We start from the raw sequence: 121,155 nt of genomic DNA on the forward strand, positions 1-121,155 counted from the left end.
AATTGGAGAAGCTGCGTTTGTTGTAGTGAAATCAGGTAGTCAGTGTTTAAGGGGACATAAACTAAATAAGGAAAAGTCTGGTCTATCTACAGTCCACAAATGTCAACTAAAATACTTTACCATTAAAAAGGTCTCTACAGGCAACAAGCCATCTTAACTCCGCTTCCTGCTCTGCACATCAGCGGTGAGATGCTGTCAGCGTGCCATGCTTGTGCCGTACTAGATAAGTGTTAAGGTTAGTTAATACAGCTGATTGATAGAGTGATAAAAAAGTGCAACACGTACAGTCTGGGACGCTTTTTACAACCATTCAAAACCAATGATTGTCTACAACACAGAAGGTAACTAAGATCACAAACTGATGTGTTGCTGCAGCTGGTTCTGTGACTTTTATTTTCTGATAAGAAAAGCGTCATATTTACTTTACTTTGCTTCTAATAAACCACCATCAAATAATAAACAGCTGAGGCATCATTTGTGTGATTACAGGACTGGGAATTATTAATCATTTTCCAAAAATATTGTCGTATCACTAAAGGTTATTCAGTTAAAAGCCTCCAAAAATGTAAATGATTACATGCTGCTGGAAGTGTGAAACATATAAATACAGCTGTGCTTTTCTGAGACATATGGGCATATTCATTTAGCTCTTTTCCTTTTAAAAGTTGCATTCACCCTTGTTGGGATCAAGTACAGTTGGAGCCAGGTGTTTACGGATCATTTACTGATATAGAACCAAATGAAAGCAACATGCATAAATCTCTCTGCACACGGTGATGCAGTCTGAAGCCAGCTCATGAAAATAATACTTATTAAGGTCTTCTGTTCAGGCACAAAGAGGGCATGAATGTAAGCACATCAAACATACTAATCATAGGTGTTTTTGTTCATGTGCATGAGGCTGATTTTTGTAATGGCAACATTATCTACAATGAGCCTCATGCGTTTTAGCCCTCCCTGCTTTGAGCCCTTCACTCCTCCATGTCTCGGAAAGGTGATTTTTGAACACAGATGCTGAAAAACAGGAAAGGAAAGGACAAAGACATAAAGACAAGCCGTGTGAATACAACTCCTTCAAAATTCAAACACTGGAAAATAAAAATAAAAAATAAAAAATCCAAACCCAATTTGCAACTAAAATGTTCTTTTGTGAGGGTGAAATTTTAGCTTTACATCACTGACAGTACATTTACCCCAGCCCTCGCGTGGTGAGTGAAGCGTTTGTGCCCTGAGACGGGTCCAGCTTAGCTGTGGAGGATATGTGTCCTGAAGTTAGATGCCATGTCTGCCATGTTTATTGACCAATCAGAAGAACTCCCCGCTTCCTTGTTTGTCAGCCTTGGAAGCTGTGTACTGAGATTTGAAGAAGGCAAAGAGGCCTGTGTCCATGTCGCAATAGTGCGTCAGATAGTCTCATTGAGGTTGCACAAAAAACATTCAGGTGTCACTTCCAAAAGGATTTTGCGTGAAAATGCCTGTGCCAGGACGAGTACTCTGGCCAACTCATCACCAGTATCTGCTTTAGTTGCAAGTCCAGCTGATTCGATGGGGAGCCGTCACAAATAGTCGTTACCGGTCTGCAATACGTGGAACCCAAAAGGCCGTTGGTACGCCTTGTATACTCGTGTATTGGAGCAGTTCGATGTTGGTCTTCTCAGTCAAAGCTGCTGCACTTGTTCTCATTGCTGTTCCCATTTTTGTTTGCTCGGCTATCACTTGCTAAAAGCAGTTTCTTTGCTGTACAAGCTAAAGCACAGCACACATTTCTGTTCTCATACGTCAAGAAACAAGCAAGTCGCACCACTGCTGAAAGGCACCTGAAGGTCCCGGTATGAGTGTCAGTGTTTCCTTCACGTCCTGCACGAAACAGTCCGTTAACTCAGTTGTTGACACAGGAACTTTTTGTCCGACTGTGATACAAACCATTTTCTTAGGAAGTAGGATGGACTTGCTACTTTTTCACGTTTAAAATCCATTCCTCAATAAAAAGTTCTTGCTCTTGAATATATATCTTTGTATTTCACTCATTATTTCAGGACGTATGTACCGTATTTACACAAAGGTTAAAATAATAACACAACATTTTCAAACCATGGCGGTGAGTACACATGCTTTTAACAATAAGGCAGTAAAAAGTCAGACAGCTGTGGATATACTTGTGTAGCTGCGGCAGTGTTTCTTGCACACTCAAATGTGCGTTCAGGCCAGTTTCTGTTGGGTCTCCATGTGACGAGAGTAGAAACGTTAGACTGGGTCCCTGTGTTAGAAGCTAAACTTCTCAAATGTGGGTCCCGAGCAGAAAGAGCGTGAGTGCCTCTCTGTCTATCTACAGGTCTGCGGTGATGACCGAGTCGTACATTAGTACGTCAGAATCCGCAGCGAGCAGCGCCTTTTGTGATGCGTGGTCCAGCTGTCCCACTCCCCTCTGGCAAACTTGTCCGTACACCTGAATCGGCCCTCCACTGCTCCCCGGCATGATGCAGTGGGAGAGCAGCGGTGTGTTGGCGTCATGGTTGGAGCCCGTGGTGGAGGGCCCTCCGCTGACGTGGCCCGTGCTGGTGGAGCCGCTGGCGCTGCTGGGTGAGCGGCTTTTGGGAGGGGGCAGGTGATGCTGGATGACTCTGGTCGGTGGGGCCGGGGGAGGGAAGTGGGCTGGAAAGGCTGCGTATCCTGGTGGGATAGGGTACCCGTTGACGGGGATAAAGCGCTGGTGGGTTTGCGTCACAGCCATGGGTGTCCAGGCTTGAATAGGGCCCATCTGGCCCGGAGAGGGGATAGCCTGTGCTGGGTAGAGGTACCCTGCAGCCGCGGCGGCAGCAGCAGCGTAGCGGGGGTTGCTGAGGTTGCTCACGGGGCTGGCGCTCAGCGAAGTGGTCTGGGTGGTGGCGTTGCCTCCACCACCAGAGGGCGTGCTGGAGCTGGCGTGGGACGACAGCCCCTCCCAGGCTCGCAGCCGGAGGTGGATGTCCTTGAAACGCGTTCGACGTGTTGGTCCCTCCTGCCAGCATTCAGTCATCAGACCATAAAACCTGAGAGACAACACAGTTAGTTAGTTATCAGGCAATTGTAAGAATTCCTCAACAAAAACTCTGTAAATGCTAACTGTTGCTAACTGTTCAAACGCCCGACACTCGCAGCGTTGGTTGTCTTAACTTCAGAACAAGGTGAAGATACAGTGAAGTTTGTGAGCTTTGTACCACCAGGTGCATCATGTTTGTACTATTACATCATCTTCTCGTTATGTACTTCCCAGCTTATGCTGAGCAGCAATATTAACTTGAACACACCTTGGTGGACAGTCCTCGGGGCAGGGCAGCAGCTGCCTCTTTCTCACCATCTCCATCACTTCCTGGTTGGAGAAGCCGTAAAAGGGCTGCAGACCGTAGCTGAAGATCTCCCACAGCACAACTCCGAACGACCAGATGTCCGAGTCTGTGGCGAACTTGCCGTAAACGATGGCCTCTGGGGGCATCCAGCGGATGGGCAGCAGAGTTTTGGGCTGGAGGCAGTAGTAGTCTGAGGAGTAGATCGCTCTGGAGAGACCAAGGTCTGAGATCTTGATGTGGAGCTGTTCACCTACTAGAATGTTCCGAGCTGCGAGGTCTTTATGGGTGTAAAAGTGGCTGGCCAAGTACTCCATCCCAGCCGCCACCTAGGTTTGATTAGTCAGAAAGAAAACAATCATTTAAGGAGGAAGTACCTGTGAAGTACGTCTGGTACAAAGCAAGGTGGGACGAGAAACAGCATAGAGAGAGATACCAAATTTGAGCTCAATCAATTAATCAGCAATCCATGAATCTCTGCTTTCATATCCCACCTGTATGGACATGTGCAGGAAGTCTCCATGATCCAGGCTGGATTTCACAGTGCCGTCCTCATCGCTGCTGCAGCCGACGTCAGAGTGTGGTGAACGCATGATCAGGAACTCGTGGAGGTCGCCTAGGGGCAAAAACTCAAACAGCATACAGACGGGCTGCTCCTGGATCACCACACCCAGCAGGCACACCACATTTGGGTGCTGCAGCTCGGACAGCACGGCAGCCTCCTGTGATTGAAACACGAAAGACGTCGGTGAACTTCAAGCACAACGAAAGGAAAGACTTTTTATATGCTCATCAGAGCCTGATACCTTAACGTGACACTCCAGCTTAACTAAGTCTACGTATCGAGGCCTTGAAAGGTGGCCGTGAGAAGTTTGTTGAGCGTTTCAAACTCAAAAGACAGATGTTTTGGTGTATCGCTTTGAAGGCTGGCAGCTCAGGTCTCAATCTCTCTACATTGAAAGGGAGGATTATGTTTTTACAAGTCCTCTGTTTCAGTCCTTCTTAAAATCTAAATTTATCTGGACAGTCCCACAGTTTATATTTGGAACTATTTCAAGTGAAAAAAAGGGAGATTTTTAGCTGTATACAGTCTGCCATCGCCCACCACGTTTACCTTCTGTGGAAATAAAACAAGTCATGCCTCAAGTCTTGTGGGAAGAGAGATGTTTCCAATGGGAAAGTAGTCCCTTGTATTATAAAACAGTAGAGTATTTTAGTTCCACCTCCACACACAGTTAGAAGCATGTCGTTAAAATGACTTACTATTTAGCCTTAGAGCTTCTATAGATTTTATACTTTGTTGATTTAATAATATATATATATTTATAAACGTTTGAGCTTTTTTGAAGCTTTGGAGGGAGGAATCGACTCTGTACCTGCTGGAATTCACCCCACTGTTGGGCATTGGAGATATCCTTTAGGGTCTTTATGGCCACGAGCTGTGCCTGGTCCATGCCCGGCAGATACAGGTGACCCTTGTAGATCTTCCCTAAATTGCACTCTCCAAGCTCCTCCATGAAACGCACCGCCGACAGGGGAAGCTCTTTGGCCTTACTCTGCAGAGAGAAGAAGAGGAGGCCGGAAAGAAAAAAAGGAAGACGTGAGATCGGTGGGAAGAGAGATGTGACAGAAGAATTAGATCATTGTTTTCTTTGTACTCTTTCCTCACCATTATCCTTGAAAGGAAAAGTGAAATGTTGACATGAAGTTTGCAGTTTACTGCTAAACCGATGCAGGCGAACTGCCTAAGATAACATCAAATATGTGTTTGAGTAGTAAAATAAATAAATAAAAGTATAGCCCAGAGAGTAGATAATTGTTCTAATCATACTGAATCCATTACATCAGCTCCTAATGACTCCCTTTAAGCCTTTGGAGAGCAATGTGGGAACATTGTGAAATTTGGCAACTCGTCCTCAGTTTAAAAATGCCATTTAGCTGACAGGTTAGCAGCTTTTACAAAGACTGGGCAATTCATTAGTCTGCCAGTAAAACTGTAGAATCAGCTGCAGAAAGGACAGACAAAGCTTAGCTGTCTTTGCTAGCCGGGACATTTTAGTCTTGTATTCTTACCAAGGAGGACAGACTGTAGACTGTAGGTAAACAAAGAACATTTTCTAATTCTGTATTATTATGTTTTCATTCGTGTATAATCACCCGAAACTAAGAATCGTTGTGTTGTCATTTAGAATGAGCCCTTCATATCTACATAGCAAGCGGGTCCTCTTCAAGGATGTAAAACCACAGGAAATATTCAACATAATGAACGTTCATTTTTAAAATAAGCACAAATAGAAGATACACTGTCAAGACATTAGCGGCAATTAGCGGCAAGATAAAAGGTGACGCAAGGTTGGCAGAGATTGTCAGATTCCAGGAACTATGAGATGAATAATTAAATTCCTCAGTGAGCAGGAGCGCAACACAACTCTGAGGGGGGTAGTATGTGTGTGTGTGTGTGTGTGTGTGTGTGTGTGTGTGTGTGAGTGCGGGGACTTGCTGATGTTATGAGAAGCACAGATGTTTTTAGTTACGGGTTTGTTTCACCCGTTCTTTCCTCCCCACACCCAAACCCTCAGATCCTCCTCACACCACCGCAGGTTTCTGTGTGTGTGTGTGTGTGTGTGTGTGTGTATGTTTATGTGTGTCTAAAGGGATTGTCACGGGCAATGGCCCCTTGGTGACCCGGCAGCAAAGCTTAACCCAAGACAAAGGTGTAGATAAGAAGGGTAAGGAAGAGAGACACTCTTGGCAATAATACTGTATAATTTGAGGGTTTAACGCTCATCAAAAAGGTTTTAAAAAGATAGAAATCAGATGCAAATCCTCATTTAACCAAATTGTCTTGTAGGTGGAGTATCAAGCTTCCAGATTAGACGCATGGGCTGGAAAAGAAGGTGAGAACTGCACCTCTGTAAAAGCTCTTACAATGGATGGTTATGCAATCCGATATGTGTGGACCATATTTCAGGCCCTTGTTTTCTATGAGGACCATTTCAAATTCACTGTATAATTCCATAACTGTATGGTTGTCACTCTGGAAAACTTTCTTTGATCTCCCGTGACCATGACTGTTTGCAGATACATGGCCGTCATCTAAACACAGCATGAAAATAAAACAATCCTCATATTAATGGCTTCTGACGTGTCTGTGACATGTTGCGGGTCTTTCTGCAGCTGTAGATGGTAATATTATACACATTACCTTGAGCATCGACTCTGCTTTACACAAACAGACACACTGTCTAGATAATCCCCCCCCACCACCAACTTCACCACCACAAAGAAAATGATGTGGAAAAAGATAAACAGACATGATATGACTGAGTGTGCAACCTTGAAAGAAATATGATACAGATCCTAATGTGGGCTATGTGTGTTGGCTGGCAGAGCAGGGGCTCGGTGATCTGCATTACAAAGAGGTTCTGGGACAGAGGGAGGGAATGAAGGAGAGAGTGAAGGGTGAAAAAGAGGTAAAGGGATGGAGGGAGAGACAGAAGAGGAGCAACAACGAGAGATGGATTAAGTGAGAGGGAGAGATGTGGAAAAAGAAGAGAGACAGTGGGAGAGAAATAAACAGAGGAAAAGAGCTGCAGCTGAACATTCCTGGACCTGCAGAGGGTCATTTTCACACACACACACACACACACACACTCACACACACACACACACACACACACACACACACAGGCGCGCTCACACAAGCCAGTAACCCCAGCATGCTGAGACATATCCCAGTTGACACACAGTCGAGCTGTGCCAGTGTTTTGACTCCTTCATCAGTCTGCTCTCATGACTTAAAAAGACAAACACAGCAAAAGGGCGCTGATCTATATTCACACAGGAGAGTAAGTGTGTCTTAGCAGTACTGGTGCTGGGGATGCTTATAGAGAAGTGAGATGATGAAGATGAGAAGACTCAAGTTTAAACTACTGATATGTTCAGCGGACATTGAACATATCCCTAACCTAGTGGCATTATGTGCAGTGCAAAATATTATGCTGTGACATCTCCATGAGTCTAGTGTTTACACACATAACAGGTCAAACTGTTGGTGCATTTAATTTGGTTTGTTTATGCTGGTGTGAAAGCTGTCAATCAAACTTTTTGTGGTGTGAAAGCAAACTGAAATGTTCGGTAATGTATAAAAAAGCGGTTTGCAACCCAGCATTCTTGTTTGGTGGCTGATGAAGGCTCATGTTGAGACGTTGGGCTTTTGATCAGCACTATGTCGTTGAAGTAAAGAGCGATCGATGAAAAGACAAAAGTCTGTGTGCGGTCCTGATCCTTCAACGTGAAAGCAAAGCAAACCAACCGCATTAATTCAAAATATAAAGGTTTGCTGAATTCACCTGCTGATTGTCGACTAAAATAATTTTTTTTTTTTCTGATATATCAAAGTGAAAATGAGTTCAAAGAGCTGCTCTATTTATTTTAGCAATCCTCATTCACTCATGGGAACTAAATAATACATTTGAGATGTTATGTGATTGATTGGAATTTGTTTATGACATTTTTTCTGTATGACATCCTCATGCTATTTAAAAAAATGTTCATGATATGGAAGTCTTTATGTTTCGTGAAGTCACATTTTGTCCTTGTGGTGTGTAAACATGGAGGTGAGGAATTGCACATCAAGGAATTGGGGGCGGAGAGTACGGCACCACCCACAGTGTCCCGTGCTGTGACTGCTCTACCTTAGGCTTGTATGCAGTCGTGAGCATGGACATCTCGACGTTTTGTCCTCGGACCGGTTTGGGCTGGCGAGGGGCGGCAGGCGTCGGGGACTTCTGGTTGTTGCGGCACACGCAAATAAAGAAGAAGAGCAAGGCGATGGCTAACGGGATCGCCACACTGGGAACCAGGATGTACAAGATCTCCATGTTGCTGCCGCCAGACATGTCTTTATGGTCTACAGGGACGGACAGAGAGAGAGGAATAATATCAGATATAAAGATTATTGTACGACTGGATGATACAACGTGATAAAGACGCATAATAGAGCTGAACAATTTTGATTGAATAATAGTTGAAATCATTTTCCTGATGTATTAAAAAGAGATCTTTGGGTTTTGGGCAAGACATCTAGGTTGTCTAGGCATTCAGGAAATTAAATTTTTCACTATATTTGAACAATTAATTGCAAAAATAATTATTACTTGAAGCTCATGACATACTAATAATAATTTTAACAATGTAAAAAGAATAAAGAAGAAATTGTGGTGATTTTGCATAATCGGACATTTTCAAGGATACATTTTTTACATTGTTTTTATGATGAAAAACAGGAAGACCAAAGCAAATATCTGCAAATGTGTTACAAAGACAGCAATACACCCAATGTATGTCAGTATAGACTTAAACATATTCTCGTCTCTTACCACAGACGGGTATGTCACAGAGCTCCATGCGGACCCCCTCGTCCAGCGTGAAGCACCAGGGGGCCTCGAGTTTGTTCCCAGGGTTGCGGCAGTAGGAGTGTCCTCCGTTCAGCTCCGCGTAGCGGATGGCCAGGTAGGTGTGGCTGTGAGGATACTGAGAGTTCCACGGCTGACACTGACGGCCCGACTTGGTCTTGCTGACTGTCCCTCTGTAGTCTGTCCCGCTGTTGTTGTAACACTTGTGATCTAAAAGGAGAGGAAGGCGTGGTTGTGCATTAGAGGTTTGTGTTAGGGCTCTCGTCAGCACTTTTGTTTTTGAGGGGCAGGTAGTGGACCAGGTTTATCAAGGAGCTCACAGGAGTATTAAGTATTCAACCGATGAGCTGCTGGTGGACCGACAGAAAGCCCACACGTTTGCTTGTATACTTGAGAACTTTTAAGCCAACTACTTTGAGATTTGTGTCAAACAAACAACTTTAATAAGAATGTGTTCGACGAACTAGAGCTGCAACCATTATTTGATTAGTTTGAGAGTTTTCTAAACAGTTCCTGTGAGCAGATACAAAACACGAGGATGCTTCTCCTCATATAAAAATAATGAGCTCTATTAGCAGAAGTATAATAAAGGAAGCCATGCAACCAGCAGGTGAAGGTGTCTCACTCTTGTTTATGGGCTCGGCCATGGGGATGCCGATCCTCAGACAGTTGGCTGACTCCGGGCTGTCAAAGGCAGCCAGGTCCTCGCAGTTCGGCAGCTTCAGTCTCTTCAGGATGAGGGGGTTTGAGCGGGCGATGATGTACTCTGTCTTACACAAGTCGTTCTCCAGGATCTCACACTCGTCCTTACACAGGTCCCGGGGTTTGTCGGTTCCAGAGCTCCGGTCGCATGTCGGGAAGGCAAAGTGGCAGAGAGAAGGGATGGCAAACTGGGAGCAACGATCAGACAAATGGTTGGATGTCCCGATCATGGTGAAGGCCGCTGTACAGAAGGGAGACAACAAAAGTAGTTGCAGAATAGAGATTTATTTTAAACAACACAGTCTGGTGTCATAATTCACCTTTAAACTAAGAATCTATATTACGATTTTTCTTGTTTTTTAAGAGATAAGACCCAATAAAATTTAATTATTTCTATATTCCTGGGTTGATTCTTTCTTATAATCACTTAAAAGACACAAAAAAGACGAGAAGTTTAAAAAGCATTCATGTGCTCACATTGCTACTAACTCCTGAGCATCTAAACATTGGAAGGATCAAAGGGGGAGACTGACAATGAAAGCTGCAGCTGATTCATAGTTGTACTGTACGGTTATTGCAAACACATGCTTTCTTTCTGTGGTTGTGATTATCAGTAAAGCAGCCTTGTGGGGGGTGGAGGAGAAGACAAACGATTCAAAAGTGGATAACTGAAGTTGGCAGTTATCCAAACGCTCCTAGAGCACACGTTGCTTAGCAAAAATGAAGGTCAGTGAAAGTGATATTCAATTCAAGATGGTGAATAGCTACCGAATGTTGATGTTCTGGGTATGAAAGGTATGATTTACCGTCCTACTGTGGGCTCATAACGACCCTGTGGCATAATAAATCTTAATTATCACTCGTCCTTGATGTTTCAAATTAGAGTCCGAGTTCAGGACCCGTTTGTCCCTGAACTGTTCTGGGGAGACGCTGACAGCTTCACGGATGTAATCCATAACATACAGATTAAACTGACCTCTGAGGACATGTGCACGCAAACACACTAAACAAAAACACAGCAGGAAACAGTATGTGGGCCATTTGTGCTCCATGCAGAGTGGTGACCCTGCTGAACTTCCTTTTGAACTCCACAAGTGGCGTCCTGTTTTCCTCCTACAGCATACAGTATTAATTAATGGTCACCCTCTAAACAGACCTCATTCGCAGAAGGTTTCATGTGACTCAGTGTATGCAAAGGCGGCAGCTGTACAATGGTGCTCTATCAGCCCTATAGTTGCTGAAGACATATTTGAGCAGCGTTTGGCTACTATTCAAGACAGAATTGCTAAATGAACTAGGGGAACTCACTGGATGAAAGCAGGCACCTTTTGCTGTCAAGACACAAAACTAGTTTGTCCTTAAAAAACATTGTAAGATGTTGCTGATCGAGCAGCATTCAATGTAGATGCATATTTCTAACTGGATTTATTGATCTACAGTGAAGTCTTAGTCATCACAAAACTAGTTTGAAACTGTACAAAAACCTGAAAGAAAAACAAGTCATGCAGAAGAAAATATAGTTATGAATGAATGCCATCTACTGTAAAAGTAGAAATATATTTTGACCTTTCTTAAAATTCTCAACAATATATACATTTTCTTTGCAGTTCATGGGGTTGAACCCACTCAGCCCGTTTCTCACCTGTGATCTGGGTCTCGATCTCGCCCTGCATCTGAAACGAGTCGACGAAGATGCTGCGGTTGCCTATGAAGCGGGCGCAGGCTATACCTCTGTACGGCTGGCAGAATCCTTCTTCATCAAAATCCTCCCTAAGACATTCAGAAAGACAAAGTAGAGAGTGTGGATCAATTAAAAGATTGCTTACTGTTAAAATACATACAGTATGCCTGGAAGAGCAAGAGGACTTCTGCAGATAGTTACACGTGCCCAAATATGCTGTAATACATACGGATTCCACTAGAGGGTAGTCTACGTTTGAATCTTACACAAAACCAACTTAAGTGGATGGAGAACGCTGTTTGGACCTAAACCAAGAAAGAGGTCTCCCTTTGGTTGGCTAAAGATAAATAAATCATATTCAAGTTAAAGGCAGAGATCTGAGACGCACGCGCACACGCACACGCACACACACACACAAACACACACACACACACCCCCCCAATTCACAGCACAGATGTAAACCGCATTAGGAATAAATGTTTGACTGTTTGACTTTATTTCTGTTTCTGCAGAGAGATGTCATCATGAGCCCTGATCTGAAACACATGCGGAGGGGGGGGGGGGGGGGACGCGGCGGGAGAGAGAGAATGAGAGAGAGAGAATGAGAGAGAGGGACGGGGTTGATGATCATGTATTCACAACTTTAACTTCCTTTGGTGACTCTTGATTTGTCTCTTCATCTTTACTCTACTGTCTTGCGTCATTAAAACACTAATGTCCTGATCCCACTTTATAAAAACACGGGTCCATTTCACTTTGTGGTTAACCGTAAAATAGAGCGCCTTGAGGCTTAACGCTTCATTATCATCCAACCGTGTCTGCTGCCCTTGTTGATGAGAGTCAGGTAGTTTACAAGGGACGTAACAGCGTGTGAACTGTTCTAATTACGCCACACACTGTGAAACTACTCTGAAAAGCTTTAAAGACGCAGCTTAAAACAAGGTGACAATGCTGCATGCACACGCACACACACACACACACACACACACACAGCCTTCGTAATGCCATAGGTGTGTAAGTTTGGTGTGAGTACAGGGTCATTAGGTTCCCTCTCTCTGAGGAGTGTTAAGTGACTGAAGGGTCAAGGTCAGCTCTCTCCCTCTACCCCCATCTGCACAGATCTAAATGGGCTTTCCAGACATGGACACACACACACACACACACACACACACACACACACACACACACACACAGACCTATAGAGCAGTGGTCTGCTGCCGATTCCATGGAGATATGGTAACATTACATTTACAGCTTAATACAAGTTTATACTCGGAGTCTGTAATTTCCTACTAAAAATGTGGAAATCAGTAATAATGAGTTCATGTTGCGGTGCGCCTGCAGACGGCTTAGCACCCCTTCATCAAGCCACAAGCTCACAAACTGCTGCATCTTCAGATATTTTCCTTTGGCGAAGAGCTTCATCTCTTTAGGTGAAAATCATGTCTGTAAGAGGAGACTCTTGTAAGAAAAATGCTGCCACTGGGAAAGCTAGTTGAATGATTTGAGGGGTTAATGACTGATTGGGCTGCAACCGTTTTGAATGTAATGAAGCAGAATATGAAAAGGCAGCTTAGAGCATGAGAGAGAACACACACACACGGGATACAAAGAGAGGGCTGGAGTGTGTCTAGGCAGCCGAGAGGTTAGGTTGGTTGTGCGTCACAGAGGATGGTGGACACACACATCCACACTAACATCAAGCCACACACAGACAAGTAAATGACAAGGGAGAGCAGACGATCCGCCACAATGCAGCCGGATCCCCGCAGGCAAATTACAACTCTGGCCAGTCAGAACAGCCTCAACCGAACCAGCTCAGCCCAAATCCGAAAGCGGCCCTCACTGCCTTCTATATTTTTATTTCTTTCACTCAAGTCGACTTGAATTGAAAGCCATGTCTGAAAGGCATATTAAAAGTGTCTGTATCCTGTCCAGTGCAGCAGCAATGACTTATGTCTAAAGAGAGAAAAGGGGAGGAAAGCCACATCTACAATAACCTAATCGCCGTGAGACATCTGAGGTTTTTCAGAAAGTCTTTCCAGAGTTTTGTTTTTGTGTATCCATTTGTTTCTCTGTGTGTGTGTGTGCGTAAGCTATCCCAGGCAGGGAGAGCCAAGTGCGGTTGCTATTTGTGTAAACAGTGGATGGCTGTTCAGGCCTTTTATTTTACACACCAACGCCACGGGCCCTCTGTGTAATGTTTTATAATAGTTAATTACAAGGAGAGGCTTTTCCCCTCCGAGACCCGATATATAATCCAGATCCAAACAGAAAGGCGAACCTCACCACAGAACCCAAACAAGGTATCGAGGACATTGATTCATTGTCCAATTACATTTTTGCCCACCTCATTATTTATTCAGGGCAGCGCTTGCTAAACAGCCATGCTATTTTTTCCAGCACCGCCCTGATTCATGGTTGCATACATTCACACCTGGGTGGTGCCGGTACAGTTTGGAGCTCCAGTGCTGGAGACCTTTGCAATGCCAGCTGTTTATTAAGAGATGAAAGAGACGTGAGCAAGTAAGTCAGCAGAAAAAAAGTGAAATATCAATGGTTTGATGTGAAACTTTAAACTCCGGTTTTCCTGATTGGATTACTTCAAAGAAAGTAAGCAAGACAAGGCAGGCGGCATTTACAAGCTGCCAACTTGTAGAAGATCTATAAAAGACGTTCCTTTGACTCATGTGGGTGTTGACTCAAAATTGTAAGGAAGGTCTGCATTAGTCCAAGGATCATAAAAACTAGATGATATAAAAACAAGGAACCAGCTAAACAAAAGTTAAATTGGCAATATAAGCCCGATAGTGCAGACTATTACAGTCAATTTACACAAGTGAGTATTTATTTAGCTGTAGCCCTCAAAGCTCATAATGAAAAAAAAAGTATACACATTAAAAAATACAAACACCAGCTTGTATATTGTCTTGATAAACCTCATCATACTACTACTATATGCTTAATCATCCTCAAAAAGAAGTTAAATTTGGCATTGAAAGACAAAAAAACTGGATTCCTTTGAAACATACTATCGATCAAAACAACAAGTCTCTCTTTACAAAAAAAAAGATGAGCTGCTTGCAGCATGAAGCCACAGCTGTTGGAGCCTGATTAGGGATGTCCCTCAGCTTGTGCTATATAGGTTTTTTAAACATACTCAGATATGAACTGTGGGGACTCTGTGAATGAGCTGGGGGAGAATTTGGGGATTTAAGGGCACCATTAAAATATTATAAAACGAATATATAGGCTACAAATTACACAGGAAAGCACTTTAAGCATTAACACTATGTGTGAAGACAAACATCGCCGTAACCTTATAATGTTCCATTAAGGATATTATTGGAGCAGTATATGCCTACTATAGAAGATGCATTGCCCAAGGATAATAAATATGACAATAACATCACAACTAATTATGACTGACACAGTAGCTATAACATGCTTAAAGAAAGAATAAATAGGAATAAGTAGAGAGATAGGCAGATACACTTTGGTTGGTTAGATTGTGTGTGCTTAACAAAAGAAATATCATAATTGCAGCTTTTGCGATCGCGTTCAGCCGGACTTGGTTAAACAGACCTGCTCAGAGGCCGATTCATTTCATTCTCTCAGCCTGACTGGGAGGTGCAATTATGAGTCCTCAGCATATAGAACAATATAAAGAGATGTTACAGTGATAAATAATTAACCCTATTTTGGAGAAAAGCCCATTTTGGTGTTACTAGACATTTCAGAAGGGGTGTAGCGGACCCCAGCCGGACAATGGTGAAGCGTACTGATGTTTCCAGAGGCCTTTATTTATGCTCAACTAACTGTCATCCTTATTTTGATAAACACAAATTTACTCTGTTCTCCTTCGCAACCGATCTCCAGAAAACACCGTAAGAGCTACGAAGCAGATCAAACATAAATGAGCTCTTACGAGTATAAACATTCATTACATTAACGTTAATGCATTTGAAAAGCCTTTTTCAGGTTAATTAAGATAAAATGTCACTAAACATGGTCATAAAACACAATAAACACACAAGACCGTGTTCCCGTTCCAGCTAGGGGCTTAACCGTTCATAAAGTAACCCTTGTATTGCAGAGGAATATATTACAAACACTTTTCTTTTCGTACACACCGTCAATTATCTTACTGTTTTATGCAAAGTCAAGTTACTACTCTCTGAAGAGATTTGTATCTGCTTCCGGTTACGCCAGGACTTAAAAATAACGGAACCGAAACGTAAAAAGGCACTTTCAAAATTAAAGCTGGCAGGAAGTGATTAATCTTAGGTACCTAACAAATAAAGGTTTGTAGGAAATATTCACCTTATTAACAGAACCTCTTAAGAGTCATTTACAAGGGGAACATCTAGTTGAAACACTTTAATTAACAAGTATTTCTTTGATATTTAGTACAATCATGTTCAGGTGTGTTCAATAAAGACAATAATTTGTGTCTTTGAAGGTTGTATGTGGATTTTTTAGTTTGTTTTAGTGGTTTTGTTCCAACTGAATCAGATAAGTTTGCAAAGTTGTACAACTTATATATTAAGAGCCACACAGCTGATGTCAGCAGGTTGTTCTGAAGGTTCCATGTTCTTGTGTTCCAATGTCATGGTTCTGGAAACATGCATCACCAGAGTCAGTAAGGGACCAGCTGAGTGGATTTCATTTCAGAGCGATTTCTACACACCTTGAGTGCACACCAGAGAGAAAGAGAGATATACATCGAGTTTTCAACAGTTGTTTTCCGCATTATTTTTTTGTACAACGTATTTATTGTTTGTTTAGAACAAGTTTCAACACCCTGCAGAGGTCAAGTGGCTGCATGGTAAGTTGATTAATGTCTTGGTTTCTTTGTTATCTAGCACAAAACGGATTCAAGTCTTTTAACAGAGGTAACATTAATTATAAACTGCTGCTAACAATGTAAATAAAAACTATTTTAATGTTTACTGAAGTTAATCTCACATCTAATGTAGAACCCACTGACCTTTTAGTCTAAGAAGGAAAACAGATAAACAAACACAAGTAAGTCGATACTTATATCGATATAGTTGTCTTCCATCTCTCGCCCCTTTTTCTCAGCTTCTACATGACTGTAAAAGGTATCTATGTAGCTATTCACAGTCTGCTGAAAAAAAATATAATGTACAATGGCAGAAATGTGATCAGGTATTTAACTAAATTAAGGAAGATGCCATTTCATTTGAAATCAGTGGCAGTAACATGTCTACAAATGATTGAACTAAGTTTATTCATTCTACACATAGGTGATTTGATTAAACTAAACACATTTAATTTTAGAGTTATTTGGCTGTATGTCTTGTGTTTGGCAGTTGTTTAAGGTTAAATAAAAGATGGTCTAAACATGTATCCACAAATTCACTCTTTCAGAATCATATTGGTGACGGGGATCCTCTGATGATGGATATCACAGAGGATCCTCCTCTGATGATGGATATCACAGAGGATCCTCTTCTGATGATGGAAATCACAGAGGCCATGTCCAGACTTAGTGTAAGTGGATCCGTCCAACAGCCACTGATGATTCCAACTGAGGCCCAAAACAAGATGGCTACCCCGAAGAGGAGCCCAAGTCAAGAAAAACACTCCACCTACACCAATGGAGACTCAACCAGAGTCAAGCCGTCTCTTACGGAAGACAAAAGACTCAGGAGGACCACAGTCGTAGTGGCTCAAGGACAGCCAGATCCTTACAAGAAGGTGGATCACAGTGTGGTAAGTTGATTAATGTCTTGGTTTCTTTGTTATCTAGCACAAAACCGATTCAAGTCTTTTAACAGAGGTAACATTAATTATAAACCTCTGCTAACAATGTAAATACAAAACTATTTTAATGTTTACTGAAGTTAATGTCACATCTAATGTAGAACCCACTGACCTTTTAGTCTAAGAAGGAAAACAGATAAACAAACAAGTAAGTCGATACTTATATCGATATAGTTGTCTTCCATCTCTCGCCCCTTTTTCTCAGCTTCTACATGACTGTAAAAGGTATCTATGTAGCTATACACAGTCTGCTGAAAAAAATATAATGTACAATGGCAGAAATGTGATCAGGTATTTAACTAAATTAAGGAAGATGCCATTTCATTTGAAATCAGTGGCAGTAACATGTCTACAAATGATTGAACTAAGTTTATTCATTCTACACATAGGTGATTTGATTAAACTAAACACATTTAATTTTAGAGTTATTTGGCTGTATGTCTTGTGTTTGGCAGTTGCTTAAGGTTAAATAAAAGATGGTCTAAACATGTATCCACAAATTCACTCTTTCAGAATCATATTGGTGACGGGGATCATCTGATGATGGATATCACAGAGGCCATGTCCAGACTTAGTGTAAGTGGATCCGTCCAGCAGCCACTGATGATTCCACCTGAGGCCCAAAACAAGATGGCTACCCCGAAGAGGAGCCCAAGTCAAGAAAAACACTCCACCTACACCAATGGAGACTCAACCAGAGTCAAGCCGTCTCTTATGGAAGACAAAAGACTCAGGAGGACCACAGTCGTAGTGGCTCAAGGACAGCCAGATCCTTACAAGAAGGTGGATCACAGTGTGGTAAGTTGATTAATGTCTTGGTTTCTTTGTTATCTAGCACAAAACGGATTCAAGTCTTTTAACAGAGGTAACATTAATTATAAACTGCTGCTAACAATGTAAATAAAAAATATTTTAATGTTTACTGAAGTTAATGTCACATCTAATGTAGAACCCACTGACCTTTTAGTCTAAGAAGGAAAATAGATAAACAAACACAAGTAAGTCGATCCTTATATCGATATAGTTGTCTTCCATCTCTCGCCCCTTTTTCTCAGCTTCTACATGACTGTAAAAGGTATCTATGTAGCTATTCACAGTCTGCTGAAAAAAAATATATAATGTACAATGGCAGAAATGTGATCAGGTATTTAACTAAATTAAGGAAGATGCCATTTCATTTGAAATCAGTGGCAGTAACATGTCTACAAATGATTGAACTAAGTTTATTCATTCTACACATAGGTGATTTGATTAAACTAAACACATTTAATTTTAGTGTTATTTGGCTGTATGTCTTGTGTTTGGCAGTTGTTTAAGGTTAAATAAAAGATGGTCTAAACATGTATCCACAAATTCACTCTTTCAGAATCATATTGGTGATGGGGATCATCTGATGATGGAAATCACAGAGGCCATGTCCAGACTTAGTGTAAGTGGATCCATCCAACAGCCACTGATGATTCCAACTGAGGCCCAAAACAAGATGGCTACCCCGAAGAGGAGCCCAAGTCAAGAAAAACACTCCACCTACACCAATGGAGACTCAACCAGAGTCAAGCCGTCTCTTACGGAAGACAAAACACTCAGGAGGACCACAGTCGTAGTGGCTCAAGGACAGCCAGATCCTTACAAGAAGGTGGATCACAGTGTGGTAAGTTGATTAATGTCTTGGTTTCTTTGTTATCTAGCACAAAACCGATTCAAGTCTTTTAACAGAGGTAACATTAATTATAAACCTCTGCTAACAATGTAAATACAAAACTATTTTAATGTTTACTGAAGTTAATCTCACATCTAATGTAGAACCCACTGACCTTTTAGTCTAAGAAGGAAAACAGATAAACAAACAAGTAAGTCGATACTTATATCGATATAGTTGTCTTCCATCTCTCGCCCCTTTTTCTCAGCTTCTACATGACTGTAAAAGGTATCTATGTAGCTATTCACAGTCTGCTGAAAAAAATATAATGTACAATGGCAGAAATGTGATCAGGTATTTAACTAAATTAAGGAAGATGCCATTTCATTTGAAATCAGTGGCAGTAACATGTCTACAAATGATTGAACTAAGTTTATTCATTCTACACATAGGTGATTTGATTAAACTAAACACATTTAATTTTAGAGTTATTTGGCTGTATGTCTTGTGTTTGGCAGTTGTTTAAGGTTAAATAAAAGATGGTCTAAACATGTATCCACAAATTCACTCTTTCAGAATCATATTGGTGACGGGGATCATCTGATGATGGATATCACAGAGGATCCTCTTCTGATGATGGAAATCACAGAGGCCATGTCCAGACTTAGTGTAAGTGGATCCATCCAACAGCCACTGATGATTCCAACTGAGGCCCAAAACAAGATGGCTACCCCGAAGAGGAGCCCAAGTCAAGAAAAACACTCCACCTACACCAATGGAGACTCAACCAGAGTCAAGCCGTCTCTTACGGAAGACAAAAGACTCAGGAGGACCACAGTCGTAGTGGCTCAAGGACAGCCAGATCCTTACAAGAAGGTGGATCACAGTGTGGTAAGTTGATTAATGTCTTGGTTTCTTTGTTATCTAGCACAAAACCGATTCAAGTCTTTTAACAGAGGTAACATTAATTATAAACCTCTGCTAACAATGTAAATACAAAACTATTTTAATGTTTACTGAAGTTAATCTCACATCTAATGTAGAACCCACTGACCTTTTAGTCTAAGAAGGAAAACAGATAAACAAACAAGTAAGTCGATACTTATATCGATATAGTTGTCTTCCATCTCTCGCCCCTTTTTCTCAGCTTCTACATGACTGTAAAAGGTATCTATGTTGCTATTCACAGTCTGCTGAAAAAAATATAATGTACAATGGCAGAAATGTGATCAGGTATTTAACTAAATTAAGGAAGATGCCATTTCATTTGAAATCAGTGGCAGTAACATGTCTACAAATGATTGAACTAAGTTTATTCATTCTACACATAGGTGATTTGATTAAACTAAACACATTTAATTTTAGAGTTATTTGGCTGTATGTCTTGTGTTTGGCAGTTGTTTAAGGTTAAATAAAAGATGGTCTAAACATGTATCCACAAATTCACTCTTTCAGAATCATATTGGTGACGGGGATCCTCTGATGATGGATATCACAGAGGATCCTCTTCTGATGATGGAAATCACAGAGGCCATGTCCAGACTTAGTGTAAGTGGATCCATCCAACAGCCACTGATGATTCCACCTGAGGCCCAAAACAAGATGGCTACCCCAAAGAGGAGCCCAAGTCAAGAAAAATGCTCCACCTACACCAATGGAGATTCAAACAACTTTTTGTGTAATGCAAAAGGTTGGACAGCCCCGGCCCTGACAAAAAGAGGACACAAGTGAAGGTAGATCACGGTGTGAGCTTCCACCAGACTTTCCTCTGGCTTCGCCCTGTCCAGGCATAGTTCACTTTCTTTCGGGTCCTATCGCACAATCTCACGCTCCACCTCTCCGACGGTGCGGGCGAGACGGGCCGGTGGTGTGCCCAACGCCGCAGGGCCGGAATCCCACCTCACCCGGCACGCTGGCCCTCACTTTCATTGCGCCACAGGGTTTGCTTCACCCTCTGACTCGCGCGTGCGTTAGACTCCTTGGTCCTTGTTTCAAGACTGGTCAGGTGGGTTGCTGACATCGCCACAGACCCCTGACGCCTTTTACTTGAGCCTATCCCCGCCCGGGCGATGCGGTTGGGGTGCACTGAGGACAGTCTGCCCCGGTCGACAGTCGCGCAGGGGGCCCCGTCCCTCCCCGCAGGGAGAGAGGGCACAGCGAGCACTTAGTCCACGGTCCCGGGACGCAGTGAGGTCCTGGCGGTGAGCGCTGAAAAGCACCTTCGCCCCGAGCCTTTCCAAGCCGACCTAGAGCCGGTCACGGCGCACTGCCACTGAGGATATGCACCCCGGCGAGGGCCAGCCAGTGCCGGGGAGAGGTCCCTGTTTACCTCTCAATGGTTTCACGCCCTCTTGAACTCTCTCTTCAAAGTTCTTTTCAACTTTCCCTTAAGGTACTTGTTGACTATCGGTCTTGTGCCGGTATTTAGCCTTAGATGGAGTGTAGGCTACCACCTACTTTGGGCTGCATTCTCTAACAACCCGACTCCGAGAAGACCGGACCCCGGCACGACAGGGGCCGTTACTGGCATCACACCGTCCACGGGCTGAGCCTCGAACAGAAGGACACCGGGCAAGCGGTCTTCCATACACCACATTTCCCCAATCCGCCCGGCGGACGGGGATTCAGCGCTGGGCTCTTCCCTCTTCGCTGTTTTTTGATGTATTCTGTTGTATTGTTGTAAATAAATATCAATTGTTGATATTCCCGAAACTAAAGTGCCGTGTTTGTGAAGTAGATCGGATGAACAGTTCCTTGCTTTATAGTGAGACGATGCTGCTGCTGCCATCCTTTGGCATAACGGCATCAAATTTGTCATGGTCACTCACACATCATATCTATATCCAACAACTGTGGTGCAATAGCACAAAGCGTTCCGGAGATGTTTTTTAGGGCCAGCTTTGGTGAAACTGTATTAAATAATCGTATTGATCAATAATAGGAAAAGAAATGTGTGTTCCCAAGATATGTGAAGAACACATTTACATGCAGACAGAAATTCCTTGCTTTATAGTGACCTTTATATGGTTTATATGGTCTCATATAAAACAAGTTTCAGCAAGCTTGTTTCTCTTTTAATTGTATTAGTTGAAGATACACACACACACACACACACACACACACACACACACACACACACACACACACACACACACACACACACACACACACACACTTGAATAGTGACCAAAGGTCAGAGGTCACCTGTCAAATTTGAAGGTGTAGCTAGAGGTGCTATGAATTGTGTGTGAGGGGAGGTGTGTGATTAGGGGGAAGTAGGAAAATATGGAAACAATATAAAAGAGATTGGATTTGAGGTGCATGGTGGGTTTTCGTTATTCAAAGCTGTGCTTAAAAAAAACTTGTTTTACTTGTTTTTTCCAAACCAGGCTTGGACACAATCACAGTCACAAGTAGTTAACACCAGTGCACTTCCAGTTTTTTATTAGTGCAGAATGCCAAAATGTGATGTAATATTGTGGAATTGGTGCATAGCTGTTGGTAACCAGACATTTAGAGCTAGCAACAAGCTCATCACTGTTAATTGTTAGTATGTTGCATTCAATCCGTTTCTCATCTGCTGTGTGTTGTCTTCCCATAACCAAATGGGTTTAGAATTTACAGACTGATGCATTGTGGGCGTTTGTTTCGTATTGTGTGAGAACAATTCAACATCAGTTTGGTCTGCAGGCGTGATGTTTATGCCAGCAACACTTCAGAAGTTTGTGGTTTGAATGTCTCTAAAGTTTCCTTTGAAGGTGTCCAACAACGAATAAAGGGCACTTGTGAATCTGGAAAGGAGCTGATGGACATGAGAGGATAAGAGAGAGAAAACAATGCTGTCCTCAAGAGATGACATTAACCCTTGAAGTGAGTCTGCCACAGATCTATTCACAATTACAAAAAGGTGCCGCCACAGAATTTGTACTTATGGGATGTTGCAAATGTTTTTTGTAGTTATATCGGTGCAATGCTGGGGAAATCTTGCCACAGCCAACAATAACTGTAGGGCAGTGATTGATACGTTGGACTCTTTATACTGGTGTCCGCTTATAGACACTGAAGCTCAATTATTATCGGAGAATTGTAGAATATGAAGGCAATCCACTGTCAAAATCCGAATGAGATCCACGCGCGCGTGCAAATCAAACAGCCGCGCACGTATATTACTTTGGCAATTTAAATCAATCTGTGCAACTTGACTCCAGTTTATTTACAAGAGAAACACATTTTTTATTATTGTATTTCAAAACGCTATTAACATAATTTGTATTTCGTCAGCCTCTACAGTCTGACAAGTTTACAAAATCTGTCAGACAAATGTAGAACATTTACCTCTGAGTTGTAGTGGAGTAGTGTTTAGTGGCGGATTGAAAACCACCTCTTTACAGTCTGTCAGAGTGATATCCGGCCAATCCAAAAAACGAGGATTGTAACCAATTAAATATAGTTATAAAATGGTAACTGGATCCGCCCACTTAGTGTCAAAAAAGAAAATCTACTCGCGAGCGAGTAGGTTAAAGTTGTGCGCGCTAGGGGACGCCCCTCGCGCTCAAAGCATGGTTTTTGTTCTCGCAGGCCGCAATTTTGCTCGCGCAAGCAAAGATATTCTGCGCAGAGCGATGTGAAAGCGCTCGCCAAAGTAAAATACCCGACACACGGATCTCATTTGCGCTTTTGACAGTGATTTTCCTTCATAGTAGAATGCATGTGTGGTTGCAGTGTGTAACGATCTCTCACTGACAGGGAGCCAAAATGGCCACCAGAGGCTGAGGTTGACTGGGGTCTGCGGCTGCCAGCGGCCCGTGACCGCACTGAGAATGAACAGCGAGGGAGGGCAACTAGGGACTGCATTAGGATACAATGGAGAAAGAACGAGAGCCCTCATGGGTCCTCGTGTTACTACTGCTCACTGACTGCAACAATAGAGGCTTCTGTCGGCGAGAAGGACGAAAGGATTCAGAGCGTATACCGAAAGAGGAAGAAGGAAAGGAGAGACATAAGAGATGATGTGGAGAGGACATCAAGGCTGAATTTGAGTTGGTATAGGTTTTTCTTCTCATTTTAAATCTATATTTTCTTCAGTATAGCATTGATTATATTGACATCCTGTGTATGACGCTTTTTGGCTTTGTCTGTTCAGTTTGAAACAAATTGGCAGGGGCTGCACTGGTGTGCGCATGTTGCTTAAGGTTCTGATGATGCAAAAGTATCGAGTTTAAGTTATATGTGTATGAGTATCAGAAAGAAGGAGGAGGCTGCGTATGACAGTGTTTTTGTTGGTCTTTAGTGGACGCTCAGAGTGAAAGCCTGTGTTTAAGAAAATGCATTGGTGGGGACGCAATGCTTTAGGTACCAGTGAGGCGATGAAAATATGATTCTCAGGTGCTAAAACACTCCACAACTCTTTATAACACTATGAGGCAGGATTTTTGCTGTTATCAAGGTTATCAAGGTGGCAGCCATTTCATAAACAGCACAAATACGCCGTTCACGTTATAAAGCAATCTACAAAGAATGTACACCTGCACATACCTGAACGGCCAACGCAGAGCCTTGCCACATGCAGTCGCCACCATGACAGCAGTCGCCTACAGTCATGGTGGCCATCTCTGCTCATGCTTAATATGCAGCTCTTGTATTTATTTCAAATAAGATCGAGATCAGTTGATACTGCATCACTTCCCAGTGAGTCGGAGGAATATTACCATGTTCGAACATTAAATGCTAAAGCTTTTATAAAACTCCCATTGGATTAAATACTTTTGATTTGAGATAGAAAGTAACCATTTATTAACAGCATGTTTACATTTCACTGAATGAAAATTGACAGAATGCCTCCCAGCTATACAGTAGATGCTAGTGCTGCACTCTGCTGAAGTATTTGTTGTAAGGCCCAGTCTTTCACGACTGCAGATGATACTAAAGAGTTTTAATTACAGGGTTAACACCTACATGGTGATTCAACATGCAGGGAAGGACCCTGCATCAATCCCGTCACTCCCCACAACGCTCCTGGCCTGGTGACATCACTTCCTCGGAGAACTTGGCGGCGTTAGAAGTTCAAGTAGGGGGAGGGTTTGGGGATTGGGGTTGTCAATCAGCCTGTCAATTAGCAGGATAGGGGGGCAATATGTCTCCTAAAGCCTAACGTAAACCCAGTGGTGTTTAGACAGACACATACACACACAAACAAATTGAGCACAGAGGTTACGCAGAGAAATCCATTACTAGAGAGGTGAATTAGAGGAGGAAGGTGGGAACGTTTTGTTTAATAATTGACCCATGAGAGATTCAGGAGAACAAATAACATAGACAGTCAGCAAAGGTCTAGCAAAACATGAAGAAACAATAAAGGGAAAGTAAAAACATGCCATAGAGAGGAGGGAGAGATAAATAGAGTCTGAGAGAAACATTCTGAGAAAGAGAGATTGTGAGATAATTGAGGAAAAGAAGGAGACCGAGGACTGGAAATAGTTAGGAGCTCTATAGGCATTACGTTTGACTGCTGTAGAACAAAGTAGTATGTGTGTGTATGACCGAATTCACAATATCCCCACAACAGCATGAAGATAAAACTACTTGCATTGATCAAGTCAAACAAGCTTACATTAGGAAGGTCCAATACAATATGAAAAAGACTCTTCATTTTCTTTGTCTCATTGACAAGGGAGCCATACAAATATAACGTCTCATGATCTATTTCTATTAAAACAGAAAGTTGTCTTCCGCCTGGAGCAGTATTACAAACTTCGTGCTTGTTTTTCCTTTTTTTTTCGTGGCTGCAAAAATAGCTGTCTTTAGTTTTTCTTATTAGCATTCCTTGATTTGACTCCAGGCTGCATTGAAACCGTCTGTGTGGAAATAATAACAGGAAAAGCACAGAAAGCACTGAAGACAGAACAGCCGAGAGCAAAGCTACTACTGTGATATAGACAGTATGACCCCCCCCCAAACACACACACACCCTTTCCTGCATGATTTATGACTTATTGCATCCTAGATCACAGATCCCAATCTGAACACACAAAGGCAGACACTTGAAAAAGACAGGAGGACACATGTTTTGTCTGACTGGCTACTGACGGTGCTTAAGGAACAAGAATATACACGTTTGAACACTTTCTGAGAAAAGAGGAATAATCCTTGATGAGAGCGATTAAGAGTCACTAAGGTCATGTATTGTGGGAAAGGAAACCACTTTTGCACGATGGAGCTCATAAATAATCCTTCTTTACACACCGTCGTCAAAGGTGTTTGTAGGACACAATAAAACAAAAAAAGGGCTCAAGTCTGATTAAAGGATATTAGCACAAATCTGTCAAATCACTCTTTCTCCAATTGATACATCTTTGGTTGTGTAAAATGATCAGTGAAGAATATGAGGTCAGTTCCTCAATACCAAACTCTAAGTTGCTTTCTCTGCAATCATGAATTCATCCATTAACATTAGCGTCATTACACCAGAATACAATTCAGCTGCAAGACTTACTGATGACACTGATGACATATCCACTAGGCTACATAGTGTTTTCCTTGACTGGAGGACCTGTCCCTCTGCTATATGCATCTGACATTGAGGCATATTGGGGAAAATAAACAAGGATATTGCTTGATGAAGCTCAAGCAACCAAGCCAAGCTAAAGGAATGTGGGCACAACAGAAAGGTAAATCAAAACACTTCATCAGTGGCGGAACATAGTAAATATTCCTGCTTTTTCAAAACAGTAGAGAAGGTATGGCTCGGGATCTTCCAATAAAAGATAATTTACAGGCTCCTGCACTCCTAAAAACAAAGGGGACTAACCAGCACATTATTCAGTTGCTTTAAGGGCCTGACATACAAGCTCAGAGTTGTCGTCCATATTTACAACATGCTCCACGTATGTGTTTATGTGATATCCGCTCTTCTGTGTGTTTATATGAGCATCCTGGCAACGGTCGTCAGAGTTAAAAAAATAAAATAAAAAATGCTGCAAATTGCTTGAGAGGGAAACACAAAGAAACACAGGAGGGATGACAATGATAAAAAATTAAAAAAGACATCCTGTCATCATTTTATGATACTGGTGAAGTGTTTGTTTGAAGAAGAACCTTTGGCTGTGAAAAACTTTTTGAGGTTTCTTGTGATAGAAACTTGTAACTTGGCAATTGAAGCTAGAAGTACATTTGCCTGTATAATGGTGGGAAAGTAAAAAAAAAAAAAAAGATATTCATGTATATCGTTGACACCACCTCCCTTCTCTCGCCCTCTAGCTCCATCATTTGATCTGTCCTCTGGCTGGCCGACCAGGAGAGCCCACCCACACGCCGGCCTTAAGGGACCAATTCAGGTTACAACTGATATTTTTACAAAAACATATCTGGGAGCAGAAAATAGGATGGAATACAGGCGTCTAGAATACCTTAATGAAATCTGCTCCCTTTTACACGTTATTTTACTGTCAACGACTACTGGCAGCCTGAGATTGTTCTTACTGAACCTCTCCCGTCCACACAGTTCACTTTCAGGCCATCGTAAAACTACTTTGGCTTTATTCCAAAAATGATAATAGCTTTGTAAGACGCTTTTGATTGCCTCGATACAGTTAAACTAAACTGAATTAATGTATTAATTTGTATGTTGCTGTGTCTCTATGATAATATCAATGTTTATCCCATTGTTATTGTTTAATCCCTCTGTACAGCTTCATCTAGTTGTCTTCCTCGTAGAATCTTTCTCTGAAGAAGAGGTTGGAGCTAAATTTTATAGTGCTGCTTTATCACAACCCCAAAAGTTCTCTAGCGATACTGTATGCATGAAATTAGGCGGGCGCCAGGTTCAACAAATACAACACTAATTGATAAACTGACTTCAACTGAAAGGACTTCCTTTATCAACACAACATCAAACTGCATTGATCCTGTTAAGCTGTACAAATTGTTAAATATCCTCTGGCTCAGGCTCGCGGGATACAAGTCTAAACTGCAAACAAAAGCCTCTATTTATACCTAGAAATACTCAAGGTACACTGTGCCTCCCTCTGTTTCTCTCACACACTCCAACACCACCACTGAGGGCAAAGAAAGAACACTTTCTGTGCATACTTGTCTCCACACGTGTTTTTTTTTCTTTGCAGGAGTGTGTGCATATGTGTGTTCATGGGAGGTAAAAGGGCAAAGTTCAGGGAAACCCCACAAAACCCATCTAGGCCTTGTAACCCTCAGGGAGAAACCGTGATTCATACAGACGTGCACGCACGCACGCACGCACGCACACACACACACACACACACACACACACACACACACACACACACACACACACACACACACACACACACACACACACACACACACACACACACACACACACACACACACACACACACACACACACACACACACACACACACACACACACACACACACACACACACACACACACACACACACACACACACATTCTTACCAGACCTGACCTTGACCAGACCTGCCAACAGGATCACCAACAGACAGACACAGGGGATTCTGGGGAACAGGAAACAGGAAGTGGGGCCTGTCCAAGCTGAGTGTGAAAGCCTTGTTCATAATGAGTTGTGCATGAAACTCGTGGTGTGCGGTAAAGTGTGTAAAGACAGACCTACGCCCTTACTAGCGCCTAATAATGAAATTTGCTTTAATGGTTAAAGCCGGCTACACATCACGACAGTCCCCACGTGTGTGCGTTCACATGTGTCTGCCTGTATGCGTGTGTGGAGCCCCCTTGACCTGGGCAGCATTTAGCAGAGCGGCATCCAGGCTAGTGAGGGGGGGCTGCGGTGGGAGCTCTGGTTTCAAACAATGTCGGTGCCCTGGGACCGGGCCATGTCAAAGGGCCTGTCCCCGATGAGCCATATTAGGGCCCTGATCCCCAATCAATCAGCACCGTGCCAAAAAGAATCCACAACAAGACGGCAATTAAGACCCACCGAGGGCTTAACTAAACACGTGTGAGAGATAGGGTTTGTAAGAGTAACTGCGTGTGCAGTTCTTTGACTCTGTGTTTTATGTAGAACCGCAAGTGTGCATATGTGTGACTGCGTGTGGGCAAAAGCTTAGAGTCTACTCCGGACGTGCAAAGGAATAGAGGACAGAGGTGAAGGAAGTCTCAGCAGGCTGTCTTTGTTTATACTTGTGTTTTATTGAATGTAAAACACTGACAGAATGCACTTTCTACCTTTTGCCAAAAGTTAAATCCATTTTCCAGGTTTTGTAGTTAATAGGACTAATTAGCAATTTGGGAATACTGCAATAGCTCTTGGTTAAACTATGGGTTTAAGAAAGCTCCATTGGTACAGAGCCTGTTGTTGGCAGGTCTAAAAAGTGTCCAGAGTTCCAGAGTCAATCCTAAATTGAAATAGGTTTAGCGAACCCCCTGCGTTGGTCTGGAGTGCTGAAGTAGATCAGTACGTGGCAGACGAGTAGAGCATCCAGAAATTGAGTGGGCCTGTCATCCCCTCAGTCTGAATGGGTGCTATGCTTGTGGTGCGGAGCAAATCATCATCAATCCTGGCCAGCATCTGAGAACCACAGCACTGTTGACACTGGCACTGAGGTGAGGAGAAGTGAAACCGAAATCCAAAGTTTCTTAACACTGCGCACACAAGTTCTCAGTCTGAGTTAAGAGCCTATTGTGACCAAAAACAACACATACTGTGTGCTGACGGCAGCAGACGGGCAGAGTGAGAGGAGAGACTGGTTTTTAAGTGGTGGACACACCAACACCTCACTGCATCTTTCTACTTTTTGCATTTAAAACCATTCGCTTATTAGCTTTCCTGCTGAGAGTTTGATAAGAAGATTGAAACCACTCTCATAGCATGTGCTAAATATGCTGCTTTGACATGTTGTTACTTCATTAAGGAGGATTTTGGATGCTTTGCTGAGGTTTCCAAGATAAAACTCCTTGACGGCATCCTTTCATCCTCCTACGCTCACTGAACACACCCAGGGGGCATTCACTGGCACTGTTTGTGTAATTACCTGACGTCTTAATAAATCAGATGCTAATCACACAGACATGGTGAGTACAAGTATTTCACAACAGCTGCTGTAGAGCAGAAGAGAGAAGAGAAAAGAGGTTTTAGGGTATCAAGAAATCTAGTATGATTACACATATTTTTAGCGCCCAATACCTTTGAACAAGCCGGAGCAAGCTTCAAGATCAACATCGTGTGACATCTTCAAGTCATTACACATTACACAAACAACTTCCTAAAACTAATTTGTCAATCAACCCATGCAACGCTGTAGGTGAGACGCTACAGTCCTGTCGGTACAAAGTCAAATTACCCCTTGGTTTTTTAAACTCTTTGATGCTTCCACTGTATAATTGGATTGCCGGCGGGCTGATGGCAGTACGGGCCTCACGGTCCCCGTCACGTCAGCTCTGAGGTCAATTGAATCCAATATGTTGACAACTGGCTAATTACAGCGCTGACGCACAGCCACACACACACTCACAGATACACAGGCTATACACACAAGTCACAGGAAAATGTGTATTACAGTGTATGTGTGTTTACACTGTATTATAGTTAAACACACCTGATTAGAGTCATCACTCTGAATCATCAAATTACATCCAAACAAGATCTAAACTGACATATTAATTGCAAAGCTTACAAAAAGTAAATAAAGGTCTCACTGTATTGCAGATAGCCATAAGACATAATCATTAACAAACCAGCTCTTTCATACACGTGTGATTGCTGGATTTACTGTCAGCAGTGGTTTGAATCGACATACGGGAGTAAAATATCGTTCAAATAAGTTATTTTCATGTTCAAAAGAGAACAATGAAGAGAAGAACAGCGGAGCACATCTTCCACCAAATACTGTCAAATCGCCAATATAAGAAAGGTGGTGGGTAGGGGGGATACGATGAGGGTAAATGATGAGCAAACGGCAGAAAAGTCAGGGCACTGACAAAAAGAAGCCAGAAAATACTGCACAGAGAGAATCTGTTCCTTGTTAAACATGTCCTCTTTATTCTCCAGTACGGCGTGGACGGAGGAGAGAGCGGGGGGCTCGGTGGAGGGAAAAGTGCATAAAAAAATGAAAGCAGCTATTTTTGTAATTGCTTTTTTTTTTTTTTTTTGCCAGTGCTGAGAGAAAAGTGGTGGGGAAAGTTTTGAGGAATTTAAACAGCCTTGACAGCCAGGGTGTAGTGGTATTAATCTTTTCAAACAGGGAGAAAAACCCTCTATTATAAACACAGACTCAGACTGAGATCAGCAGCAGCGTTGCATAAAGTCCGTTTCTGTCTGATTAAAATGCGTATGTATCCAGTAAGTCAACATTTTTACAAATATAAAATCAGCTGTATTTTGGTAATAAAACATACAATAAGATATGTTTAAGCGGAAACAAGCTATAAACACAACAATTATATAAAATCACCTTTTAAGTTAATGTTGCTCATTTTCACTTGCAAGTCCAATATTCACTCTCCCTGTGTGTGTGTGTGTGTGTGTGTGTGTGTGTGTGTGTGTGTGTGTGCTTCTGGTCTCCACCAACTCCTGAAGGTAACTGTTAAATGCTCCTGTAAGTTCACCACAGGGTAGAACATGTACTATTTTTCATCTGAAATTTAAATTTAAAATTTGGAGGCATTTACACAATCACGCAATTTTGATTGTGTTTTATGGGGAACATTCCTTGAATTAGGGGCAACATTTTGCTCTTCTCTGTGTCATCACATTACATATTTTATCCACTGTATAAAAATATTGATAAAACCTGCTTCAATAATAGACATGATGCAAAATTCCAACTCTAAACGGCTTTTCCCAATACCTGAAAGAACTAATAAGTCATTTAAAACCAGTCCTGCCTGCCTAACATGTGCCTGATGAAGACCTGTTTAATCTTATTGATTCATTTAACTGAAAAAGGACTCTAAGAAAAAGTAAATAGTCAGAAAGAAAAGACAGATAACGAAGAGAGTGTGTAATTGTATCATAGCGGTTTTAACCTGATATGTCTGTGACTGTCCACAGTTTGCATGTAGGATTCAGTTAAGAGTTATTAACCGCCTCTGATCTGAACTAAACTTCCCGTCGGCTCACACAGCTAATCACACCTGAACGCCGTCGACCACGCAGAACCCGGGAATCAAAGAACAACATGCAACCCCCGAGTGTTAATGGTACCATCCTCCCCCTAGCCTGCGAACACTGTTTTTCTTTCACTCCCCATCTTTTTTTTCTTTTCTGCAAATGAAGGAAGTGTGGCAGCGTACAGAGAGAGAGAGAGAAACGGAGAAAGTTGGGGGTCTAATTTTGGCAGGCAAGACTTTTTCCCCTCACCCTATGTTTATGCTGGCTCTATTAAAACATCTCCAGGGAGGGGAGGGGAGGAGAGGAAGGGGAAATATGGAGGGAGAGCATGGGCACAGCGTAGAGGAGATGCACTGAACTCTCTGTTTGGAGATAACTGGCGGGATACTGATGGATTTTAGGATTAGAAATTGACTGTAATTTTTACACTTCGGTTTTTGTATGGATAAAACAGATGAGGTATGACTTGTTAAAATGTGAACTTTAAAAGATGCTGGGATGAAGATTGAGCTACCTATGGACGGAGCCAGGCTAGGCTTTTCTTTCTGCTTTTATTCTGAGCTAAGCTGCTCCAGCTACCGATTTACATATTTATCATAACAATCTTCTCATATAACTCTCTGCAAGCACATGAATAAGCATAGTTCGCAAAATGTCAAACTATTCCTTGAATTAAGTCTTGAAATTAGTGTTTTTGCTTTTAAGTTTTCAAGTTTTGATTGTACAAAATCCTAGAAAATAAAAAATAAAAAGACAGCAACAGACAGGCTATGTATAGCCACTAATTACATATTCAATTATCATGACTAAAAGATTAAAAAGGACACTATTAACAAATGCTTTGAAAAGAAAACTGTCATTTTAATAGTCAGCATCTAGAGACCTGAAAGACTTTCATCTTAACTTATAGCGAAAACTGGGACTTACCTTCATGGACTTGAGATTTTACTTATAAACTTTCCATGAATGACAGGAGACTTGAAATGGATGTGATTTAACAGCTCTGGTGGAAAACTTAAAAACTGCCCGTGCTGGAGGAAAGGTTTACGCTTTAAACTTTCCGCCATCTCTCCTGTCCTCATCCTCCCGTCTGTATATCCGATCTGCTCCGCTGTAGTTTTCTGCTCTTAAGCAGCCACATTGGACACAAGCTGCTGTAATCGTAGTTTAAACCTCGGGGCTGTCAGCTCTCTGTTTGCCTGCGGCTTCTCTCAAAAAACCCAACCCTGACGATATATACAAACACACACACACACACACACACACACACACACACCGCAAAGTACATACTTAAGTCCAGCATAGAATTAACGGAAATCAGAGCACAGGCCGAAGCAAAGACAACACTGAGGACATGAAGTTCATGTTATGTTCAAGTTCAACAAGGTGGGTGGCAAGAAATTTCCCCCTAAGAAAACGGAAGTCACTGAGCTCTCTGTGAGGCTCTCTGCTGAATACAGAGATGATGGGAGAAAGTGGGACGTACAAAAATACTGTAGAGTATATTTCACTTAAACTGACAAGCTTGTGGACCAGATGTCTCCGAAAACTTTGAGTCAAGCAGCAGAAGCTTTTGACGTTTGAACAGCTGCGGTATGAGGTAAGCGGTTGCAGGTCATCACATGTCATCATTAGGTGACCCTGTCTCCTTGACGGACTGCCACCCTACTTTACAGCTAATAAGTTGGCCGCCGCACTAATGATGAGCAGCAGTGACGATCAGCCCACCGCCACCACAGCAGCAGCAGCAGCTCCGCCGCATGTCAAAGGAGGCCCCTGTCCGTTTAGATGAAGTCTGTAATGACTGTAATGAGACTCTAGATCGCATGCTGGTCTTTCGGTTGACTGCAACACTTTCCTTCACAAAATGGCGAACTCATTCCAACTTGTTTGCTGTGTTAAAGCTGTACCTCGATGAGTTTGAATCTTTCAGATGCTTGGATTAAAGCAATCCTGAAAACGAGGAAAGAAGCTCCTCAAACAAACATTTGTGTGGATGTACTTTATGAAAGCACACAAACTTCAATTCACCTCCTTCCCTTTTATAATCAACGTTTATTTCTGCTTCTTAGTTTATTTCCAATGTGTTTTCGTTTAGGCCAGCTTGTTTGATTTTTCCACTTGATTGGTTACTCCCTTGACATAATTCCATTGTGATTCCTGCGTGAGTCAACTGTCTCATCTATGAAACAAACTGCAATTTAGTTGCACAGGGGAAAATAATAAAACGTGTAAACAAAAGAATGGTAGGAACAGATGTTTGAAACGGAGCACTCCAACATGCTCAAAGTGCGTGGATTGATTTAGTAAGTGTCTGATATCCACCATGTGCCAGCAGTTTTGATTCACAGAACGCCGCATGGGACATGGCAACGGGCCTTGCCATAATGTCACTGGGGTTCAGCTCGACTCCTTTGATCCTGCCAGAAACACACAAACTGAGAAAGTTCTTTCTGAGTTATATCCCACAACACCAGGGCGACGTCAAAACAAAACAAAGGAAGCAGTACTGCTTTTACCAAGAACATGAAAATGTTTTAGTGCGATGTATTCATGGGTACTTTCTGAAGACGCTTTGCAACATTCGGTTTTATTTGCTACTCTAAATACAAGACTTCAGTTAATGAACTTGCCAGTAGACAGGACATTCACTCTTATAATAACTTCATTATAGCTCTGTGAACGTCTCATTATATCCCCTCATTTTGCGTTACGCCCCGTTTTCCGATGAGAGTTGGCTAAAAGTACAATAACCCAAATTCTCTAACACTAAGAGGATCAGTGTGTTATAGATACTATATAGTTCCCGCCCCACAAGATCCACAGTCCCACTGCGGCCCTCGGCTGAGTGTACACTGTCCATGTTCAAATGTGAACCATGTGAGCTGTGAGGGTTGAGCTGAAACAACAACATAGAGCATCATACAGTTGGGATTTAAAGACTCATTAAATATTAATTTAACCACACTGTACCAATAAAATGGAAAATTAGAGATCAAGAAAAACGAGCATTTTCCAGTTGTATCAGCAGACAAAATGTCAACACACAGTGTGAATGTTGTTACGCGCTCGTTAATCCATTTACCTAACGTTTGCTCATCTATCAAGTCATGACCTTTGTATTCTCCATAATTATATGTGTTTCTATTATAGACACATCTGAAACAGGCCATAACAGACATATGATTATCAGTATAGATAACAAATCAAAATTAGTTTGTCATCTCTTTTTCTACCTTTGTGTGATCCAGGGTCACATGTATCAGGAGTCAAAACAAAAACACATACTTGCAACCCATGCATGAGCCCTCAAGAGCTCCATAGGCCTCACAAATCTACCCTGAAAGTGACAATGATTTGTGAAATGTGTCGCTGCCACCATTTGCGATCCACATGTGACACAAAACACATTTGTGAGACGGTCCTCTGCATTACATTCTGGGAAGCACAGCACGTATGGACTGACAGAGAGAAGAACGGAGGAAAATAAACTTACGTTGGCCTTCCTGCCAGAAGTGTAGGGAGTGGATCTGGAAAAGAAGACAAGGGGATTTTTTGTTTTACAACAGGATAAACAATATTGCTCCCAGATTTTCTCTGCACAAGCTGCCAGCAACAGGCAAGAATCAGTGGAGACGGGTGTTGCTAAAAGGAGCCAGATCTCTAGTAGGAAAAAAATGTCTGTTTGTCACAAACAGTGTCTAAAACACTCGTCATGAAGACACTTTATTGTAAAATCTACATGCCAGAAAGTTTTAAAATGCCTGGCAGATACGACCACTCTAATTCCTCTTACCGAACTTGACAAAGAGCACGCCTGTCGTGGACACAGTACCCTGGGTGTTGCTGGCCACGCACTGGAAGTAGCCCGTGTCCGTAGTGTCCAGGTTGCGGATACGGAGGCGTGATCCGTAAGCCATGGATCGGTATGAGATCCGTCGTGGCTCTTGCACCACCGGGGCATCGTTCTTCAGCCAGCGCACAGTAGGCGGCGGGTTGCCGGACACGCGGCAAAACAGCTCGGCGGTGTGGCCCAGAGAGGTGGTGATGTTGTTCATGGGAGCTTCGAGATGTATGAAGGATGGCCCTGGAAGACATAGAGGCATGGGAGAGATGAAAGGAATGAGTACAAGGGAGATGATTGAGAGAGAGAAAAAGACAAAAGGAGACGTAAAACATCGTATTACACAAGGCCAAGAGCTGAGACATAAATCAAACGGCACTTACTGTACTTTATCAGAGCAAGATCTAAAAACATGCTCCTGTTTAAAGTGGCAATAGCGGTAGAGCAACTCTGTGTTTTCAGAAACATATTCAAAGCCTAGTTATTTTGTGGTTGCCACCGTGTTAATCTCACTTTTCATGGTGGCTGTATGATGCCAGAGGGTTTTCCCCGGCTTGCGTATGAGTTTATGAAGCAACATCACCTGTGGGTAAAAACTCACAAAAAAAGAGTGCAGATCTCAATGTTTGAATGAATAAGTACGGTCTTGGAAAAGACAAAGCAAAACAATTTTGTGTGATCTCCCAGGACCACGTTTTTCCTCAAGGTGGTCAGAAAGAAAAACAATTTTGAGGGCCACCTAAGAGTTTAATCTGCAGAAGAAACATTTGCGTAAATGTCTGGAAAGTTCCTTCAACCCCAAAACCCCATCTTGGGTATGCAGAAATGCCCTTGGTTACGCGAACTGGCCAAAACAAACAAAGGAGGAAAAACACATACAGGGGAATCTTAAATACTCGAATCTTAAATATTGTGAATAGAGATGCTGAGGAGTAAAAAAAGAGACACACACTTACATATGCAAGGACGCCCACACATTTAAAACTTTACTATCCGATGCTTCCCAACAAGGGTTTACCCTACATGGGCTATCTATTCCAAAGTGTCTCCCTCCTAATATCTTTTTCTTTCCCACCATGAATTAAGGCTTATATTTTGCCACATTAAGGGCAAAGAAAGGTCCTGAGACATTCAGTGTATCTGCAAGACAGTTACCTCAGTTTGTTACGGTCAAAGTTTCATTTAGTTTGAGGTGATCCCTTAGCAGTACTGAATCTGGCGAGGCAAAAGTGTGTTGCACTCATTTGTAAAAGAGTATAAAGAATGAAAAAAATAGAGACTGCGTACTTTCTCGTTTCCACTCAGCTGGTCAGTCACAACGTGCAGTTTGTGTGAATGTCTGATCGTCAGTTTTTGGAAAGTTACAGAAATTGCCGGATGCAGCCCCCCTAATATTGCCGTAGGAAAGGTGTAGACGGCGGTTCAAACGTAGTTCAACCATCCTAAGTAGGTTGTATGTGCAGCTCATCTGACGCCTGTCGCTAACATCTTGTCATGAGGTCTGTAAAGTGAGTGCCTACGACGTGTTTGTGAAAAAGAGAAGTGGGCACATTTGTCTTGGCATACAGCCTCTGTGTGTGTGTGTGTGTGTGTACTCAAGCCTCAACACACACTCACGTTGCCCTCCTTAAAACCCCAGGCTTAGCACAGCAATGTGGTACTAACAAGTGTGTGACAATATGGAGGAGACTCCCACCATCGACCGTACCACCACCACTACTCTCCTCCCTTCTCACCCACTTTGTTTCTTTCCTCTTTTCTCTACATGCTGCACACAACAGCCTCCCTTATTTGTACAGCCCTGTCTGTCCACATTACAGCACTGCAGTCAGAACAAACCTACCAACAGGATGTTGAAGTTGCTAATAAAACTGAACACCAGGACAATATTCAGGACCATTCTCTCCCTTTACTCTTCCCCGTCTCTCGCCTATCCACTCACACAAGTTTCTCACTTTGAAACACACACTAAAAAACATGGAATGCACTGACACAGACCCCCGTGTCCTCCGTTTTCTTTAGCTAACCTTGTAAATGGATTATCATGGCAAAATCTGATAACTACATGTAATGGGTTGTACTGTAGCTAAATGAGAGCCAAGGCCAAACTCTGACATGGTTTAAAATAAGAAGCATGCTCTGACAGAAAGGGATGCAACAGCTAGAATAAAATGTACAATGTGTTTCAATCGATTCTGTCTAGTCTGATTGTGTTAAGATTTGTAATCACTTTAAATGTCATGAGGTAACCGTACAAGTACTGAGATGGAAGACATCGTTGTGTTCTCCCTGAATCAAGCATTTGGCCAGTTTATTTAAGAAACAATATTTTCTCATTCAACTTAATCCGTTGTGTTGTTTTTAGACCTCCGACTGGTTTCTGAAGGGGTTTCATAAATCTAATAGGTTTGCGAATTTTCTCAAACCATTTTGAGGAGTTTTGCAACCTGTATTAGGATGTGATTACCATACTCTTGGGTGGGTGGGTTCAGCTTTCTTTAATGCCACATGGTTCGAAATGTGAAGGGCTAAAATTTGATATCAATCTATGGCCATCATCTCTCTCTGTATTATTGAATAAGTGAGTCTTTGTATGAGTATGCTTGCTTGTTTTGCATCATACCGTGTGTGTGTGTGTGTGTTTGTTTGGGAGTGTAGCGGACCAAATCTCGCCTATATGCTGATGCAACACCTCACCAATATAATGTGCTTGTTGACTCCGACTATATAAAAAATAAATAATAATAATAATATATTAAATGACAACAGACCCACTCTTTTAACATGTTTTGCCAAAGGCGGGGAGGTCACATAAACTGAACGACTTTATCACTGTCTCATTAGTTGAGTTGACGAAAAAGAGCCGTGTGCCCGGACACTTCATTAGCTGTTGTAATAACTGACGATAAAGCAGTGGGGAGCAGAAGAAAGGAAAAGCAGAGACAAGAGGAGATGATGAGAAGAGTGGTGAAGAGGAGGAAGACGTCCTGCCAATGTCCGCGTAACAAAGCTGCTTTGTATGTAATTGTCTCGTGGTGAGTGTTGTGGTATTTGGCACCAGGAGCACTGTGAAACTCAAACCATCGCTGCGGACTCTCCCTTTAATGTGGCAGGCGACTAAATGGTGCCCTGTCATCAGCGTGCATTTGCTCGCAGTGGTTTTGTACAATCAAACACTCACACGCAGGCACACAAACGTAAACACACGCACACCCACACAACCGCAACACACACAAACTATACATGTTCCGAATTAGACAAGTTATACAATACCCTTTCATCTCAACAGCCACATTGTATTTCTGTATTTGAATATACAGTATATTCAATCACATACCCAATCGTAAAGCTGTGCGAGGCAGGCATGCTCTCAGCAAGACACAGTCACAGAAACCCGAGTGGCTGCACAGCTAACTAAACATAGCGAGTAGATACACTGTAGCATTGCCAGCAGTGGCTAAAGGTGAATTTCATTAAAGTTGGGTCACTCTCCAACAGAGAAGGAGGGAGAGGAAAGGAAGTAAAGGAAGCAAAACGGATAAAATGAAACAAAGAAAGAGAAGGGAAAAATGAAAGAACGCTCCAGGGAAAATGAGTTCAGCAAACTATCATCACCCCTGATTCCAGCTCAATAATGAGCCTCTTTCAGGACGATAACTTCCTGCTACTGATGCATACTGATAGAGCCGCGCTACCTGAACGCTGTCTGCTTGGTCAATCAAAACCATTCCCCGCCTGCAGACAAAACAGGTGGCGCAATCACCATCCATCCATCCATCAGATAAGAAACAGATGTTAGTCATGGGGCTGGGCTCAAATTGACACACACAGAGACACACTGCTATGAACACACGGGTGCGCACACACACACACACATGCAGCCTTTGTAGGTTTTTAACATGTTGTTGTGGACAAATGAAGCTGTTTCTATGATTTGTTTGGAACCCCTCCTCATTGTATTTATGACTTTTTAAACATCCTTGATTGGTCACCATAATCATTAGCTTGACTAAACTTCTAACTCATGTCCAGAAACTACTGTTTTCATCCTTGCCTGTGTGTTTAACAATGTCTGTTTTTGTGTACACAGAATCGGCTGTGGGACGGATGTTGTGGGAGACTCGGCTTAGCAGGAGATGAATTAAACAAACCAGACGAAATGAGAGAGAGAAAAATAAAAGGTCAAGTTCAATAAAGTCTCTTGTTGAGGATCTTCCAAGTCGGGGTATCTTTGTGGGAGAATAGGCGGATGTCGGTTTTCCAAGCCCGGGGAAAACTGAGGAGATGGGGGGGGGGGGGGGGGGCGAGATTTGACTGATAACTCCGGGCAGATCATTTTATGGATCTGACTCAGTTGTTCCCACAGTGCTGAGAGGAGAACAGCAGTTTTAAATGCTTCCTCTGTCAGGATCTGCTGATATAAACCTGGGCAGCTCCAGGAGGCGTGACCATCCCCACCACAAAATAAATAATCTTATCATACTGGCAGGAATCCTTATTGATCAAGGACTGGAAGGAATAAGCTGCCAAAGTCTATGTGGGAGAACCAAGCGGCCATTTTCATTGCATCCCACGGGCAGTTTTCTTGGGGTTTTGGTCCAGGTGGAGTGAATCTAATCTGCTAACAAATTAGTTTTCTACCAGCTTGTCAAACGTAAAAGCTATTGTTGGACTGTGAGACTCCTGGAGATCTTGAGCACATTGCAGCTCTCTCTTGCACGCACACAGATGAAGATCGTTATTATTACGATGTGTTTATGTGTGCATTATGGCTACACAACGCATCCTGTGTTCCTTGAAAGCGTCGGATGTGTGCATCCTCACATATTTACTTAATTAAGCGGTGGGGACGTTCTATCAGAATGTCAAGTAAGGTCAGCAGTAAACCCCAAACCACATGAATGGAAAGTTATGAAGATGCAATGATAAGAGATTGTTGCTGCTGCTGCTTTTTCCGCTGCAATCTTAACACTAACGATACAGTAACCCCCACCGAGTGTCGAGGTCTGGTTATCTTTTATGGCTGTTTTCCTCGGCTGGAGAAACAGTCGACCAATCAAAGCTTCGTAGGTAGGATTAAGAATGGGGATGTTATCTTCCTTCATAACTAACTAGCTACCAAACTACAAGTGGCTTGTGAAAATTCTGAGATCACAGCTCCATTATAATTCTTTCTGCAGCACATCTACAAACACCTCTGGGTTTCTACTTTACATGAACACACGTCATACTTCCTGTATATCCCAACAAATGGGGGATGGGGATGCCTGGCCGAGTCAAACTGAGCAAGTTGATGAAATAAGAGGGTCCCCATAGCAGATACTTGAATGAATATATGGAGCAAAGTGTAAGAGCACCAGCACATTTTGTGACAAGTTCCAATGGTAGATTTAGCTAAAGACAGAACTAAAAGTAGGTCAGTGGAAATTAGGGACAGGCAGTGCACCTGTGGCTGTATTCTCACATGTTGAGTAGATCAATGTGTACTTTGTTCCATCAGTTATCCTCTACAGTGGCCTACGCTGGGACAATGGGTGCTGTCTGGGTTGCTGAAAATGACCATTCACAGAGGATGTTTAATTTGACAACAATGTGACAACACATGTTGAGGTCACAGTTCAACGCACCATGTGTTAATTGCACTGGGAATATATCATGCATTGCTTGTAACAGATGTGCTCACAGCTATTACAGTTTTGCTGGAAATAAGTTTGTTAGGAATGTGCCCTGCCTTGTGTTTGTGTGTGTGTTTATGTGTGCCTTTACCAGAGCTGTTCCATGAAGTTGTAGCTATCACACTGGGGTCTTGGGGAAACTCAGACCCTGCAAACAGAGGAAATGGTGGGAGACTTTTAGCACGTTTCTGGCTGTTGGGCTCTACCACCACTCTCAATTGCTATTTCTCTAGATGGATCGATCACCCTTCACAAATGTACACTGAAACACTGGAAATGTGACAGGCAGCCATTCATTATGAGCTGAACCGTAAAAATCATGTTGCCACCATCTACCGCTGCTCAAATAATCAAAAGTCGCCGCAGTGGCGCTAAGTGGGGAAGTTGAGAATGGTTCAACATGCGAACGCAAATATCCTCTGACACCAGCACAACAGACACACTGCTCTCGCCAAGACCTTCTGTACCAATGGGATGCACCTAAATGTTAAACAACAAGAGCCGGCTATACTCTTTCATTTAAATTAAAGAAAGTCAAATAACGAGTAAACATCCGGCTGAAATGATATTATTTATGAAATAAAAACAATTGCAAAGATGAAGCCATATCTCAATGTAAAACACTGCCTACAGACAAAAACACACACCGCTTTAAGAGTTCACCATTAAATCAGGTGATTGCATTGTGCACTCGCTGGTGTAGATCAAAGGTTTGAATGTATAACAGGGAGCCTATCAGTGAGCCGTGTGGACCTAATGCTGCGTTATTACCAGCTGACGACAGAGAAGGCCTCTGCTTTTCATTACAGGAGAGACGGGACAGAAAATGGGCTTCAGTGTGCTCTGCCACGGGTCAACAAGGTGATTCCTGTCAAATGAAAAAGCCTGCAGGACTTCAAAATGCAGGACTGACTTGGATGGGACCTGAAACTGTTTTATCTTTGCTGATTCTTTGGACCCACAATAACAATGAGTTCTGCTTTCCAGGCTGACAGTGTGTGTGTGTGTGTGTGTGTGTGTGTGTGTGTGTGTATGCGTGTTTAGCTTGGTGCAGGCTGGGATAGTTTAACATGGCGAATGAGCAAACGGCTCAACACATATGCTTAAATGCAAGCATGTGCACTGACTCAACTGTACACACTAAAATGTAGCTGCAAACATACGCTTCCCTACACATACTGTACTTGCATATGTTTCAGCAACACATGTAAAAAGAACCCAATAAAACGGATGATTTGTGAATTTTCAACCTAAACACATAATTGTTACGTGTGTGGCATGCAGGGTGACAATCGGGGAGAAAGTCTGCAGTCAAAAAGGGGCCAGGCGCCCGACCCGGGGTCATGCTAATTGGGTGATAATGTGTTGTTTCACACGTGCTGTGTCTGGATGGTAATGACTGTGTGGTGGTGCTTGTGAAATGAGCTGTGTTAATGAGCAGCTCTTTGGGCCTCTGCACCTGTTAGCGAGGGAGTCTGAGAGCTTGGCAACAGGCTCACAACAGCAGGCGGGCAGCTTTATGAGGGTCAGGATTGTTACAGATATGTAGCAACGCTGGAGGGTTGATCTACACTGAAGATAGGTGTGTGTTCACCGTCTGTTTTTTAAAGTAATAACTAATAATCTCTGCCAGCTATGTTGTTTCATATACTCACGAGTTGCGTTACAAGACCAAAAAACGACTTATTTGTTCCTGGAGGCTCCTAAGATGACTATTACTTACTATTATGGCGGGTCTTGGCCCCGAGGTGGGTCAAAATTCTCGCTGTGTTCTGGGCTGATAGGCTTAAAGACACACAGCGCTCTGTGGTTTACAAAGGACAGAGGAGAAGGGACGTTGCAGCTCACTGGATTCATGAACACAAAGCTAGCCAAGTGCAGCCAGGTGAGAGTCCAATAGAGGGGCTGGACACGGTAATACAAGGGAAGGGGAAGGAGGAGGGAAGCGAGTACCATGAGGAAGTTTATAAAACAGTATGGAGTAAGCATTAAGGGAAGAATTAAAATAAAAAGTTACGTTTTTTATTATAATTTCAGGTAGGTCTACTCTAAGAAAATGTTTTTTTTTTTCAGTGTCACATGTGATTTTCATTTATATTACCTTTCCAGATAAGATAATTGTCTAACTAGACGAGAGGTCATTCCCTCAGTTTTCTTCAGTTTCTCTCTCCTCCACTTTATTGCTCCACTATTGAAGTCACATCTGTTAGTTCTCTTTCATTGAGACAATCATCTGGAATATCTGGGATGAACTACAGAGTCATTTTGAGATTAGCTTTCTAATGTTTCCCAGTAACAGAGGGAAGCAATTGTGTAAGGCCAATTTGTTAATGAGGGCCTAAAAATAGGCACCTTCGCAGAGCCTGTGTCAGGTTAGATCTTGCAGTTCTGGCCCCTGATTGGATCACGATCCCGATTCTGATGTTCTCCCGTATGTTAACTGGAGGGGTGTATTATATCTGCCAGTATGAATCAAAGGTGATCAAAGGTTCAGATAATAGTAGAAAAAAGGAAGAAACTTACTGTGAATTTCATAGGGTTTGAGATTAAATACTAACTGATACTTGTATAAAGTGTTTGACAAAGAGTCTGACTTTGACTTGACACTGAGTTAGCTTCTCTTTTTTTTTTTCAATCAGTCAACATTGGTCACGTTTTAACCATCATCACAACCTTTCCCTAACCTTACCCAAGCAGTTTAGTTGCCTAAACTTGACCAAAACTTAACTATTGAGTTGTCAGATCAGGAAATAGTAATATGAATTATTTCTGCAACAGTAATACGGGTTGATTTGAAATGGAACAGACAAAAAATTCATCCCATTTCTCAGAGAATTTATCAGCATTGGTCGAGGTCCGTTTCGTGCCGTCTCTTCAGCCAACAGCCAAGCTACCTTTTAGCTGCTCGTCTACCATTTCAAATCATTTCAGCTGCAAAAGGTCAGCTTCCCAGATCTATTAGTGCCCTGATACCATCTCTGCCCATTGGTTTTTATTAAAACGACGATTATCTCGACTGTTAAAACCCCACATTTACAGCAATTTCCAAAGAAAAGCAATATAACCTGGATCATAGTGCCGTGCACATATTTCCATAGCATGCCAGTAGTGATGTGTTGGATGGATATTCTGGATGTTTGACAACCTGTATTATAGTATCAATTTCTCCTCTTGGCTGGCATTGCATATTTCATACAACTGAAGGTTTTGGAACCTCTGCATTCATTTGCAACTGTCTGCCACTCAATTGTTATTCGAGTGGCAAAACATACAGTAAATGGTTAACATGAAGGTGCCTTTGAGAAGCCCAGACATCAAATCTCGACACAGAAAGTTCCACGAGAGCAGCCTCTGATCCTCATCCAGCTGTATTTGGCTTATGATGATAAAAATCACGCAGGGACATAAGCTTCACCTCTATAAAGCTCTGAGAATTTGGTGTGACCCTACTGTGACAGCAGCGTATGAATTAGTGTGGAACTTCAAACTCATGGGAATGGAAATGAGTGAGAGGCCTGAAGTAAAGTAAAGGAGAAAGTAAGAACGAGGGAGCCTCAGAGGGTGAAGCTGAACCAAATCAGAAATGTTCAATTTGAGTGGTTATGCATAGCAACTGATATGCTGTTACATGGTCTGGGGGGCTGTGTTTGGAGCCAGGGTGGTTGGTGTGGTGAGTGAGACTGATGTATGAGCTCTCCCGCTCAGTAATTAAGGCCTCTCCCAAGGTCCTCTTCCATCCCCATCAGCTGGAAAACTGACCCGACTCCGGGGTTTATCTGGAAGAACAGCAAACCCACCATTTTCACAGCATAGCCATGTGATATTTCTGTTTTAATGAGGTGAAAGATAGATATGCGTAGATGAGGAAAATTCAGGAACGATAATCATTTCCTTGTCCAATATGTCTTCATCCGATATCTATTTCCATCCAGCAAGTTTATTTTCCTCTTCGTGTGTGCTTACTCTCCGTCTCTTTATTTATTTTTTAATTTAGGTCATTCTACTAAAAAAATATTCCCCCTAATCCTCCTTATTTCGCTTAGATTTTCCCCTAACCCCTGTCTCATCTCACTTCCCTCCTGTGTGCTTCCCAAAAGGAAGTACTTCATGTACGTCTTCCAAGTGAACATCTACTCTTTTTGTATCCCCAACTACGCAGTTACAGACAATCAGAAGAGTGAGATAAGCAGCTAATGTCCCACTGTTGCATGCATCAAGAACCAGACTAAGCACCATGTAGGGCTCAAGCTGCCTTTATAAATTATTAGGCTCAAGATTTGAAAGCGAGCGGAACGTTACAGTCTTGGCGACGGGGATTTGAGAAAATAATTATTATTTCAAGCCAAGAGGAAAAGAGAAAAAGAGAGGAAGGGAGAGAAGAAAAGTGAGGCAAAGGAGAGAAGAGGACTTGAAGATAAATGGAGGAAAGAAGACTTGGAAAATGTGAGAGTGCAGAAAAAAGAAAACTCTTTTACATTCATAATAAACTCAGAGTGAAGCTATTCATAAAATCAGCTATTTGTGAAGTGGGCTTCTGTCCCACCAGGCCTGTGTTGGCTGGAGAGTTTATTCATTGTGTCAGAGGTAAAAAAAAAAACTGTTATACTGGTCATCACAGAGTCAAGGGACCGATGGCCAGCCACAGGAAAGGAGGAGAGTGTAATCCTAGTGGTCCCAGTTCGGTAAAACCTGCAAGACTTTCTTCATTAATAGGTTCTATTTTTCTAGTTTTGGTCATTTCTAAATTCAATAACATTGTACTTGCCAAAGTAACTGCTGAGAGCTGGCAACGGGCACTAAAACAAAGTCTGCTGGGGCAAGAAAGCAACTTAGACGATTTGATATGTTACAAGCTGCAAACGTTCAGCCAGCTTATCTAAAAAATAAACTGTCACAGGCACTCGTAACTAAATTTTGAGCCTACACAACTACACCAAGTAGATAAAAAAAACGGTGCTTCTGTAAACGTTGGTGGATGTACAACATACTGTTGATAGTTTGGGAATTAGCTTTACTGCCGCCTTTATTTTCTCTTCCAATTATTTCCAATGTGTCTGATTGTTTGATTTCTTGTGTTTCTTGCCAAGTTTGACTTCTTTTTAAGGATAGCCATGTGTTCCCAACTTGGTAAGTACAATGTCTTTATTACAAATACAAATAATACTAAAACTACCACCAAAATTGTAATTAACGAGAGTTGAAATAACCGAAAATTATCCTTTAAAGAATGACAGAGGGGACAAGACATTATAGCTAGAAGAAGCATAGTTATGGTTGTGTCAGAAACTCTATATTCCCTATAGTTAAGCACTAAATTGAGATTTCGACGATAATAGAGTGAACTATATGTATATAAAGAGAGTGCGTGTATGTGTGTGTGCTTGTATCGCTCCACTTGCATGTGTGTGTGTGTGTGTGTGTGTGCAGGTGTTTGTTCCCAGGCTCAACTGGAGCATAGACAGGAATAAAAGCAGGCCCAGTTCAGTGTTCACCTGAGGACATAATGGACCAAAGAACACAGGAACTACACACACACACACACACACACACACACACACACACACACACACACACACACACACACACACACACACACACACACACACACACACACACACACACACACACACACACACACACACACACACACACACACACACACACACACACACACACACACACACACACACACACACAGCCTCAGAATGTTCTGCTCTGTAACCTTATAAGACCACAGTAAGGGGTGAGGGAGAGAGAGAGCGAGAGAGCGGCGGGAGCTGGGCTGAGCGGGGGAGAGATGTGAGCAGGATAGATGACAGAGATGACAGGAGGCTACATGACAAGGCCCTTTTCGAGACAAGACTAAGAAAGCACTCAAGTTGCAAAAGACATTTGCTCCAGCATGAAAAAAGCATAGTTTAAAAAAGTATTGCGTCCCCTCCAAAAATCATATAGTTTTGGAAAGTTTCATAGCATTTGGAATTATAGTTTGGCTTGACCACAACATTCTCAATAAATGTTGGAGGGAACTCTGGCTCTTTGGGTAAAACGTGACTGTTTTTTAAATAGTTATTACACACTATGGAGCTAGATCAAGCTGAATGGTACATACTTTCGCCATTCAGAGACACTAGCATTTTTAGGGAACATGTAAAAATAGTTCTCCAGTCTTAGCTTTGTAAAAACACAGGTTTTGAATGAAATGTAGATAAATCGTAGCATAAACCTATCAAACATTAAATCTGAACTCCCGACCGCTTTAGGAGGTTTTAAACTGCTGCAGAGCTACTTCAGAGGAAACTTGAGTACACCAAGAATAAAGCTGACACAGACCAACAAGTGCTGAGCAGGTTCCTTTAAACAGCAGCTTGTCACTTCGCTGAAAATTCTCTCACAGCGTCAGGCTCACACGGACAACTGTCACTACCCAGAATTCCTCAGTCCATGGTGGTGGGCACGGCTGAGTGGACGGCACGGTGACGTCCTTAAGACGGACACTGAATCCTTACAACCTCTTAAGATGCTGGTCTGCAGCGGGCTGAACTCTGATGCAAAATGAATATCAACATAGAGGGGATGGGGATGTTATTGTTCTTATAGTTTTAATCTAAACCAGTAGTTTAACGTCATCTCCCACCACCACTCTGTCTAACCACACGCAACATAAACCGAGGGGGGGGGGGGGGGCTCCCACTATGTGCACTGAAACCCTAGAGTAGCTTCTCTCTCTCACACGGCCGAACTGGGTAGCGTAGGTCACGGTAAAATGTAACCTTTGTACCGTAGGATCTCAAAAAACTGACACCTGGCATAAGTCAGTACTATCGTTCATTGAATTTCTATGAAATTTCAGTACAAGCATATCATGATGAAGTGATTGTATTTTAAAAGTAAAAGTAAAAGCAAATTGTGATTAAAAACTAAATCAAAATGAATTGCTGGAGCTCTTATTTTATCTTATGTGTAGTTTTGTCATGATGGAGAGGATAATAGCGAGAAAAAGCTCAAATAATTGAACATTAGTTTGGTAATTTTATGTGGTGAATATGTGCATACACTTGCCCTATTCAGATTTACATCTTTCAGAAAAACAGGAAATATTCCTAGTAATAGTGTGATAGTAATTTCTAGACTAGGTTTAGCTGACCTCGATAACTGCTAGTGTGTTAATGGTCAGATCCACTCACATATTTTTACTCATGGGCAAATTTTAGTCCACCAGACTTGCATGTCTATGAAATATGGGAGGAAACCTGAGAGTGCCAAGGAAACCCATGCAAACACACAGCATGTAAACTTGGCACAGCGGGCTGGAGCTTGGGAAAGAACTTAAGTCTATTGGGTTTGTTTGGATTTATGTACAGTGAGGGCAATTTCACACATCTACATTGCAGGGGAAAGGCTTGCAACGTGTTATGAATCTCAGTTTATATTAAGCTACAGTCCATCTTACACATTTGCCGGTTTCATCATGACAGAAACTGCGCTCGTGGAGTAATTTCATGCTGTGCGTATGGCTCTGCAGAAGCACTGCCTTGCCCCGTTTGGCCCTACAGAACTACATGTGGCCTCTGAGGTCCAACAGGCGGATGCACAAGCCCCCGCTGTCCCTCTGAGACTCTGCAATGGAAACCACACTGATGTAAGGCCTGGTTAGCCCATTTTGGGTGAGGCTCCCCTTCGGCTCCTGTTACTAGCGATGTAAGCAGACAAGTGAGAAATGTGCACAAGCATGTTACCGTCTACTGTGCAGCTCATCAGTTTTCACCTGACAGGTCCAGTACAAGTGTGTGTGTGTGTGTGTGTGTGTGTGTGTGGAAGCGCTCAGCTTTCTGTAAAACCTGATCGCCTCCAAGCAGACAGACCGAGCCCCGAGACCTCGACGTTATCTGCAGAGGTAGCCGTCTGTCTGTTTATCTGTCTCTGTGGAATGTGAATAGAGTCGTCACACCTGCATGTAAGTGTGTCACTTCACTGCAGTGGATGTGCTACTTCAGTGTGTTGTGCGGAAAGGAATATAGCATTTAACGTTGACATAATGTGCGCGTTGAGGTCTCTTTGTGTCATCGGGTCTGGTGTGAAATGTAAGATTTAAGACCTAAAGCCAAAGTCAGTCAGGCTGTCTGTGTGTGGCGACATGAATACCGTCATCTCGCTTGGCTTTTTGTACGTGACTTTTCTGTAAACAGTGTATCATGTGTGCCAACAGTGTGAATGGTGTGAATAAGACACATACCATGTTGCATGTCTGCCTGTGCTTGTGAGTTGCACAAAAACATGTGTGTGTGTGTGTGTGTGTGTGTGTCCAGGTGCAGTCAGGGACACGCACACACACTCCATAAGCTCCCTGCCGACATTCCTAGATTCCTTGAGGATGACAAACTCAAAAGGAAAGGCCCCAGCAGATGGAATCTGGGGATACCAGGATAATGCTGCTGGCTTTCAAACGTGACTTGGATTTCGACATCATGTGACTACAGTTGAGCTGGGCTTCGTTCCAAAACCGTTTTTTTTTTTGTGTTGGCATTTCCTCACTCGGAAGGCTGACTCTCGCCTTGTCTGCAGGACATTCAATGGCTGAGGCCAGATTAAATCTATGAGAATATTTAGACCAGACACTATTAATGCAACACAGAGCGTGAACATCTGATGCTAAATACATTTGATTTAAATATTGCACGGTTATGATGTCATTTGGAAAACATAATAAGCCAGAATGTCTTCCATCAGGCCATAGTCGTGATTTACTTTAAAGCATGAATGAATTCACACACAAAAATGCAAACACTGCAATACATATGTGTAGGAGATGTTTCCATTCATATAACCATGGTGGTTTGCTTTACTACCGCTGTGCTTACTGAACTGATTGACCTGATGTGTAACACAGGATTAGGCCTACTGGCTTCAGACTGCACAGATTAACTGTGCTGAGTAATTTTGGGATGCTTCTGGGAAACTGGGTGTGAGACATCGTGTCTCCATCAACTCATGACTCTTAGTCAGCTCTCAGTGACTGACGCTGGAGGACAGACTCAGCCACAAGAAATCTGACTCCAGGCCAGAGAGAAAGTTAGACTGGGAAAGACGGAGAAATTTAAAATAGAGACTAAGACAAGAGGAGATGAAAGCGAGAAAGAAACGCCATGCGGACAAGGAAAATCAATTCCAGTAAAAACGTCCTGAGTTATTATTCTTTGGTTTTCCAGCTCTATATTGGATATCTGGGCTGCCAACAGCGAGACTGTGAGGCAAACAGAGAACCTCTGAGCCTTTTCAGCACGCTTCCCTGTCAATCTCACCGATGCTCTGAGGGGAACTTCCCCTTGTCCCAGGTTAAGAAAATAAGCACCAGCATTCCTCTACTTGTTCAGAGGAAAAGGGAGCCGGCAAATGAGGAAGACAGGAGGATTGAAGAAGACAAGGAGGAAGAGAGAGAGAAGGACACAGGGCGGGAGAGAGCTGAGTGGTAGGAAGAGAGAAGTGAGAGCTTTGTGTCCCCAAAGAGAGAGCTGAAAACAAGCCAGAGACAACCCCACAATGTGTGCGTCCAAAACCCTTTCCGCTACAGAAGAAAAACGTTTCTACAGCCAGGGAATAGGACGGAACCATTTCCACACACCAGACCACAAAAAACAGATTTCACATACATTTCAAAATGTGCTGAGAGACACGGCATGATTCAAAACACACACGAAAACACTGGTCGATGAATGTATTCAGCAAGTCAACGGTATTCATTGAAGCTATGACATGACCTAATATGACAATTTTTTTGAAAATCTTTAAAAAACTCTGTCTATGTAATGTTGTGCAGTGATGGATCTGCACTATGAGGGCCGACAAGAAAAAGCAGGTCTCACCTACTGTCCTACTGTATAATCTCAGGTAATTCACAGAAAACACATTTTGTGAAAAACTGAGATAAATATAAAATCCACCCCAGAATAACCTGCTAGCCTACAGTAGCTTGTATTGTTCAGTAAAAAGTTTTCATCTGCAGTGTTGGTTTCATTCTGTAGCGAGGACAGGCTGTAGTTCAGGCTCATTCAACACAAGTTGTAGATCTTCACTCTTTTATACAGGTTAGTTTTGGCATAATACCAACACTCAAAACTGAGCTTTTAATATACATTTTAAGAAACGACTACTACTAACAGAATAGTATTACCAACAGAGGAAAACCAAAGACAATATATTTCCACTTCCCCACTGAAAATATAATTAGTACAAAATGTGCTTGGTTAAAGTGGAAACACTGTAATTTTGACTGCCAAGAGTGGGAGTCTTCCTCTGTCAATCAAATCTGCACTGACAGTATATTCCCACACAAGGTAACTATGAAGTCTGGTTTGAGCTTGCAGAAAAAGAATGTACTCCAGTGGATATTGCAGTGCACACATATTTAATATTGTGATGACACTAAAATAGTAAATTAAACATAAATAAGCAGGACTAAATGGAAAAAGAACATAGCTTGTTAGACATGAGAGAAGATTTAGGTGATTCGAGGGCCCAAAAGGCTTCTTTACTGGGAAAGATTAGTCAAAAAAAATTCTCTCTTATAATGAAATGTACCCTTCTGCCCAAATAAGTGAAGAACCAGATGGACCAAATAATGTGTGTGTGATATGTCAGGAGTGCTTTGTTTAACTTGTCTGACCTTCTGTAAGGCAGAAAAGTGGATAAATTGTGTTTAAAATGTTAAAAAAAACTATTAGTAAATTATGTATAGACGTCCATTTTGCAGTTTTCTACTAAAACCCACGATGTTAATAATATTGTGTTGGTAGGTTAAGGTTTGTCCTCCTATATTTAAAGTCTCATCATTTGTAATTTGCACCAAGAACAATTTATTATGATGCATGAGGCCTCAATAACCATGCCAGGTTGAACATCATGCCTGATCTCACTCTTGCTTGACGTAGTTTTCCATCGGCTGCAACTGTGTGCTGATTATGAAAACGCTTCCACCCAAAGTCCTCTTTGTGGACTTGACATGGAGAACTTCAAAAAAAGTAAAGGGGGGGGGGGGGGTGGAGATGACTGAGGGATTTAGAAAGCCTGGATCTTATTAAAGTGGGCAAAATATAGAAAAGAGCAAGAGAGAGACACAAAATCTGCCACAGGAGACAAAGACGATCACAGTTCCTCTCACATTTCCAAAGCTTGTGGTAATTTCCATCTCATTTCACCAGACGACTGGTGCGGGGGCTGACTAAGCACGCCTTGTAAAGCATCCCAGCTTGCTTCTGCAAACAGAGTCTCACCTCACCTCCCATAAACCCTGTTCTCTCAAACACACACTTCATAACTGATCCACCTCCACCCCAGACGATGGAAAGGAGGATAGGCAGATGGTGGCGCAGAGAAGAAAGAGGTGTTAGAGGACTACTACAGGCACAAAGATCTCTATTGTATTACCTCATTTCCTGTTCAGAATCTCCCAGGTTGCAGAGATGAAATCTGTTAGATCCCTCTGAGTGCAGGATCCCACAGCCTGCTATGCACCTCTATATGTTATTTCTGCTCCTTACTGTGCCAGACCTTTGAACCCGAGACTGTCTTTGCTTGTTACTCCTCTTTTTTTTACAGACTTAGAGCGACGTTCTTAGGCTTGCCCTACGTTGCTATTCACAACAAAATTTATAACAAAAAAAAGATAATTCAATGGATTTAGTCAGTCCTTATTTATGTTTAGGATGAATACATTTTGACTTGAAGCACTACAAATGCAAACAGGAAGTGCAACGTTGCTATGGAGTCAGTGAGTCAGATGTGGGCTCCACCTGGGCCCGGTTTTCTTTCAGCGTGAAGGTGTTTACACTTGCACCAGGGTACGTTACGCTGCATTGGGTGCCATCCATTCCTGTTTGTATTGTTGCCATGGATCTACAGGCAACAGTCAACTGAGATTGATAATCGTGAGGAAATATGTCAAGTTTTAAGCGTCAGCGACGAGTGGATGAAGACGTCTTCCAGTCCATTATTTACCATCCATTTTTAGGAGACTGCTGTGTAGGGAGGTTAAAGAAAAAAGGGTGGGGCGACTGCATTTATGCAATATAGGCTTTCAAATGTGGTGAGCTGTGTGAAGGCTCTTGTCATGGGCAAGACTGTGTGCGTGTCCCAGTGTATGCGTGAGCTGGAGCCATGCATGTGCAGTGTGTCTATGTATGTGTTAGAATTGGCAGCAGCTTAGGGTGCTATGGCCTTGATTAGGCGTCTCTTTCCCCATCTACCAGTCGCTCAGTGAAGCAGCGAATTACGCTGCAATTTCAACGGCGTAATTGGGGACACATGCAGCCTTAAACCGCTCCTCCCTCCCCTCCATCTTTAGGTCAAAGCAGCAGGAAGATCAAATGCTCTCCTCAGCGGAGCATTCCTCAATAAAACAACAAGGAGAGAAGGGGGGTGAGAGTGAGAAAGAAAGGAAATCAAAAGAGATGGGGCGAGACAGGCAGAGAGGAGAAAAGAAGGAGACAGAGGTGGAGACAGTGAGAGCATATGGAACATGTTTACAGTAATATCGCTGGGCCCCGATGTTATCATGGCGGTTCATTTGGTGGATCAGAACTTCTCATCAAATTGCAGTATGGTCCATCCTTTTCTCTTCCCTGCCTTGTCACTTTTCTTCTCTTCTCTGTGCAAGAGAAACCCACCCATGCATGTTTTTACTTCATTACCCTTGCAGGAATTCCCTTCTTCTCCAAGTCTGTCCTACCAGGTTATACTGTATACCGGGTCTCTCTTCTGTACACATTGCGCAGTGTCCCGGGTCTGTTTCAAAGCAATAAAGCCATGATGGGCTCAGGTCTGGTTCATGCTAACATAAACAATTCTCCCTCTTCTTCAAACGGCAGAGAGAAATGGGCTGCTAGGCTACTGAAAGTCCACTCACTTAAGATCCGCAGAGACTAATGCGGACACAAAAATAGTTCGGATCAAAGCAACTGCTGCAAAACTATTTATCATGAGCGTAGGACAAAGGTGAAGGAATTTTCCCAGTTCTGTCCAAGTCTTTGATGATACCGTTGGAGTCTAATGACGCACACAGTCCTGCCACGTCAGACTCATTTTCAAAGGTTTCTTTTCTGTTTTACGAAAGGCGTGAAACTGATGTCTAAAAAGGAGGAAACCACTGACGGGATAAACTGAACCCAGGCATTTGGATATTAGGTTTGATAGATTGAGAAATAGAGGCAGAGAACCATGAGCAACTAAGCTCTTTCTGATGAAGTAGAGAGACTATTAATTCTGCAGTTTCATATCTGTGTGTAGATGTATGTTGCCTGCTTGTCTGTGTGTGTGTGTGTGTGTGTGTTTTGTATAGCTGCAGGCTGCAGACAGACACTGGAGTGTGTCGGACTCAACATCTGGTGGATAGGATCTGTTAGCGCCGTGTGTCTGCCTATTATAATACAGAATGAAGACTTTGAACTGAGCAGCCACTGCTGATGACCACCAGACACACCGGGGTATTCGCTTATTTTAAAAAGGGTGATGCGTGCAAATCCTTTCTAACTAAGTGTCTTCGTGTTGACATGCAGTCAAAGTGTGTTGATTTTCCTGCAACGTCACAAAATATGACAGCCGGTGGGATGGAGAGGGAAGGAGATAAAAGCTGCAGGAGCATTTGCTCATTTCATAAAAAGTATCTCAGTTTCATACTGTACTGTGGAGGACAATCCAGTTCCCTGACGTTACAAATGGAGATGGTGAAGACAAAAAAACGCAGGGAGTTAATTATTCTTCCTTCCAACCTATATTGCACTAAAGCTGTGACTAAAGAGTGAAGGGAAATTTAGAGGAAAGACGAGAGTCAATGTGTTGCATCACAAAAACCTGCAGACCAGCTGGATCTAACAACTATTACTTGATGTGCACCTGCCATCACTTTGTATGGAATGACCTGGATAGAATGATGAAGTGCCTGAACACATTTTGATATACACAAGGCATTCATAAGTCTCTCACAATGGAAACTAATGGTTGTGTTACCGGGTGGTTTTCTTGAAAAATATGGAGGAATTTAGCTCTTCCTGCTGCTTCTATGAATCAGTCCCCTTTGACAGTTTAGACCATTTATTTGGAATTTAACAGTTCAAAGACTTGTTTCTGGCGGTTAAAGAATTTGAGAGGTTAAGTTTAACATGTGTCATTGCAAACCCCACTAAGAGAACTACCACATTTGAGAATTTAAAATGGTATTTATATAAATTAAGTTTATTACTATTATTGAGTTTGTTGCCCTTTATGTAGTGCAACGATGTGGCTCATTTATGAGCATTTAAACATTTTTAGACAAAATTTAAGGTCTGCGCTTCCCGCTCTGTATGTACCCCTCAGTGTCTCCAGCCAGACATTTGTCAGTGGGTCATCAGCAAAAGGGATGACGTCCTCCTGATGAGCTGAGCACACAAAGCCAAGTAGAGAAATTGCTTTGGAATCTGACCGGTGCTAATGACATTTACAGCCCCACTAAAAAAAAACAAGTCTTCAAAGTTTACTGTTCATACCCATCCAATATATATTGTGTGCGTGCTCTTACGCGCATTGCTCAGCATGTTGACTTGTGGGTTGTGTGAAATAGCAACGGTATGATACGTATGATAATATCCTGAAGCCATGTAGGAGAGTGAGTTGTTACGTTACTCAGTCATCTATTAAAGTTGACACTAAACACGCACGGAGCCAAAACAGCAGAAAGCAGATTACCTTCACAAAGCTGTTTTATGTTACATAACTAGTGAAAAACAAAATCTATTTTAATATATTTTAAAAAACAGTAGTTACTGAGTACCTCCTTGATAACGAGATAGTAAGTCTCAAATGGGTTATTCCTAATAAGAACAATTCCAAGAAGAAGAAAGCATTAAGATGGCTGCTAAAATGACAGCTTTGCTATAATGCAGGGCTATGGTAGCTTGTTTGTATATTATTATTAAGTTGTATAAAGGTAATTCTTGTTATTTGACTTATACTTTGACATAGTGTGTCGGAGTTAAGATGAAGATTAAATTGATGAGTGATTGGTGGCATTAGATGAGAGATCTACATTGGGAGCCAACGTTCTTTACATTGGCAGCAACATGGTCAGGACTGTGTGAGGTTAGTGAATCTCAACCAAGCTGCAATCAGTGCCAAATCAAACTATCCTTTCTCCAACTTAATATGATGATTTTCAAAAAATCTGAAACACATGTTCTTCCAACAAAGGACTACAAAATGTTACATTTACAGAGGCCATGGTAGAATCTCGGCCCCTGGTTTAGCTCCGTAGCACCTACACTTTGCTGTTGGAGCCAGCTCAAAGTCAAATAAACAGTTGACGTGATCTTAAGCTCCTTTACCAACCTGACTAAAGCCCTGTGTAGCACTCAAAGGTAAAACCTCACATACGTGCACACAAACCTGCTCTCACATAAGACACACAAGATTCACCATAACCGACATATATGTAAATAAAATAATACAATAGTGCCTCTCAAAACTTTTAAGTTTACTCTAATTTCAAATTAACATAACTGGAGGCCTACCAGTTTGTATTCGTTTGCCTGTCTGTGTACTCACACACAACAAACCCCACCAGGTCTAAGAAACCATATAATGCAGTCAAATGAGTGAGGACCAAGCAAAGACAGAAATACACACAAACTCGGTCACACGCATATCTCTGCATAACAGATTCTTTATTCCCCCTACTTGCACTGCAAACATCTGCATTCACACACTATAAGAGCCAACACATGCATGCACACAAACATACAAAAACCCACACGCCACACTGTATTGTCGGCCCTCAGATTTAAATCACTTGCAGGCTCAGTTTTTGCCTTATTACTCCTCCTTTGTTTGACTGGAGTGCGATTTGAGCTTGGGCCCTTTTTACATTCTTTCATTACTCTCCAGTCAACACACAGCCATATACCAGAGGGACTATATCATCCACACATGACTTACTTTGATTGTTTTTGGTAGAAATTGCTATTCTGGCTGGCCCTCTATTGGTGTAGGACGCCTGGGGTCTGGTAAGTGGGATGGTCTGTGCACGTGGTGGTCTGTATGATGAAAACCTCCTTAGCTTTTTGTGATGATTGTATTAAACATATTGTAGGATTTCATGCTTCTCTGAAAGTAATAAATTCCACAACCCCATGGCCTATAAACATAAAAAAATGTTTTGTTTTCTTTAAAAGGCTGCTTCTGAAGAACTGACATTTAGAATATTTGACTCTTTTAGCCGCGCTAAGCAGCGCGACTCTAGTGCTGTCCGTCGGTTGGCCCACCACTTTGGTCCAGACGGAAATATTGCAACACATGGAATATGGCACACACATTCGTGGTCCTCAGAGGATGAATCCTACAGACTTAAGTCCTGACTTTCCCTCTCGCACCACCAGCAGGTCAATGTCACTCATCCAAAGAAATCTCTCTACATCTACAGAAATTATTTGCATAAAATGCTGTACAGACATTCCTGGCTCCCACATAATGTATAATGACTTTGGTGATTCCCTGACTTTTCATCCAGCGTCACCATGAGGTTGACATTTGAGGTTTTCAGTAAAATTGGAAAGTCACAACGCTTGGTACACACACTAAATTGCACCGATTGTGATGATCCTTTACCTTTCTATCTAGCGACATCATCAGGGCAAATTTTGTTTTTGAGCAAAATACCTGCAAAACTAATGACATCCCCCGTCAGCCATACTTTGTTTTCAATGTTAATTAACAAATGTTAGCATGCAAACACGCTAAACCAAACTGGTTTTACATTTTACCTTCTTAGTAAATTAGAATGCTGAGGTTAGCGTTTAGTATAGCCACACAGAGCCGCTAGAGTGGCTGAAGTCTTGTTAAATTTCTGCACTTCATTCTCTATTCAAATATTTGCTGGTGTTGCTGCATACAAACATAAATTATGTCATGCTTGTAATCACATCAATTTGCTAAGTGCCTGCAAACGGTTTTCAATCTAATTTGGCTTAAAATGGAGAGAATGGAAGATGATTTCTTACCGGTGTCACTGCAGTTATATTCTGTGTCAATTAAGAGCATTTAACTCTTCATTTAGTTGGCGGGCCCCATGAAGCCCCAACAACAACAACCTTAGAGTTGTCCAGCTGGACTGAGAATCCAATATTTGTCAGGGTTACTGCAAGGACAAACCATTACATATAAGACCTTTGGTGCTCTGTTTTTGATTTCAGAGTAGATGACAAAACAGCAGACATAACCGGCACAATGGCAGCAACTGTACCATCCATGACCATCTGACCTTTCATTAGAACCAGAGTGACAGTGAGGCAAGACAGCTGGCAAGAGAGGAGAAAATGAGCAGTCACTCATACTATGAGAGTACAACAGACCTTTGTATCATCTCCTCTGTCGAGAGGAGAGGAGACGAATTAGGTAGATGATGATCTCAACTAGAGAGGAGGAGAGAAAAAGTGAAAGGAGAGAAGAAAAAATTAAATTGTAGAAAAGAAGAACAAAGGAAAAGTAGTGACCTGGATGGTGTTAGCAGAGAGCAGGAAGGTTCTCCGGAGTCCCATTTAACCAGTTAGGATCTGAGGGATGCTTACTGTCGTAAATCCACGGGAATTCTGAGGGTGCCCTCTTCCTAGAAAACAGAGCTTGTGTTTTCCCTCGGCCTTGCCATCTAATCACTCACACATGAGGGGAGGAACAACAAAGCTGCAACAGTGTAGACTGAAAGACGCAGAAGAAGGGGAGCACAGGGATGAGAGGAGGAGGCCACTAGGGGCCATAGCCTTTGATGTCTTTGAAGCTTTCCAACAGTTGGGGGGGGGGGGGGGGGGGGGGGGGGGGAGCAAGAATATAACAGACCAAACAAGGCAAAGATTGTGAATAGAGACAACATGGAAAAAGACAATGAATTGAGAGAAACAGGAGGTGAGATGAGCTATATTGAATGATACAACAGTGGTCTCGGGCCAAGAGCATTTTTGATGAGGAACTTTTAAGATACTGTATCCCCTTGGGCAGCTGGTGAGATCACACGTCCACCACCTTGACCATGCAACCTCCCCACATGTTGTATCTTGCACCGACTCACCCTATTCTAACACTGTCCTTATACGACAGCCTCTTTCAATATAATCAACAGGTGAAACTGTTGCACGACCCTGAAATCCAACTCTCCAAAAAATAAACTTGTGCGCATTAAACCTGATAACAGACCCTCTCTGCGGGGATTAGACACAGCGGACTATAAATCCAGTTCACCCCAGGAGATCTCATCCCTCTCTGTTCTTCTACGACACGTAACTCCTGATTTATATTCTCGCTCGGCTTGCTCCACTCATATTTATTCCAAGAATAACTGCAAAAATAATAAGCGTAGCTTACCAGTTCCATTTTTCAAAGTTTAAGTTAATTTCGTCACTTATAAATACCAGTTTTTTTTGTTCTAATTGTGGAACTTTTTGTTTCAGTGCAACATCTTTAAACATATCTACTTACCTGGTTTCCTCTGTTTTAAATATCTTCCTTCACCATGACAGAATGATAAAGTAAGTAGTCTTTTCTGAAGTGAATTATTTTAAATATCTCGAGGAAGGGTTATGAACTGTCACTAAACCCGAACAGTTTAGTTGATTGAGTCAACTCCCAAAGGCAAACTAAACTAAAGCACAGATGTGATGTATATTAAAAAAAAGAAAGAAGTGAGTGAGTAAAACCACGTACTGTGAAATGAGTTTGAAATACTGCAGTTGAAGTCCAAAATCCCTGCTGTTCGACTGAATTATAACAATATTGGCTTACAGGATTCCCCAAACACCTATCATGTCTTACTTCATATTTTACTTGTATGTCTGCTGTGCTTCCTCCCCTCTCTGTGCAGTAATCCACTTAGGAGAAGTCTCCTCCCTTTTTCTATTATTATTCCTTTAATATATTGGACATTTTACTCAGCACCTGTGCCAATCGTCACCTTACTTGAAATTTCATCTCTTCCACGCACGCAGACACATAAAACATCTAAAACATTCAGCCTGAGCTTTCCATTGCACACACACACACACACACACACACACACACACACACACACACACACACACACACACACACACACACACACACACACACACACACACACACACACACACACACACACACACACACACACACACACACACACACACACACACACACACACACACACACACACACACACACACACACACACAATTACTTTCCATTATCCTTGATGGCTATCTGCGCTGCCAAATCCAGCTCTGTGTTGTTCTTTTGGCTGTGCAGCACAACACTAATCCAGTGTCTTGAAAGAAACTCCTTCTGCAATTCAGTTTGTACTTCAGCTTTGATTTCATTTTAAAATAAATGTTTATGCTGAGCAATACAAATTCAAAATTGGACCTTTGCTAAGTACCGCCCCCTTGAATGCAGACTGGTCAAGCATCGTCCAGCTCCGACCAGGGTCCAACAACTCTCCGGCTCTGCTCCATAGACTCTCATGCAATCATTTCAGATTTTCTTCATTGTCAGGCTGGTTTTGTGGATTTTGATCTAGTCATGGTTAAACTTTGTGCCTGGGCGACGTATAATAGTGATACTTGTTACCCGGATAGGTAGGAGATATAGGTTTCTAAAACGTTGAGTGTGACGGTTTGGAAAGTTAATGTTACATCTTCTGTCTTGTACAATTCCCTAGCATCCGGCTCCACAACTTCTTCCCTCAGAGCAGCTGTCAATCATGAGGTCTCAGTCTTTATAACCTGTACTGCAGCCAGCCACCAGGGGACGATCAAGATGATTCACTTTTGGGGAGCTATGATGTCGTCCGTCTTAATATACACTCTATGCAAAAAAACATTTTGCTTTTTATTAATTGTAACAGTGAATAATGGCCTACACGGCTTTACAGGTTTTACAGGTGTTGTTCATTATTTTCATTGTCTTCTGTCTAGTTTGCCAGATGATGTGATGGTTCACTTTTACACTGCGATCTGTAACTTTAGGCTCTAGCCCAGCTGTCATCTTCAATTAAACCTGTTTTTGCAGCTGAATCAGTTTGACATCCCGGATAAATCCTACAAATTCATATTGCCGCCTGTCTGCTTTTTTCAAAAATAGATCATATTTATTCAAGAAGTGAAGTTAGTGACAGTGTGGGCTCCATGGAAGGATTGACAGCTTGACGGAGTAGCAGGCAGGACTTAGCGAAAGGTCAATTATTCTTTCAAACTGCCACTTACTTTTTCACTCTTAATTTAACACTACCAGGGTTAGTAATAGCCTTGCCAATAATTCTTCTGCTGTTTAAAGATATATTTCCATTAGCTTGCATTAAGTTAAGGATTAACAAGTATCATTAGATCATATGACCGCCATTGCACATTATCTTCCCAGCATCTCTGAATAGATGAAATGACTATCTACTCCATTAACTACCAGTAGAAAGAAGAGCAGTTTCCCTGCCAATAAAAAAGTTCAAGACGGACAAACCTAACTGCTCTTCACTGGCCCAAAATAGGAAAATATGGCATGCCCATCTGTTGCAATAAGGGATTTTCAGGAGGGCTTATGAATGGGCACTGCATTCCTTGTTTGCCCTGATCTTCTTAAGCCTTCTGTTTGTTTGAGTCTTCAGTCTTGAAAAACGCACTGTGCTTGCAATGTTACCCACCTCAGAATCTCTGAAACCTCAGAGGCATCCCACCGTACCCACCCAGGGGCCAAACTAGGCCGCTTGAGAACACCAGCCGTAACACTAACAATGTTGGACTCGAACCATTAACCCTATTAATACTCTGAATGTCGTAAATACGATTTTTTACTATCTCTGCTGCTGAATTTAGCACAGACTTGTTGTTCACAAGGTTAATTAAAAGAGCATTAAAAGAGCATTAAAAGAGAAAACATAAGGTTGTGTCCCCTGGAAGTGTTGATAGTGAGTTTACCGGATCCTTCAGGATTTTAACGTGCCGTACCTGCTTTACTCTAAAAAAATTAAATAAAATAGTACCGTCGTGGTTTCAGAATTTTGGCATAGACTAGGTACCGAAGTATCAGTTCTTATGAAATCCCTACTCGACACTGCACTTCCCTGGGTTCTACATGAGCAATACTCATGTAACCTTTAATTTCCTTAAGGGCTTCTTGACAACATATATAATATTGGACCAAGAGAAAAAAAATATGCGATGAAAATATATAAAAAGGTGGGAAACAGAGAAGTCAATATTTAGTTGCGGGGACCAAGACAAAACAGACAAAACAGCAGGACCAAGTCCATGAAGTCAGAGAAAAGAACCAGTGTTCAAGCAATACAGCACTGTACAGTATTGCGAGCAGTAGAAACTGCACATAATGAGAGTGCTGCGGTAATCTACACCCGATCCTTCACCTGCCCATAACTCTTCATCCAGTAACATTAGAAGACCTGGACAATTTAAAAGCTTAGCCCTGATCTCACTATTTATGTATCTTCGCCACAGCCAGATGCTACAAGGTCCTAAAAAATGCTTCGGCTTCCTATATAATGTTAGGTAATATGGAATTGTGGTGGGCAAACACAGTTAGTTAGGCTGTAAAAATAGTCCAAACACCAGAGTCTGGGCCTAAAGAGCATATTGTGGCCTGTTAATGTCGCTCAAAGGAACTTTCTACCCTTTTGCCCCCTCAGATGGTGCCCTGGATATTTTCTGGTGTTGCTGGCAGACGTATTACAATTCATGCACATTTGTCTGGGTGTGTATATACTTTATTTTATCTAAAAATAAACTGTATTCATTGCTATATGCGAGTATAAACATCATACATTTGTTTTGTAACAAATGTTTGAAACAAATGTTCTTATTTTCCATTTTGCCTCATGTAGAGAGGTGTGACTGCTGCGTTCAACAACGACCAGTCTCAGTCCAGTCCCATAAAGAGAGGTCTCCTTAACTTTTACAGGCTGACAACAGCCTAGCTTCCACTACAAGCCCAAACAGTCACAGTCAGGTCTATATTATTTCTATATTCAGTTTTGGCAGCAAGATAGGTATCCATAGGACCAATTGAAACTTGCAAGACCAACTGATCAAGCAGCAGCACTATTATCGACACAACTAAAGCGCTAATTGAAACCAGGCTTGCGCAGCTCCTACTGTAATGCACGTAAAAAAACCACCATGCACATTAGCTTAGATGCCGCTGCGCTAGAGGCTACTTTGCACTTGAGCCCCTGCTGAGAGGTTGTAAGGATTGAGAATGTGTCCCTCCAGTAGAACTGCTATAAAAAGCAGAGGCGTAATCGCCAGTCTGAGTCGCCTAGCTTGTGGAAAAGAACCGTCTTTCAGGCCACTGTCTAACAGATTTGGCATCGCTCTCCATCCGTCTACTCAGACGCACAGCCTGGCAACGCCGGGCAGCCTGAAGCCAGATCCGATTGCAGGGGTTTACGCATGTTACCAACATTGTCATTATCCCCGGAGGCCTTCAGAAATGCCGTGCCCTGGAATAACTGCAAATAATAAGGAATAACTGAGAACGGCTGGTCATTCCTATGATGATTTATGAATGGTGGTTGACAGCGTGTGGCATCTGAGAGCGATTGTATATCCGTATTCATGACTGTATTTTCCTGGCTGATCATTACGTTGGCCGTCTGTATCTCTCTCGATCTCTGGGGTAAAATCAAGCTTTGTGTAGCCCTTTGATTAGAGCTCTTCACATCATTTATAGCCGCTTGTCCAAAGGTCAGTTTTCCTCCAGGTTCTACTGTAGAGTGAATCATCTTGGTTTAATTAATGGCCCGTTGGAAACGGGATCAGAGAATTGAGACAGAGAGGTCTCTAAAACTGTAAACTATATCTGGGGAGGCCAGAGGAGGGGTGAGAGAAAGTAAAAGAGGGAAACATGGACAGAGCAAAGAGAGGATTGAAATGACTAATCAAACCAAACGATGTGTCACAAAGAACTTTCCTGTGCACAGTGGGAGACGGAGAAAGCAAAGGAAAGACAGAAGCCGGGAAGGGAGGAAGGAGACCCAAAGGAGAGGTGATAAAAAGCAGCATGCATCTCTTTAATTTTCACACTTGCCGTGACATTTACAAGCTGCTGTGGCAGAGCTGGGAAGCGGGTGAGTAAACGGGGCAAGAGCGAGGCCCCCAGGCGCCCACATTGCGGTGCAGCACACGGCCCTGCTCAGGCTATAATGTGATCACAGGTTGTGCACATCTATTCCTGAGCAGAAATGATCCAAAAATGCAGCACTGCGTAAAAGCATGTGTCGTTTTTAACACTTCTGCGAAAGGGTGTTTGGTGGCGACGACGTCACCATCCAAGCTTATCTTCAGAACAACAACTGAATACGTGGAAAGGGGGCATACCTGACGATTTAACTCATCTCTTAATGCTTCACATGATCTGCTCTTATCTACAGACGGGACACGCTTTTACAATAAGCAGGAGTGTGCTGATGCTTGTAGCTGCATGCGTATGTGTATTTTGGGAGGCGTGACAAGGTAAGTATATTTTGTGAGTGGCGGGTGGCAAGTTGTGTGGTATTTAAGGGAGGGTGTGTGTGAGTTCATTTGGGGTTTGGCAGCAGGATTTGATGTGTTTACAGGTGTGTGTCTGTGTGTGTGTGTGTGTGTGTGTGTGTGTGTGTGTGAGAGAGAGAGAAAAAGAGAAGGCCATTTGTATCCAGACGCGTGTAGAAAACTGTTCTCTGGTGTGTTGATGATATTCAGTTTTAAAAGATGCTGACTCAGAGGACTAACCTGTAATTTCATGCTCCTAAGGAGGAACATTTAGGATCAATGTGGAGTGTGTGTGTAGAGCAGATAAAAAGGTCCATTGAGTGTGTGCACAGGACTGCATGCAGTTGTGTATGACTACCTTTGTGTGTGTGTATGAGATAAGAACACTTTAGTAAAAAAGCCTTGAGGCAATTTGGGGCCAATAAAATGTGTGTGTGTGTGTGTGTACGTGTGTCTCTGTTGGTGGTGTGTGAATCTGAGGGCTCTTTGGTGGGTGGAGGACAAGACACAGATGTCAAACATGATACGGTAACAGCTGGAAAGTGCACTCTACCTCCGCCCTCTGCATGCTCTCTCTCTCACCCCACTCCCCTCGGGGCAGTTGTTCTGGTTGGCATGCGGCTAATTCGGCAAAGTTCTGCCGTCTGTCTGCTTTTCAGGGTGGGCGTGTTGCACGTGTGTGCACATTTCTGTGTATATTCTATACTTTATTCTCTCAGTTCCTCCGACGTCAATGTACATTTCCCCTGAATAATCAGAATTCAAAATGAGGTTTTATGGGGTTGGCAGCCTTGTACTTTCACCAGGCTCTGGTCCATGCAAATACATTTTGTGTGTTCAGGCGGGTCAGACATGATTAACAAGATAATTAACTATTCTACATGAGTTAACTTTGGACATCTCCATTACCTCCATGTGTTGTTTGTGCTCTGAACCCCCCCCCGTCAATCTTTCAATAAGTCTCTTTCAAAAAATCTCTCTAAATCTACAAAGTCTAGACATCTCCCGCCACCTTTTGGTGACCAAAGAGTCTGACGGACCGAAAACAATCAGACAGGTATTTACTGCCTTGTTGGGCTTCTCCTAACCACTCCAAGCTGCTGCTGTTGATAAGTAAAGCAGAAGTAGTATCACTGGATTCCTCTTTTATCTTCCCCATCTCTGTTCATCTCACTGTCTTCACAAACTACAGGGCAAGCTGCGTCTCTTCACTCTTTTATCTCGTCTCTAGTTAAAGACTTTAGATCAAGGACATGATGGTGGGCTGCCTAGTCATTCAAAAACTCAAACCTGTGACTGACAACGCGGTGATACGATGATCTCTATTGTGTAATTCACTCGTCAGCGGTTATGTCTAAGCTCTGCAAATGTTCTACCTATCCAGCCTTTGCTCATGTTTCCACTGCTCTTCAAGTTGTTCCCCTCTGTTTTCCTTTAGGGGAACCCTTGTTGCTGTCATCACACCTCCCACCCTGATGAAAACCTCACAGGACCCGGCAGCAACAGTCCTGCTTGTTTTACAACCGTCTTTCTACGAATGGCTCACTATCCAGCTGCCATCAAATAAAGCCTCTGTCATTTTCACCTTCTGCCGCTGTCTTGCATGGATAAAAGCACACACACACACACACACACACACACACACACACACACACACACACACACACACACACACACACACACACACACACACACACACACACACACACACACACACACACACACACACACACACACACACACACACACACACACTTTTATTATCTGTCTGTTTATCATTCTTCTATATTTTTCTTGGCGAAGCAACTTATTATTAATTGTTAATCAGGGTTTTCTGTTTCTTCTGGACAGGAAAAAAAAGTACAAAAACAAGATGTGTGTTTCACATCTGGGAGGTAGAAAGTAATTCATAGTGGAAGAAAACAACAGTCCTTCTTAGCCAGAACACACACAGACTGGTGACAGCAGGGCTGGAGACCGATGTTGAATGCAGCCCAAAGATTACAAACCCACTTTTTCTGTGATGTCAAGTCAGATGTAATTACTTTACGCTGATATCCAGCTAATGAATCATCAGATCCCAAACATTCCGGCTGATAGACTGACTCAGTGTCTCGGAACAATCTGTTCTTTAGTCTCAGCAATAATTTAACAAATGATTCCTGTTTGCATTAAACACTGATGGAGGAAGCATTCAGATACTTTACGTAACAGTAACAATACCAGCTCATTTACTGTCGATTCATCTGCAGGTTATTTTCTCAATTTATCTGTTAATCGAGAGAAACAGGGAAAAACTCAATATCCTAGAGCCCAAGTTGACTTCATCAAATGTTTTGTTTTATCTGACCAACAGCTGCAAACTCTCCAGATTATTCAATTTACTATAATGTCAGACCAAAAAAAGCGTCACATTTCTATATTTGAGAACCTGAAAATCCAATTTGGGGCCTTTTTCTTGAAAAATTACTTAAATAATTAATGGATCAATTAAAGTATATCTGCTGATTCATTTTGTGTCGAACGACTAATCAATTCATCGACTAATGGAAAATGTTACCTATTTTCTGACATTGTACAGGCAAAACAATTAATCAAGAAAAGAATGGGCAGACTAATAGATAATGTCAGTAGACGTTAGTTGCAGCCCCAGAACGTACAGCAAACCCCGAGTCTCTGCGGTGGAGGTCAAGGACTTAAAAGTTGCAGTTTAACAAACGTGTTGATTTCCTGTAAAAACTAATTCAGACCAAGCAAAGAAGAACATAATAGATTGAACAATGCCGACTTTCTATTTCACACACGCAACTTGAAAACATGATCGGTGTTACACGACTCCTCTGTTTTCACCTATACCCTATAAATCACATCTATATCATATATCATTAAGACAGCTAAAGAAGAGACTGTGTATCTCCAGGGTCACAAAATACTGCAGTATAGATGACAATGTTTCATTCTGTCACACACACACTAGACAAAGGGACTATTGAATGCAGTGAGGTAACAGCTCTTCATAATAAGGCAAGCTGGAGCGGACTGAAAGAGGGAGCACACAGCGAGGTCCAAAGTCTTCATGAAACTGGACATTCGATAGCTGCTTGCCGGGCTGTTTGTGTGAGATTGTGACACTGATACCTACTAATAAAACAGCCGACTGCATCCATGCATCCAGCCATTCGAAAGGTCACTCCCAATAGGTCAACCTCGGACAGATGGGCATGGACAGAGAGGGGGATGTCAGTGCGTGCGTGTGTGTGCGTGTTAGGGGGTTTTATTTCCAGAGAACCATTAGGCTCCGCAGGCACCACACTGCTCCCAATCTTACTGCATTAATACACACTGATATTAAAGTAGCGGAGAGAGAACGCAATAAATATATATACACACACACACACACAGACACACACTTCATTTAGGAGACCACAGTCACCTCTGATTACGATGGAAAAACCTGGTAACAATAATGATGATCGGAGGGCCAGCAGTCTACAGCAACACTCTCAGCCAGGAGCGTAGCATACAGACGCTAAAGGGTGTCTGACCAAGCGTTGGTAGTTGGCGAGTTGGGAGTGAGACGGGTTGTCTATAGGGTTAGTGCCTGTGTGCCACCGTATAACTTAAGAGTAGAACATGGCAGAGGTGTGTGTGTGCGTGTGAGACTATGTACATCATGTGTGTGGTAGGTGGGTAATTTTGAGCCATGTTGCGTTTACCGTCTTCTCTGGTCTGCTCCTGTTCCTAGAACTTTGTTAAATTTCTCCCAGATTTGGGATCAGTTAACACACACACACACACACACACAGACACACACACACACACACACACAGAAACACAGCCGTACAGTGCAGCACACTTGGAGAGTGTGTGTTATGCTCATCTCATTCTACTAGAAGAAGAAGAATTCACTTGTGGACTTGAAAGTAGCTATGAATCCCAACTTCAAAAAATAAAAACTAGAATATACACATGCAGCATTGTCAAACAGGACTAATGAAAGAATTACAGAACAGGTGGGATGGTGAGGTTATCATGCAACACGGGTCAAAGACAAAATCCAAACACACATGATGGATGTTATTTGCTTTGGCTCGCCACACCACACGGTGCTCTCCATCTCATTGTTTCCTCCCATTTCCCGTCTTCGTGGAGCATGGATGAATGATGCTCTGGTGGAGGCAGGGGGGAGTTCATTGCAAGACTTGGTGTATGTGAATCATTTGGCTGGAGTGATGATAGCTACAGAAAATGACACATCCAGAGAAACTAGGCATACGTGAGGTAAATAGAAAGGAGGGAGAGAAGAAAGGGTAAAAAAAAATAGGACAGAGAGGAAGAGAGTTGTTCACAGGGAACTGTTGCTCATTTTGACAGGGGAGCTACTTTTCTAAGATAAAGCCATGAGAGCACAGACATATTGAGAGACTCTTGAGACTCAGAGTTTTTCTCAATGAAAAAGACTGAGGCTACATTCAGACAAATTCAACCTCATGCTATGCAGTCGCTCTCCTACTTCTTATTGAATTTCTCTCCTGAATGCGAGTGTTGCAGAAGAAGAAATATAGGAATTTCTGCAGGTCGGCGTCGATGGTTACGTTCCTCTATCATGGTATTTCTTTGTCTTTTAATATGAAGATATTGCTATACTGTATTTTGACAAATACTATTCTATAAAAAAAAGAAAATATCTTTAAAATACGATAAAGCTGTCCTGCGTATGAATGTACAATAGCCCAATACAACCAAAGGGATAGCTAATTAAGTAATCTCAGTTTGACATCTTTTCTATAATCTCAAGTTATCGTATCAAACAACGTTGACTGTATGCGCAGATAGGATAGCTAAATTCCTATCCTAAGATAGGTCAGGAGTTGTACCTAAAAGCAGTTAGGAAACAGGTTGTAATACCAAAAATCCTAAATGTCCTCCTAAACAGAGATAGGATATGATTTAAGATTTAGGAGCTGTCATCTAAGTGTTTCTCTTTGTCAGCTCCCCCATTTCACAAGGACCTAACTACAGATGCATAATGTCAGCAGGCAACATATGGTGTCTTATCTGCAGGGTCATCCTGAGCAAAGACATGGATAAAGAAAAGCTTTAATCGCAGCTATTGCATCTTCAGCTTGAGCTGTCCGACAACACACTGCATGAATACCTGGGAGGTATTTAAGTCTGGAGGGATTTGAGGGAAACAGATAAGATGAGACTTGAACGTATGCTTTCATCTCGATAAACGAAGTCAGCGTGGTTCGAGTGTTAGTTCTCCATCTCCATGTATTTTGACACACGTTCTGACAGAGGTGCTTGCTGATTTCCTCATCTCTCTCCAACCCCAACGCATGAAAAAACATGAACAAACAAACAAAGGTTGGGTTATGTTGATACACTGGGACGACTACAAACAAATACTGTGCGATGTCCTCATATTGAACATTGCCAGACAACGACTGGCTTCATTATGTGGATTTCACTTGTCTGTAAGCCAAAGCTCACAAAGAACAAACACATGGTGAAAAATCAAATTAACGGCTGTCTATTGAGTAACTCCAACAGTACAAAGGATACAACCCCACTAACAACCCCTGATGGATGCCAAAATACCACGTCAACACAATTATAATACCAGTTTCCAGCACCTTCAACGAGCTAAAAGAGAACGGAGATCACGGACACATAATGCACGGATCTATTAAAGCCTTTCTCGGGTCCAAGCATGGGCCACTTACACTATCATTTGGCTCCACGAGGTTTTAACAAACAGATGGGCCAATGAGGCATTTCTTCTCTGCTGCAAGCATCTGGTTGCAAGCCGGCAGAAAAACAAGCCCTCAGAGCATTTGAAGGCAGCAATGAGGTTCAATTCATTAAAGGTTAATCGTTGCCGGATCTCTCGCTAGCCAACCTGTGAGGGTCTAAGAGACGCAGCAGGATATGATTTGGCTACGGGGGGGGGGGGGGTTAAAGTGTTGAAAGGAGGAGGCAGCAGTTAAGGGAAGGATAAAGAGAGTAACTGGACAGTTTTAATATGCCTTTAACAGTACACTGTTCAGTTCTGAATGCAGTTGATTGGATGTGTCAGAGATCTAAACGATTCCCAAAAAAAAGGGCCGTAGCAGAGCTCTCCTCTCGTGTCAGCCTGCTTCAGTCTGGGTCACGGGTTTAAAGCAGAGGTCAATCGCTTCATTTAAAGACCTCGTGAAAAGACAAATCATGTTTGAGTTGTTAGACTATGTTTGTACCAAACAACAAGCTACTTCAAAGGTGGATGAGGTTACTCTTTAGTTTGTTGCATATGAAATATCATTGACAGAAATGTATACAAGGATGACATAAGTAAAAAAAAAAAACTTGCATGTGGACTCATTTATCTTACATTTATACTTAGCCTTGACTGTATGCCTGAGTACGGATACGGTCATATGATTGCGTGTGCATGAAAGCATACTCCCATCTAGACTACACCCTGATATACCTGAGAATACAACAGTTTTGTGTATTATTTTGGAATGGAAAATGTTATGTAATAATATATGTTCAAAAATGCCACAACTGTTATAACAAGCAGGGAAAAAAGGAGCAATTAAGTGCAACAAACAAAATGCTGACTATGATTGTTACTGGACAATAATAGAAAGATACTACACTTAAAAAAAACAAAAAACATTATTACTTTTATAAGAACACGCAGAAGAGATAATGACATTTCAAAGCTTTCATCTCAGAGTGCTGAGGGCTGTGATATCATGAGCAGAGTTATCTGCTCATGATATCACAGCCCAGAGCAGCAGGACAGCTTTAATCACATACACAGAGCTCTTCTTCTTTGGCCTGCATGGGCCTGGCATACCTGGGATTCCTGCGTGTGTGTGTGTGTGTGTGTGTGTGTGTGTGTGTGTGTGTGTGTGTGTGTGTGTGTGTGTGTGTGTGTGTGTGTCAGAGGAGATGACAGAGAGAGAAAAAGATAAAGAAAGAAAAGGAACCAGGAAGAGGGGAGATGAAGAAGAGGGTCCTTTTAAAGATCTGGAGGAGGAAACTTGGGCTGCAACAAATTCTTTTTAGTATTGACTGAATTATCTTTTTTATTTATTTAATGAATCAATTAGTCTACAACATAAGAACATAGTAATTTCCCATAGTGGCAACTCTGAATAGCTTATTGTCACATTTCAGAGGCTGGAGGTCGCACATGTTGGGGAATTATACTTGATAAATGACTTTTGGCCCCCATACCAGTGTTCTGTTTCTGGAGCCACAGTCATCCCTGGCCTCATATTGAGGTTTTGGATTTAATATTGGGAGAAAAAGAGTTGCATCAGAGCATCCCTATTCATTTTTTGCTGATGACTGATTACTTGATTGATCATTTCAACATTAGAGAAAACATACTATTTACCAAGAAGATTCTCATTTACTTTCTAGTAAGCACACACGTGTAGGAAGGTGATCAATCAGCATTTCTTTCACACTCTCAATAGCCAGCGCATTCTGCCACTGTTCTGTATCTGTCTGCACGCTCATCTAGAACTGAAATCCAGTGGAAGATGCAAAAGAACACCGGTTCTGTTTATTAGCCTTTTTAGACCGAAATTAGCACGTATATTCGCTTACATGGGAAAACCCGCTTAATATTGGCTGTTCCCGGGAATGGATGCCAATTGTAACCTTTCCCACTGAAGACAAAAGCCAGATGTTAGTGGATGTTAGTGGGTTTTTTTTATCCAGAGGGAAAGGGGCTTAATGTTTGCGTGGAGGCCAGGGGGAGATATATGCAGAGACTTGTCTGTTACACCTCTCAGACGGCACCCGAGGCTCGGATATGGTTTTTCACTAACACACACACACACACCTTTGATTTACTAGCCCTGAGACAGATTTGACAGATTACGCGGGCAATATACAAATCTTCCTGTCTAGGTTTTAGAGAGACAGAGTTCAATGTGCGGTAGGTGAAGACCATGTCACAGAACTCATAAGCAAACATAAGGAAACTGGAGGCTCTTCAGACGCCTTGGGCGAGGAACTCGGTTATCCTGCATGGTGGTTGAGATTTTAGATGTTGCAGATGTTGAAAGGAAAAGTTCCCTCTCGGCTTGAACAGAACACACTCAGCTCTGGCGTCTGTGGTAACACGTTAGAGTAGTCAGTACTCAGATTGCTTTTTGTAGTAAGAAAGTACTTTTAACTTTAGAAAACCATTTATTAGTGTTTTTTTCCATATTTTATTCCATATACTGCTCTGTTTCTACAAGACAATTAAATCTATAATTATATATAGTCCTCTAACCTGATATGTGCCTTTGTAACAAATTACAGTTTGAGCAAGGGATTAAGTAAAGTTACCATTTAGCTCTCACCCACAACTGTTATCAAAGACTCAAAGACTCACCACAGAACTTTCAGCACAAAATACGTGAATCCATTTGAATCAGCTACATTTCTTCACTTTAGTTTACACAAAACAAGATCCTTGTGACTTATTTTCCTGGGTTCTTTTCATCTCGATAATGAGCCCTATTGTGCTTCTTTTCAGTGTTCCTACCTCTATTATCACTAAACCACAGCCTGACATTGTCATAATTAGCACAGTGAAACGACATTAATCTAAACTTCAGAATTCCCACCCGCCCGTGTAACTGAATAGGTACACACAAAACAAAAGAATAGGGTTTTTTTTCCCCCCCATTGCAGTGCTCCATCTGCGGCTCTCCACAGAAAACCTGAGACGGGAAAAACTGTTGAGACACAAAAAGAAGGTGAAAAAGAAAAGAGTGAAGGAGCGACGAGGGAACGGAGAGATGGAGGGAGATGAATGGTTGGATTTTTCGCTTAGAGTAGAGCTTTTCCAGGCTACATTTTTTTTTGCAACAGCGGTGTAAGGTATCCCGCTGTATAATCCTCTGGTGGTGACAGACACAGAAAGATGGAGGGAGTGAGGGGCGGAGGTGCAGGCGATGTGTACGAGCGTGTCTGTATATGTGCGTGAGAGTCCACATGCTTGCAATATTGTTAATTTGTCACCGTGTGCCTATACCGTTCGGCGATACAGTGTGTGTGTGCATGCATGATTTGACAAGCCATCTATCCCCCTCTGAGAGCACCTTCACAGTCCTGCTCTCCCTCCATTACACTGTAAAAATCCCTTTACACTCACTCTCCACTGTAAAACCCTCTGGTTCAACTTCAAGTTGTGCAGCTGCAGAAATATTCAATTTAAATCACTTGCGACCTTAAGCTGACTAAGTGGTTTTTGGAGTCTAGTGCACCCAGGGATATCATGGCTGGACAGACACGACTATTACATTAAGATGCATTTCAGAAACTTTACCTTTTTCGTTCCGGCACACAAGCAGGTACAGTTTATGGCACGATAAGGAGAGTGACTCAAGTCAGTTTAAGCAAACTCTAGATATAAAGCGCTAACTATTATGAACTGCGTTCAATCTAACAGCGTGTCTGATTCTGTGATGTCCATATTCTTGGATCATTCTAGATTTTGTGTCAGATTTATTGATAAATCACATTGTCAAAGAGATGTCATAAAAAATAAAAATAAAAAAGACAAATGGCCATCATGGCTTCCCAAAGTTCAGAGTGATCTAAAACCTGCATAAATATGAAGATACTATGTGGACTGAGTCCTCGCACAACAGCAAAGACTCATTTGTCTGCGCCTCATCACCTTTTAGGTGACCCCTCTGCCCCCCCACATTTCCTCCAATTCTGCCTCAATCTATTCTGTCTTTATCTCTGTCTTCTCCCTCAGGACACGTCAATTCCCACACAACAGCCAGTCCATTAGCCTCAGGACTGGAGGCCTTTGTCAGTGCTTCTGTTCACAAATTCAGCAAGTCACAACATTAGCAAGCTCCCCTTCACTAGCAGTGACCTGGAGTCTGAGGGGGAGGGGGACATGGCCAAAGGGACAGACCGGAGCCCTCCGGCCCTGTGAAGTCTGCCACCGCAGGTTAGCTGGGGCCAGGGGGACAATTTGTCAAAGACTTGCAGCTCTCAGTGTCTGCTGTGGCGGACCCTAGGCATCTCGTCCATCTACTGAGAGCTGAGGATCTTTGCAGGGCCAAAAGGAAACGGTAATACAAAATGGGGGGCTTTTCCTCCCAACACTTTGACTCGAGCAGTGTGGGAAAGTAGCGCAGGCGACAGCCGGCAACATAAATCACCGATAGTTTAAATATTGCCCTATAAAATCAGGTGAAATATACTTTAATTCAAAAGGGGAGTAAACGGGGCTCAAAAACACTGATGGTGGAAATACAGCGCACTTATTTTTAACACGCCGGCCATTGTTGAAATGAACAGAATCAAACGTATTCATCCCAGCAGATCATTGCTGGTCTTTGGAGAGAGACTCTACGGTGAATCTGTATTTTACCGTCTCAGGTTTCGAGGTAACAGGATCATTGTAGACACACCGATACTCCATCTGCTTGTCGGTGTTAATGTGTGTGTGCATGTCTACACATTGGCTATGTGGTCTACTGTATGTGTCTCCATGTCTGAAATCTAGCCAACAGGTGTTCTGGTATTCTTTTAACTTCAACCATGGACCGAGAAGAAGAAGGAATGGGACCCGTAAAGTGTGTACTTGCACATGTGTGTACCGTTTTCTCAATAGACTTCTCACTATGAAAGAGGGAGTCAAACATGAAGACACTACATTCGGTTAGAACAGTTTTTAGTTACTTCACGTTAAGCGAGATTTGTGTATTTGTGTTTTTCTCCTCTCAATAGTTAAAAGTGAGCAAAGCCTAATTTGAAAAAAAAGTGATGCCACCAATTCCGTGCACCAATCAGAGGTGAGCGACACTTAAATCAAGATCTTATAAAAGGGATTGTCTGTTTACGTCTCCTCCATCAATCAAATCTGATCATACGGCACCCACACATTTTTAGATTCACAGTTTAACTTTTAGTTAATGGTACCAAACAAATGAATTAGCACCGCTGTTGGAGGGATTTAAAACAACTGCAGCATATCGGCTGTAAAATTAACGTCTCATAAATCTAAGCAGAGATGGAGCAAACTCAAACTACGAACCCCATCTCCATTAAGACTTTCTTTTCTGAATGGGATGGGGAGTTGTACAGAAGAGGGACATTAATCACTGACATGAGCACAGGGGTCAGCAGCAGTTCACTGCGTAGAGGAGAACGAGGCAGAAAGGAGTTAAGAGATAAGGAAAGATGTAGAGAGTGAGCATGAGATGGAGGGGATTAGAGGCTGACTGCTTCAGAGGGAGCAGCAAAGAGAACGATAAATAAAGAAAATATCAACATTAACTCGGCAGGGCAGGGAGTGTGAGCAGATTTTAGACTCCTAAGAAGTCCAATTACACAAATCGAATGAAATAAGCGAACCTAAATCAACCTCAACGTCACCATCCTTTTGAAGGCTTGTACAACTCCGCCTCTGCCGTTTACTCATTTATTTATTTTCCAACTACATTATTCCCATCACCCTAACTTTTTGTGCATTAACCTGTGACACCCCTGCACGTTTGATCTGCATTGATGAAAGTGAAACTTTATGACATTACACAATCACTCCGTCTTGCAGCAGAAGCTTAAATGCGTGCGCGCGTAAAAAATGAGCTGCACTTCAAAGCATGTATCGTACGTTGGAGAGAGCCATACTCCCACTACGACAGTATGTCCAATGTATCAGAATTGCTTTAAACCGCATGTAGCTTTCTCCTGCACGCACGCACGCACGCACACACACACACACACAGAGTGTGACTGAGAGGGTCCTTGTGCGTCTCCCTGTCTCACTGTGAGTTATCTCCCCACTGAGGTGTATTTATTTGTTGGTTTGCTCCCTGAGTTACTGTTGGCGGAGGTGAAATTCTGCATGCAGCTCACAGAGCAGGACCGAGGATCTACTCACACAGCCTGCTGTGATTTAAGGCAGGATAAGAGGATGGCGTCTCCTTGTTAGCGTAATTTACTACGTGCATTCTCCTCATTTTCCAGAGACTAATTTTAGAGAGAACAAAGTTTTTCCTCCACACTACTTTTCACCTTGTTAAACCTTAGAGCAGAGCGGCCTGGCTTTGCTCGTTTCTGCACAACGAAGGTCGCTGGGGATAAGTTATAGACTTGTGAGGGAAAATTATGTCAGCAGTGGAGGTTATTTAGTGCAGCTTTTCCCTTTTTACTGTACAGTGCACAAAGATTTCATAGAGAGAGCCCCCTATATCTGGAGTATGTTTTCAACTTTGTATGAGATGAAATGAGTAAGTTTGAGGCAACTGTGCTTTAGTAATCCTCCCCTGGGAGTGGGACTGTTCCTGGATCAGTGACCATAGCAGACTCCGTGAGGCCAAAATGAGTGGGCTGTAAGTTAGAGTAGAGCGGTGGGAATTCTCCGTACAGTCTGAAAAATGGCAGGGATAAATATGAGTGGAGCCTTTTCTAAGTCTGACACACACACACAGACACACACACACACACAGACACACACACACACACACACACACACACACACAGGCCTGTGCTGGATCAAATTAAGCTTTGAGCACCTAGATTTATCAATATATGCACCTAAAGACATTTGAAAGAAAACTCTGAGAGGCATGTACATACATCGACTGTTCGAGATCCAGGTCCGCTCAGTCTGAGTACGAGCTGGGGAGTTTTCATTATGGAAACAATCTCATAGATTATGGGGAACTATATTATACTCAACCTGGCTTATAGTAGAGGAGAGAGAATTGCTTCATATAAATACTGACGCACTGTCCCAAAATGCACTCAAAACGTGGAGTTTTTTTTTTATTGTAAATGTAGAAATGTGGTACGAATTAAACGAAATCACAGTACTGTTAGATTAAAGTAACTCTGCAGTGCACATGGACTGCAACAGTCCTGCATTTCAAATTTGAGGCGAGTAAAAGTAGATATTAAGTATCAAAAACAAAAGTATTTATTATGCACAACTTTCTAAGTATTACGCTATAATAAAATACATTATACAATGAGCTTCGTGTTACTGATGCATTGGAGCTAATTTTGACTTTATATTCTAATGTGAAATGTATGAGACGATCACATGTTTCATATCTGCAGAGTAACTACCGCTCTCAAATAATTGCAGTGAATTAAAAAGTACAATATTCCCCCAAGGAGTTCACATCTGTACTGAACTAGAGTACCTTGATACAACTTGAATAGATGAGCAGGTAAATCCAACTGCACAAAAGAGCTCAACTATAACATGTTTTTAAATACATAAAGGCCTCACTGAACAATTATTTTATACAAATGCATACAACATGAGAAACACCTGCTTGCCTTTCACTGTTGTTTACTGGCCGCAGCCTTGATGAATGGTTGTGTGAGAAAGTGTTTGTCAGACAGACGTTTGCTTAAAACAATGAAGGAAAAGGAGGGAGCTCATATTTCATCTGTTGCGAATTAGAGGGGAATCAGAAGGGGGGGGAGAGACCGCAGCTGACCCTGCTTGAGGCTTTGGAGCTGGGGTTGACGAGGGGAGCCGAGCCCTGGAGAAGAGGATCTGGACGGCTACAGTATGCGAAGGCCGTAAAAGAGCCATAAAACAGGGTCAAACCGAGGGGACACCGGGCGAGAGGTCTGGGAAAACACACCATGACAACACTCCCTAACTCCCTTCTCTGCTCGCCCATTCACTCATCCACACCACTACGCTATCTCTCAGCGCGTCTGTCTCTCTTTTCCCGAAACCACTGGATCTATCATCATCTTGTCCGTCTGCTCTCACTCTCTCGATCTCTCACCGCACTCATTCCTTTTGTTTTGTACTGCCAGAAGCCATATTAGTGCTTCCTTTATACTCATTTTGATCGAATGCTTCCAGGTGGATTGAAGATGTCTCCAGTAAAATGTAAAAAAGTAAATATAAAATATGTCGGTTCTTGCACTGCAAGTTAGAAAAAACAAGCCATTTGAAAAAGAAAAAAACACACTCTGCTTGGAGAAATTGTGATTGTGAAGAATTAATAATATTTTTTTTGTGTGTGTGTGTGTGTGTGTGTGTGTGTGTGTGTGTGTGTACATTTTACAGACCAGAAGATGATGCATATCTAAAATGTGAACTCGTTTTTTTTGGCTTGTTAAAGCTGGGAAAAACCTCACTGGGATGATTCCTGACCTCTGTGTTGCCTTACTCACTCACCCATCATATTAAGTGACCTCCCTCTCTCTCCCCTAAATCCATCTCTCCGTCCTCCCCCCCCCCCCCCTCTCTCTCTCTGCCCCTCCTTCCCATGTGTAGATCCAGAGACTGATAAATGCTGCTCCTCCATTATCCCCGACAGCCCTTTCTCCCTCTCTTTTTCCTTTCATCCCTCCCTCTTGCATTCCTTTCCCGCTCATCCTCATGTCTCTGTCTTGAGGGCCGCTCTGATTACCCATAATCCACCCCATTCCCCTCCGCCCCGCAGATGATGTGTGGGCTGCGTTCAGCCTAGCACTGTCTTAAGTTCTTGTTGATGAATGGTGATTTGACATCACATCGAGATAAGCAGGTAAAAAGATGCCAAGGGAGGTGTGGAGTGCCTGACTCAAACCTGCCTGCCCGTCATGGATAGTTCTTGGATAACAGCGTAGGCCTGGATGTACTATAATGTGCATGTGTGTGTGTGTGTATATGTGGATTTACGCTCTACTTCATTTCTCTCTCCTGTGATTCTATTCATTCCACAATCACAGTTTATTTTATTCCAGACAACTTTCTTTGAATATGGCTCAATAATCAACCTGGGCTTCTTTTCAATGGGACTTTCTCTGCTGGCTCAACTTACTACTGACGTCTTCAGTTTTACATTACATTACATCACACTTCACACAATCCCAAATCTTTAATAACCATTTACGATTCACCATGTCCACCGATAGGAGCTTAGGTTTCAAAGATATGGACTTTGGAAAAAGGGTTGCGCCTTCAATAAAGACATTTTTAACAGTCGCAATTCACTTTCCAGCAAAGCAATAAATCAAATCCTTAGATGATGGCAAGTTAAGTCTTTGTGAGCTCAGGGCAGGCCCGCTGTGAAAAGACACATTGTGAGCCTTTAATTCACACATTTGGTTTAAGTCTGCAAAGATTGGGTTGAAAAAAAAAAAAAAAAAAAGAGTTGGAAAATAACCAGTTGTGTATAAATCACAACTTCTTGGGATGATTCTGCTCCTTACAGTAGGACTGGAGAGACAAACTGTATCAAATTACTGACATTAGGTCTTATTGACCTAAATGTATGCGTATTATTATAACATGTAACTGACAAAAGGTCAGACAAAGATGACATGTAACCAGAGGTTCAGCTAACCGATCAGCCAACATGAAGAAAATCCATAAGACTTACAGGAAGCATTACAAGCATCACTTTAGTTATATGAGCCTCTCCGACAAACCAAAAGTTTGGTTTGGGATTATACTAAAGGTTACTGTGGAAATACTGGAGGCCCCTATACCGACAACGAGAAAGCTTTGCTCTGCAGCTTCACCCCGCAGCAACCTCACACAGGAGACACAGTTTGTGTCCATTTTAGCCTGGTATATCTCACAGAGTGGGGTCTAAAACAGCTACCTTTTGCTGACATCAACGCAAAGATTAGCACAGTGTAGCTAACGGCGGGTTGAGACACCGTGGCTGCCTAACACTAAGCCCCAACACACCCACCCAGTGACTCTCACCCACCCCAGCTGGCCTTGACCGAGACACGGCGCATCCGGCACACAGTCCTCCTCTTGCACCTGCCTGTGGAATGTTCCATGTGTGCAGCTGTGTATGTATGAGGCTCGCTAATTGGCCGGCATCAGCTCAAGTTGGCTTGTTGAGAACTTTAATTGACTGCTGTACCGACCCTGGGGTGGGTGACTGAAAGTTCATTAGTCCCCGAGCACAACTGGCCCATGACCTGGTAGGGCCAAGCAGGTTATGAGATATTGACAAAATGAATGCATTGTTTATTCTTCTTAAGTGTATTACCATATTTTATTCCACTTTGCACCACACTGTCCCTCTTCCCGTTTCATGTGAGGTCTTGTGGAACTGTGTGTGGTGATGTTGTGTAACTCTGTGTCCAAGAATCACATTTCTTGTGTTTTTAATGAATTTGGCAGAAGACAAGCATTCAGATTGAAAAACATTTGTTCTCAAAGACTTTAACAACAGCAGCGACTAGTATCGGGTTCTGATATCCGGATACATTTTGGATTTGATTCAAAGTCAAATACCCAAAATTATTAAGCTCGGAAATTTTACATTTATCTAGCACAAAAAAATATTTAGCTCTTTGTTTGTCAGGGGGTTTATCTTAGTAATTAAATATTAAGTTGTTTTTTTTGTCAAATCTAAACTACACAGATTTAAAATTAAGGAATTAAAAAAAAAACTGTTCAGATTTGATAGTCAGATTCAAATGTAAAATCAAATTCTACAAAAAGCTATTAATCCTATCCCAGCTGCTCAAAACAATACCTGACATTATTGACATTATTATTGACATTATTGATTAAACCTCCCTTTGCAAGCTCTCATTATTCTCCTTAGTTTTTTCTCTCATCATTCAGCACCCAGAGGCCCTCATTAACCTGCTGACGTCACGCTAAACAACTACTTATTCCCCATATTTCTTTTCGCCGAGGCTCACTTGCCTCATTACCACTGATAAAGTGCAGACATACCTCCCTACCTTTGCACCATTCAAGCACTGAAAAGAGTTGATGTAATGCATGACGACCACAGCTTCTGACTGCATAGTCTCACATTATGAGGCTTTATAATATCCCTGAGCGTGCTCGGTGTCCCACAAGTGGGGCTTTAGCAGACAAAACCTTGGAAGCAGATGCCAAATACATTATTAACCCACTGGCATCTTAATATACTCGCATAGTTCTTCAGATGCCAGTTTGAGCCGTATGCATCATAAAGTGCTGAAGCGTTGCATGTGTGCTAACCCTAACTCTGCTAAATGGCAATGTTTGTGAATGAGCCAACCAGTGAGGAATGTGGGTCACACATGATGCAAGTCAGCATGCAAGCCTGAGCGCACACAGACACACACACACACACACACACACTTCAGAAACAACCACTCGATGTGGGTGTGTGTGTTGTATTTGTATGAAGTGGGTTGAGTTTCATGTAGGGCCCTATTTCTAAGCCGTCCCGTTTTCAGCACTTTGAATTTGACATGCTAACTAGATACTTTTACGCTCCCTGCCAACATTGCTGAGGAGGCCGAGCCTGCTGCCAGATTTAGACTCATTAATGACAGCTGTCACATTCAGAGGGAAGGAAGGATGGAGACGGGAGTCAACAAAGGACACAAAATTAGTGGGAGAAAGAGGATAAATAAATGGATGCAGGGATGGAGGACTGGCAAAGCAGTTAAGACAAAAAAAAAAAAAAAAAAAAAGGACACGTACAACTGAATCCATCAACATCATACCAATCGATCCTGTGCATTGGTTGCTTCTCCGGCTGATTCAAAATAACCTATATTTTATAAAAACTCAATTTAACAACTTGCCTCCAGTGATTTAAGTCAGGAAATTGTCATCATCTCTTACCATGTTCAAAAGCTAATTGCCTTTGGGCCTGGCGGTTTTAGGAGTCACGGTTTAAAGGAAGGTAGTGGTGTAGAGAAGCAACAGTGCAGCGCAGAGACGGACAGCAAGCATGAAAGAACACTTTGTGGAGTGTACGGCCAGTAATGACATGCAAATACATGGTCCAGGCCACAAAATGAGAAAACAAATATCCTCCATCTGCCTTGCCCCTACTTTAGCTGTCTGTCAATGCAAGTCTGTCCTGTTCCTTAAATCTATCACAGGAGGTGAATGCAGGCAGGTAAAACGCCACTCTTGATCTGTAATGTAATGGTTGATGTCTTACGTTTTAAAAGTCTAGGATGTGCTTCATTAAAGGGCTCTAATATTGATATAGCTTTATCGTGACCTATCTCAAAAACAAGCCACAGCACACTCATGTTTTCCCTTTTCGGTGACAGGTAGCAGTTGTGTGCTCTTTATGGGGCTTCTGTTGCACAACGAACACGTTTGTGACCGCCAGCCAGGAGGCCTCCGAGGGGCGGGAGGACAGATGACACCCCCGTCAGCGCCGCCACCACAAACACCATGAAAACATACAGACGACCATCCCGCATTCCCACTGGCTTCCGTATACGTTCGACATCTGTGTTGTTCTGTACTGCGCAGAGCAGATCCCATAAAAACAGAGATGTGGAACCTATTAAGACCTTTGAGACTGTATTTTGGAGCTGTGTTGTTTTCCATTGCACGCGAAAATCAAAAAACTGATCACGAATCTACATTTTACGAATTTATACAATATAACGAGAGGAACTGGTTCCAGAAACCGTCGCCAAAGTTCTTTTTTTATGCCATTTATTGGGTAAGTGGAAAAGTGAGAGGAGGGGTGAACTGGTCCACTGGGCCACCAAGGGGCCTCTGTGGTTCTGTACATGAGACACAGGATGAGACAGAGTGTACAGGTACATAAGGTAACAGGAGAATTGGTATGTGTCCAGTAGCAGAATATCTATGGAACTGAAGCTGACATATACATACATACATACATACATACATACATGAGAGAGAGAGAATAAGCAGTTCCTTTGAAATGTGGTTCGCACTGTTGAGTCCCAGCCATGCTCTCACCATGTTTTTATCCTTTAATATGAGGCCAGTTAATTGTGTTTCGCCTGAGAGTAAGAGGACACACTTAGTCTCTTGCTTTCAGTCCACAACCATGAAAATATATTTCTGTACTTGTCATGTGAGGAAAGGGACCCGAAGCAGGTAGGCTTGTGGCCAAATGTGGTTCTCTGTAGTTTCAGAAACAACATTTTATTGTCACTCTGAGATTTTTTTTAATGAAAAGTGCGTTACAAATACAATGCATTATTATTATTATTTGATGCAATCCCCCGTCTATACGCTTTTAAAAAGAGAGCTTATAAAGACAGAGAGGGAGTCGGTTAAGGCGCTTACCAATTAATATTACCAAATGTGGCCACAATTATTTATAATTTATTCCTGTTTTTCTTTATGATAAAATGTATGTTTCGGCTCTTCTATCTCTTAGTGAATGTATGTGCAAGTTATGTATGTGCAAGTTAATGTAGTTATTTTATGCGAAGGCAGCTTCCTTTGCATAAAATGTCTCACAGCTTAAAATATTTCTGATTCTTTGCATTTGTGATCATTATTACTGTATATGTTTAGTAATGGATCACAATACACAAAAACAATCCTTGGATTCGGCCAAACAGAAAAAGCCGTCAACATTTTGTAAATTATGTCCATGGTAAAAGTATATTTATAGAGATAGATTATGCTGTGCTGTGCAAATTGTGTTGTACTGTAGTTCCCATAAGCAGGAGGGGCCTCTTGAAGCTCTGGTCTGATGTGAGCATGGCATTAGAGGTTCATTCCCCAGTGACAGTCCTGCTCTCCTCTCATTAACATCCCATCTATCAAGCGGCCTGCTGTCATGCTGCGCTGCCACCCTGTCATTTAGCTCACAGTAGAGCTGCAACACACTCACACTCATTGCTCCCTTCACCAAGGCCTGAAAAGTAAAAATGCATTTTTTTGGATGGGGGTTGTGTCTTTTTTTTTTTATTTTTTTTTTAAATCACAGTTTGGGAATATATTCATGTGGAATTTGCGTAGATGCGGTTTCCAAAGCATATATTCACTTCCATTATATGCCTTTGCAACTATAATCTCAGAAGTGAAAAAAATGCCAGATTGCTAAAAAACAACTGCTAGTAAAGAGCACAACGTCTAATTTCTGAAGTGGCTTGTAAATGTGGTCATGTGTGGTTTACGTGAGTGAGGTTGCTTTCTCCTGCAAAGGTCGAGGCTTTGTTTAAGTTGAGCTCCCCAATGTGTTCATGCTATGCTGATTTCAAATCTATTTTATGACCTGTATCACATTGCTCCCTCCCATTGGTTATTCTCTATCGTACTCAATCTGATGAAACACGGAAAAAAAAAAAACACCCTCCTGTTCAATGACTAATGTCCTGCAGGACCCTTTTCCCTGCACAGAGCGTATGCTTCTTCGTCTAGGTTAATGTGTGTGTGTGTGTGTGTGTGTGTGAGAGTGACATAAAACAGAATAGTGTGACGGTAAATTAATGCTGGTCTTTTCCTCAACAACTCTGGCCAATAATTGCATTAAAGAATGGCCGGTCTGTATGGGAGTATGCTCTCTGACCGAGACAGGACTGGGAACATGGGACATCGCACACACATACATACACAAGGTCAGTCCTATCTCTCCCGTTCTCCCACACAGACATACAGGGACACAATGCACCTGGTCTCTCTCTCTCTCTCTCTCTCTCTCTCTCTCTCTCTCTCTCCCTCCCACCACGGCCAGTGACACACTGCAGGTCTCAGACTCCTGAGTCCAACAAAAACAGCAGTGTGTGTGTGTGTGTGTGCAGCAGTAGACTGTGCTGTGTAAGACATGCACAGCAATGTCAATAAACTGAGACGATGCGAAACCAAACAGAGAGACCTTGATTGAATCTACAGTTCGGTGCGTCTACCACCCTTCAGGAAATGTCAGGACTGAGCGTCTTCACAGTGTCAAGACTTAGACAAAACACCCACTATTACATTTCTGTTCATCTAAGGCAAAGATGTAATGTAGCATCAATTGCACTGTGATGCCAGAACAGTAGGAGAAACAGTGGAATATGAATATGTATTTGAAAAGTATACTTTTCTCTCCATTCTCCATCACACCCAACATATAAAGAATATGTGAGGATATATGAGGCCGGTGCAACTGCAGCCGGATTTCTGCTAAAAACGGACTAATTCCAATGCTTTGAACAAGTTCCCGAAAGGGGCAAAGGCATTTAGAAAAGACAAGAATGTCAGCTAGGGATTGAAGTCACAACATGCAGTCAAAGGCAATGATTTGTTTTTGATCATATGAAACATTTAGCCATGTGTGAAATACCTGCAAATTAACGAAATAGTGAAAAAAAAAAATATTTTGCTGCCCTTTCTCTCTAGATAGTAATTCCTCTCCTTGCGGGTCTCAGCATTTGTTCTGCATAATGGAGAGACAAACCTGCTTCTAAAACACAACTATGACGCCTCTACAATTGAAAACAGTGACAGATTTGGAATACACTTGACCCGCTTGTGTTGAAAATTGTATTCTGCCTTTTAATGTTGAAGCCAAGCCCCTGATCTTTGTTTCGCCCCTCCCCTCCCCTCCCCTCCCCTCATGGTTCCAGTTAGCCAGAGATGCCTGCATTTGATTAGGCCAGAGATGTCAAAAATGCCTGTTTTGAAAAACACACTAAAAAAAGGCCCTGGAACAAAGATGAAGAAGAGGGCAAGTGGGTGAGAGGGAAACAGAAAGAGAGAGGTTTGAAGGCAAGAAGAAACATAATAAGGTATTATGACTTGACATTCACGTGCAGTGCACATGTTGCTGTATTGTGTTTTCTTTGCCCCTCAGCGTGATATGACAGGCACTGCTGGAAACACAAATCTCTATAACCTTTGTCGTGGAAGCGAGGAGACGGAGAAAATAAAGCAGAACAAAATGCCAGTGAGCAAGGAGGGATATCAATGATTAATAGGAGTGTACAGTATGTGATCTTAACCATTTCAGTTGGGCTTTTTTAAATGCTGTATGGACAGAAGAATACGTCGTCTTTCGCTACTTTTTTTCCCATTCTAATCTAGTTGTGGTTACTCTGGCACATTTCTTAATACTGACAGTGAGGGACCAAGTACATATTTTACTGTTTGAAAGAAAGATAAAAAATGCAAAACAATGAATGTTGAACAGATAAAAAAAAAAAAAAAACACTGCCAACCACATGTCTGTATGTAGGGTCATGCTGCAACGGTGTGCATTTGGCACTTAGTCTGCCAACAGTAGGTGAGCCAGGCAGCCACTAATTAGACCAAAAATGAAGAACTAAATGTTTACTTGGGATCGAATGTTTGAGTATAGGATGTTGTATTTGGGACTCGCATATAGTGTATGTGTGAACAGATATAATGCATATGTCGGTCTGTACACATGGGGCACTGCCTCCCTGATCAGAGCGTGTATAGGCTTCTCTAAATCAATGCCCGAGTAGAAGTGTGTGTGTGTACATTTGTGCCAAAGGAGAAAATCCTTTACATGGTCCCATATCAGTGGCTGAAACACACAGAGTGTGTGTTTATTAAAAGACTATGGGTGGTCCTATTAGTTTCATTCACTCTCAGAAAAACAACCTGAACCTCGTGTCGAGGAAAATCATGACATTAGAGCCATCATACATGCCACTGATGTTCATTCAATATGTTATCTGTGTATGTATAGAAAAATGATCATGTACCTCCGTGGGACACAACATTAATTCCTCAGGGTTGGGAAAAAAACATCCAGTAAATGCACTACAGGAAAGATTTAATCTCTTCTTTAAGTTCAGCACACATCATGACAGGCGTTCGCCCTGGAACTAAACATCTGCAAACATACAGCACTCTTAACCAAACCCGCAACCTCCAAATACACTCGTGGCTGGCTTTGATTTCTTCTTTCATTCCACAACTGAAAAAAAAGCTGTTTAAGGAGCCAAACAGCGGCCATGTCGACGTCTCAGCACCACGATTAATCAGAATCACTGTCAATGCAACCAAAAGGGCATCGGATTTAGCGCAAAAGCATATTGCATTGTGGGTACTCCAGAGGGTAATCCATCATGCTCGCAATAAGCATGCTTTTTTTTTTTTTTTTTAAAGAAGTGATAGAATGAACACATTTTAAAACACTACAGACAGCTTCACAAGACTTTGAACTGTCAATCAGAACGGCAGTGAGTCCCGTGCCAGATGGCCTCAGACGTCTGGGTAACTTAAAGGCTGCCTTTATGTTATTCAAAGCATTAATATTGAAGTAACCTGATATACATATACGGTACATTGTTAGCTCTGTCAGCACTGTTGCCGTTGTTTGCACTGTTCTTGCTGTTAGCACAGTTAGCTGTGAGCCGCCGGGCAATGGATATGCACTGAATTTTGTATTGAGCACCTTCAAAGATTTTCAGCAGCTTTTATGGTCCTTCAATGCTTTATAAACAAGCAGATATATTTATATCAACGGAAAGAAAAAAAACTGGAGGGACAAGAAAAACCTGTTGGTGAATGGAAGGTAAATCAAAGTTTATACAAAACATTAAGCAGGAGATTAAATGCATGGTGCATTTATGGTGCTCCGGTAGTCCGGGCAGATGCCTTCGGTGATGGCGAGTCCCTCCATCGTCTCTTTATGTGGGAGAGCCACTCTTCTTGGCTGCGGTTCTGGATAGCATCCCACTTCATCATCAGTCATCAGTCACCACGGTGACGAACAACCGGAGCGTGTTCTGTTCTTTTGCCTCCGTTGTAGACTCAGATGTTCGAGGATCTTCAGGTGTTTGACGTTGGTTCATGGTGGCCTTAGAGTTGTTTTCCTTCTCTAGGATTGTGTCTGGTGTATTTTTCTCGGATACGGTATCACACCAGTATCGAAGAATTCTAAAATGTGACATCATACACAAACACACACTCTTCCAAAACACACACACACACACTCAGAGGCGGGAGGGGCAGGGGTGTAACACCCCGTGTCTCCCCCAATAACATACCAAATCCATCAAGGTGCCCCAGCATCCAGTACTGAAGGCTGCCACCGCCTGAAGCAGAGGGTCTAACAAACAGCAACAGAGCAAATGAAGGCTTTATGGATTATAGCACATAGTGTTCCCAGTCAAATGGAGGGTTTGACCCCATAATTATCATAAAAAATCCCATAAATATCACAAAAACTAAAAGGGAAAAACATGACGTTTTATGAGCTAAGATCTTATGTTGGAAAAACCTTTTATGTTTATAAATGTTTCCAAAATGACAATGGAATGCTTTAGTCGGTGTGATAAATATACTATTTTTAAATGCACTCTTACAACATGCTGCATTCTGAGCAGAACATTAAAAAATAAAAGAGTTAAACAAGTGGACGGTGGGGCGATACGGAGACAAGTAGCTGCCGATAATCTGTCTGGTTACATAATCTTTGCCATTTTTAAATGTCCTTTAAATGTTACACATTATCCAAACACTGCAGCATTACAATAACTGTACCTAAATACAATAGACTCAAATTAGTAAAAAAAAACGATAAACATTTAATGCCAACACTTTTTTGGTCAGTACCAATGCGGAACTGAGGTTTCATACCTAGCCCCGCCTTTTAGTAAACATGCAAAGATGCATACATTTTATATAAAATCTTTAGGTCACTGGAGCTTGAAAATAAGGTTAATTTTGGGATTTACTGTACATTTATCACCAAATGCATCTACTTGATGAGCAAAACGCTGTGCAGTTAGGGGTCAGGTGTACTAAGACAGTACTAAAGATAATGTGAAAGGCCAGGCATCCCAATGAGTCCCATATTGGGTTTGCTGGTTCTGCAAAAAGGACTATTAGATAGTCATCTCTTGCTACTACAAATTCAAATTGACATTGACAGCCTACAGTTGCTCTTCTGTGTTCTCTGTAAATGGAAACAAGTTAGGCAACTGTGTACAAAGCTAAATCCTAAAATAAACATGTCAGAATTGCAGATGTGGCAATTTAACTTATTGTCGGCGTTTGGCGGATCAGTCAGCTTATTCAGGCTGCGAGTGGAATAAACAAAGGTCTGCTCTAACATTTCCTACTGACACACACACACACACACACACACACACACACACACACACACACACACACACACACACACACACACACACACACACACACACACACACACACACACACACACACACACACACACACACACACACACACACACACACACACACACACACACGAGCTGATCACCCTTCTATCCATCAACACTCTTCTATTCACATTGACCCAACTGCTGTGAACCAACACGTAAAAACATGCGAGAGAAGGATTCCTATAGCCAAACACACACGCACAGACACACGCATACACACACACCGAGGCCCGTCCGCCTGTCAGCACACCAAAAGGTTCCTTTGTCCTTTGATAACCCTTGTCCAGCCTCCTCTACAGGAGGCTGTCTCCATGACAAGTCTTGCCCATGGCAGGAGCTCTGAGCTGGAGGCAGAGAACAGAACAATACCCTCTCTACTGGAGGAGGACCGTTCACACTGGGACCTCTAATGAAAGCCGTGTCTCACCAGCCTTTCCCAACCTCTAACAACCCCCCCTCTTCCTCATCTTTTCCCCACCTTCTCTCCTGATATTTCCTCTGTACTTCTTCAAGAAATTCACAGTTTTCTGAAAACATAACATCGACTGCTGTAGCCTGGGCTCTCCACACTCAAAGAATAGGCTAAACCAAACAGCGTGGTATTGCCAATAGCTAACTGCACTCTCTTTTCCAATCCTGGAAATAATGATAAATTCACTCTCCTTTTCCTGCCTACGGGTAATCGAGAGCAAGACATTAAACAATCTGTTGGCCTAAAGTGGGGAGAGGGCTTTAAATCATCTGGCTTTCTGGATCTGAGTAAGACAAATTTCCTGAGCCAAAAAGCTGAGAAAGAAGTGGTAAGAAAAGCAGAGATTAAAAAAGACAGCCAGAAAAGAGAAGGAAGAAAAGCAGAGACAGCAGGGACAAGGAAACGCTGACCTCTGTTTTGAGTGAGATGGCTTGTGAGGAGTGAAAAGTAGCGGGAGCATAAAAATCCTGTCTTCAGTTTCCATCCGCTGTGGAAATCCGTCTGGACCGGTCACCACAACAAACATTCGACTGTCCATGAATCACATGTCTCTACTTTCCCCTCTCAGTTTATCCTTTTAAACTTCTCAACTTGCAGTCAAAAGTGAGCGATAAATCAGTGGACCGTTGAGTGGATAATTCATCCATAGGAATAGACTGTACGTAGTTCACTACAAAACATACAGTAAAGATGTGGCCAAAGAGCATGCTGACAGCTTATAATAACAAATACTGTGGTCATTATTGTTAAAACATGTTTAGATGATGACAAACACTGGCCAGAGATAAGATTTCCTGTCACAAAATTCCCATTTGTTGTATATTGTTTCCCTTTAAAAGCAGTTCAAACATGCATTTAATTATGTTAATGACAAACAGCTACATGTTCAATGTCACTTCTCCCTTAATTGTATTTATCCATCTTCTCCTCTTTAATAGAATCGTCTTTTCAGCTAATTTCAAACTCGCCTTCGTCCCAGAACCTCTCGTCAGTGACAGAGGCCTTCGTGTTTAATGTCTCTGTCAACACTTTAAAAGAGTTGGGGGTGTTCTGAAAAATGAGCCAGAGCGTATAGCGGAGGGAGGTGATTTCCCCCGAGCCGCTTGTAATTGCTTCAAGCTTGGACCAGACAGGACGAAACCAGGAGGCCTGGCGCAGGAAGTTGGACAGGAAATTGTTCAGATTCAGCCAGTGAGGCAACATGCTGGCTTCTCCTAGCAGTGGAGTGGGTAGATCTATCATGACATTGCTGTCTTTCATTGCATCTATAAGATGGTGCTGATCAACGAATACATAGTTTAGTGCAACCATGAACAGACAATACATCTACTATTAATAAACAGTAAACACACAGAGCAAGAGACGTGCTTCCTATTTACAAATCACCATTTTCCACATGGTTCCGTGACTTAAAAATGTGGTTTCTAGTCATTTTAAGTCTGGGTGAGTCCATGTTGCCTTCGCTCCAACTGGTCTGGTTCCTATCTGGGGGTCAATCTGATGCCGCGGCCCTCTGCAGCATTCACAAGGATGCTTTGAAGATCTGTTTTAAATCCAGAGGGTCAGACTCGCTCTGTCTCTTCTCATGCTTGGATTGAAAACATAACTGCTCATGCACGCTGACTGTCACAGCAGCATAACAGTCTACACACAGATTCCTAAAATCTATACGTGCCCATATGCAGAAAATATACAAGTTACAGATGCCTCTGAGACATGGACATCATTTGAGATTCTCAGCACAATCTACTGCATTTGTGCAGGGAATCCTTATTGATTGGATCTATTGAAACGGTCCGATCTAATCTAAAATCCTCCATCCAGTCATAAAACAAAACAGTCCGAGTTGGGCGTTTGTTTCCATATAAATGGCCTTTGAGGGTGAAAATGGCATTACTCACTCCCCTCAGGACTAAAAAGACAAGCGAGCGCTGGGCCATACAGACTGAGAAAAGCTGATCTAAAGGACTTCACCTCTCAAATAGTAGAGCTGTCTCATTAACTCCAAATGCCTCGATAACCGAACAGAGAACAGTTGGACCACCAGCGAAAAAAGAGAACACCCTCAAGCCATAGAGAGAAAGCAGGTGAAAGTTAGATAGAAACTAGTGAATGGGAAGAGGATTTTTTCTCAAGCAACCCTTTCCATTTCTGCCCAAACCCTGGGACCTTCTTTTGCCATCTTATCGTCTCCTCCCTCTCTCCCTCGCTTTCCACATTTTCTCCTTTCTTCCAGCTAGGATTAGCTCAGCAGGACACCAGCATTCCTTCTCTACTGGTAGTCTTTGTCTTGGCATTCCCACTCCTCCCAGTGACCTCCGCAGCGTCCTGCGTCCAACCAAGAAAACCAACTGTTCCATACACTGGCAACAAGTCCCCCCCCCCCTTGTTTTTAGTGTGAAAATCTATGGTTTAAATACAAGAATCTATGGATAGACTGATTTTATAAGGATTTATTTAAACGGATGGGTCGCTGGTCAAGTGGTTGGTAGATCTAAACCAACAGTTTCAAAGGGTCATGCCTACAGGGCTGCAGCCCGGCTCAATTCACACTGGAGGGTGGGGGTGCCCTTGCGGTGACTTTGATCTGGAGTCAGTTTTGCACCGCCGACTGCCTGTTGTGAGGATTTTACGAGGGTAAGATAACTGATACACGGTGAGAAATGGAGGGGAGCTGTACTCTACACTGGTGTGCCCCACCAGGGAAGGCCCGCATACTATTGCAGCCATGTGCTAATCCTATTACTCCAATTTCAGTGTTTGTGTTGAACTTGGAATTAAACTTTAAGCTACGCGTTCCTTCTATTGCATTTGAAAACCATCAGCTAAATGAAGCATTTCAAACTTGTGTTCCTCTCAAACGGTGTAATTAAATCAGTTCAGGGAAGGTTGAACATATTTTTAGAGACGTATGAATATATTTTATGGTTATGTTAATACAAAGACTCTTAGACTATTTTAATACTCAACAAATGAAATAAGTTCTGTGATCCACAAAGAATTCCCTCTCTGAGGAAATCACCATGCACTGACCACCTTTAAAAGGCATTCATTCCAATGAGTGCCAGAAGATATCAACGTGAAGTAAAAGACTTCATTGCTGCATATTTCCATCCAACAACTAGGCCTCTCTGCATTTTGGCTGCTAGTCTAATTGTCAAATGTTTTCTTTTTTTCCCTGGAAAAAGGTTTGACTGATTTATCCAAACTGTGAGACGTTTAAGGTCTCTGGAAGTCAGAGGCAGATTTGTGAACAAGAAAACGGTTTATCAGGGGCATCTGGTTTTTAACATGCATAACATGGTGATATTTTCCAGAGGATTTTTGCGTGATGGAGCTACTGCAACCATTAGTTACCCTTCCTTGACTTACATTGTAATTGCAGACTGTTGTACACTGTTCCACTACTTCCACTATTCTGCCGATTAATGAAAATCAAAGATCATTAGGTCAATTTGGCCTGTATATTTATACACTGTGCAGTAACTGTATCATGGTACAAGCAGATGCTAATGGCTGGAGAGCTTTAGACTTGCAAGGATTTACAGCAGGAAAGGGGATAAGGAGAGCACAGGTATAAGAGCTGCTCTCAAGGAAGAGGCTGCATTATAACAATATATGACAGCTGTCAGCAATGATATACCAACCATAGGATGGAGCTAGCTTCGGCATGCAAATACACACAAACTTGAGAGGCACATGTTGCACTGAGAGGGTGTGTTTGAGTTTCACGTTCTAATCGAGGCTGGAATCTGTGCATTCACGCTATTTGACCTCATCACATAAAACAGACATAAGGAGGACAACAGGGGAAAAGAGAGCGAGAGAAGACAGGGACTGGGAGATACGATAAAAGAGGCAGATATAGCGTAGCCAGGTGGGAGTGTTAATGAATAGTGAAGACAAAAGGGAACATGAGAGCAAGCAGAGATGACAAGGAGACAGATGATTGATGGGGCACCCCAAACAAATGAGTGTACTGGCTTTGGGCCTTGACCTTTCTCTGTTTAATCCTTTCGCCTGGCCTTAACAAATGTCCACACACACACACACACACACACACACACACACACACACACACACACACACACACACACACACACACACACACACACACACACACACACACACACACACACACACACACACACACACACACACACACACACACACACACCAGCCCTTTGTGTTTGATTCTAGAGTGGATAATAGTTTTATTAGTCCATGATTTGGCCTTGCCGTCGAATGAACACACATTGCTCTCAGTGTGTGTGTGTGTTAATTACACAGACAGAATTGTTCATACATCGTCCAGGTCCCAAAAGGTCCTGTGTATGTGCGCAGCGCTCTCAACCCGCCAGCTTAGTTTACACAAGAAGGTCATTTTAATCAGGTGAATACCAGGCCGCCTAATCTGCGGGTCTTTGCCTGAGCATAAACAGAGGATATCCCCGGGCTCAGCCGTGATCACATACCTGGAGTCATGGAAAAGTCATTTCTGGAGCTGACCGGAGCAATCCAATAACCTCCTGCCCTCCTGCTCCCTTTCTCTCCCTCCAACTCTGTATCACAGTCACCTCAGGTGCAAGCTCTCGCTCTCGGGTCTCCCTCTTATACTCTGTATCAACCTCCCCCTCTCTTTCTCATTCTCACTATTGCCCTGCTTCGGGTAACATTATTCTAATGGCTTACCGAGTGACCCACAAGACCACGGTGTCAAATTTACGAAAATGTACAGAGATGAAACGCATTCGCTTTTTTACATGTGCGCAATCTGTGACTTTTGTAATGCAGAAATTACATGCAAGGTCACACACACACACCGAACATGCCCTAATACATGTTAGTAGGCGAAGGGTCACTGCTGGCCTCTATTTCTCCATCTGCCACTCTTCCCCCCCCCCCCCCCCCCCCCTCCCTCTATATCTTTTTCTCCACGTACCTCCACAGGTCGGGGGGGGGGGGGGTCACTGGATGGGATTGCAAACTACTGACAAAATATCAACATTTTTTACTCAATTCTTCAATGTCGCTGTGTATCAATACAACTTGAAAGTATGTTTACTACATGTCTTTTCTTCTATAATTTAGTAAAACATTAGTATGGTGTGGATATGAAACGTCCACTGTTCACTCCACACAGCTTGCAGTTTACTTCAGAAAATGCTCTGTGATTTAGCTTGGAGTGTAAATACAGGGAAACAATAAGGGGTGCAATCATAACACTTCAGCAACCAAAATCCCACATGACATCTTGACTCACTTTATGAAACGGTATGATATATATACACACATATATATACTACTTTGATATATTGGCCAGCTTTGGTTATCTGTCAAAGACATTCTGGCATCTGGTCAAACATTGAGGTCTTGAACCTCAGGGAATTCGGGTGGATTTAGTTCCTTGTCTGGGCTTGGACATTAGTAGACAGCCCGGCGCTGAATTAGGTTTGACAGGTTTAATCAACAGCTAAAAAACAACCTGAAAATAGGAACACAACAAGTTACTCAGACAAATATAACACAAAACCTTTTTTTAACAAAGTTTTTTTAAAGAAATAGGAAAGTCATATGAGGGAAAATACCTCAAATGACTGCTGCAATAACCCTTAAGACACCAGAGGCAAAACAAAGTACAACCAAAAAGGACAATAACGGAATTATCGTTGACTATTTCGCATTGCATACTAACAAAGTCTCCCTACTGCTCCCACCCTTCTGTAACTACTGCTGTCTGGCATGCTGCCTCTCTTCCTGTGGGTGATAACATATCGATAAGGTCGGACTCTTTATCACACAGGCACACCCGATAAGGTAGCGGGGCCGCCATGAAGTGGCGACCTTGTTATCGCTGTCTGATGTGTGTGTGACAGAAAAAAAAACAAAAAGACTGCATCTCAAAAGCTTACCTCTTTGATAGAAAGCAAAGTGTTAAATAAGTTGAGTATTATACCACAGCAGATTCGTTGTTTAGAGTCATTACAGAGATAAAGATAATTGAGACTTCTTTCTGGTAAAGATAAGGAACAGGAACAGGAACCAATATCAGATCAGCTGTTACTAATGACATTCAACCACTTATTGGAATTGACTTTAAAACATAAACACAACAACATTAATACAAAAACAACAATACGTGCCAGCAGTAGATGGTGCTTGCTGACTAGAGGACAACTTTGCATTCTTTTTATGTCTTTAATCCGGACCAGTGCAGTAAATTGTTATGGTTGTTACTATTCTGGGCCTGCTTGTTATCCACGTGTGTCTATCGGTGCTGCTCTCTTCTGGAGGGGACCAGAGCCTCTGCTAACCCTAGTTGCTCATTGACTGTTCGAGTGATTTACTCAATGTAGTGTGTGTGTGTGTGTGTGTGTGTGTGTTTGGAAAAAACATGTGGAAAAAGAAACCATATAGTATTGAAATACATGTGCATTGTCTTATAAGAGACAGTGAGAGAAAGACAAGCGTACTGTAGAGATGAAACAGAACAGACAGAAGGACTCTCAAATTCATTCATCTCAACAAAAAGGAGTCGTCAGTGGAAGCGTACCAGAAGTGGGCCGTGGTGGGTATGGGTTGCTGTTGGTGCTTGATCTAAGTGTGAGAGTGTGTGTGATAAATGGTGATTCAGACCAAAGAAACAACCGCACGTCTTTCTTCCAGATGTTTTAAATGAGGCTGAGAGCCGTCTGAACTTTCTCAAGGACACAACAAGAACCAGTCACTGTGGGACTACAACCAACAGCTTTTCAAAGACTAAAACATCGTTGTCTCCGTCCACACAGACAGACACACACTTCATGTTCCGGCAGACCAGAAGATACACACTTGTCAGTCATAGCAACTTCCAAGCATTCCAGTTGTTCTAAACGTGCACACACATCCTTCACACAATAGAGGCTTTGTGAGTCATATTCAAAAGAAGGGGTCAAATGAGAGCTGTAATGTCTGCTATTAAGAATCCGTTTGACTCATCTGCACCTGCATCTGAGACACTTTACAATAACGATACTACAGTTCGTACAGTGAGCAAGCCATGAATAAGTGAACTCAAATATTTTCATGCCATCAATCAATCAAGTACTTAAAATCGCATGCTTAGATGGATTTTGGTGTGATTGTGTCACAATGCATTAATACAATAACATGCACTTTTCAATGGAACAATCAAAACATTAACAAAATGAGCTGTGCTTTTGTGTCAGAGATAAGGAGAATAACTCAAACGTTTTAGAGCCAATTCAAATCAACCGGTTTCACTTTTGAAAAGAAGCAATGGCACATGTCATTCTACATAATGTCATCAAAATCCAATCAGTGAGGTCTGTGAGATTGTGTGTGTGACAAATGGAGTGAGACTGGCTAAGAAAAAACAGAAAAGGGCATCCTCATCAAGAATCATTGAATAGACTCAGGATATTAACTTGTGAAAATGTGACATGTGAAATAAAAGCCACTGGCAAAGATGCTAACTACATTACACTTAAAATGGCAAGAATGTACAATCACAGTCCTTTTTGCAAAATTACAAAATTACATCAATCAGGCGCTGCCTGTTTTTCCAGCAATCAAACCTGGATTTGTGTACTATTCTGCTCTAGTCCCGAGCTGGAGTTTAACAACCTCTGGAACACGATGAGAGAAAACGTTTTTTACGTCAATCCAATCTAAATTAATTTGCCAGCTGGGTCAGGCAGAGTGGAGCAGTGGGAAAGCTGTCCGTCTGTTTAAAGCAACGGGAGTTTTATACGATTTCAAACCACAAAGCCAGGTGGTCCTGCAGCACACAGAGGAGACGGTGAAAAGAAACCTGGGATTAAAGGGAAAGGAGCGCAATTTGGTGGGATAGATTAGATCAGAGGGATAAGGTGGTTGGATAAAGGCTGACAAAAAAAAAAGGTAACACAGAAAGAGGGAAATGACTAACAAGTGTCTGTTCTTAGGCTGGTTAGCTGTACTCTCAGTGGACCAGTGTCAGAGGAGGGAACTAGAGTAAAGGAGAGGTGGGGGGTTGTAAGGTTTGTCATGGAACACCTGCCTCCACTTAACCCCTCTCCCTCGCTTTCTGCTTGAGCTGCCTCTTTCAGCCATCTCCTCTCCTCCAACCCTGCCACCACCCCCCCGTCATTCATGCGCGGAGTATCTTACAAGCTGACGGGCCCAGAGCCTCTCTTCTTTTCCCAAACATGGGAGAGCCCCTATAGCCGGAGCTGGGGCCTCACTAGCCAGCCACACAGTCAGCCAGTGAGCAAAGCTGTTCTTAAAAGCTCCTGTAAGCATCATTATCGGTATTAACACCGATTCAATTGACGTCTTGTAATGCTCTTACCACTGAGAAGCAACATCCAACTCTGAGGCTTTTTTTGTATTTTTTGCAGCCTTAAGAAGCTTTCAGGTCATCGTTTTGGTTCATTGGCCCGCTTGTCTCCCTCCTCTCACAATGGGCTCATTTACCTGCATTTGCACACGATCCACAAATCCACCAACACTTAATCTCAGACTTGTTATAACTTTACAGTGACGATAGATTGTGTGTGCTGGTGGTTATACCAATTAAAGAGCTGTGTTAGGTCAGGAGTTATTCATTTGACATTAAAGAGGACATGGGGTCCCCCTATTCAGACCCACCGCAGGCATCAACTCCACCTCTCTACTCTTTTCACCCCGTTTTCTATGCCTCATAAAAGATTTGCCCTTCGCCTCCCAACTTACCCTCCCCTCTCTCTTTCACCCTCTTGTTTGCTCCTTCACCCTCCTTCACTCACTCATTATTTTCCTCTCACTCATTCTCCTCACCTCTTCAACCAACTACCTCTCATCGACCCTTATTCCCCTCATCTACTTCCTCTTAAGTCAGATCAGATGTTACAATACAATGTTTAAATGATTACCAATAACTATCTCTCCCTCTTCTCCTTATTCCCTTTCTTGTCTGGCTGCCCCCCCCCCCCCCTTTTACCCTCTGCTGGCCTCTCCTCTTTTCTTTCCATTCATGGACGGTAACTAAAGATAGCGCTGGATACTCCACCATTAGCCCTATATCTGTCGAGCTGGTCTGCAAGTCGTATCCCTGTGCTTCTGTTCCTATTTCAGCAAGTGGATGTGCTGTACATGAGCCTCTGCTAGACACACACATATAAACACACACACACATGTCGCGAGCTGGATGGTTCACTGGCCGTCAACAGTGTGTTATTATACAGTAGCTCTCCCAAAGGTCTTTCACTCACCAGCGTTGGAATGAGAGACACAAAGATACAGTCAAGTCTCTTCACTCTCTCTTTCCCTCTAAAGCGCACCATTGCCTGACTGGCGGTCCAGCAACTTTTAATGTCCTGTGAATCTCTCACTTCTTTCCTTTACAACACCATATGCATGAAAACACGGACAAAATAGCAGACATGTTAATAACTGCTCGAAACAGGAATGCTGAGTCAAGTCAAATCATAGCCCTTTTCGGTTGCAAACACTGAATCAGTGAGCTCATTAAAGTCACATACACCAAACAGCATAATGCTGGCAGACTTTTCAGAAACAACTGGTGTTGGGTAATTGTTTTTAGTTTTGTTTTTTTTAAATGACACAATAGTCGCCTGTGTTTCTTGGCCTTTTGACGTCTCCCAAAATAGCCAGAGTTCACCTTCCTGCAAAAGCTTTCTTATTGTAAGCCAAGCTGAGGTAACAAGTTAATTGCATTCCACAGCATTTACCAACACAGGAGAAACTTAGGTCAACGCTACGCTTTTAAACAAAGATACATTTAGAGAATATATAAAGAAATAGTATGGCCTATATGTTAAGGTGCAAACGAGATAAAAACTACAAGATGAACACAGGGCTTTAAGTAGTCTTGCATTTCACACTTATGTGCGGCTTTAACAAGAACTAGTCTCAGGATTTCTGCTCAAAAGCCACTGTTCCTAATCAGTTCTTGTTTATGAAGGCTAGTCAAAGGATGGGTCGAGCTGAAAGCCTGGTGGTCTACATGGCTACTTTATAGATCCCAGTAGGGACATTTTACTTCTCATTTTCCCCACTCGACAGAGAGCAGAGTCAGTTAATGAAGAGCTTTCCAAGGGCCAGTAGACTTTCACTGTCTTTTTTAGGGACACTTGAAGGGCGTGGGTGTTCACCAATTCAGGCTCTTTAACTTGGGCCCTGTGGTTAAACAGGGGCTTTCCTTACGAACTACAGTACACCACCCTGATGACTTATGATCTTTGCTACTCGTATATGATTCAATTGTAACTCCTAGCAGGCGGTGCAATGGCAAAACACATCATATAGAGCAGAAGACCACAGCAGATATGTGGCCTTTGTGTAAAGGGTACAATGACATCAAAAAGCAGAACTGAGAGACAAGCTTTGGGCACATGCCGCGCCTATGTTAGAAAGTGAAACAACCTATAATAGCCTCAATTTTGATGGTCTGCTGAGCCAAAAACCTACAAGGAGCTGCTTATGAGTATTGTTGTTTCACACAAACATTATAGAATATTGCCGGAATGATGGAAAATTACTTTTTGCAAACAGTAAATTAAGTTTCAATAAGGTGTCAATAAATGCTCAATGTCTTATTTGGGTCTGATATTCTCCACGTAACAGAAGCTGTACGTGTGTCAGCTGCAACTCTGTCTCCTTGTTTATCCAATGCCCAACTGGTGTGAAACCTGGAAATCCTGAAATGACGGGTTAAGAGTGTAAGGCGGTAAGCCTACTAAATCTCAGCTGTGAGCCATGCTTTGATAGACATGGTGCCTGAAATTACTCCCCGGCTGCGGTAGCTCTCTTCCTGTCTGGGCAAGAAACGAGTCGGTGGAGGATGAGGAAGCAAATGACGAGTACGTTGAACAGAGAAGGAATGTAATCGTATGACATGGAAGCAGGGGAAATTGTGGCGATTGAACAGAGGGAATAGACAAGAAGAGAGAGGGGAGACTGTGGCTGAGAGTTGTTTTTAGCAAGAGAGACTGAAGGGTGCAGATAGCTGCTGATGGAGGCTCCCTTTTCTGTACGTCAGCGCTAAATGGTTTAGTCCGGGCAGAAGACAGAAAACCGATAACGTATCGTGCCTCTTTTGGGGGGGGGGGGGGGGGGGGGGGTGCTGGCAGGGTAACTTCTGCATCTTGCCTCAGTATATAAAGCGTTTGGAAACCCTCTCTCTTATTCCGCCTGTCCCTCTTTAATATCATGTACATGCAGCCAAATCCCTGACAGCGTGTCTTATTAGTCAAGGTCGTCGTCAATCTACAATGTAAAAAGTGCACAGATTTATAGGACTGTTGGTGTTTGATCCATAGCTGGCAACGATTCTGCTTTGTTTACTTTGCGTTGAAGTCTTTAATCTTGTTGATTTGTGCCTCCTTTAGTTGTTGTTTTTTTGCCCCCCTGTGTTTCTAGCTGTGCTGTATAGTTTATGATTTGCTGATAAAAACGGCACGCAGAGGTCTCGAAGGTCGCCTGAGACAAAAGCTGCTTTTCAGCTCTCAGGGCTGATGCCTCCCAGCTCCACTCCCTTCAGATAACCGAAATATGCCGGCTGGGGGGTTTGAGGTGCGGGGTGGGAGGATGTTGCTCCTGGCCTCCTCTTCCCACAGCGGCCGAGGTGAAAATGACTTCACCATGTGAAGAGGTTGTGGTCGCTCCCGCTGCGTACGCAGCCCTGCCAAACTGTCCTTCTCGGCTTCTCTCAATCTGACTCCTGAGGTTATGTTAGGGCGCACGTACAGAATATCTTACTTTAGAGTATGGTCAATGTTTCAGGCCAGGTCATGAGCATGTTTTCATGCTTGTGCTTGGTTGAGCCTGGTTAAAGAAAAGAAGGCATGCATATACTGATAGAGTAAGAGAGATGGAGAAAAATGCAAAAACAGTAGGCTGTTTAAAGAGTGTGTCTGGGTGTGTGTGTGTGCGTGTGTGTGTGTGCGCGAGGGGGGAAACAGAGTGTCAGAGAAAAAGCAAGGAACTTAGACAGCTCTACACCAGGTGAGTTCTCCTGAGGGCAGCTGGGAGTATTTTTCCCCTCATTTAGCAGTTCATGAAAAAACCACAAGCTGCCAGATGTGACAGAGGGCACGCACCCTGCGCACACACTGTAAACACACACACACACAAACACACACCACAAAATCTCACACACAGAGAGGAAACTCAATCTAACCCAATGTGAATTGTGTGGCCCTGATTTACAGTATTCCAGCATAAGTCGGAGGCAGATTTCTATCAGGGAGAATGTCCGTCTCATTAAAATGAATGTCAGATGAAGTAAACGGAGGGTGAAGACATCAAAGAGGTCTGCAGGGAGCGAAATAAATCTGGGTTTAAAATCACTACAAACACATTTTACGGCAGGAATTTGAATATGAACGCAACCAAGAATCAGAAAATCATTACATCCTTTATTGTTTCGATACATGATCTATTTAATAACCTTATGGATTGTATTGCTTTTGTTGTTATGGGCCAATAAGACACAAAGTCGTGTTGCTGAACTAAAATTAGCTTCAAATAAGTATCTTAAGTGCCTTCAAACATGTACAATCCCTCTGATGTTTGAAATAATGAGAAACTGTCCAAAAAAAAAAGCCACGGTCACACTGCGTACCTTTGGCTCACCGCTGACCTACATTCCCTTTTGTTATTCCACACATATCGGCACTGTGTAAAACCGCTGGCTGCTAATTGCTTTCACATTACAGAGCAGCCGGGTGATCTTGGTGGCTTTCCAAGACCACCAACACTGGGACATGGGGCGTGCACATTTGCAAATGCATACCACCAATCGCTGGCTGCGTTACTGTGTAAGCAAAGACTAGGGGCAAACATGAAGGCTGCTATCTGCGACGTAACAGGCAGTGAAGGACCGTCTGAACTACTGTTTCTTGACTGTTTTATGACTGCCGAGTCGGGGATGTGATAAAAAAAAAAATGCATGGCTTTCACAATAAAAGTAAAGAGGCTTCCCTAGACACATCTGGAGGCACCTTGTGTAAACAAACCACTGAGTGACGCAACTCATTCAGGAGCAGCAGAGTGCTTGTGTGACTTCCTAAACACATTTAACAAGCATGCAGCACACTCATTAGCAATGGGTTATTTGGGCAACTTAAACATGGAGGGCAGTGGGCAAGAAATTTGTCCTTATAATCTCACAGGTTGTCTGCACTACAGCTAACATGGAGGCAGTTTCTAAAAATACGACAATGGTAGTGTTTGCGTTTTTTCTCCCATTCTGTGTTTAAGTTCACATTACATATCTAATAGTGATGCACATCAAACTGTTGTGGTTTTAAACAAAAAAATGTTTCTCGAGGCGATAAGGGACTGGTTTTGTGTTCCAAACAGGATGTATGTACATTTTTTATTTTTTTACAGAATGACCTTTATTTCCCCGCTAAATCAAACATCGTGAACCAATAAACTTGACCAATATTACCAAAATTAAACCTGGTATCATTTTCTATTTCCATGTGTTCCACTAAATGTCTAACAAGCGGTGCAGAGTTTCCACATTTTAATTAAAAAATGTTAACCACAACAAACAAAACCAGCCTAAAACATACAGAAATGAATAAATGCCGACGAGGATGTTACATTGTTGCTCTTTCGGTCACCTAGTCTGATCACAAAGCTCTCACTTGACCGCCAACAGAACACTGCATGACAGAAAGTGAAGGGAAGAGTGTGAACTGTTTGTAGTAGCTATATTTAGTGTTTATAAAAAGCAACATCTTTGCTTGGAATTTGTTCATTTTAGGGTGAAGCACATCTCTTTCCACATAAACACACCAACAAATATCAGACAAAAGACAGTGTCCACTCGTGCTCAGGGCCGTCGTGAGAAGAGGTTAAGCTAGCCAGCTGGCTTCAGTTAAATCAGTTTTAAATTAAAGAGTAAATGGACCAACAAAGCCTGGGTTGCAAAGCGAGGGCAGTGGGGGACAATGGGTAACTGCTGGTCGTGGACACACAGACAATTTAAGAAGCAACAATAACAGGGAGCCAGAACAGAACACGCTCCAGGATATAACTAAAATAACTGGAATACAAAGGCTTTTCATAAAAAAAAAATTTAAAAAAAACTCTTCTCAGGTCAACGTTTCCGAGGATGAGAAGAAAGAGGAGCCAGTAAATAAAGACAGTGAGTATGCGTAAAACAAGGAAAGCTCAAACAATCTCTTGCGCTGCCAAACTCTACCACAAGTCCCTTCCGTGAGCTGACAGTAGTCCAAACTGTTGGAACTGTACCAGCAGGGGAAACTTCGGAGCGACTCCGCCTTTGTTTGAACTCCCACTCAAACAGTCGTGAATCACAGCGATCTGTCTCGCTCCGAATTATCAGCACCGGCCCACTTCACATCAGCGCTTCAACAGAGCATGTCAGGAATAATAAGCCACCATGCCCATAGCGGGGAGGAGTTTTTTCCCCCCTTCTTCTTCTTGTAATTTCACTGCAGCAGGGCCTTTTCAGGCTGCATACATCTACAGGGACGGGCCCCAGCCTTGTTGCAAAACATCATTACACGATGCATGCAACAGTATAAACAGTTGTTCATCTCGATGAAAAGCTCAATAAATATTCTATTTAACTGCAGTGGAACTGTGGCTACATGTGGAAAGGTGCTGAAGCTGTGCCATCTCCCCTTTACCCCAATCATGGCCGTAATGACACGACAGGTTCTATGTTCCATTAAAGATTACCGTGGGACAGCGAAATGCTGACGTTACAAAATAATATGCCCTGCGAGCATCGCTCAACATTTCCAAATATAATTCGAAAAATGTTGCTATTATGTGTTGACATGACATGAGTTTAACTTATATTGTAAAGTACGGATATTTTAGTATGAAGGGTTTAACAGTGTCCATAATCAGAGGCCCTTAAACCCATGTTCCAGTTGCTACAGCGGCTGGAGGAAATGGTGAGAGCGACTGAGAGGTAATGAGCTCTTGTGGGCAAAGCTTAGCGCGGCTGAGGCAGCCACGCAGAGGTTAAGCAAACAGGCAGAGGGATCACGCGGGCCTAAGCCTCTTATACAGGCCCCTCTGAGGAGAAGATCATTGACTTCTGATAGGGGGGATGAAGGTCAGGAGTTGTCAGAGATAGAGGGGTCGCCAGTCCTCAACTAGTGAGAGAGCCCCGTTTCTTCTTCGTCTCTCGGTGGCTGTTTGTTTCTGTCATGTGTTTTTTTTTTTTTTTTTTTTTTTTAAACAGAGTCAAATGTTTCAGCTTTTTGATTGATAAGAGTTGCTGAGAGTTAATTTAAGCCTGCTGTCAGTCAAACATCTCTATGAAAATATTTTCTCGTCTCAATATCGCTCTTAGCGCTCTCAGCTTTCTCTTAGCTGAGCCGGGCCCATCCCAGTCCTCACTCACATCCTCGCACTATCAATATTTTCGTCCCTTTAAAAAAAACAAAAAAACAATAGTATTGGACGTCTTTCACTCTGAACCTCTTCCTCTTTCCCTCCCCATGGTGCCCCCCTCTCCTGCTGGGAGTCGCAGGGCAATGCAGTTTCATTTCCTGCCCTGCTGAAATCAACGCTCTCTGGGAGAAGGAGTGGAGCGGGGAGGGACAGAGACAGAGATGTAGTGAGAGACAGGAAAACAAGAGTGAAGTGTGAGAGGACTGTTGGCATGCAGGACACCACCACACTAGTAAGTCAACTTAAACCTGACTTGCTTCCAAGTCCGCGTCAGCTTTCATAAACATCCATCGGGAAATTTAATTACCATTCAAAGTGGAAATATGAAAAACAGGGGAGCTGCTTTAACGGGGAAACTCAATTTTCCCCTCAACACTGGCCATCATTTAAAAATAAACGATAAAAAAATCGCCTCGCGGTATTCTGCATCCCACAGGATAAATGTATGAATTCCTGGGCGGGAGCGTCCCACTTGACAAGAATCATTTCTGCCTGCCCCGGGTTAAATAAAGAGCTCCCCTACATGAGCTAAAGTCTCTGAGCGAATGAGAGGGAGATGGTGATGAAGAAGAGAGCATAAACGTTGTCACAGTCACACAAAGACAGATTCCTGGCCTGTGACTATTCCATATCTTTTTATTACCATTCCTGCACATTTCACCACAAAAACCAACAGTCGCTCCGACATCAAACACAGGACTCCCTTCGTGATTCTACGACCTTCTGGGTGACGCGTCCGACGGTCAGTAGCGCTCAACGTCGGGCTGTGTTCTTCCACCCTGCCATTCTTTTCACTCACTTGTTTCCGTTTAAAAAACAGACCCACAATCTGGAGAAGTCAATAACTTTGCCTCTGAAAGAAGCTGTCGTATGGTGAGGCCATCAAGCCAAAATGGATTTAAGAGGCTACCAGTGACTGTGTGGGCGTAGTTTTCCCCAAGACTGTGAAGAAAGCTTTGGGAGTTGGCCAAAAAAGTTGGGTGTCAAGACTCTCATACTCACAGCGTTAGCTTATGAAACAAAACACAAAATTACTTTTTCAATTCATCTTAAATTAGAATTTTGAGAAATGCCAATGGGGGAAGTACCAACTTTCACCAAGAGACTCATTGAAGCTTTTTCTCTGTGGCCCATCACAAAGGCTGATTAAAGACACAATCTGTGAGCGGGTCTAATGCGACTCGGGGACATTGATTTCCCGGTTGGTGCTGAATTGGGCAGATCTTTAGCCAGCAGTGGTTTGCTAGATGGGCATTTAACTCACGGTACTTCAGAATTACAGCCAGTGAGATCTTTAACTCCAGATTCCTTGGTTAGTGTGGTCAACACAGGATTAGAATGAATAGAAAAGGGAATTTCCATTAAAGTCAAATTTCTTATGGTCTTCTGTGCTTTTTCTATTTGTGCTCAGTCACTGTTGTATTTATGGTTTCTGGTTCCTCTCGAAGTTTTTGTCCCTGAACATTATAGTCAGGATTTACAGCCATGCTGGACATTCAAATAGACATTGTTTTCAGCAGTCAGGCTGGCGAACTATAGCAGAGTTGCTTCTACGCTGACTAGCTCTGTCAGAAGGATTAAAGGCAGTACTTATCTGCCTTATGTGAACGTTTGAGAGCCCCTGGACAACAGGACTGAGGCACCAGTTTAAGGCAGACCCTCGTAAGTCTTTTGTGTGTGAATGAGGTGGCGGGGTAAAGACTAGCTGCTGGTTAATGGGGAGCTTGCTTAGAGAACAATGTGACAAAGCCTTTAGTTAAACAAACACGTTAAGGCAATGTCCACACTCATGCAGATACATTTCAAGACACTGTTTAAGACCATGTCAACACCAAGCCAACTAAATCCAAAAATGCATTATTTTCCTTCCATTTTCAGCCTTCTGTCCACACAAACTTTCTCCCGCTTTTCTTTTCTTTGAATTCCTGCATACCCGAGCACTACTTAGAGTTGTTTTTGTTTATGTTGTAACCACTTAGTCGGCTTTGTCAGCATAATGTAGTAATTCAATCAAAAATTGTAAATGAAATCATACCCCGATTTAAAAAAATGATTTTTGTTTTTTATTCGAAAACCACCTAACGCAGGTACAACAACCAAACCTTGTTTTTTAGTTTTTTTGCTTGGAAGCTATTGTAAAGAAAAGATATGGAGACATGAAATGGGAGGAAAAACTTAAAAGTGACGTAGCGGGAGACAGAAGCAAACAGAAGAGAAAGGTGATTGCAGAAGGACCGTTGGTGGTTTCTCACCATTAATCCCACATAATATCGTAACAACACCTCATAGTCGAAACACACATAAAACAAGCCTGCCAGTCATTTTCAATGGAGCAGAAACAACATACAGTACCAACAGCAAACAAATTCCTCTGACGGGGAAAAGACAAAGAGAAAAGTGGGAGAGCTTCATCTGTTTTTCTGCGAAGGCGACAATGAACTCAATATCGGTGGCAACACTTACCCCCTTACACTCTACCAATGTCTGGAAACCTGCACGCAGATGGACGGCCTGAGTGCTGAAGACAGACATTCACCAGCTGGATCCCTGAAGCATCAAACAGCCCTTTTGATAATCTTATCAGATAAGATCAGATCAAACGACAGGTCAGTGTGTAGGTTCAAAAAGTGCTCATGAAGCATCTCGTCTTTGAATCCTCCACTGAAAACAATGAAGGTGAAAAAGGCTTATACTTTCAAAACCTTGTTGTTGTTACTTGAGTAGATCCCCAAATCTATTCGATGGCCAAAGTAGACTTGTTAAACCGACAGCTTTGAACTAAAAGCCATTTACATGAATTAATCTTCAAAAGACAGAATTCCTCGATGTCAGGCTACAGCACAGATTATAGTTTCTATTGCTACCGATTGTAAGTACAAAGCAAAAACCACCAAAAGACGGCCAAACACACTTCTCTCTGTATGTTCCACAGACATAAAAACTTCCGAATCACTAAATGAGAGGGCGAACCACAAATCCGTCCTGAGCCCTGAAAAGCAAATCCAACACTGCACACAAAGGGGTTCAGTTAATTCAAACTGAACACAAATCATTAGATGCCCGGTGAAATTCAATTTCCTGCCGTCCAAACATCTCTGGTTTAACAATTCCACGAGCAGACTGAAGTTTGTGTTCTAAGCATTTTCCACGTTACACAGCGCCACGGGAGAAATGTGCTATTTGCATTATTTCTGTGTGTACGTTAGAGGCATGAAAAAAGAAAGAAATACAGAAACAAAGCAAAAGAAGGTTTTGGATGATGGAGCTGCCAAGAATCATTTTGGAAGCACACAACTGTGAATAAAATACACGTGATGATGTTATATTAATAACTGCAGAGTGATAAGTTTACACAAATGTCTCAGTGGAGCTGATGGTCCAATGGTTTCGAAGCATAGCCACAGTACCACGTGGGCGAAAGAGGAGACGTGAAGCCATAAAGACACATCAAGACTGATATTGAGAAAGCCAAGTTATGACTAAACATCCGTCTCATAATCAGCACATAACGCCAGCTGACATCACAAAAGAAGTCTTCTGCTCAAATCAAAGATGCAAAAATACCGACAAACCATGACTAAAGGTCTGTATGAGTGGTTGCGATCGTCTGTAAAGAGAGCAGGGGCTGGTGTGGAGCCACCCCGCTCTCAGTTATTGTTGAGTAAACACTCACAGTGTAGCCAAGAGCAGCATGTCAGTGAGCCAGGCAAGAAGGGCCAAGTGGAGGAGCCACACGACGGCCAAAATGAACTGTACAGACAGAGAGGCAAAGGGACAAAGTGTGCGTGTGCGTGTGTGTGTGTGTGAGAAAGATAGAATACCAAGGCCAAGCCAAGACAGTCAGAGAGCGAGCGAGGAGAGAATGCCAACATTTGTCTCATGCCAGTTAGATAAGAGGAGTGCCAAGGAGTTTTGAAGTCATGCTGGTGGTGGTGGGGTGACGGAGGGGTTGACTATTCGCTCATCCACTTGCAGGGAGAAAGTAGGTCTGTGTGCACTGAAAAAAGTACTTTACAGAAGGATTTTATGAACAACTTTTGTAAAGAACCACGATCATTTGAAGTGTTTCTGACCTTCCATTGACATTAAAGTTATTGATAGTGTGTGTGGGCAAATCAAATTAAGATCATAGAATAGGTGCAGGCAACAGTTAATGTTAATGTACTTCACCAGACTACTTAGCCCAAGTACCTACTTTTGGGGATATTTTGAAAAAAATGACCATCCAGCAAAAAGCTGATTTATGCACAGAAATGTGACAACACATATTTTGGGGATAAAGCTGATAAAGTGAAATATTATCCATTGATAAGCTACTTTTTTGGGGGGAAAATAAGTACTAATATCTTTGGCAGAGAGGCCTAGAAAGTTTTTTTTACTTAATGGAAGGAGCATGGTGTTATACAAAGACCTAATTGTGGCTGGGCGGAGATCTGCCCGTCTGCTTGCAGTGGGGGTTTCTGAAGTCCTTAATGCAATGCAAACAGGGTTTAAAAAGATTTACTCTGACACATATAGGGGAATTCAAAAAGCCATGTTTCATCCTACCCCCAATTAAATTAAATGCAGCATGATCTCCACATATTAATCCCAGGTTAAGCTTGCTAGGAGGACACAAGCAAAGTAGTAATTTGATAAAACTGCAATGAAGAGTGGTCTGAATGAAATTTAGAGCTATTTAAGCCAGTGCTATTCCCCACAGTCCTCAGCATTAAACCTTGCCAAGTCCATAAGGGAAATTGATATGCAGTTTGTGCGGCTTATTCCATTAGACTCATTAAAGTGTCACCTTGTCATCAGCACACTCTCGCAGTTACAGCTTGCCTTACAAGTGCAGTAAAGGACTCATTGTATTGCGCGTGTGAAGTACAGCAGAGTACATTTTTTTATTTGGCGGGTGTAATTTGTCTTCCAGACAGCAGTCGAAAGACATCAACATAGAAAGTATTGAATAGAAGCTATAGAAAGCTATAGAATTTGTAGTCTGGCGTACAGAACAGGGGCAAATATACATTTTTGACAAACCTCACCTTTCTGCAGCTTACCCCCCCCACTCAACCAGACTCTACCTCTGTTAAAACCATTGAAGTGCCACACTGTCCTCTACTCACTAGCTTCTCAACTGCGGCACTAAAACCTGAACCAATGTTTTCTGTTCCTTCTGTTAATCCGGCGCTGCATTTCCTTGAACCCTGCAGAGGGTTTTTTTTTTTTTTTCTCTCCCCAACACACCGACCTCCTGTGCAGACAGTAAATAGAAGGAACAAGGTTTTCACGCTTGGCCACAGTTTGTAGTGGCAGAAACTTTATCAAACGTCTCCAAAGAAGATCTAAGTGAACTGTGTTTCGCCTTTGATTAAACGCTGCCTCTCAGAGGGACTCTGACCGCTAAAAAGCAAGCACGCTCCACTGAGTCGGATTTGTGGAAATAAGAGCATTTTTCTACCAATGTTTTACGCAAATGCAGGGAATTGACTCTTCTTACCATTCACAAAAAGGCATTTGCCTGACTTTGCAGAGATCAGATAGACAACAAAAAAAAGAAAAAAAAAAAAAAAAGAAAAAAAGGAAAACCTAAATCAGGCTCTCCTTCCAAAATTCCTCTGTCAACCAAGCATTGACGTCATATTGTCAGGACATTCCAACCAGCAACTCAATGGAGAAAAACTCTGCCATTCACTGGCATTGCACATCATATGGAAACTTCATATCTTGTGAACTCTGTACTAATCAATGAGGTAGTCCTGCTTGGGAAACAACAACCACAATAGGAAAGTCAGAAGTCAGAAAAAAAAAAAAACACTGAACAAGTTATTTGATATCCTGATGCTTTTTATATCACTTAAAGCAAATCGCCCGCTGGCTGTACATCAGTTCAACAATTAGCCCACAATATTCTCCACGCAGTTTGCACTATGGCAACGCTGAGGGCACACGGAGCCTTGGCAAACATGTGCTTAATAACGAGTGGGAAGTAGGCAATTGCCAGTGCACGACGCAGTTTACACACCAATGTTTTAAATCAGAGACATAAAGCAGAGTCCGAGCGTATGATTTATGGCTGTGTCCTGATTGAGCTAATGTCCACGACTTTCTGCCCATTTCACACGCTCAAAATGGAGTTGAACTGTCCAAAAAAAAATAAATAATAAATAAAATCAACCCCCTCCTCCGAGAAAAAGACCATACATCTGCTTCACACATACAGTTCCTGCCACATTCTTCCGTGTCTGCCAAAAGCTTTTAGGGATGCACACCACTTGATGCCTGAGTTAATGCAGTGTGCACTGTGCAGAGTGGGAGTTGAGTTTTAGACACATGAGGAATCATCTATCTGAAAGAGATGTACCACTCAGACCACGATGGAGCCCAACATTTCCCAGAGCATCTGGGTAAAGTACTGATAAAGTCAATATGCTCACACATAAAGGAGACATTACAGCAATATTGCAATGATGAAAAGCACTGAGCAAACTATAAATCACGACAGGGAGTGGCTGATTTGCATTATTTTTACAAGGATGCTTGTAAACTGTAAACCATTAATATGAGTCCAAGGAAATACCAGAAGGAATATGACAGTACAGATAGACGCCCCAGTAGCAGGGAGAGTAGGACAAGCTCCTACACACTCAGTCTGCAGGAACAAGGATTTTTTTTTTTTTTCCAGAGGTGAAGTGCCTTTAGTGTCAACAGTGCGTCCTGTTGAAAACGGCACTGAGGCAGTTCCAGCCAACATGATTTATAGCCTCCCTGAGTGTTATTAAAAGGCTAAACGCAACTCTAAACAGATTTCACACAGTCGCTGCCCTGCACAGGACCTTTTATGTTTAGAGGTGAATGTCCCATGTTCAGAAACATTTACACAGTTTATATAGCTGCAAAACATTGCCGTCAATTTATTTTTATGAACATGGCACAGATTATTACTTTGGAGCTAAAGGGCAGGGGCAGAAAGATGTAATGACAGTGACTATTTTCAAGAGATTTATGTTTAAACAAAAAAGGTGCCGTGGTAGTCTGATTGTTCCCGGCTTTCGGAAGAAACCTGATTTCCATGCAGCAAAAACCTTGGTTCAAATTCAGGTTACGTGATTAAGAATAAATCCAGTTGGCACAAACAGATTCTTGCTGGAAATATAAATAATAATAATAATAATAATAGGCCATGTCAACACTCATGTGGGTTTTTAAGTTTTTCCTATTGTGAGCAAATGCATGGAAAAGGCTTTAAGAGGAGGACGGGTGTGACTTAGTCTACAAGTGAAGCAGTACCGACCAGAATGAAATCTGGTGATCTGTTCTGCATTCTGCCTTGTTTAGAAAAGCACCGAGAGGGTTGGTAGTGATGCTTAAGCTGTTTTTGGCAAGGACAGGGAAGAATCCTAGGGCCGATTAAAGTTCACATACACTCAGGTCTTTGTACAAACCCATTATCCAATGTCATGCCTTGACCTGATCACTCACATTAATCAGAATTTTGTGAACATGTAAATTAAGAAAGAGTGTTGCACTTCTTTTTTTAATTAAGGGGCATGTGTGTGATTTGGATTGCATTTTGTGAGCCAATGGATCTCAGTTTCAGGTATTCTAAGCAGCTGAGAATATATGGTTTCTCAAAAAAAAGAACATGCATGCATATATATATATATATATATATATATATATTGTTGGTTTATCCTTTGTCAAGTATGCCATGTACACAAATCCCCTTGCTGTGGCCGGGGGAAGTCCAGATTGTTCCTGGAAATGCTGACATTTGAACCACAGAGACAGACCAGTGACCTCTACCTCTGACTGGAAACTGGTAGACTGACCAGTACACCAGACAGCAGCAAATAAAGACAGCCGGGCCCTTCAGTTTCATCCTTGTAGCGTTTGCAAAGTTAATTCTACAATACAGCCAGTTATATATGCACAGATCACATGGCACTGCACTCTTCTCTTGGAGTACAGTTGAACCAGACTGCTGTTTTGTTCCTCTCTGCCCATTCCCATTAGAGACTAGTCTCCCAGGCTAACATATCCGGGAGTCGTTTTATTGTCGGTAACTAGCAAATCATGTTTGTGGATGCAATAGAAAAACAAAGCAGTTAATGGGCATTGTTTTCTTGTCCATACCGATTAAAGCTACAACGATTATTTGGATGTTCAGAAAAAGAGAAACAGCTTTTCAATATAGTTTCTGGTTTCCAGCAGTGGGAGGGGGAGCAAAAGTGAATCACTTTTACTTCATGAAAAACAGTATTAGCATACGAAATGTAATTTTCAGGGTAGATTTTTGCCATGAAATGTGGGAGTAATTTCCACTTTGTCTATTTCCACATATAAAGTAAGGGCTTGGCTCTCCTCCACTCCATATTCGATCATGAAACTCCATTTGAAGAGGTTATAGCTAACTCATCCAGTTAAGTAATGTGGATTAACATTCCTCCCTGCCTCAGAGCAGGAAAGTGAGGAAGAAAGATATAGAGAGGAACGGGTGGCAAGAGAAGCGCCATAGCAGAAAGCTTTACTCCCAAAGCAGTATATTACGTAGGCTACCTCCATTGTAAATAAAAGCCGATTTAAGGAGGACAGAGATAATCCAAACAAACCCCAAAAAACCATCCGGAGATAATTCATCAGTACCCTCCCCAGGGAGGGGAGGATTGCTTTATACTCGCAATACACTCAAAAGCCAGAGAACAGAAAATATTAAAACGCTATCAAACGATCGGCTTCATAAACAAGTCAAACAGAATTCAATCATGCTTCTATTAGTCAACCAAACGCCAGTTACATATACCATCAGGCCATCCTTTCTCAAAAGATGTTAGTACCACACACTCAGTACAGTAACAGGCAGTGGAAACATTATTCTTTAGATTACTGAATGGGCAAAAAAAAAAAACTAGAACTCTTGACTTTCGATCACAGTGGACAGACACATATTATGATGTATTTTAGTGTTTTGTAAGAGGCAATTAAGAAACATTGAAGTATTGTTTGCTCAGGCCGGAAACATTGGCCATGCACCCTCAATTAAAGCTAAATGCTGAACAATTGTTTGCCTTAAACACGTTACGCATCTCTTATCCTTAAATTGACCTAAACCATTGACAGGGTGGATTGGGGCACAATAGCTATCCAGCTGACTAGTTAAGACCCCCTATTGTCTGCCAATAGAGTCAAGTCGTTCCCCGTGCAGAGCCCTCACAGTGACAATAGGACGATAATCTAAAAACCAACCATCATTTACATGAGAGGGGAGGCTGAATGAAGGCAAACAGCTCTGCTTTATAAAACAGTTTGGGGACATTTATGAGATTACTTTAGCAGCGAAAGACAAATAGGGGTGCCCTTAAGATATACGAGCCCATGTGAACACAATGACGGATGACTTCAACTGCATTTAAAGTGCAATCAAGTCAGCGTAATGCCCAAAACGGGCACATGCAAAACAGTCCCCAGAAAGGTTTTCCAAGCTTGATATATTACATCGTTTAATTCACGCGTGTTGGGATGAACCGCAGATTAAGTGAGGCCAGCAGGGAAGCAGAGGAAGGACGGGAATGATTACCGAGGGAAGGAGGGGGGGGGGGGGGGGGGGAAGTGTCTTGAGACTCACCAGACGCGCTCATGTCCAGGACGCTTTGGAGGAGCAGGGCGATCCAGAGAGCGCAGGCTGGACATCTCCAGAGGCGCTGGCTCGACGCTGCCCGAGTTGGATACATTCCTCCGGCTCTGTGTTTAAAAAAAAAAAACTTTTCGTCCGCTTTTCACATCCACTACACTCAAGACTTAATTTCGAGCCCCTTCCAAAAAAGAAAAAAAAGAAAAATTCTAAATGCACGAGTCAAAGTGCCTTGAGAAGTTGTGCTCTGTTTTCAGCCGCTCTTTCAAAGCGCACCAAAACCCGAGAAAAATGCGAGTCTGGATGAAAGTTGTCTCCGTCTCCCCTGGTTTCTGTCTCTGTCCTCCTCGCTGGAGCCCAGCACACTTTCCTCTTCTCCGTCTCTCTCTTCAACTGAGCGCAATCCTTCCTGCAAACTTCACCGGAGTGACTTGTGCCCACAGGAGCCACATGGCTCTGATTAGCCACGTGTCGCCACCCTGTGTTCGCTACAGGAACTGTCACAGGGCAGGCGGAGACGTTTCAATTGGAGAAATGCGTTTAGCTGACATGAGAGTGTTCAGGACCTACACATCAAGAGCCTTTTTAGGGGCCACAAGAATTTTTGATTTTTTTTTTTACAAAGCTGCAGAACAGCTTCTAAATGGATGACTTTGTCAACTGCTGTACTGTTTGCAAAGTCAAGAATGAACTTTCAATCTTGACTTCACAGCCAACATGGAGGAGAAGTCCCAGGGAAAAATGGAAATATGGAAATATACAATTCCAACTGGGAAAACTCCATTTGCAGAGGAATGTGGTGTGATAGAGTTGGAAGCTTGTGAACGTTATGGTGAGATTGTTTCGTCAACTACGGTGTCTAAGGTCAAGAATGAATTTCAATCTCTTTCTTTCTGGTGAAATGTTGCAAATTAAACTGCAAATTAAGACAATTAAATGACTCAAAGACAAAAAGTAATAAAACCTGATAAAGTGGCTGCAAAGGTGGCATGATACATATGTACAAAAACAAATGTGAAAAAAAGAAACATGTTTTAAACTTTAATGAAAGATGTTGTTATGCAGCGAGGATGGGATTTGAGGATATGCTCTTGACACTTTAACAAAATCAGAGAGTGTATCTTTAAACACCTAAAATAAATGAAGTAACCCAAAGAAAGCCTCTCAGTCCGCTGTTTGGGCCGTCTCTGGTTCACATGATTTACAAGGTCCAGTATTTACAAGGATCAAAATATTCTCCAATGAAAGAATCAGGGAACATGAATAGTGAATTCAGCATGGCCTTATACATGCACTTTGTTACGCTCGTGATATTTCCAAGAATATTCCAACACAGGCTTAGCTTTTCTGCAATAATTGTGCAGCATCTACTGCACCATTTACTGCCATTTGTAACATAACAACAAAGTTATGTGAATTAATAAACAACTGTTAATGGAGCTGAATTGATGGCCTTAGATGATCTGAAAATGATCCATTTGGACCTGATCAGATGATCACAAGAGGTGACTTTAGCAAGTAGACCAACTTTTCTTTATAATAACTAGACAAACTACCCGCCATATTAAAACCATATCCAAATGTTTAACTCAGTGAGCTATATTTCATTTCTATTCGTGCATCACATGTACAAAGACAGAGACAGATGAGTGAAGGAAAAGAAAGAAGGAATGTAAATAAAGCAGAATAAGGTTACTTTGTCGTGAACAATACCGTCTGCAGACACACTACATACACACACACACACACACACACACACACACACACACACACCTTTATACAATTATTAATTCCAGAGCCGTACAGTATTATTAACCCACCTCACCTTCTCCTCTATAACTCCACACCTTGTTTCATTTTACTCCATTCACTTCTGGATTTTGACACATACTTTGTCTCTGCATGTGTGTCCGCACACACGGAGCCCTTTGACACACTAATACAGGAAAAGAATGGTTGCAATTTAGCATCTCCGGTTCTCCCATATTGTGACCTACCCCTGCTCATTAGAGGGAAATATCATCCTCTCTGAAGTATGTTTTGATTTAACTGTTACAGAGAGCAGGGATAGCAGGACTGAAAAATGCTTTCGACTGGATTCTTTTCAATTGGTAGATCTGAGGGAGGGTGTAGCGGGCTGCTCACGGGTGACAGGGCTTCACCTCTGTTATCCTTGCTCCTTGTCAGGTCCAGGGGTCCAGGACATGTTCCATACCCGCTACTAAGGAGTCCTAATCAAAACCTTCCTTCCCCTCCTCTCCCTGCATACTCAGTCATCCCTGGAGAGATGCTGCTAACCGGAGTTTAGAGATAACATTGAACAAGGTTCCTGCAAACCATTAGTTAGGATAAGGGTGTGTCCTAGTGTGTGTTTGGGGGGGGGGATTAAAACCTTAAACGTCCTGTTAAAATAATGTCAGCAGGCTTCTGTGTCGGTTCAGGAATTCCTGTTTTACTCTATACTGTAGGTTAGCACATCTTTGCACTTGTTACTTCAGTGGTTGAGGACATTAAGAAAATGGTGATTGTGAGAGTTGAGTGATGCAAAGCAGCAGTTTGATAGCTGCCAAAGGTCTGATGAAAACCAGGGCTGTGGTCATTTAAAGCAGTTCAAGAGACTGCAGTTCATTTGCTAATGATGATTGAGCTTTCAGTCTCACTTAAATGGCTTGGACGTAACAATTCCTTCATGCCGAAAGCTGTGATTTTGAAAAAAAGTGGAATTTTAAAGAATACATTTCTTCTTGATTTAATTGAGTTGTGAGTGAAACGTACCATTGAGATATGTGCACTCTTAGCTCTAACGTCTTAAAACCGCAGTCTGCAACTCTCAGGACTTTGAGTGCTTTTTGCCATGCATGGGTATCTATAAGCTTCTTTTGGACCGCAGCAAGAAAGAGTCACACCAAAAGCGTGTGAGATTGCGTGTGCAGATGTGTATGATTTCACATAACATTTCAATAAACACAACAAAGGGCTTTTGTGCTCCAGGGGTATCACGTGGAGAGCAAATTCAAACAAAGTAACTATAAATAACTGTCAAACCAAATGAAATTGGGCATGAGTGATTGCAGTGCAGTTTGGAGAAACGTGTGATGTGATGTACACATCACACGTCAGCTGTGTTTTTTTTTACTAAGGCGCCATTTTACATTTCCTGTTTAAGCGGCCAAATGAATTTAACCTAAGCTGTGTTTGGTGGTTTACTTTGTAATAAAGGCCGTCAGAGAAGTGGAAGGGGTTCTGAAGGGGGGGGGGGGGGGGGGGGGACCCCACCACTGGGCCGATCAAGTAGCGAGATTGTTTCTGACGTTGGCCTATTTTTCCTCCTTGATGTCGATCGACTTCGTTTTGCCTAAAGTAGGATATGATTATTAAAATTGCAACCATGCATGGTGAAAGTCATCTAACTTTCATGGTGGAGTAGATTAGGGTTCTGAAGGTCTCTTTGAAGATCAGATCCCCGAGGCTTTCTCCAGCGGCCATAGCACATGGACAGGGAGGCCCTTTGTTTCAAAGTTGGCAAAAATGTCTGAGTCAATAAAAGAGAATGAAAGGATGAGGGTGATGATGGCCTTTCTGCCACATTTACTCAGTATTATTATTTTTTTATGTTTCTCCAAAACTTTCTCTCTGTCTCTTTTCCTTCACATCCTCAGATGACTTTAATAATTTGGGTTTCAATCTTATTTTCCTTTGCCATCTTCTAAAAATGTGCTAGCATTTTGCGCATTCTTCAATCAGCGGATAACTCGAGACATTTTCCGTCCCAGTTAAGACATCATTAAATGGCTCACAGACAACATTGGCCTCACTGCATCCTTTGCATCTGCCTGTCCAACCACCATCTCCGTCAAAATGTAAGTCTGTGCTACATATTGCACATTTACAGGCTTACCTTTCAAATGCCCGTAACTGTTGCTCTATTCCCACAGGATGTCTTTTTGAGCATACTGCACCCAGTGCTAATATACAACAAATGCAGGATTTCCAGGCCAATAGTCTAGTCTCCATGCATGGAAGAATGGGAAATCTTCAGCAGGCAACATGCTACCGATACAGTTTTAAACATGGAACACTGCAAAAGCATCCACTTTCATAAGATTCATTTCAAAACCTTTCAGAAACCTTTTCAAGAAAATAGGTCAATGTTAAAGCCAAAGCAACTTTATACTCTCCTGCTCTACAGGGGCCTCCAAGTATGTGAAGTTTCAGGCAGCAGAATAATAATTGCTTGTGAGGAACACATGTAAAACACAATTCACTGTTTTGATTGTGTGCTACATCTTCCCTCTTTTGTTTGTATTTGTAGTGCAGCACATATGGAACATGTAGGGTGATAAAAGAACTGCTTGTTGTTGTACATTTAAGATTAAATCTGGTTAAAAGAGGACAAAAACACATTGCACTGTTAACAGTGTAATAGAGAAGCTTATAGCATGTTGAGTATTTCTGTACAATATAAAGCTTCAATATCCAGTTTCTCTCTCTCATCTCAGTTCCTCCATCCAAAAGGTCTCTCCATCAAACACACATGACAATGGACCGTATAAGTGATTGAGATCGAGCGGCATTTGCTGGTTTAGTAAATAGAATTTAAAATAGTTGTGTGACATGCCCAGTAGGAGGGAACATTTCGGAGGGAAAACACAAAAAAAAAGCAGTAATGTGCATCTGTTTCAAGGTGGACATGATTCATGTATGTGCAGGCATGTATATCCTACAGCACTGACAATTCATACATGGCATGGACTTTTAACTGGGACTATTCAAGTGCCCCCTTAGTGTTATTTAATGAAGCAGATGTACTTGCATGATGATGAGTAGGAATATGCCTTACGGTAAACCTAAAGTTGTCGTATTTCGCTACATGTCTTCTTAGTTGGTTAGCTAACGTTACCGTAGCCACCGGTACATCCGGGTACGTGTTTTTTGAGAGCGCTAGTGATTAATAATAATCAATGATTAATAAGGAAAACACAAGGTGTATTGCTCAGATAACAACATTGGGACAAATTAAAGTAAATGCTCAGTGTTTGTTGTTGAATGGATCTCAGATGTTCTATTGAGGTTGGTTGGTTTACCAACTGGGGAAAGGGGTTGGGAAGCTGTTTCATTGAGTCCCAGTTCCCCATTTGTTTGGTAATATGCACTACTAAAGCAGAATATTGACATGATGAGGTGGACTCTGCTTGAAGGGCCCGCCTCTGTGAAAAACTAGCTTTAATTTAAGGATTTGTTTTTAAAGGAAACTCACCTATTAAATGTCCTAAGCCTGCAATATTGATGGATAACACAGATTCATCAGTAGAGGGTGCAGTACCAAATGTCAAGTCATGGCAACACTATATAGGAAGTATAGCGGAAAGAACCACAAGGAGCAGAGCCAGGGCCTGTTCCTGAGTCCTTCTTTGACTATATACTTTAAGAATGATGTCTTTGTCCACCGCGTTGCCCTCTTGCAGGAGAGCAGCGAACACGGCGCTCTAAAATCACAAGGCTCCATGCCAGCTCCAGAGAAAGACATTTGGACATCTAATAGCTGCGGACCAGGCCAGCTTAATGTAAGCCGTATTGTGAATACCAGATGTAATGACAGCCAATCCAAATACAGCCTGTAAGCCATTACGAGCCGAACAAGAGGAACACATTATGCATTTCTCTGTGTCAGCCTGACAGGGTCTGAACAATGCAGCATGAAAAGGTTTCCACCCAGTTCATGTGACTCCGAAGGGACTAGAGAGGAACTGTTTAGGGCAGTTATGCATCCCAAATGCCACAGATTGTGCCTTTGAAGGCTGGCAACAAGCCTTAAAAGCCCTATCCCCAATCTTAACGTAAACACAGATAAAAGATTGGAAACATTTAGTCGGATTTAGCTCTTCGTGGTTGACAATGCCGTTTGAAATATGTGTCTGAAAGCTTGCGTCAGTGAAATTACGAGAATAGCAGCAACGTAACTTTGTCATACATCAAACTTTTCAAATATCTGCGAGAAAATACAACTTGAATGGTCAATTAGTTCCAGCTCAGGAACTCTATGTACCATGTGTTTTTGGAGGGGGGGGGGAAAGCAAAGTGCAAACAGGTAGAGCTGATTGTGTTGGTCAGTATGAATGACACGGATGTGCAT

The 121,155-nt window shown here is 42.4% G+C and overlaps 1 protein-coding gene across 1 annotated transcript; it reads right to left on the reverse strand.

Moving 5' to 3' along the window:
* Positions 1-2,326: 2,326 nt before the first annotated feature.
* ror1 (receptor tyrosine kinase-like orphan receptor 1) lies at positions 2,327-115,582 on the reverse strand. The gene is made up of 12 exons (XM_076088666.1): positions 115,017-115,582; positions 41,239-41,301; positions 35,431-35,721; positions 35,131-35,164; positions 11,085-11,212; positions 9,366-9,683; positions 8,705-8,950; positions 8,021-8,235; positions 4,700-4,879; positions 3,818-4,045; positions 3,288-3,652; positions 2,327-3,029 (listed from the first exon to the last, which is right to left on the reverse strand). Exons 1-12 carry the CDS (start codon positions 115,120-115,122, stop codon positions 2,327-2,329), a joined length of 2,877 nt encoding a protein of 958 aa, XP_075944781.1. The 5' UTR covers positions 115,123-115,582.
* Positions 115,583-121,155: the final 5,573 nt, after the last annotated feature.

This window comes from Anarhichas minor, unplaced genomic scaffold (genome assembly GCF_050575085.1).
Source record: "Anarhichas minor isolate MPS153535 unplaced genomic scaffold, ASM5057508v1 ptg000010l, whole genome shotgun sequence".
Taxonomy (NCBI): Eukaryota; Metazoa; Chordata; class Actinopteri; order Perciformes; family Anarhichadidae; genus Anarhichas; species Anarhichas minor.

Excerpts from the sequence above, each read along its gene's own strand:
- ror1 (XM_076088666.1), bottom strand. The coding sequence starts at position 115,122 with ATGTATCCAACTCGGGCAGCGTCGAGCCAGCGCCTCTGGAGATGTCCA. Across the intron at positions 35,165-35,430 it reads CGTGCTCTTTGTCAAGTTCG|ATCCACTCCCTACACTTCTG; the intron begins GTAAGAGGAATT and ends CTTCTTTTCCAG. Across the intron at positions 8,951-9,365 it reads GGCCGAGCCCATAAACAAGA|ATCACAAGTGTTACAACAAC; the intron begins GTGAGACACCTT and ends CTCTCCTTTTAG.